At 45.2% G+C, this 144,179-nt stretch overlaps 2 protein-coding genes and 1 pseudogene across 2 annotated transcripts; 2 read left to right on the top strand and 1 right to left on the bottom strand.

The window, feature by feature from the left end:
* Nucleotides 1-77,240: 77,240 nt before the first annotated feature.
* Nucleotides 77,241-125,986, top strand: SLC25A43 (solute carrier family 25 member 43). Its single transcript, XM_008272927.4, has 5 exons — nt 77,241-77,593; nt 84,615-84,856; nt 89,399-89,571; nt 122,832-122,966; nt 123,664-125,986. Exons 1-5 carry the CDS (start codon nt 77,319-77,321, stop codon nt 123,862-123,864), a joined length of 1,026 nt encoding a protein of 341 aa, XP_008271149.2. The 5' UTR covers nt 77,241-77,318; the 3' UTR covers nt 123,865-125,986.
* Nucleotides 125,987-126,266: 280 nt separating this feature from the next.
* LOC100354316 (large ribosomal subunit protein uL29 pseudogene) lies at nt 126,267-126,615 on the bottom strand (annotated as a pseudogene).
* Nucleotides 126,616-139,476: 12,861 nt separating this feature from the next.
* Nucleotides 139,477-142,379, top strand: SLC25A5 (solute carrier family 25 member 5). The gene is made up of 4 exons (XM_002720262.5): nt 139,477-139,767; nt 140,759-141,245; nt 141,456-141,596; nt 141,970-142,379. The coding sequence occupies exons 1-4, from the start codon at nt 139,657-139,659 to the stop codon at nt 142,125-142,127; spliced, it is 897 nt and encodes a 298-aa protein (XP_002720308.1). The 5' UTR covers nt 139,477-139,656; the 3' UTR covers nt 142,128-142,379.
* The last annotated feature ends 1,800 nt before the right edge of the window (nt 142,380-144,179 follow it).

Raw genomic sequence — 144,179 nt, 5'->3', positions numbered from 1 at the left:
CGACCCACCACCATCATGCACTCCCATGAGAAAAGGTGATTGTCGCTCCCAACTGGACTTTCAGGTGGTTTTCTTTGGAATTAGCGGACATTATGCATGAGCCCTCATGGACTTTGGGCTCCCATAGTGTCGCTCCCCCTCTTCGTGGAGGAACGACACTAAGCCCTGCCTAGGCTTCATATCCGAGTCACGGCACCATTATGTCGCTCCCCCTCTTCGTGGAGGAACGACACTAAACCCTGCGCTGTTCTTTCGTCTGCTCGGCCTTCCCCGGGTTTGCTGCTGGTTCTTCCCGGGTTGGCTACTATCCCTTCCACCTCCGTGGAAGGGCAGTTCCCCCTGGCCACATTCCCCACTTCCGCAGGGGAGCGGCACACCGCCGGCCGGCTTTCTCGGGGGCTGCACGGGTTCCCTTAGATGTTCCCCATAGATGTTCCTGGTGCATGCCGTCTCTCTCCTCCTTTATAGTCCTCCTCCGCCAATCCTAACTCGGCTGCCCACACGCCGAGTACGCTGCTCTCCAATCAGGAGCAGGTCCTACAGTTTATTGGTTGAACTGGAGGCAGCTGTGCGGAAGCTGTTTACTTCTCTCCCAGCGCCATATTGTGGGAGAGCAGATGCATAGAATAAGTCTTAATTCCAGTAACTTAGTCTAGTCCGAGCTGCTCCCCACAGAGGAGAACAGATGCATAGAATAAGTCTTAATTCCAGTAACTTAGTCTAGTCCGAGCTGCTCCCCACACCATAGGACGACAAGTACACTTCCTTTTATTCCTCTCCTTGTCACTGCACCATTGTTTTCTTTTTTATTTATTTATTTTTTTAAGATTTATTTATTTATTTGAAAGAGTTACAGAGAGGCAGAGGCAGAGATGGAGGTCTTCCATCTGCTGGTTCATTCCTCAGCTGGCCACAATGGCCAGAGCTGCGCCAATCTGAACCCAGGAGCCAGGCTCTTCTTTCCAGTCTCCCACGTGGGTGCAGGGGCCCAAGCACTTGCTCCATCTTCTACTGCTTTCCCAGGCTATAGAAGAGAGCTGGATCAGAAGTGGAGCAGTCAGGACTCGAACCTGTGCCCATATGGGATGCCAGCACTTGCAGGCAGCAGCTTTACCCTCTACGCCACAGCGCCAGCTCCTGAACCATTGTTTTCATGCATTTTTTTTTGACAGGCTAGACAGTGTGAGAGAGAGAGAGAGAGAGAGAGAAAGGACTTCCTTCCATTGGTTCACCCCTCAAAAGGCCGCCACGGCCGGTGCGCTGCGCCGATCCGAAGCCAGAAGCCAGGTGCTTACTCCTGGTCTCTCATGCGGGTGCAGGACCCAAGCACTTGGGCCATCCTCCACTGCACTCCAGGGCCACAGCAGAGAGCTGGACTGGAAGAGGAGCAACCGGGACAGAACCAGCACCCCAACTGGGACTAGAACCCAGGGTACCGGCGCCGCAGGCAGAGGATTAGCCAAGTGAGCTGCAGCGCAGGCCTTCATGCATTTTCATTTCTGTGTAGACTACAGCCTCTATGATACATTTCATTCTTTTTGCTTTGAACAATCTATTGTTTTTCAGTACATGAAGAAATAAAAAAATTAAGTATTTTATATTTATCAAGATATTTACCATTTTCATTCCTTTGTATTGCTCTGAATGTCCAGCTGGTATAATTTCCCTCTAGTCTGCAGAATTGCCTTTAATATTTCTCCAAGAGCAAATCTGCTGGCAATATATTGCAGAGAGAGAGGTCTCCCATCCACTGGTTCACTCTCCAGATGGCTGCAACGGCCAGGGCTGAGCTGATCTGAAGCCAGGAGCCAGGAGCTTCTTCCGGGTCTCCCATGTGAGTGCAGGGGCACAAGGACTTGGGCCATCTTCTACTGCTTTCCCAGGCTATAGCAGAGAGCCGGATCGGAAGTGGAGCGCCGGGACTCAAACCAGCACCCATATGGGATGCCGGCACTGCAGGTGGAGGCTTTACCTGCTAAGCCACAGCACCAGCCCCAATAGTTTACTTCATATATATTGTTGATTCATTATTTAACTCATAGCCAATAACACTACAACCCATATCTTAACAAAACTCATCAAATGCATGTATTTTCTCCATAAAGCACACCACAGCTTTCTTGCACTTGAGAATGCAAGATATTACTTCAGTATACACTTGGGGGGCATTTTAAATAACAAGATTACCAATAAAAAATGTGGCACTAAAGAGAGAGTGGATATGACAGGAGGGAAGAGCATTGCTTTGTTTGACCTCAGCTGGAAACATGCACTTCATTTTCTTAAAAGATTTTATTTATTTATTTGAGAGGCAGAGTTACAGAGAGAGGGGGTCTTCCATTGGTTCACACCTCAAATGGCTGCAACAGTTAGAGCTGGGCCAATCCAAAGCCAGGAGCCAGGAGCTTCTTTCCGGTCTCCTGTATGGGTTCAGGGGCTCAAGCACTTTGGCCATCTTCCACTGCTTTCCCAGGCATATTAGCAAGAATCTGGATCAGAAGTGGAGCAACTGGGACTCAAACCGATGCCCAAATGGGATACCAGTGCTTCAGGCAGAAACTTAACCTACTATGCCATAGCACAGGCCCCAGGACATGCACTTTAGACAATTCAAATTTTTTGTCACTCTGTGCGTGTCCCTGTATGATGTTGAAATCTCCGTAAGTATGTTTTAAATTTTATTTAAGGAATATAAAATTCATGAATTTCATATATACAAATTTAGGAGTGTAGTGATTCTTCCCATCCTACCTCCCTCCCACCCATACTCCCACTCTCCATAAGTATTTTTTTTTAAAGATACATTTATTTATGTATTTGAAAAAGTTGCACAGAGAGAGGAGGGAACAGAGAGCTCTTCCATCTGCTGGTTCACTCCCCAGATGGCTGGGGCTGAGACAGGCCAAAGCTAGGAGCCAGGAGTTTCATCCAAGTCTCCCACATGGGTGCAGGGGCCCAAGTACTTGGGCCATTCTCCTCTGCTTTTCCCAGGCACATTATCAGGGTGCTGAATGGGAAGTAAAGTGGCCAAGACACCAACCAGTGCCCATATAGGATGCCTGCATCACAGGTGGCAGGCGGCTCTACCTGCTGTGCCACAATGCCGGCCCCTCAATATAAGTATTGATTTGGGGTTACAGGTAAGTTGTAGTGAGTAGGTGAATTTCCAGATACAGTCTATGAGTAATAAGAATTGACTGTATCTTATCTTTCTCTAGTTTTTTTTCATCTTCCTTTCAACAGTATTTTTTTCTGGCAGGCCATTACTTGTTCAATCCTTGAAAATAGTTGTTCCATATATTTTATTTATCTTTGTGTACAGCAAGAAGATAAGTTTAACAATCACTTCTCCATCATACCTAAATCATACCTGCATTTGGAAGTGAAATAATAAACACAATAATCAATCAGTCTGACAACAACAACAAAATGTGGATGTTGGTGAAAAGGGGTACAGTGTGCCTTGAAAATTTTGGCTATTGTATAGGGAACTATTTTCCAGAAAGGTGCTAGGGTTATAAGAAGTAAAAGACAAGAAACCAAGGTCTTCTTTCTAAGGAACTTATGCTCCATTTAGAAGACAAGGTGCCACACAGGAAATGTCCAAAACATTTCTCTTACTCAGGCTTCACCTCAGGCCCTAATCCTGTTCCCCTATGAGTCCTTCCCCCTAAATACCAAAGTACAAATAGCTTCCAGCTAACAACTGAAGAAAAACCTCCACTGTACACACACCTTCACAATCATTCTATGGGAGGACTTCAGAAAGTTTGTTAGACCGTGACATTAAAAGATTATTTTATTTTGGTGAAAAAAATTTAAATCCATTCATAGTTTTTGCATAATATGCATTGTCGCTCCCCCTCTTCGTGGAGGAGCAACACAGGACCCTGCGCTGTTCTTTCGTCTGCTCGGCCCTTCCCGGGTTTGCTGCTGGTTCTTCCCGGGTTGGCTACCGACCCTTCCACCTCCGTGGAAGGGCGGTTCCCCCTGCCACATTCCCCACTTCCGCGGGGGAGCGGCACACCGCCGGCCGGCTCTCTCGGGGGCTGCACAGGTGTTCCCCTTAGATGTTCCTGGTGCATGTTCTCTCTCTCCTCCTTTATAGTCCTCCTCTGCCAATCCCAACTCGGCTGCCCACAAGCCGAGTACGCTGCTCTCCTCCAATCAGGAGCAAGTCCTACAGTTTATTGGCTGAACTGGAGGCAGCTGTGTAGAAGCTGTTTTCTTCTCTCCCAGCGCCATATTGTGGGAGAGCAGATGCATAAAATAAGTCTTAATTCCAGTAACTTAGTCTAGTCCGAGTTGCTCCCCACAATGCATTTCTTTTTTTTGTAGTGGGTTTTTTATTTTTTTCTAAGATTTATTTATTTATGTGAAAGTGAGAGTTACAGAGAGAGAGAAGGAGAGGCAGAGAGAGAGAGAGAGGTCGTCCATCCGCTGGTTCACTCCCCAATTGGCCGCAATGGCTGGAGCTGCACCGATCCGAAGGCAAGAGCCAGGAGCTTCTTCTGGGTCTCCCACGTGGGTGCAGGGGCCCAAGGACTTGGGCCATCTTCCACTGATTTCCCAGGCCATAGCAGAGAGCTGGATCGGAAGAGGAGCAGCTGGGACTCGAACCGGCGTCCACATGGGATGCCGGCACTTCAGGCCGGGGCATTAACCCGTTGCGCCACAACACCAGCCCCAAGGCATTCGATCTTTTAGAATTTCTTGTTAAATGAAGCTATTACTGGCAGACATGACATTAAGTCATTACCAATTATTACTATCAAATGGAATTTAATAGTTCAGCCAGCAAGAAGCAAGGATATGAGTGAATGGGATCTAGGAAAGATACATTTTGATAAAAGGTGTAACAGGTTTACAGAAGGCTGCCAGGCTTGTGTGGAGTGTAACAGTTCCCCTGCCCAAGTATTGGGCAAGAAAAATAGTGGTTCTCCGAACAAGGTCACACAAGTGAATGCTTGTAAGATCTGTGAAAACAGATCACCTGGCCCAACCCAGACCTGGCACTTGAAGCTGGCTGACCTGCAACCAGCAACAAATGGAATGGTGCTTCTGGCACTCCACCTAGTGAATGGTTTAGATCCTGGATGATGGTGCCTTTCTCTGCTTCACACTCTGTTTTATGGCTTCTTGCTTTGATTCCTCTTTATGTCTTTTAGTCTGGAGACAGGAGTCATCCCAGCAGTCCCAAATGTTGCTCAATTTGCCAGGTCCAATTTGCATTCATGCTTGAGGTCATACTTGCTTTTTGGCACCATTAATACCAAACTGGTACTAATCAGTTTGCCCTACAGAAAGAAGCTGGCCTCTCATACCAGAAAGTAGTGGTTCTAGGAATACCCATTATTCCTGACAGACCAGCGACATTTAGCAGATATAAGAGGGCTTCAAAAATTTCATGGAATTATATATTTTGGAAAAATCTATTCATGGGTTTCCAAAGTATTTTGCACAAAAATTAGCTTATCTTTTAATTCTACTTCTCCATAAACTTTTCTTAAATATTTATTTTTATTTGAAAGTCAGAGTTGCACAGAAAGAGGCAGAGAGAGAGAGAGAGAGAGAGAGAGAGAGAGAGGTCTTCCATCTGCTGGTTCACTCCCAAACTGGCCACAACGGCCAGAGCTGCACCAATCTGAAGCCAGGAGCCAGGAGCTTCTTCTGAGTCTCCCACACAGGTGCAGGGGCCCAAGGACTTGGGCCATCCCCCACTGCTTTCCCAGTCCATGGCAGAGAGCGGGATTGGAAGTGGAGCAGCAGGGACTCAAACCAGTGCCCATATGGGATGCCCAAATCTCATATAGGAGTGCCTGGGTTTGAGTCCCAATTCCAGCCTCCTACTAATATGCGCCCTGGCTGGCAGCAAGTGATGGCTCAAGTGGTTGAGTCTTTGCCATCCTGAGGACCCCCATGGAGTTCCCAGCTCCCAGTTTTGGCCTGGCCCAACCCTGGTTGTTGAAGGCATTTGATGAGTGAACCAGTCCAACGGAGATCTCTGTTTATCTCTTTCTTGTTTCTCGGTCTTTAAAATAAAAAAATAAATAGATCAACACTTTTAAATTTATTACAAGATTTTTTGGTAGCTATTGTGAATGGGATTTGTTTTGCAATTTATTTCTCCATGAGTTTGTTATTGGTACATGTTACTGACTTTCAGTGTTGATTTTGTATGCCACAGCACACATTTATTGGTTTTAATAGTCTCTTTTGTGGGGTTTTTTTGTCTCTGTCTATATAGAATCATGTCATCTAAGCAGGAATGATTTTTCTTCCTTTATTACTTACTTGTATGCCTTTTCTTTCTCTTGCCCAGTGGCTCTGAATAAAACTGCCAGTACTATATTGAATAGGGATGGTTAAAGTAGACACCCTTGTCTCATTACAGATCTTAGGAGAAATGATTTCAACTTTCCTCTGTTTAACATTATGCTGGCTATGGCTTTGTCATATACACCCTGTATTATGTTGAGGTATATTACTACTATACCTATTTGGTTCAAGGTTTTTGTTTTGTTTTGTTTTGTTTTGTTTTACAGGCAGAGTGGACAGTGAGAGAGAGAGACAGAGAGAAAAGTCTTCCTTTGCCGTTGGTTCACCCTCCAATGGCTGCCACGGCCAGCACGCTGCGGCCGGCACACCGCGCTGATCCGATGGCAAGAGCCAGGTACTTATCCTGGTCTCCCATGGGGTGCAAGGGCCCAAGCACTTGGGCCATCCTCCACTGCACTCCCTGGCCACAGCAGAGAGCTGGCCTGGAAGAGGGGCAACCGGGACAGAATCCAGCGCCCCAACTGGGACTAGAACCCGGTGTGCCGGCGCCGGTAGGTGGAGGATTAGCTTATTGAGCCACAGCGCCGGCCTTAAGGTTTTTTTTTTATCATGAATGGATGTTGGGATTTTTATCTAATGCTTTTTCTGTATCTATTGAGATGGTCATATGCTTTTTATTCTTCATCCCGTTGATGTGATATCTTATGTTTATTTATGTGCATGTGGTGAATCATTCCTGCATCCCTGAAATAAATCTCACTTGGTCAGAGGAATGGTTTTTTTATGTGCTATGGGATTTGATTTGCTAGTATTTGGTTGAGAATTTTTGCAGGAATATTGATCTATAATTTTCTTTTTTGGTTGTATTCTTGTCTGGTTGTGTAATAAGAGTAAGGCTGGACTCAAAGAATGAGTTTGTAGGGGTTCCCTTTCTTTCAGTTTTTTGGTAAATGGAAAGACCTTTCATGTGCATGGATTGAAAGAATTAATAATAATATTGTTTAAAATGTCCATATTTCCCAAAGCAATTTACTGATTTAATGTAATCTCCATGAAATTACCAATGACATTCTTCACAGAATTAGGAAAAATCACAAAATTTATATGGAAACAGAAAAGACTTTGAACAGCCAAAGCAATCTTGAACAATAAGCACAAAGTTGGAGGCACCACAATACCAGATTTTAAGTCACACTGAAGAATTATTGTAAGCAAAACAGCATGGCACTGACATAAAAACAGACATGCAGACAGATGCAACATAATAGAAACCACTGAAAGACATCCACATATTTGCAGTAAGCCTGTCTTTGACAATGGAGTTTAACATATACCCTAAAGAAGAGACGGTCTCTTTGATAATGGATTCTCAGGAAACTGGGTATCCATATGCAAAAGACTGAACTTTGACACATCTCTTCCTGCCCCCCAAAACAAAAATAACCTCAAAATGGATCAAAGATCTAAATTTATGATGTGAAATTGTCAAAAGAAAACAAAACAAATACTTCAAGACACTGGCATAGGCAACAACTTTTTGATAAGACCCCAAAAGCACAGGTAACAAAAGCAAAAATAGACTAATGGGATTATTTCAAGCCAAGAAGCTTCTGTGCTGAGAAAACAAAAATCCATGGCATGAACTTATAGCATGGGAGAAAATATTTACAAATTGTTCATCTGACAAAAGATTAATGTCCAGAATATTTAAGAAACTCAGAAAACACAACAACAAAATAATAACCAATTCAGTTACAAAATTGAGCATTCAAATAGGCATTTCTCAAAACAATAAATGCGTATGGCTAACCAATCCATGAAAAGATGCTCAGTATCACTATCCATCAGGGATTTACAAATGAAAACCACAATGGGGTATCATCTTACTCCAGTTAAAATGACTATTATCAAAAATACAAAGAATAACAAATGCCAGTGAGGATGTAGAGAAAAGGGAAATCTTATACACTGTTGGTGGGAATGCAAATTAGAACAGCCACTATGGAGAACTGTATGGAGGTTCCTTAAAAATTAAAAATAGGGGGCCGGTGCTGTGGCGCAGCAGGTTAACGCGCTGGCCTGAAGCGCCAGCATCCCATATGGGCACCAGTTAGAGACCCGGCTACTCCACTTCTAAGCCAGCTCTCAGCTATGGCCTGGGAAAGAAGCAGAAGATGGCCCAAGTCCTTGGGCCCCTGCACCCACGTAGGAAACCTGGAAGAAACTCCTGGCTCCTGGCTTCGGATCAGCACAGCTCTGGCTGTTGCAGCCATCTGGGGAGTGAACCAGCAGTGGAAGACCTCTCTCTCTCTCTGGCTCTCTCTCTAGCTCTACCTCTCTCTGTAATTCTGTATTTCAAATAAATAAATAAATCTTTAAAAAAATAGATTTACCATATGACCTCTGCTATCCCCCTTCTGGGTATAAACCAGAAAGAAATGAAATAAGCATATCAAAGAGATACCTGCACGTTCATGTTTGTTGCAGCACTATTCACAATAGCCAAGATATGGAATAAACCTACATGTTCATCCACAGATGAATGGATAAAGAAAACATGGTATATATCCACAATGAAATATTATTCTGTCACTACAATGAATGAAATCCTGACACTTTTGCAGAATAGGTAGAAATGGAGATCATTATTGTGGTGGAATGAGAAGGCCATGCGAAGGTGGCCGCTGGCAAGTGAGCATCAGTTACTCAGGAATGGCTTTGAAACCCACCTGGCAATGGAGCCTGCCTGGCAACAGGCTGTGATTGGTTGGGGCATAGACCGCCTGTTAACCAGATTGGCTGGTCTTGGCTATATAAGATGTTGTACCAACTGAAATAAACGAGTCTGCGGGCTGCTCCCATGAAGCCCACTTTCACCCGACTCCCGGGGTCTGTGTGGTGACTCCGCGCCTCTTGCCCCCACCATGCTCCTCCTCTCAGAAATGAATCCACTGCAACATTGTTGAGAAATCAACCAAAACACATTATATTCAGTGAAATAAGCCAGAAACAGACAAGTATCACATGCAGAAGTTAATAATAACAATAATAATAATAAATATATTCTGTCTGAATTTAAAAGTGATTACAAGAAGATGGTAAAGTTGGGGAGGGGAGTGAAATGGGGAGAGGATGGATAATAGGTACCAAAACACAGTAGGATGAGCATAACAGGTTTTGGCGTTTTAAAGCGCAATGGGGTGACTACAGCTCACGATGAGGTGTGACATTTTGTATGAAGACCTGGAAGACATGAGCTAGTAGTCTCCAAATGCAAAAATAAGGAAATCCAAAGGCTGGTTAGCCGTTATCGTCAATCTAATTCATGTATATGTGTTGAAAAGTGCATTGTTCTCCTTAACATGTGCAAATATTGTACTAATCCAAATTTTTAAAATAAATTTTTAAAAGGTAAAGAAAAACTATTTGAACTAGAAGTTTGTACTATTGCCCTACAAGTGGCCCAGGCAGAGGGATACAGGATTGATTACGTCTCCTCCAGCGATCAAATCACACCCTTGGCCTCTGCAGCCACATGTCTATTGGCTTTCAGAATGGATCTATGGACAAAACATGAAGACAAATACCTTTACCGAATGTAATGTCAATATGGAAATGATATAAACTGCAACAATGTAAAGGTAATCAAATAGTTGGCAGGAGTTTGGAGTAATTTCCTCATTTGACAAAACAATAAGCCTCAAGAAGGATCTATATATGGATGTTTAAGTACATTATGCAAAGGATTAAAGGTAAACGATTGAAGAGCTAATCAAAAAAAAAAACAAACAAACAAAAAAGAGTAAATGAAGATCTAAATTCCTTATCTTTCATAGTGAAGAGTCAGGAATGCTTAAAAAATAATTCAAGACTTTGACACGAAAGCATTTTATTAAGAATTATAGGAGTAGGCATTTAGTCTAGTGGTTAAAACACCCATGTCTCTTGGGGCTGGCACTGTGGCGTAGTGGGCATAGCCATCACCTGCAGTGCTAGCATCCCATTTGGGCACCAGTGTGAGTTCTAGCTGCTCCACTTCCAATCCAGCTCTCTGCTATGGCCTGGGAAAGCAGTAGAGGATGGCCCAAATCCTTGGGCCCCTGCACCCACATGAGACCCAGAAGAAGCTCCTGGCTCCTGGCTCCTGGCTCCTGGCTTTGGATCAGCACAGCTCCGGCTGTTGCAGCCATCTGGGGAATGAACCAGCGGATGGAAGACCTTTCTTTCTCTCTGCCTCTGCCTTTGTAACTCTGCCTTTCAAATAAATAGATAAATAAATCTTTGTGTTTAAAAAAAAAAAAAAAAAACATGTCCCACACTGGAGTGCCTGGATTTGATTCCCAGCTCTGGCTCCTGACTTCAGCTTCTTGCTAGTGTAGACCCCAGAAGGCAGTGGGTGATGGCTCAAGTAATTGGATTCCTGCCACCCATGTGGGAGACCTGGATTGCATTCCTCACTCTTAGCTTAAGTTGGGGCAGGTTGGTGCCATTGCAGGCTTTTGGAGAGTGAACCAGTGAATATGTTTCTCTCTCTCTCTCTCTCTCTCTCTCTCTCTCTTTCTCTCTCTCTTCCCTTCCCTCCATCCCTCCCTCTTTCTTTTTTCCCCACCATACCTCTCAAATAAGCAAATCACTCTTTAAAAATCTATTTAAAAACTATGGAAATAGCCAACAGAAGAATGATAAAAATAAAAATAGTTAAGATGGAGTCCGGCTTTTTGAAAGCATCCCAACAACTCACTTCGGAGCATGTCTTCCTTGCTTTTGGAACAATCACTTGAAAGGCCCCCTTAGTAAACATAAGGCAAGTAGGCAATTGTCTCTTTGGGCTAAGGGTGTAACAAGACATTCCTCTGCTGTGGCCAAAGACTGTGTCCTTATCACCGCATCCTCAGACCCGGCCAGCTGGAGCAGAACCCACGGAAGATCACCTTTAGCATTACTAAACCGAGTACATAAGAACCAGCTTGAAGCCTCTGTTTTTCCATTTTCTTCCCACAGCACTCAAGGCTTCCTCCTAAGAACACCAGCAGGTGGTAACCAACGCATGTATTACTAAGAGGGCTCAGTGCAATGGTCTATCTCAGAGAAAGGGTAACTTTGCCCCCAAGACAAATTCCACATCCTCTACTTAGAACCATTGGAAGAAATGCTAAAACTACACCCCACCTAACAATAAAAACCCCAGCAGTCTTTTATCCACTGTACATCTAGACAGTTTCAGAAGTCCGTCCATTGGGAGAGGATCCCTAGGGGTTTGCTTGTACTAGAGGAGCATAAACATTTACATTGCCTCTCTTCTGCTGAAAGAAGGGGGAAGGGGCACATCTGGTCACTTAAAGCAATACCAGGCAGTCATTCCAAAGCCAGTTCTTTGTGTAGATATAGAGCTACACCTAGAAAGACCTGAAGGCACTGGGAGCTCAGGCTTCTGACTCAATCTGGCTTCAAATATTAGCTCTGCTAGTTAAATCTGAGCCACAGGGGGAAAAAAAAAGTATGGTGTCCTAGAAAGTACACAGGCTCTGGACATGTGACTGCCCCATGTAAATCCCCACTATCCCATTTACCAGCTAAACGACCTTCAGCAAAATAGTGTGCCTGCTAATGTGCCTGGGAAAGCAGTAGAAGATGGCCCAAGTGCTTGGCCCCCTGCACCCACATGGGAGACCTGGAAGAAGTTCCTGGCTCCTGGCTTCGGACTGGTCTAGTTCCGGCCTTTGTGGCCATTTGGAAAGTGAATCAGGGAATGGAAGGATCTCTCTCTCTCTCTCTCTCTCTCTCTGTAAGTCTGCCTTTCAAATAAATAAATCTCAAAAAAAAAAAAATAAAAAGAGAGAAGTTTTCCTTACAGTGACATTTAAGAGGAATTTGTGCCTCCTTTTAATATTTGTTTGGCTTTCTATCTTTTTTTTAAAGATTTGTTTATTTATTTTAAAGGCGGAATTACAGAGAGGCAGAGGCAGAGAGAAAGATCTTCCATCCAGTGGTTCACTCCCCAGATGGCTGCAATGGCCAGAGCAGTGCCGATCTGAAGCCAGGAGCCAGGAGCTTCTTCCGGTCTCCCACGTGGGTGCAGGGGCCCAAGGACTTGGGCCATCTTCCACTGCTTTCCCAGGCCATAGCAGAGAGCTCGACCAGAGGTGGAGCAGTCAGTACTTGAACCGGTGTCCATATGTGATGTGTCAGCCCCTAGATTTCTATTTTCAGTTTGGTTCCTTGATTTATTTGGAGCCAATTCCTATATATGTGAAGGTAGGATCTCATTTTGCATTTTTCCAGGTAGCTAGTCAGTATATTCAGCACCATATATAGATCCATCTATGCCCCAATAAAATTCATTCTTTTTTTAAAAAAAAAAATGTTTTTATTTGAAAGGCAGAATTACAGGGAGGCAGAGGCAGCGAGAGAGCGAGAGAGAGAGAGAGAGAGGTCTTCCATCCACTGGTTCACTCCCCAAATGGCCGCAACGGCCAGAGCTGGGAAGATCTGAAGCCAGGAGCCAGGGGCTTCATCTGGGTCTCCCATGCGGGTACAGGGGCCCAAGGACTTGGGCCATCCTCTACTGCTTTCCCAGCCTATAGCAGAGAACTGGATAGGAAGTGGAGCAGCCAGGACTAGAACTGGCATCCATGTGGGATGCTGGCACTACAGGCAGCAGCTTTACCTGCTGTGTCACAGCACCAACTCCAGTGGAAACATTTATTTTTAAAAAATTCTAATGATAAATAAAGATTTGAGGAATAAAAAAAATTTTATCACCCAGAGATAAAATTTTGGTGACTATACTTTCTTATCTTTCCCTATGCATGCACACACACACACATACGCACACTCTTAAAAGGACGGGGAAATGCTGGTTTTATCAGACACGTTTATTGACACTTTTTTTTTTTTTTTTTGCTCCATCCCTCAACATAATTAACAGCCTGGTACATAACCTTAAGCACATTTAGTCATGCAGTTATTCATATATAAACTTATTAGGCTGTTTTTGTGGCTTGTCTTATAAAAATGAGATTATACATACTTCTCAATAACGGATCTTTCCCACTTAATAATACTTTGAGGAATCCCTCTAACTTTGCTGACATTGACCAAACGCTCTCTTTTTAATGGCTTATATTCAATCATATGGATATAACATTAGTATTCCTGGGCATTCATTTTATTTCCCTTTTGTTGCCACTGTAACCTGAGCCACTTCTAGCATCTTGATATACATGTGCTTATATAGTGATGCCCTTGCTCCCATGGTACTTTTCACTTTATACTCCTCTGTACCACTTGAATATCTACCATGAGAACAATCCATTTTATTAAAAAAAGAAAACCTACCAGTGTATAGAACTCAGGCTTTGCAATCAGGCGCATCTGACTTCAAACCCTTCAAGACTCAGACACTGCTAAAGGGAGTGTGAGACAATGCATCCACTTTGAAAAACTTGGCATAATCTACTAACATATACCCCCTGAGGCAGAAACTTCACTTCTAAGTGTATCCAACACAAATGCATGCACACGTGCAGCTCAGAGACATGTCCAAAGATGCTTTTACCATTTCTTTTTGTCATATCTCAACACACCATGTTCCAAATGCTTAACCATAGAAAAAATAAATAAATTGTGGTAATATTCCTACAATAACATACTTTAAAATGTATGTGGACTTCTGAGGAGTTCATAGGACTCCCACAGGGGGTCCTCAAGGTTAAAGCTATTTTTGTGACAATACTAAATCATTATTTGCCTTTTTCACCGTGTTGATATTTGCACTGATGGTGCAAACGCAAGGTTGATTTTTAAAAACTGACAGCACCCAAGCACAAATTGAGACAGTGGTACCAACGATACTGACAATCATACCACTATTCACAGTAAACAAAGTCCTTGATGAGGCGGCAAAAATGAATTTTATCAAATTACAATCATTGAATACATTGAGAAAATTATTTTCCATGTGATGGACCAGGAAGCACTCAAGTCTGTTACATACCAATGTGTAGTTGCTGTCCCAAGGAAAAGCACTTGTTTGAGTTATGAGCTGAACTAGGTAATTTTTTTATCCTTAAACAGTTTTTAAAATTTTAATTGACATAAAAATCGAACATATTAGACATATTTTTCATGGAATAACTCATTTCCTTGAAAGAGTGACCAACAGACACACTATGATTATTCAGATTTAGGCATTTGGCAGGCATTTTGTTGAAAATGAACAAACTGAGTCTGTCATGAAGTTAACAATATTTGCTACCAATGACATTAATGGAGTTTCAAGTAACATTTTACATTTTTAGAAAAACTACATGAGTTTGACAGCTTCCCAAATGCTTAGACTTTTCTGAAGAGGTCTGTAGTGATACTAAAACTGTAATTATTTTGGATAATGTATAATAAAATGGGTTAACACTTGGCAGATTGGCATACCTCAGTAAAACAATATTTTCCAAATGGCCAATGTATGATGTTCCAAAGTCAAACGTGGGTAAAAGAATAATTGCCATATAATAAATTGTAGATGTTCAAACGGTTATCATCTGAAAAGGTTGATGCATGCATGTACCTGCAAAACCAGCACCAAGTAATTTGTAATCTCTCACTTGAATACTTCTTTCTCCTCCTCAAACCATTCCCAGGCAACTTCTGAGGTGCTCTTCATCATTATGGATTAGTTTAATTTTCTATAAATGGAATTGTGAGGAGTCAGGTGGGTTAATAGGCAGTCAGGGTGCTCCTGGTGGATACTAAGGGTGCAAAATGCGTGCTTCCCCCAAAAGTTAGCTTTAACGTGATCAAAGTGCTGAATCCCACTGCATGTTTCTCCCCAAAAGATGCCTTTAGCAAAACAAAAGCACCTGTCCCACTCCTTTGGAGCTTCCAATCTTATCATGAGAATAGCAAGGGAGAGGTGATTCCACCCTGGTGAGCTCCCACTTTACTGTGAAAACAGTAGTCTCCAATCCCGCCCTTTCAATGGCTCTTTGGGGTTTTTGTTTTATTCTGAGAAGGCAGACTGGGCAAGTGAGGTTACAAATCAGGTCTTTTAATGGTTATTGTCCCTGCCTTGTAACTGAGTGTTAGCTGATTGTCAGTTTCTTTCCCCAAAATTGTGGTTAAAATCCCTACTACCACCGGCCCCTCGGCTCTGCCTCTCTTGGAGCCCCCCCTCCCCTCCTGGCCAATTTGGCAGGAGGTTTCTGACTTAAATATATCTTTGCCTTGTCCACATGGAAATTCTTCTTCCACATGAGACAAAGAACCGAGGTAATCTGTGACACGATCATATAGTACATGCCCTTTTGTTTAGCTTCTTTTACTCAGCACAATTATTTATATATTTTCACTTTTATTTGAAAGACAGATACAGAAATCTTCCATCTACTGGTTCACTCCCCCAAATGCCCCTAACATCCAGTGTTAGGTCAGGCTGAAGTCAGGAGCCCAGGACTCCATCCAGGTCCCCTACATGGGTGGCAGGGACCCAACTGCTTGAGCTGTCATCTGCTACCTTCCAGAATGTACATCATATTGTATGGATACACCATAATTTATCCATTCACTTACCGATGGATATTTGGTGTTTCTAGTTACTGGCTATCATAAACAAAGCTGCCATGAACATTCATTCACAAATCTTTGCATACAGGTTTTCATGTCTCTTTGGTAAATATGGTCTAACACTTTTAGAAACAGCCAAAATGTTTTTCAAAGGGGTTGTACCATTTCATGTTCCCACCAGCAGTGTATGAAAGTTCCAGTTGCTCCAGATTGATTTGCTAAACTGTCTGAAACCAGGGGCCGGCTCTGCGGTGTAGTAGGCTAAGCCTCCACCTGCATCCCATATGGGCGCCAGTTCCAGTCTTGGCTGCTCCTCTTCCAGTCCAGCTCTCTGCTTCTGGCCTGGGAGGTTTCTGGCTTCGGATCAACCTACCTCCAGCTGTTGTGGCCATTTGGGGACTGAACCAACAGATGGAAGACCTCTCCGTCTCTCCCTCTCTCTGTAACTCTGCCTCTCAAATAAATAAAATCTTAAAAAATACGAAGAAAGAAATTATCTGGAAACAGCTTTATCCTTTCTGGTCTTGTTTTTATGGTTGGCGAGGTGAGTCCACAGCAGCACTTAATATTGGCTAGCTATTTCCCCACCACCACCAAGGGCAGAACTTCCTGAGCTCTACTCAGTGCCCCATGAATTATGACTTTGTCCAGTCTGCCTGGAGGGAACAAGTACTGTTTCTGCCCAAGGGTGAGAACAAGGCATGGTTCCCACGAATCATTTCAGATGATTCTTTCACAGCTTTAGGTAGTTCTCTCACACGTGCTGCTAATCTGCTGAATACATCCTCTCTCTCTCTGCAGTTCCTTTCCTTCCTCTGTCCTGTGAACTCTACCTCCCTTGGTCTCCCTGGACTCAACTCTGCTACCTTAACTCAGAGGGGGTCCATCAGACTCTAAGTGCCCCTCCCTGTGCTGTAGTCTGAAATTTTGAGGATGAAATAGCCCAAGATGATATAGGGCTCACCTTGCTTGTTTTCAATCATCTGTTATCACTCTCCTACATTGCCTAATGGTCAATGTCTTTAAAAAAAAAAAAAAAACATTGTTTCATGTATTTCTGTCCGTTATTTTTTGTTTCAAGCAGAAAGGTAAATCTGGGCCTTGTTACTCCAATCCTGGCTAAAGATCTAAGTCTCATTCTTTTTGAGTCCAGGGGAATAGCCCCAGGGCATCTAACTGGCTTGCTCAGGCTCCTGCTAGTTAATGAATGAGCCATAACTAAAACCAACATCTCCTGACCTCTAATCTGAAGTTGAGATGAGGTTGATTCTTATCTTCCCAGCCCTGGGGGCAACTTGACAACAAACAGCTAATCAGCCACAAAGTAAAAGTGCATGACCTACACTCTCTCTGGAAGGTCCAGACCACACTGCTCCATCCCTCTCTCATCTATCACCCATATGCAATATCCCATTATGACACGCTGCTAAGGAAAGAGAAACAGTTGCCACTGTCTCTGGGGACAGGGTTCCAATCTAATGGGAAGCAAGGTTGCATGTGAAACACTTCCCTCGTTATACTCTCATATACTGAGTCGCTCAACTCAGCAGCCAAGTGAGGCTGGAGGTATTGCAATTGATGGGCTTTGCTTGGGACAGGCTTCTCAAATGAAGGAATATTTGAATTCCAAAGATGGGCATTATGCCCTAACTGAAGACAGTAAAAGCAGGACACTGTCTCCACGTGATCATTGTTCAAATGTGTGCATACCTCAGAAGGTTGATAGTCGTAGGAAAAGTCTGACCCTTGGGGTGAGAGAAAGAAGCAATGCTGTCCTTGGGCAGGACCTAAGGAATTTGGAAGAAACCCTGTGATGAGCAAGGTGGCTACTAGGGCACTGCCATTTCCTGCAGTGCTGTGACCAGGGCTGACTCCTCCTTAACAAAAACAAACACGCCCAACTAGATGAGCTTTTATATGCAAACACCATTCCATCTTTCTTTTTTGAAAAAGATCTATTGATGTATTTGAAAGGCAGAGTGACAGAGAGAGGAGAGATGGGGGGGGTGGAGAAAGAGAGACAGAGGGAGATTGATTCCATCTGCTGCTTGACTCTCCAAATGATTACAATAGACAGGGCTGGGCCAGCGCTAAAACAAGGAGCCAGGAGCTTCCTCCGGGGTCTCCCACATGGGTGGGAGGGGCCCAAGCACTCACTTCCTTCCCAGGTGCATTAATAGGAGTTGAACTGGGAGAAGAGCAGCCAGGCTTTGAACAGGTGCTCCCATGTGGGATGCTGGTGTTGCCCGTGGCAGCTGAACCTGCTGCATCACAATGCCACCCCTCTTGTTTTCTTTTTCTCTTTCCTGTCTCTGCCCATCCAGTGTTGCTTCACAACTTTCACAGGACAATCACTATTCAGTTGAGAGGAGATGACATGTTACCAAACAAACACATCTTTCCAGGTTGTGAGGAGCTGGCCTGTCCAACTGAGCTTATGGGACACACACGACAGACTGTAGTCATTCAACCACTCACTGAACATATAGTAAATACCTACTACATGACAGAAGTTTATTACAGGCTTGGAACACACAAGCGGCTAAGACCCATGAGTTGCTCGATCTACTTCATGGCCTAGAAGGGAAGACAGACACATAGATGATGATGTTCCTGGGGCCAGCGTGGTGGCATACCCAGTTAAGCTACCACCTCCAATGCCAGCATCCCATTATGGCATCGGTTCAAGTTCTGGCTGCTCCACTTCCAATCCATCTCCCTGCTAATGTGCTTGGGAGAGCAGCAGAACATGGCCCAAGTCTTTGGGCCTCTGCACCCACGTGGGAGACCCAGATGAAACTTCTGGCTCCTGGCTTTGAGCTGGCCCAGCCCTGGCCGTTGTGGCCATCTGGGGACTAAACCAGTGGATGGAAGATCTGTCTCCTTCTCCCTTTGTAATTCTGCCTTTCAAACAAATAAAATAAATCTTTTTTTAAAAAAAGAGGTAAATGATGATGTCCCTCAGATAACGTCACTTGCTAAAACAGGGATGAACCCAAAGTGCTATGGGATTTTGGCAGAGACAATGACTATCAGGGGTGGGGAGGAGAGACGTGGGTTGGTGCCTGGGAAAGTGCACAGGAGGAGGCATTTCAGCTGGGTCCTGAAGGGGGAGTGTCGCTCCCCGTCTTCGTGGAGGAACGACACAGGACCCTGCGTTGTTCTTTCGTCTGCTCGGCCCTCCCCGGGTTTGCTGCTGGTTCTTCCCGGGTTGGCTACCGACCCTTCCACCTCCGTGGAAGGGCGGTTCCCCCTAGCCACTTTCCCCACTTCCGTGGGGGAGCGGCACACCACCGGCCGGCTCTCTCGGGGGCTGCACAGGTGTTCCTTCAGATAGATGTTCCTCTTAGATGTTCCTGGTGCATGCTGTCTCTCTCCTCCTTTATAGTCCTCTTCCACCAATCCCAACTCTGCTACCCACACGCCGAGTACGCTGCTCTCCTCCAATCAGGAGTAGGTCCTACAGTTTATTGGTTGAACTGGAGGCAGCTGTGTAGAAGCTGTTTCTCCCTTCTCAGCGCCATATTGTGGGAGAGCAGATGCATAGAATAAGTCTTAATTCCAGTAACTTAGTCTAGTCCGAGTTGCTCCCCACAGGGAGGAAGAAGAAGAGGTCACAGCAGGTCAAAGAAACAGTATGAGCAATGGTATATAGATACAGATGTGCATGCATAGGTGTGTGTGTGCATGTGTGTGTGCATTCATGTGTGTCTATCTGCAGCAGGAAATGGCTAGATAATTGGACAGAGTGGCAATGGGTTTGGAAATCAGAATGGGACCATAAGTACACACTAAGGGATTGCTCTTTGCCCTGAAAAGTAGGTCGTCGTCGTTGTCGTCTTCTTCTTCTTCTTCTTCTTCTTCTTCTTCTTCTTCTTCTTCTTTTAAAAAATTTATTTTATTTATTTGAAAGACAGAGTCACAAAGAGAGGCAGAGACAGAGGAGAGGTCCTCCATCCACTGGTTCACTCCCCAGATGGCCACAACAGCCAGAACTGAGCCGATCCGAAGCCAGGAGCCAGGAGCTTCCTCTGGGGCTCTCACACAGGTGCAGGGGCCAAGGGACTTGGGTCATCTTCCACTGCTATCCCAGGCCACAGCAAAGAGCTGGATTGGAAGAGGAGTAGCCGGGACTAGAACCAGCGCCCATATGGATGCCGGCGCCCCAAGCCAAGGCTTTAACCCGCTGTGCCACAGCACGGGCCCTTGGTCTTCTGATGCTCAAACAGATACTACTTTCTTTACTTCCTATCCAAACTGATCCACTTCATTCATTATCATTAAATTAGTATCTTTCATTGTACTGCTGTTTTGTCTCCTTAGAGTGCTTATTTGTATCTATTGCTTGTTGAAGCATGAAACCCAAAGGTGGTAGAACTGGGAGTGGTCCCCATCCTAGTACCTCCCCCTACTATTATTCCTGTGCCTTTAGGGGTTTGGCCAAAACTTCTGGAAACCAGAACATTCCAGCTGCTTACAGAATCGGAGCTCTCACATATTTGTCACCAATGAACTCCAGTTCATAATCATAAGTTGATGAACAACTTAATACTTTATCCCTTTTAGTATTTTTTGTTCTACTTAATACTATTGGTTGAACTTTGTAATTAATACACAATTATTCTTAAGTGTTGAAATTTAACTGAAAAGTGATCCCTGTTAAATATAAGAGTGGGAATAAGAGAGGGAGGAGATGTACAATTTGGGACATGCTCAATCGGACTTGTCCCAAATGGTAGAGTTAGAAACGTGTCAGGGGATTCCAATTCAATCCCATCAAGGTGGTATGTACCAATGCCATCTCACCAGTCTAAGTGATCAATTTCTGTTCACAATCGATCATAATGATAGGTCTAAGAGTCAAAGAGATTACATAAACAAGACTAGTGTCTGCTAATACTAACTGATAGAATAAAAAAGGGAGAGAACGGTCCAACATGGGAAGCAGGATACACAGCAGACTCATAGAATTGCAGATGTCCTAAACAGCACTCTGGCCTCAGAATCAGCCCTTGAGGCATTCGGATCTGGCTGAAGAGCCCATGAGAGTATTTTAGGCATGGAAAACCAAGAAACTCTGGCAAAAAAAAAAAAAAAACCCTAAATGAAAGATCTCTTCGAGTGAGATCCCAGTGGAAAGAATAGGTCATCAAAGAAGGAGGTACCTTTCTCTGAAGGGAGGAGGAGAGAACTTCCACTTTGACTATGACCTTGTCTAAATAAGATCAGAGTTGGCAAACTCAAAAGGCTTCCATAGCCTTGGCAACTCATGACAAGAGCCTAGGGTGATTACTGAGGCCATAAACAAGAGTGTCAATTTGTTAAGTCAACAACAGGAGTCACTGTGCTCTTACTCCTCATGTAGGATCTTTGTCCTTAGTGTGCTGTACATTGAGATTTAATGCTATAACTAGTACTCAAACAGTATTTTTCACTTTATGTTTCTGTGTGGGAGCAAACTGTTGAAATCTTTACTTAATGTATGCTAAACTGATCTTCTGTATATAAAGAGAATCGAAAATGAATCTTGATGTGAATGGAAGGGGAGAGGGAGTGGATAAGCGGAGGGTTGCAGGTTGGAGGGACGTTATGGGGGGGAAGCCATTGTAATCCATATTCTGTACTTTGGAAATTTATATTCATTAAATAAAAGTTAAAAAAAGCCACTGTAATCCATAAGCTGTACTTTGGAAATTTATATTTATTAAATAAAAGTTATAAAAAAGTCTATGAATCGGACTTCTTACTATTATAGTGCACCTTCCTCACTAATTTTTCCGGAAGAACGAGAATGACTACCATGATAGACCATTGGTGATCTCTAGGCGATTAAGGGGGCAAAGGCATATGAATCCAAACGCTTCTGCAGGACATTGTAGCAAAGCAATTTCTCATCTTGTCTTAGGCTTTTTGTGATCATATAAAAAAAAACACCAAAACTTCTGAAAAAGCCATTGTAATCCATAAGCTGTACTTTGGAAATTTATGTTCATTAAAGTTTTAAAAAATGCCACATTTCTTACTATATTATGTTTTAGAAAACACAATTCTTTTCATTAAAATATGCTATTTATATTAATATGAGGTGGATTATTAATTATTTAAAATTTTCTCAGTTTTAATTTTTAATACTGGGGCTGGCACTGTGGTGTAGTAGATTAAGCCTCTACCTGGGGTGCCAGCATCCTTTATGGGCACAGGTTCAAGTCCTGGCTGTTCCTCTTCCAGTCCAGCTCTCTGCTATGGCCTGGGAAAGCAGTAGAAGATGACCCAAGTCCTTGCACCCTGTACCCACGTAGGAGACCTGGAAGATCTCTCTCTCTCCATCTCTGCGTAACTCTACCTTTCAAATAAATAAATAAAGCTTTTTAAAAAAAGTTAAAGAGAGAGAAGGAGAGATAGAGACCTTCCATCCACTGGTTCACTCCCCAAATGACTGCAACAGCTGAAGCCAGGAGCCAGGAACTTCTTCCATGTCTCTCGCATGTGTTTAGGGGCCCAAGCACTTCGGTCATCTTCCACTGTCTTCCCAGGCTTATTAGCACAGAGCTAGATCGGAAGTGGAGCAGCTGGGACTTGAACTGGTGACGATATGGGATGCTAGCGCTGCAGGCAGAGGCATAACCCACTGTACCACAGTGCCGCCCCCCCCATCTTCTTTTTAAAGATATTTTTTAATTTGCTAAAGTATAGAGAGCATACAATTTACCATTTTAACCATTTTTAAAGTAGTGTTAATACACTCACATAGTGGTATAACCCTCACCACCATCCACTGCACAGAATATTTCTCATCTTGCAAATTGAAACTCTATCCTCTACTCTTCTTAACATACTAGGTTATTGCCTGAATTTCTTACAACAAACATTTCTTCTTATAATGTCAAAGAGCCATTTCCGTTTTGGGAACAGACTAATCGGAAATTTATATTCACTTTATAAAATGATAATTGAGAAAAGACTGTGTTCTTCTTCCTTGAGCAGATTAAATGTGAGGCTGTCCAGCTTTAAAAATGAGTCATTAACATCTTCCTCTGGGAGCTTGAATATTCAGTACCAGCTGTTTCCCTCATTAATACTGGAATTTAATATTTTATCTTAAGAAATGCGTTACCAAAGGAATAGTAAATATTTAGCTGCATATAGTTATATTTTAATTTATTGGCAGTTTCTAGGTCTGGAATTTGTCAAATTCGCAATACTGTTACAGTGATGCAACACCATGAACCAGAGCCGGGGAAGCAGCACATAAGGAGAGCCTACTGGATGCTGGGCGCTTCGTAGAGCTGTAAGTGGCTTCCATCTTCTCAGAGCCCTCTCACTTGGCGATGCACTCCAGGCTGACCTTCACCATAGCCATTTCCCGGCAAATGCGCTTGACAGGATCACCTGTCACTTCCCCGTCACTATAAAACCAATAACACTGGGACCAGCGCTGTGGCAGAACAGGTAAAGTTACCATCTGCAGGGCTAGCATCCCATATAGGCACCCGTTCGAGTCCCAGCTTCTCCACTAATAATCCAGCTCTCTGCTATGGCCTGGGAAAGCAGTAGAAGATGGTCCAAGTGCTTGGGCCCCTGCACCCATGTGGGAGACCCAGAAGAAGCTCCTGGCTTCAGATCGGCGCAGCTCCGGCCATTGCGGCCATTTGGGGAGTGAACCATCGGATGGAAGACCTCTCTCTTTCTCTGTCTTTACCTCTATAACTCTGCTTTCAAATAAATAAATCTTTAAAACAAACAAAAAAATAGACACTCAGACACTTCTGTTTTTTTATTCACCTGACCTCCCTGCACAGTTAGCATAAAGGACCACCTCTTTCTAATCAAAAATCAAAGAGGAACGATATTCCATTTTTTAAAATCTAGGCAACAATTTGAACCCAGTCTTCTGCATATAATTCTATAGCTTGGAAGTCCATTTTCCATGGACTAACATCCGAGCGTATACATTTCCAACCTCGTGTTGCCTCTACTGCCTCTACTTCCAGTAGACTCATACCACAATGCGACTCTGCTTCTCTACTGTTCCGTCGTGATACCAGATGAGTGAGCCTAGTGGGCTGTGAGGAGTGTTCCAGGAAGCAAATCTCACACTGGTATGGCAGACAGTAAGCAAGGAAATGATTGCAAATCACATAAATATATCTTAGCCATGCCCAACTAAATGTATCTCTCAATTTCACCTAAACAGGATCCCCAAAATGTCCGTAGCTGCTCTAATAGCACTTAACATAAGGAGAAATGTGATGGAAGGACATTCAGAGTGAAAAGAGACAGTAGCTTTAACTAACCTGCAGCAAAAAATGTCTTGTGTTTCTAAGTTCTATGAAAACATAGAGCAATGGAAAAATGTTCTTAGACACATTTTCAGGACCTTGGACTGTGAGAGAGTGTCTCAAGTGACAAATTCATTGCTTTCAAGTAAAGCATTTGATATGGGATATGACAGAAAGAGACATCAAGGATGATTCTACAGCTTTGGGCCTGAGGTACAAGAAGGATGACGTTGCATTGTTGAGATAGTGACAACTGCACAAGGCTCAGGTTGGTCAAGCGGAGAAGAGGGAGCTCAAGAGTTCTGAGCACCCCTGTTACACTGAGATGCCCATTAGCCAGCCAAGTGGAAATGCCAAGTAGCTCCTTCTTTTTTTTTAAAGATCTATTTATTTATTTGAAAGAATTACACACAGAGAAAAGGAGAGACTTAGAGACAGAGAGAGAGAGAGAGAGAGAGAGAGAGAGGTCTTTCATCCGCTGGTTCACTCCCTAGTTGGCCGCAATGGCTGGAGCTGAACTGATCTGAAGCCAGGAGCCAGGACCCTCGACCCTCTTTCAGGACTCCCATGCGGGTGCAGGGGCCCAAGGACTTGGGCCATTTTCTAGTGCTTTCCCAGGCCACAGCAGAGAGCTGGATGGGAAGTGGAGCAGCTGGGACTCGAACCAGCACCTGTATGGAATGCAGCACTGCAGGCCGATGCTTAGTCTACTTTACCACAGCGCCGGCCCCCAGAGTATCTCTTCTTACCATTGCTTTTGTGGCCTAGTCCTTCTCATCATTCACAGTTCAAAAAAGTGTCACTTCCCCACCCTGGCATCACTGGGCAAGGTTAGGTCACCTGTTATACACTCTATAGCACCCTGTACCTCTCCCTTTGTGACAGGTAAGGTTTTTAATGCACTCCACTACGCAAAGCTGGCACTTGCTTTGCATGCTTGTGCTATCTCAATGTCTAACACAGTGCCTGGCACTGGATAAGTCCTCAAGAAATGTTTGTTGAAGAAATTAAGAAAGCTCAAATAACTTTTCCAGCTCATGACCAGAAAATGGCAGAGTGAAGATATATGGTTGCACATTTTTTTCACCACTTAAAAACCAAAACAAAACACATGTAGATAAAAGTGTACAAAATCCCAATGAATTAGCACAAATTGAGCATCCTTTCTGCCCTCTGCATCCACGAATTCTGCATCTGGGAGTTTCAACCCATTGCGGATGGAAAATATTTGTAGAAAATTTTATCTGTACTGAACAAGCACAACTTTAAAAATTTTTCATTATTCCCCAAACCATAGATACAGTGTAACAACTATTACATAGCCTTTACATTGCAGTCTGCTTTAGAAATGATCTACTGATGGTGTAAAATGTGTGTGTATATGAAAATCGTATGCCATTTTAATAAGGAACTTGGGCATCTGCAGATTTTGGTCCCACAGCTTTCCTGAAACCCATCCCCCGCACATCCTCAGGGACGGCTGTATTCTGTAACTAGCACTGAGGCCAAGGACTAGAGCCTTGGCAGCATCCCAGAAACCCCTCGTGCCTCTGTTCTAAATCGCTACCCTTCTTTCTTCCCCCAAAATAACCACCATCTTGATTTCTACAGTCATAACTTAGTTTTTCCTATTTTTGAAATTCCTATGAATGGATCGTAATGGTATGTGTGCTTGTGTGCCTGACTTTCTGCTCTGTGGAGGAAATTTCTAAACGCTGAGAGTAGCGGTACTTGCTCATTTTCATTGTTATACAGAAATGCTCAGGCTTTGTGGTCTCAGGACCCCTTGACTCATACACAAATGATTGAGGAACCCAAAAAACTTTTGATTATGTGGGTTCTATTTGGTATTTACAATGTTAGAATTTTTTATTTATACATACATACATATTTTAAAACATTGCATGCCCACTAAATACTGAATTCAGTAGAAGAACTTTTTTTTTAAACAAGATTTGACTTTTTAAAAGATTTATTTATTTATTTATTTGAGAAGTAGAGTTACAGAGAGAGAGAGGGAGAGACAGAGAGAGTTCTTCCATCCACTGGTTCACTCACTAAATGGCTGCAATGGCTGGAGCTGGGCTGATCCAAAGCCAGGAGCCAGGAGCTTCTTCCGGGTCTCCCACATGGGTGCAGGGGCCCAAGCACTTGGGACATCCTCTACTACTTTCCTAGGCACATTATCAGGGAGCTGGATCAGAAGTAGAGCAACTGGGACATGAACTGGTGCCCATAGAGGATGCCAGTGCCAACTCCCCCCCACTTTTTTTTTTACAGTTTCATCCATTCATTTGAAAGGCAGAGATACAGAGAGAAAAGGAGAGAGAAATATCTTCCAACTGCTGGCTCACTCCCCCAAATGACCACAATGACTGGGGCTGGGTTAGGCTGAAGCCAGCAGCTAGGAGCTTCTTCTGGGTCTCCCATATGAGTACAGGGGACCAGGAACTTGAGCTAACTTCCACTGCTTTCCCAGGTGAATTACCAGGGAGTGGGATAGGAAGTAGAGCAGCCAGGACTCGAACCGGCGCCCATATGGGATGTTGGTGCTACAGGTGGAGGTTTAACCTTGTATGCCACAGCACCAACCACAATAAATAAATCTTAAAAAAAAAAGAAGATAAAGAAGACCACTGTCTGATTCCACTGTTTAAATTAACATAGGATATAGGGTTCATTCTCCCCTCATTCATTCAACAGATACTTGTGAATGCTTGCTATATGCCAAGCACATCTAGATGCTGAGAACATTTTAGTGAACAGAACACAGTCCTTCCCTTTGCAGAGATTACTTCTAATGGGGGAGAAAGACAATATAGACCTAAACAGGGAAGCATGTATCCTAGATGGCGAGAAGTAGAGAAAATATGATGTACAGAAAAATAAAGCAGAGAAGGAAGACAATAAATGATGAGGAGGTTGTAATATATATAGTCAACCCTCTGTATCCATGCAGATTCAATTAACAGTGGATTGAAACATTTTGGGAAAAAAAGTTACATTCATACTAAACATGTGCAGACTTTTTTCTTTTTTTCCTATTATTCCCCAAACACAACAGTATAACAACTATTTACAGAATTTATGTTGTATGAAGTATTATAAGTAGTCTACAGATGATATAAAGGAAATGGAGGATGTTCAGAGGTTATATGCAAATACTAAACTGTTTTATGTAAGGGACTTGAGAATGTGCAGATTTTGAAATCCTGGGATGGTTGGGGTGTCCTGGAACCAAGCCCCTCAAACATCAAGGGATGACTATATATGGAAAGCCTCACTGATAATGTGACATTTGAGCAGAAATCTGAAAGAAATGCAGGAGTAAGTTGTGCAGACAAGGAAGAAGAACATTACAGGTGGGGGAGGCAAGTCCCAAGGCAGAAGCGTGCTTGACACATTCAAGGAACAACCAGAAACCTGGGATGGCCAGAGTAGAGTGAATTAGAGTGGAAAAGGAGGTCAGAGGGGCTGGGAGGAACTCAGATTGTGTAAGTCTGTGAAGGCCATGAAAAGTAGGGAAAACAAAGTGGAGTTTGACCACTGCAGGGACTGATACCGCACGAGTTCAAGAAGATCACTCTGGAGCCGGTGATGTGGCATAGTGGGTAAAATCACCACCTGCAGTGCCAGCATCCCATATGGGCGGCAGTTTGACTCCCAGCTGCTCCACTTCTGTTTCAGCTCCCTGATAATGTGCTGAGGAAAGCAGTAGAGGATGGCCCAAGTCCTTGGGCCCCTGCATCCGTGTGGGAGACCCAGAAAAAGCTCCTGGCTCCTGGCTTCAGATCAGCTCAGCTTGATCCACTACAGCCATTTGGGGAATGAACCAGCAGATGGAAGACCTCTCTGTGTGTCTCTACCTCTCACTGTAACTCTTTCAATAAATAAAATAAATCTTTAAAAAAAAAGATCATTCTGGCTTCTGTTTTGAGATTAGACTGAAAGATGGTAAGATAGGGATCAGGGGGAAACTTAGGAGGCTATTGCAACAATGCAGATAGAACCTGATGGTGGCTGAGACAGGGCGAAGGTGGTGAAGGTGGTAAGGTCTCAGAATGTGGATACATATCAAAAGCAAAGCCAACAGCATTTGCTAAAGGACTGACTCTAGACAAGGGTAGTCTAGCTTTTTTTTTTTAAAGATGTATTTGTTTATTTAAAAGGCATAGTTACAAAGAGGAAGAGGCAGAGAAAGAGGTCTTCCATCCACTGGTTCACCCCCCAAATGGCCGCAACAGGGAGAGCTGGGCGGATCCGAAGCCAGGGGCCAGGAGCCTCTTCCAGGTCTCCCACACAGGTGCAGGGGTCCAAGGACTTGGGTCATCTTCTACTGCTTTCCCAGGCCACAGCAGAGAGCTGGGTTGGAAGTGGAGCAGCCAGGATTCAAACTAGCCCCCATATGGGATGCCGGCACTGCAGGCGGCAGCTCCACCCACTAGGCCACAGTGCTGGATCCAAAGGTGATTTATCTGGGTTGCATGTGGCCTGCAATTTGCACAATTTGGGAAGTTCCCCATTAAGAAGACATATACAAAATTAGTTTCAAAGGTTAATATTTAAGTTGACAAAAGAGGTCATAATATATTATAAAACTGTAAGAGTTTACAAATACTCAAACATCTAAAATCTAGAAAAATAATCTAACAGGGGACAGTGCTGTGGCATAGCAGGTAAAGCCATTGCCTGAGATGCTGGCATTCCATATGGGTGCCAGTTTGAGTCCCGGCTGCTCCACTTCTGATCCAGCTCTCTGCTATGGCCTGGGAAAGCAGTGGAAGATGGCCCAAGTCCTTGGGCCCCTGCACAGGTGTAGGAGACCAAGAAGAAGCTCCTGGTTCCTGGCTTCAGCCTGGCCTGGCTCTGGCCATTGTAGCCATTTGGGCAGTGAACCAGTGGATGGAAGACCTCTCTCTCTCTCTCTCTCTCTCTCTGCCTCTGCCTTTCAAATAACATAAATAAATCTTTTAAAAAATTTTAAAAAAGAAAAAGAACCTAACAGTAACTTCCTGACATACTCCTTTAACTTTCCTTTAGTGATGGTTTTATACTATTTGTTCACTTATCCAAGTGATGATTTTATAATATTTTCTATAAAAACATAAATATAATTTTCTCTAGTATATATACTTTTAAAGACTTACTTATTTATTTGAAAGGCAGAGTTACAGAGAAGCAGAGGAGACAGAGAGGTCTCCCATCCACTGGTTCACTCCCCCATTGGCCGCAATGGCTGGTGCTGAGCCGACCTGAAGCCAGGAGTCTGGAGCTTCTTCCAGGTCTCCCATGCAGGTGCAGGGGCCCAAGGACTTGGTCTGTCTTCTACTGCTTTCCCAGGCCATAGCAGAGAGATGGATCAGAAGTGGAGCAGTTGGAACTGGCACCCATATGGGTTGCTGGTGCTGCAGACGGCAGCTTTACCCACTATGCCACAGCGCTGGCCCCTCCTCTAGTATATTTTATCGAAATTTGTATTTTACTAATGATGATTTTTGGATATTTTTAAATTACCATTATAATAATAACAAGATGTGTTTTAACAGGCTAGTCTTCTTTCGTTTTACATATTTGGCTCCCTTCCTGTCATTTTTAAAAGTCGTTTCATCAAAAATTCTCAAGAGGCCAGCATTGAAGCACAGCGGGTTTGTAGCACTGATATCCCATATGCTCTCAAGTTCAAGTCCTGGCTGTTCCACTTCTGATCCAACTTCCTACTAATGTGCCTGGAAAAGTTGTGGAAGATGGCCCAAGAGCTTGGCCCCCGACACCCATGTGGGAGGATGGTGTACCTGGCTCCTGGCCTTGTCTTGGAACATCCCTGGCTGTTGTGACCATGTGGAGAGTGAACCAGCAGATGGAAGCTTGCTTGTGTGTTCTCTCTGTCTCAGTCTCTGTCTCTGTTTCTGTCTCTGTCTGTCTGTCTGTCTCTCTCTCTGTCTCACTGTCTCTCCCTCTCTCTGTATCTCTGCCTTACAAATAAATAAATAAATATTTTTTAAAATTCTCAAAAACAATACAAAATGTATCTGGAAATAAGGCATTTAAAAAACAAATGAAATGTATTTAAAAATTAACATTGTATTGCATTGTTTTAAGTAATTATATTACCAAATCACTCTTTTTTTAGAAGATTTATTTATTTATTTGAAAGAGCCATGGGGCGGGGGTCTTCCATCTGCTGGTTCACTCCCCAGATTGCCCCAACGGCTGGAGCTGCGCTGATCTGAAGCCAGGAGCCAGGTGCTTCTTCCGGGTCTCCCACGTGGGTGCAGGGGCCCAAGGACTTGAACCATCTTCTGCTGCTTTCCCAGGCCATAGCAGAGAGCTGGATTGGAAGAGGGGCAGCTGGGACTAAAACCGGTGCCCATATGGGATGCTGGCACTGCAGGCAGAGGATTAACCTACCGTGCCACAGCACCGGCCCCTCAAATCACTCTTAATACTTCTTCTTTTTAAAAAAAAAATATTTTGTTTTATTTGAAAGTCAGAGTTACACAGAGAGAAGAGAGGCAGAGAGAGAGGTCTTCCATCCAATGGTTCACTCCCTAATTGGCTGCAACAGCCAGAGCTGCACCGATCCAAAGTCAGGAGCCAGGAGCTTCTTCCAGGTCTCCCATGCAGGTGCAGGGGCCTAAGGACTTGGGCCATCTTCTACTGCTTTCCCAGGACATAGCAGAGAGCTGGATCGGAAGAGGAGCAGCCAGGACTACAACCGGCGCCCATATGGGATGCTGGCGTTTCAGGCCAGGGCATTAGCCCACTGTGCCACAGCGCCGGCCCCTCACTTTTAATACTTCTTATACTGAGTTAGTGCTTAGTATATTTAAGGCTTTTTATGCCTGGAACACTTGCTTCCTCAGGCCGTTTTCCTGTGTCTGTGACACTTTCAGATGCCATTTCATCTGTAGCTGCCAGACTTCATCAGAACATGATTTACACCAAAACGTAATCCAATATATTAGGGCACATAAACATACAAAATCATCTCTAGACACAACGTCTACTTACAGTACTGCGACAGTCTTGGCTCTGCAAACACAGGGCTTCTGATAAATACTATGGACAAGATTCTCATTAACGGTGTAACTATTATGGAAACAGTATAGAGTTTCATCAAAAATTAAAAGTAGAACTACCATATGATCCAGCAATCCCACTTCTGGGTGTTTATCCAAAAGAATTGAAATCAAGATCTTAAAGCAATATCTATACTTCTATGTTCATTTCAGCATCGTTCACAATACCCAAAATGTGGAAATTACATAATTGTCCATCAATGGATGAATAGATAAAGAAAATGTGGCATAGACATATGGTAGACTATTATTCAGTCTTCAAAAAAAGAAATCTTGGGGCCGGTGCTGTGGCGCAGTGGGTTAACGCCCTGGCCTAAAGCGCTGGCATCCCATATGGGTGCCGGTTCTAGTCCTGGCTGCTCCACTTCTGATCCAGCTCTCTGCTATGGCCTGGGAAAGCAGTGGAAGATGGCCCAAGTGCTTGGGCCCCTGTACCCGCGTGGGAGACCCAGAAGAAGCTCCTGGCTCCTGGCTTCGGATCGGTGCAATTCCAGCTGTTGCGGCCAATTGGGGAGTGGATCAGCGGATGGAAGACCTCTCTCTCTCTCTCTCTCTCTCTCTCTCTCTCTCTCTCTCTGCCTCTCCTTCTCTCTCTGTGTAACTCTGACTTTCAAGTAAATAAAGAAATCTTAAAAAAAAAAAAAAGGAAATCCTGCCACATGAGAAGACATGAATGAACCTTGAGATCACCATATTAAGTGAAGTAAGCCAGTCACAGGACAAATATTGCACAATTCCAATCACATGTAGTATCTAAAGTAATCAAACCCATCAAAGAAGAGAGCAGAATGGTGGTTCCAAAGGGCTGGGGGTAGAGGGGTGAAAGAAATGAGTTGCTTTTCAACGCTTATAAATTTTAGTCATGCAAGACCAGTAAGTTCTAAAGATCTGTCGTACAGGTCGGCACCGCAGCTCACTAGGCTAATCCTCCACCTGTGGCACCAGCACCCTGGGTTCTAGTCCAGGTTGGGGAGCCAGATTCTGTCCCGATTGCTCCTCTTCCAGTCCAGCTCTCTGCTGTGGCCCGGGAAGGCAGTGGAGACAAGTCCTTGGGCCCTGCACCCGCATGGGAGACCAGGAGGAAGCACTTGGCTCCTGGCTTTGGATAGGTGCAGTACGCCAGCTGTAGCAGCCATTTGGGGGGGGGGGTGAACCAACAGAAAGAAGACCTTTCTCTCTGTCTCTTTCTCTCTCTCTCACTGTCTAACTCTACCTGTCAAAAAAAAAAGATCTGTCGTACAACATTGCACCCGCAGCCAGCAATACTGTGTTGTACACCTAAAATATGTCAAGAGGGTAGATCTCATGTACAGTCTTATCACCCCAAGAATACATGCTGCTGGGGTCCGCACTGTGGTGTAGCAGGTAAAGCCGCCTCCTGCAGTGCTGGCATCCCATATGGGCGCCAGTTCAAGTCCTGGCAGCTCTACTGCCAGTCTAACTCTGTTCTGGCCTGGGATATCAGTGGAAGAAGGCCTAAGTCCTTGAGCCCTTGTATCCAGATGAGAGACCTAAAGGAAACTCCTGGCTCCTGGCTTTGGATTGGCCCAGCTCCAGCCATTGTGGCCACTTGGGAAGTGACCCAGCAGAAGGAGGACCTCTCTCTCTGCCTCTGCCTCTCTGTAACTCTGCCTTTCAAAAAAATAAATAAATCTTATGATGCATTTCTAGTAGTGTATGTTGTATTATTGAATATATTAAAGAGAAAAAAACCTCCATCATGATTTATGCAGTAGTGAATCTTCCATACACCTGTATAGTTTTACTTGGCTAGTTAAGAATTTTCCAGAGGCTAGATTCTGGGTTTATGCATTCCAAAATTTATTTCTCCTCAACTGCACAAATTTCTAATGCCAGGCACTGTAGTGTGCATTAGGATCATGATCTTTGGCTTGTACCAATATCACAGCATGAGAAAGTAGTATTCCTGGAAGCCACTCCTATGTTGAGGTGGCTAGCAATGTCATAGAAGTGACTGCCATGGCCGGCACCGCGGCTCAGCAGGCTAATCCTCTGCCTAGTGGCACCGGCACACGGGGTTCTAGTCCTGATCGGGATAACGGATTCTGTCCCGGTTGCCCCTCTTCCAGGCCAGCTCTCTGCTGTGGCCAGGGAGTGCAGTGGAGGATGGCCCAAGTGCTTGGGCCCTGCACCCCATGGGAGACCAGGAGAAGCACCTGGCTCCTGCCTTCGGATCAGCGCAGTGCACCGGCCGCAGCACGCCAGCCACGGCGGCCATTGGAGGGTGAACCAAAGGCAAAGGAAGACCTTTCTCTCTGTCTCTTTCTCTCTCACTGTCCACACTGCCTGTCAAAAAAAAAATGACTGCCAGTCATGTAAACACAAGGATACTGCCAAAAGTTCATGGAAAATGGAATCAAAAGATAAGTTTGTTTTTGTGCAAAAATGTTTTAAATCCATGAACAGTTTTTTTTATATGTGTTTTCCATGAACCTTTTCAAGACCCCTCATATATTTGACCAAATCCAAAATAACTATAAACCCAGTTTAAATTCCCCTTCGCATGACCCCAAAAATAAGCACAGCCACTCAATGCTAAACACACCTGGAGAGAAGAGTGACAGAGGGAAATTTGGAGTGGAAAGAGACAGCTGTTTTGACTTATTGCAATTAAAATAGTTGATTCTGCAAATTTTACAAAAGCATATGACCACATTACCCCACCATCAGGGCCTTTTAAGCAGCTGCTTCAAGTGAGGAGTTCTGACGTTTAAGTTTCATTAGCTTCACAGTATATTTAGCATCAGTGTGGAATGTGAGGGGCCGGCATGGTGGAGTAGCAGGTAAAGTCGCCGCCTGCAATGCTAGCATCCCATATGGGTGCTGGTTCAAGACCTGGCTGCTCCACTTCTGATCCAGCTCTTTGCTGTGGCCTGGGACAGCAGTAGAAGATGGCCCAAGTCCTTGGGACCCTGTACCCTCGTGGGAGACCAGGAAGAAGCTCCTGGCTCCTGGCTCCTGGCTTCAGATTGGCGCAGCTCCAGCCATTGCAGCCATCTGGGGAGTGAACCAGCAGATAGGAGACCTCCCTCTCCCGCTCCTGCTCCCTCTCCCTCTCCCTCTCCCTCTGCCTCTCTGTAGCTCTGCCTTTCAAATAAATAAATAAATCTTTTTTAAAAATGTGGAATGTGAGAGAACACCACAAATGAGGTCAAGATTTTTGACCTGAATAAGTGAGTGCAATTGTCATTTACTGAGATGTAAAAGATGAAAAGAAGAGTTTTCAGGGTGAAAACTCAGAAATTCATTTTGGAGCAGGAAACATTTAAGCAGTCCATGAGCCAGCTAAGAGGAGATGTCAGGTGAAAAAACTGAAGGACATATGAGTCGGGAGTTCATGGAGAGAAGGCTGACTGAAGAAGGAAATTTTGGAGACAACAGCACAGGGATTGTCTTTGAAGCCATTTGATTAGATATAGTGCTAGGGGAGAGAGAGGGAGAGCGAGCGAGAACAGATGGACAAAGGGGAGGAGAGAACCAGGACAAAGCCCTTGGGAAACTAATTTTTGGAGAAGTTGAAGCAAGGAAGAGGGATTAATAAAGGAGACCAAGAAAAGAGTCAGTGAGGTGAAAAGAAACCAGGAGAGTTTGGGGTCCTGGATGGAAGGCAAAAGCTGAAGTGTTTCAAAGTGCAGACATAGGTCAACTATTTCAGGGAATGTGAGAACCGGGAATTGAACATTAGATTTAATATCATCAAGGTTGGTAGTCATGGAGAACTTTCCACAAGTTGGTTGAAGTAAGCCAAACAGAATGGAAGGAGTAGAACTAGAGACAGTGATCAGACCTTATGGTTCAGAAGCTGCTTTTGTCAATAATAGTTCCTGGGATGTTTACCCAATTCCCTTTTGATGGACATCTAAGCTGTTGTCTTCGTGGAAATTATAAAAAATGCCACAAAGAATATCTTTGAAATATATATATATATATATATATATATATATTTGTTTGAAAGGCAGAGATGTAGGGGTTGGGGCAGAGAGAGACAGAGATCTCCTATCTGCTAGTTCACTCCCAAAATGCCTACAACCAAAGCTGGACCAGGCTGAAACCAGGAACTTGGAACTCAATTCAGGTCTCCCACATGGGCAACAGGGACCCAAATACTTGAGCCATCACCTGCTGCCTCCCAGGGTGCACATTAACAGGAAGCTGGGATTGGGAGTGGAGCTAGGATTTGAACACAGGCACTCAAATATGGAATGCTGGTATCCCAAGTGGCATCTGAACTACTAGGCTAAACCCTCACTCCAACAATATCTTTAAACATATGTTTTTGTGTACATATAAAACATAGATTTCTGAATTCTAGAACTATTCAAGAGTAGGTACATTTTCAGTTTTGACACATATTGCCAAATTGCCCTCAATTGACTTTCTCATTGATAATATATAAGGATGCCTTTTCCCTACACCCCTCTTTTTTTTTAAAGATTTATTTATTGGAGCCGGCGCAGTGGCGCAATGGGTTAAAGCCCTGGCCTGAAGCGCCAGCATCCCAAATGGGTGCCGTTTGAGACCTGGCTGCTCCACTTCTGATCCAGCTCTCTGCTATGGCCTGGGAAAGCAGCGGGAGATGGCCCAAGTCCTTGGGCCCCTGGGTCCATGTGGGAGACCCGGAGGAAGCTCCTGGCTCCTGGCTTCAGATCGGCGCAGCTGTGGCTGTTGTGGCCAATTGGGGAGTGAACCATCAGATGGAAGACCTCTCTCTCTCTCTCTCTCTCTCTGCCTACCCCTACCCCTACCCCTACCTCTACCCCTACCTCTACCCCTACCTCTACCTCTACCTCTACCTCTCCTCTCTCTGTGTAACTCTTTCTTTTTTTTTTTAAGATTTATTTATTTATTTGAAAGTCAGAGTTTCATAGAGAGGAGAGGCAGAGAGAGAGAGAGAGAGAGAGAGGTCTTCCATCTGATGGTTCACTCACCAATCAGCCGCAATGGCCAGAGCTGCACCGATCCAAAGCCAAGAGCCAGGAGCTTCTTCCAGGTCTCCCACGCGGGCGCAGGGGCCCAAGTCCTTGGGCCATCTTCTACTGCTTTCCCAGGCCACAGCAGAGAGCTGGATTGGAAGAGGAGCAGCCGGGACTAGAACTGGCACCCATATGGGATGCCAGCGCTTCAGGCCAGGGCGTTAACCCGCTGAGCCACAGACGCCAGCCCCAACTCTGACTTTCAAATAAATAAATCTTTTAAAAAATTTTATTTGAAAGTCAGAGTAAAACACAGAAAAGGAGAGAGGGAGACACACACACACACAGATCTCCCACCTGTTGATTCACTCCCCAAATAGCTGCAATGGTTGGGGCTGGGCCAGGCCGAAGCCATGAGTCAGGAGCTTCTTCTGGGTCTCCCATGCAGGAGGGGGTTCAGGGACCCAAGCACTAGGACCAACTCTCACTGCTTTCCCAGGCACACTAGCAGGAAGCTGGATTGTAAGTGGAGCAGTCGGGTCTCAAACAGGTGCCCATATGGGATGCCGGTGTCGGTATCATAGAAGGTCACAACACCAGCCTTCACCCTTTTAAGTACTAGATGCTAATATTCTTTTAATCTTTGCTGCCCTGATAGGCTTTTACATAACAATGTTATTTTAATCTGAATTTTTTATCAGCAGTGAAGAACAGCTTCTCATATTTATTTCCACTTGTTTTCTTTTTTTGTATTACAGCTGGGTCCTTTGCTAATTTTTCTGTTTGAGTGTGTGTCTTCTTTTTATTTTAATCAATTTGTTAGAATCATGTCATATATGCTGCCAATATTTTTTTCTGATTATGTTGTTTGTCTTTCGACATTATTCATGGTGATTTAATGGAGCTTTTTGTAATGTGGTCTAAGCTTTCATTCTTTCCTCTAATGGTTTCTGCCTTTGGTGTCACATATGATTGTCTTTTAACAAGCACCACAGAAATAGATTTTAAGATTATTAACCCAAAGCTTAGAAAGAACACGTCCCCTTTTCATACCTAATCAGACATCTGCAATGGGAACAGAATTGCCCCTCCCAACCCCGAATTTTAATCAAGATGTTTTTCTGTTTATATTATTGGAAAAAAAAAAAACACTGTCTAATTGAGACTTTGGCGTATTCAATGAATGTTTCTGTGTATTTGGCCTGATAATGCCCAGGGGCTAATGAGACTAATGAGACCATGTGCCTTCTCTAACAAAAGTACAAACATCAGTAAGAACAGCCTATTATGGGCTTTTTCAGTCCTTTTATAAAAGGCAAATTTTTCAGTATGTGAATTACATCAAATGGTGGCAATACAGTTTTTTGGTTTTGAATGTATTTCAGTTCATTGCATTGAAAAAGTAGAATTGAAATGAAGTAATTCTAGCCCAGAATATTTTAAAGTCATGAGTGTTTTGAAAGTTCTGCAAGTAAGATATTTTCCCTTGATGGGTTATAAATCACTGTTAGCCCATTTAATAAAGCAAGTTCCACAATATGTGAATATTGCAAATTGAACTTTCTTTGAACCTAAAAGCTGACACAAGAGAATTTTGATAGGAATGGATTGTTCAAGTATTTTTCTTAGTGATTAACAAGACAGCTCAAAAAAATGCTGTCAATTACCTACAGAAATAAAGAATTCTCAGTTCTTTTTTTCCCAAAGTAGTCCAGGTGTTTTAGATGTAAATTTTGAATTTAATACGTGTCCAAAGTAAGGAAAATCACATAGAGAATGCAAACCTCAGTTATTGCAAAAAATATTTACAGAATCTTTTTTTGAAGATTATTTATTTGAAAGGCAGAGTTATAGGCAGAGAGAACGAGAAACAGAGAGGTACAAACGGCCAGAGCTGAGCTGATCCGAAGCCAGGAGCCAGAAGCCAGGAGCCAGGAGATTCTTCCAGGTCTCCCATGTGGGTGCAGGGACCCAAGCACTTGGGCCAGTCTCTACTGCTATCCCAGGCCATAGCAGAGAGCTGGATGGGAAGTGGAGCAGCTGGAACTTTGAACCGGCACCCATATGGGATGCTGGCACTGCAAGCTTCACCCACTATGCCACAGCGTCAGCCCCATACAGAATCTTTCAAAGAACAAGAAACTGTAAGTTGTTAAGTTATAAGAATGCAGAAACAGGGACCAGCGCTGTGGCATAGCTGGTTAAAGCCCCAGCCTGCAGTGGTGGCATCCCATATGGGGGCCGGTTCAAGTCCCAGCTGCTCCACTCCTTGTCTAGCTACCTGATAATGCACCTGGGAAAGCAGCTGAGGGTGGCTTAAGTCCTTGGGGCCTTGCACCTACTGGGAGATCCAGAAGAGGCTCCTGGCTCCTGGCTTCAGCTCTGCTCAGCTCTGGCCATCGTGGCCATTAAGGAGTGAACCAGCAGATGGAAGACCTCTCTGTCTCTCTCTATGTCTCTACCTCTCTCTGTAACTCTGTCTTTCAAAATAAAATAAATCTTTTTTAAAAAAAGGAATCCAGAAACAAACACTTCAAGCATTTTTGTTAAGGAAGTAAAAGCTTGCTCTGTTTAAAATTGTTTCCTCATAATTATTATCTGAGATGCTGAGATGGCTGGTTATGAGACTATAACATATAAAATCAATAACCAGCTAAATTTATAATAGAACTAAATATATTGAGGGCCTCAATAAAGAATACTATGGGACCGCCGCCGTGGAGCACTAGGTTAATCCTCTGCCTGCAGCGCTGGCATCCCATATGGGTGCCGGTTCTAGTCCCAGTTGCTCCTTTTCCAGTCCAGCTCTCTGCTGTGGCCTGGGAAAGCAATAGAAGATGGCCCAAGTCCTTGCAAGTCCTTGGGCCCATGCACCCACATGGGAGACCAGGAAGAAACTCCTGGCTCCTGGGTTTGGATCGGCACAGCTCCAGCCGTTGTGGCCATTTGGGGAATGAACCAATGGAAGGAAGATTTCTCTCTCTCTCTCTCTCTCTCTCTCTCTCACTATCTGTAATTCTACCTGTCCAATAAATAAATAAAATATTTAAAAAAAGAATACTATGAAACTCTACTGTGGGACATTGAAGATAAAATAAGACGAATAAATACTGAAATATCTTTTCCTCAAGTAGGAAGAGTCAACATTATAACTATGTTAGTTTTCCATAAGTTGATGAAGGAACAAACCCAACCAAAATTACAAAAAGTAATTCTCTGAAGGGAGAGATGAGGAACTTGACAAGATTATCATTAAAATTCTGGAAAAGAAGAAGTGGGATGTATTCTACCTCCTTTTTCAGTGAAATAGGAAGCAAAGTTGGCTGCTAAGAATGAATATGGGGGAGGAGGTGCAGAGGCTTGTGGAGAAAGGAGAAAGGGTGTGTTGTGAGGTTAATTCTAGCAGGTTTGGAATTAGCCTGAGGTATTTTACTAAAGTTTCCGCATAACACTGGCCCCTTGTCAAGGCGTGAACATACTAATCAATGATGTGGCTTTGTAACATGGGTCTTGAGGTGATTTAAGGTAGTTGGGGCCAGCTTGTCAGTTTTATGTATGGATAATAGTGAGATTGATGATTCACACCTGCTCTCAGTGCGACACGTGCCTCTCCCCAGCGAGGGCTCTACTGTTGAGGTAGGAATATGTTGATGTGACTGGCAAAATTAAAATTAAAAACTCCAATCAACACTGCATTTTGGACTCCCCAGTTCTGGGGTGCTATATACACATGTCAGTGGTTCTTGGTCCCACTCTTATAGAGGACAATAGGATACCTCGCCTGATCTCTCTAGATCTCTTGCTGTGTCCTTTTCCTGTAATAAAGTGCACATTTGTAAGCATTTCCGTTTGGGTCTCCTTCAGCAATTGAACCCTGCTCACTGCTACTGTTAATGCAGTGTGAGAAAGTCATTGAGGAGAAGGGAAGAGACCATCAGTGGGACTAAGACACTGTTCAAAAATGGCGCTGAGACCAATGGTGGAGTAAATGTGTGCCTGCCCAGGTCACAGTGATCCCTCCTAGAAAACTTCCAACCTCTATGTCTCCAATTTTAGCCCATAAGATTTAAGGAGAGAGTCTACAACAGCCACACTTACATTAAGTGACCCATGGTTCCAGTGTAGCTGATTGGGTCAGAGGGGAACACACCCCTGCCCACCCCCCAAGCTAGACCAATCAGTCTCTTCTAGTGTTCAGCATTGGCGATTTGAAGTGAAGCCCTTGCTGTTCGGCCTTTTGGCTAAGATCAAGAGTGCAGTGAAGCCACTTCTAACCTTAATGGTTGAGCTTGGGTAACACCAGCCTCCACCAACAGGACCAAGTAGCAAAGAAAGCTATTCCAGAGATGAATGGAGCAGATGCTAGGAGGGCAGCAGAGCTGAGAGATGGAAATAAGCCATTCTTTGCATTCCTGATACTGTTTTTCTTTTCAGACTCCAGCCATGTTGGACATTAAGCACCATCCCACCCCTGAAGTTCCAGGGAGTACTCCATATTCTCATTTAAAAAAAAATCTTTTTCCCCCATTAAGCTAGCTTGAGTTCACTCCTTTAGTAGTAGGTAAAAATCCATACTTCGCTAGTCATGTGAAAACTCATAAAGCTGGATTCCTCTCACTGTCCACACAAAAATACAATCCAGATGGCGTCCAGATTTCAATTTTAAAAACAAAACAATACAGGGACTAAGATAAAATACAGGAGAACATTTTTATAATTTTAGAATCTAGAATCCAAAAAAGAAAAGAATTAAACATGTGGCTCTATGAAATTTTTAAAACTTATAAGCAGCCAAAATGTACAAAGCCTAAAGGCATGAAATTCAGGAAAATATTTGTAGCAAACATGAAGAGGAAATGACTGATACCAGTAATTACACAATGCATGGTTTAAAAATCAGGAAAACCCACCAAGGTAGGTAAATCAACAAGAGACAAAAATTGGTAAATCACACAATACAAACTATAAATGGCCAGCAAACCTTTGAAAAGATGTTCAACCTTACTCTTAATTCAGAAATGAAAACTATATATGAGAAGATATTAAAAAGATCAATAGCCCTAGTATTGACTAAATTTTAGAAAAACAAACTCTTGGGCCAGCGCTGTAGCTCATTTGGTTAATCCTCTGCCTGCAGCATCCCATATGGACGCTGGGTTCTAGTCCCAGTTGCCCCTCTTCCAGTCCAGCTCTCTGCTGTGGCCCAGGAGTGCAGTGGAGGATGGCCCAAGTGCTTGGGCCCTGCACCCACATGGGAGACCAGGAGGAAGCACCTAGCTCCTGGCTTCAGATCAGCAGAGCACCGGCTGTTGCAGCCATTTGGGGAGTGAACCAACGGAAGGAAGACCTTTCTCTCTGTCTCTCTCTCTCACTGTCTATAACTCTACCTGTCAAATAAACAAAAAAGAGAGAAAGAGAGAAAGAGAGAAAGGGAAAAAGAAAGAGAGAAAAAAAAAGAGGAAGCTGGATGGGAAGCAGATTAGCTGGGACTTGAACCAGCACATCCATATGGAATGTGGGCATCACAAGTGGCGGCTACTCTGCTGCACCACAATGCTCATACTTCACAATATCTTTAAAAAAAAAAGCTTTATTTTATTTGAAAGGCCGAGTTAGAGAGAGAGAGAGAGAGGGAGAGACAGAGAGAGAGAGAGGTCTTCCATCTGCTGGTTCACTCCCCAAATGGCCACAATGGTGAGAGCTGGGCCATTCTGAAGCCAGGAGCCAGGAGCTTCTTCCAGGTCTCCCAGGCAGGTGCAGGGGCCCAAGGACTTGGGCCATCTTCTACTGCTTTCCCAGGCCATTGCAGAGAGCTGGATTGGAAGTGGAGCAGCCGGGACTCAAATTGGTGCCCATATGGGATGCCTGCATTGCAGGTGGCAGCTTTACCAGGTACACCACAGCTCTGGCCTCACACAATACCTTTTTAAATTTTATTTTATTTTTTTACTTACTTGAAAGAGTTAGAGAAGTAGAGACACAGAGAGAGGTCTTCCAACCACTGGTTCACTCCCCAAATGGCTGCAGTGCTGCACAATAGCTTTTGACAGCAGTAATTCCACTCCTAAGAATTAACCCTAGAGAAATATTCAAGGAATATGTGTGATGATATATACTAAGGTTGATTATTATTAAATGGTTTATAGCAGTAACATTTGGAAATACCCAAATGTCTGTCACAGGGCATTGCATTTTTTAAAAAGTGCGGTATATCCCAGAGTGCAATATGCAGTTTAAAAATATTGGGACAGCAGGCCAGCGCTGCGGCTCACTAGGCTAATCCTCCGCCTTGCGGCGCCGGCACACCGGGTTCTAGTCCCGGTCGGGGCGCCGGATTCTGTCCCGGTTGCCCCTCTTCCAGGCCAGCTCTCTGCTGTGGCCAGGGAGTGCAGTGGAGGATGGCCCAGGTGCTTGGGCCCTGCACCCTATGGGAGACCAGGAAAAGCACCTGGCTCCTGGCTCCTGCCATCGGATCAGCGCGGTGCGCCGGCTGCAAGCGACAGCCATTGGAGGGTGAACCAACGGCAAAGGAAGACCTTTCTCTCTGTCTCTCTCTCTCACTGTCCACTCTGCCTGTAAAAAAAAAATAAAATAAAATAAAATAAATTTAAATAATTTAAAAAAAAATATTGGGACAGCATTATATATGGGGCCGTGTATGTTGAACCTCCATATACTTGAATGCGGTCTTTTTATTGGTGCACCAGCACATGACATCCTTCCTTCCTTCCTTTCTCCCTTCTTCCTTTTCATTCCTTCCTCCGCCCTTCATTCATCCATCTAACTAATGAGTACTGGGCACCAGCGATCTGCCAGCCACTGTTTTGGGCAATGCAAACACATCTGTGAACAGGAAACAAGATCCCTTCCCTCGTGGATCTCACATCCTCAAAGGTAGAAACAGACGCCAAAACAACAGAACATAAAAATAGTGGACAGGGAGGCTGGCACTGTGGCATAGCGGGTGAAGCCACTGCCTGCAGTGCCGGTATCCCATATGGGAACGGGGTTTAAGTCCCAGCTGCTCCACTTCCAATCCAGCTCTCTGCTATGGCCTGGGAAAGCAGTAGAGGATGGCCCAAGTCCTTGGGCCCCTGCACCTGCATGGGAGACCTGGAAGAAGCTCCTAGCTCCTGGTTTTGGATCGGAGCAACTCCGGCCATTGTGGCCAATTGGGGAGTGAACCAGCGATGGAAGACCTCTCTCTCCCTCTCTCTCTGCCTCTCCTTCTCTCTCTGTGTAACTCTGACTTTCAAATAAAAAATTACATCTTAAAAAAAAGAAACTAGCAAAATGAAAGTTCTGGAATTTAAAAAAAAATACCCACAATGAGATATCACCTTATCCCTGTCAGAATGGCTAAAATCCAAAACACAAAGAATAACAAATGCTGGCGAGGATGTGGAGAAAGGGGAACATTTATACACTGTTGGTGGAACTGTAAATTAACGCAGCCACTGTGGAAAACAGTGTGGAGTTTTCTTTAAAAACTAGAAATAGATGTGCCATATGATCCAGCAATCCCATTACTGGGTATATACCCCCAAAGACTTGAACACAGTGTATCAAAGAGATATCTGCATCACCTTATTCATAGTAGCACTGTTCACAATAGCCAAAATTTGGAATCAACCAAGGTATCCATCATCAGATGAATGAATGGATAAAGAAAATGTGGTGTATATATACACAATGGAGTATTATTCAGCTATAAAAACGTGAAATTCTACATTTGCAACAAAATGGATGCAACCAGAGGAGATGATGTTGAGTGAAATAAGCTGGACCCAGAAAGACAAATATCACATGTTCTCTTTTATGTATGGGAGCTAAAATTTTTTAAAAAAAAAGACAAAAAAGTAAGAAAAAGAAAGAAATGTCTGTGTATATCAGTATTGCTGCAAATACAGTTTTGAAAAACATTGCTTTATAACTTTGTCAAGTCAGTGGCTAAGAATGCTATACTGGGGCTGGCGCTGTGGCACCCTGGCCTGAAGCGCTGACATCCCATATGGATGCCAGTCACAGATGCTTCTCTTCTGATCCAGCTCTCTACTATGGCCTGGGAAAGCAGAAGATGGCCCAAGCCCTTGGGCCGCTGCACCCACGTGGGAGACCTGGAGGAAGCTCCTGGCTCCTGGCTTCAGATCGGCACAGCTCTAGCCATTGCGACCAACTGGGGCATGAACCATTGGATGAAGGACCTCTCTCTACCTCTCCTCTCTCTGTGTAACTCTGACTTTCAAATAAATAAATAAATCTTTTAAAAAAAAAAGAATGCTATACTACTATAGTTTTAGTGATCTGTGATTACTTTAAAATGTACTGTGTATAGGTGAGATGGTCATTTTTCCATTCAATTATTGTGTATAGCCATTGTCTATATTCCCATTAAACTAGAGTCTTTTTGCTTTTTACTTGTTAAACTTCTTATTCGGTGAAGTATTAAGCCTTTTTACTGTAATGTAATTTTAAAAATATGTTATCTCAAAAACTAAAAGAAGAGGAAAGAAAGGTATAAGGAAGGAGAATGGGAGAGAGGGAGGTAATATTATTATGCTCTTAGAATTGTATCTGCAAGTCACATTGAATCTGTTTTTTTAAAAAACTAATGAAAATTAAAATACAAAAAATTTTTAAAAATATATATTGGATGTCCATGTTGTGGAACACTAAGAAATCATTTACAATAATGAGGTTGCTATACTGGTGTGGAAAAATATTCATAATATTTTGTTAAAGTCCAAAAAGGAAAGCTGCAGAACAATAAATTTAATGTAATCCCATTCCTGTAAGAAAGGTATACACACATATGTACACACACATACATTGCTATGTATGGAAATACATGTAAACCAGGTGGGAATTGTGCTCACTGAGTTGGCAGCAATGATTCGCTCCAAGGAGAGGAGTGGGATTCAGTGTGTAGTGGTATTGGGTAACAAGGATTTTGTACTGTATACTTTTATAATGCTTCAATCTTTTATGAGACAAATGTATTCTTAATTTTTTTAAAATTTATTTTAAATGGCCAGTGCTGTGGCGTAGCAGGTAAAGCTGTCACCTGCAGTACCAGCATCTCATGTGGGCACCAGTTGGAGTCCTGGCTGCTCCTCTTCCGATCCAGTTCTCTGCTGTGGCCCGGGAAGGCAGTGGAGGATGGCCTAAGTGCTTGGGTCCCTGCACGCATGTGGGAGACCCGGAAGAAACTCCTGGCTCCTGGCTTCGGATCAGCCCAGCTCCGGCCGTTTGTGGCCATTTGGGGAGTGAGCCATCGGATGGAGGACCTCTCTATTTGTTTCTTACTCTCTCTGCCTGTAACTCTGCCTTTCAAATAAATAAATCTTTTTTTAAAAAAAATTCATTTAAAATATTTATTTTTGAGAAGTAGAGAGACAGAGATGGGAGTGGGGGTGATGGAAATAGCACTTCCATCCCCTGGTTCATTCCTCAAATGCCTGCAACAGTCACTGGCTGGGGCAGAAGCCGAGAGCTAGGAGCTCAATTTGGGTCTCCCACACGGGTGACAGGGACCCAGTCACTTGAACCTGTCACTTGCTGCCTCCCAGGGTGCGCATTAGCAGGAAACTGTCAGGTGTGCAACCAGGTATCAAACTCAGGCACTCTGATATGGGATGTGGCAGTCTTAAACTCTAGGCCCAAAACCTGCCACATGTTTTAGAAATAATTTTATTTTTTGTAAATTTTGGGTTAACATGTAATACTTGCACATTTTTATGTGGTTCAGCACAATATCCCAACACATACACACACCATAAACTGATCAAATCAAGCAAGTAGCCTTTCCATTGCCTCATCTTTTCTTTGTGTTAAAAGCCTAAAGGGGCCAGCACTCTGGTGCAGCCAGTAAAACTGCCACCTGCAGTGCCGGCATCTCATACAGGCACTGGTTCAAGTCCTGGCAGCTCCACTTCCGATCCAGCTCTCTGCTGTGGCCTGGGAAAACAGTAGAAGATGGCCCAAGTCCTTGGGCCCCTGCACCTGCATGGGAGACCCAGAAGAAGCTCCTGGCTCCTGGCTTTGGATCGGTGCAGCTCTGGCCATTGAGGCCAATTGGGGGGTGAACCAGAGTATGGAAGACCTCTCTCTCTCTCTCTCTCTGACTCTCATTCTCTGTGTAACTCTTTCAAATAAATAAATAAATCTTAAAAAATAAAGAAAGAGAGCTTAAGTACTCCCTTCTTTTGTTCTTGTAGAGTACAGGATACACCGCTGTGAACTCCACACATCCCACTGTGCTGTGGAACACTAGAACTTCTAACTACTTAAAAAAATTTTATTTGACACAGAGAGGTCTTCCATCCACTGGTTCACTCCCCAAATGGCTGCAATGGCCAGGGCCAGGCCAGGCTGAAGCCAGGAGCCAGGAGCTTCTTTGGGGTACGGGGGCCCAAGCATTTGGGCCATCCTCTGCTGCGCTGCTTTCCCAGGTACATTAGCAGGGAGCTGGATCGGAAGTGGAGCAGGCGAGACTCAAACCAGCGCCCACGTGGGATGCTGGCACTACAAGCAGAGGCTTAACCTTTTATGCCACCAGCCCCAGAACGTGTTACTTCTAAGTAACTATGCTTTTTTTTAATGTTCCATTTATTTATTTGAGATGTAGAGTTACAGACAGTGAGACAGAGAAACAGAGAGAAAGGTCTTCCTTCCGTTGGTTCACTCCCCAAATGGCTGCTACAGCCAGAACTACGCCAATCTGAAGCCAGGAGCCAAGTGCTTCCCCCTGGTCTCCCACGTGGGTGCAGGGCCCAAGGACTTGGGCCATCCTCCACTGCACTCCCGGGCCACAGCAGAGAGCTGGACTGGAAGAGGAGCAACCAGGACTAGAACCTGGTGCCCATATGGGATGGTGGCGCCTCGGGCGGAGGATTAGCCAAGTGAGCCACGGCGCCAGCCCCACTTCTAAGTAACTATGTTTTAATGCCCCTTATCCAACCTCCCTCTATCTCCCTTACTCTTCATAGCCTTCAGTAATCATTATTCTAAGTTCAGATCGATTAGTTTAACTTCCACACATGAGAGAATATGCAGAATTTGTATTCATGCATTTACCTTCACAGTTAGAAAAGACAACAGCTCATGGCTTTTCTGTAAGAGCTTTCTTATGAAATTCTCTCCTCACTTTCCCCATTCTGTCCTGTGAATTCAATTCAGGACATTGGCTTTCCTGCTGGAGCCTTGGCCCTTCTCCACCTTGGCTCTCTGCCTCAGGTTGTCTGAAGCAAAAGCCTGAGACAAAGCTAGGCCCTGAGACCCAGCTACCCAGAAGTCAAGCCTGTGGCCAGCACTCCTTCCCCATTTGCCCTGGTCTCTTCGGTAGGGGGTGCGAAGGTAAGGAGGAAGGTGCTGGGCATGAGAATGTCACCAGCAGACTCCTGGCAAGGCCCTCTTTGAGCCCCCTCCCTTGCTCCCTGGTTGCAACACTTGGCAGGCACATTTCTGAGTGTAAATTTCCAAATTGGTATTCCGGATTAGCAAGCAACTGCTTGTAAATTTACGCAGGGCTGTTCTGTCCCTAGGCCTGAGGACTCCCAGAGAAGCCAATAAGCCAAAGTTTTTGGAAGCCTGACATTGGAGAAAAAACAGCCCCTAGGCCCCAGAGAGAACCTGCTCAGACATCCAGCCCGTTTCTGCCTTTACCCACCTCATTATGGCAACAAGCAGAGTTCAAGAGATGATTCTGAAATACAGGACTCTGTGTGGGGAGGCAGACTGGAAGAGTCCCTCCTAGGAAGAACCTTGGGTAAACCCTGCAGGCTATGCAGGCCTATGTTTGGCATAGAAAGGGTCAAAAGCATTAAGATAGATGCAGAATGGCAGAGTAGTTAAGAATGAAGGCTCTGTCTATTTTTGCATCTCAGCCCAACCTCTTACAAACTGCAAGATTCGGGGAAAATCCATGAGCCTCTCTGAAGCTCAGTTTCCACATCTGTAAAATGGGATCATAAAAGTATTTACCACTATATTATGAGAATGAAATAAGATGGTGCCCTAGAAGACTTAGCACAGTGGCCAGTGCACAGGCATTCAGTAAATACCACCCCTAGAGGACAGAGTGAGCCAAGGGAAGTTCCAACAGGAAGGGAAGAGAGAACAAAGGGAGGTATGAAAGACTCAGATAAAATTTTTCCCCTAGGGTCAAATTTGAGTGTTTTAGGTGTTTAACCAGAAGCATATTTACATGCTTTTCAAATTTCCCTGTCATTACTGATTTCCAGCCTTAGCTCTGTCCGTGCCTAATTGTGTGGTCCCTGGCAAGTCTATTAATGTTGCTCTGTCTCAGTTTCTCCAGACATAAAAGGAGGTAGTTATTGTACAAATTGTTAAGATCTTTCCTATTCTAACATTTTGGTTTTATCTTACATTTCTTTTTCTTTGGATGTTATGAGTTGAATTGTGTCCCCCCCCCTTCCAAAAACAATCTGTTACAGTTTTAACTCACAGTACCTATGAATGCCACCTTATTTGGAATTAATTACAGATGTAATCAAGTTAAGATAAAGTCATTAGGATGGGCTCTAATACAATATGACTGATGTCTTTCTTTGCAAGAATAGTAAATGAAACACAGCTATGCATAGGAAGAAAACAGCCACTTGATGATATAGGCAAGAGAGACTGATACACCTACAAACCAAGGGATACCAATGATACACCTACAAACCAAGGATTACTAATGAAGCTAGGACGAGGCCAGGAAGGATTCCCTCCTGCGGGTTTCAGAAGTAGCAGACCCTGAAGACACCTCAATTTTGAATTTCCAGCCTCCAAAACTGTGAGAGTAGATTTTTGTTGTGTTAAGCCACCTACTTTCTGGTACGTTGTTAGGACAAACCCTAGAAAACTAATCCAGAAAGTCTTTCCCAAAACGTGTCTATCTAGTGCTATCAGACTGTTGTTTCTGAAGGCCCTATCTGCTTTTATATCTCCCTCTTTAATTAAAATGTAAGCACAGCATTCTAAATTCCTGATTTAGCAATTTCATTAAATGATAAAAATTAATGCATGATATACCAGGTATTTGGGCAATGTAAATTGCTGGAAGATTATTATAGCAACATTCATACTAATTAACATGTCTTCAGAAAGGCCATGCGTGTTTACCAACTAATTAGAATCATACAATCAAAAGAATAAAGAGCACTTCCTTGGGGGATAGAAAATAAATAAATAACTACAACATTTTCATTAGAGTAGGTAATGTTCCTTTGAACCTAGCTGAGTGCTAGAAATTTATGTAGAAATTAAATGGCTGATAGCTCAGATTCTTAGAAGAGATTTAGACCACCAGAGAACATTATTTGAAAATGTGTGTTTTAAAAATACTGCAATGCATGCCTATATAGTGTTATGTGAAGAAAATGAGCTGTACTCCATTTCAAGTCTTGAAGAAAAGAATGTTTTACAGACTCACTTCCATATTCTGATGAAACATAAAAATCCTCAAAAATTCAGAGGGTTTAAAAAGCCACACCAATTTCTAGACTAAGGGTGTCCAACTGTAACACACAGGCCAAAATCATCCCATTACAGTTTTTTGTATAGCACACAAGTTGGAATGGTTTCTATGTATTTAAATCGATGGGAAAAATAGAAGAATATTTTGTGACACATTAAAACTACATGAAATTCAAATTTCAGTGTCCTCAAAGTTTTATTGAAATATAGCCTCCCTCACTCTTTCTTTTTAAAGCAGAGTTCACCCACTGGTTCACTTTTTTTAAAAGATTTAATTGAAAGGCAGAGTTACTGAGAGGCAGAGGCAGAGGCAGAGGCAGAGGGACTGGTCCACTCCCCAGATGGCCATAAGGACCAGAGCTGAGCTGATCCAAAGTCAGGAGCCATTGACGATGCATGGGTGGTTCAGCGGTAGAATTCTTGCCTGCCAAAGTCAGGAGCCAGGAGCTTCTTCCAGGTCTCCCACATGGGTGCAGGGGCCCAAGGACCGGGTCATCTTTCACTGCTTTCCCAGGCTATAGCAGAAAGCTGGGTGGGAAGTGAAGCAGCCGGGATTCAACCCAGAGCCCATATATCTTGGGCTGTTTGCATCAGTTTTCTATTGCTGAGTAACAAATTATCAAGGCCTTCATCATGCTTACAACAAGACGAATTTTTTGTCTTCTGTAGATCAGAAGTCCAGGAAGGCTTTAACTAGGCTCTCTGTTCTGTATCTCACCAGGTGTTGCCTGGGGCAGTAGTCTTATCTAAGGATCATGTACCTCTTTCAAGCTCTTGTGACTTGCCAGAATTCACTTCCTTGTGGTTCTAGAACTGATGTTCGCACTCTCATGCTGCTCATCAGCCAAGCACTCCCCTTTAGCTCCCAGATGCCACCTACATTCCTTGCCACTTTGCACCTCCCTCTTCACAGTCGCCTTCACATGGACCCTCTTGAAGACTTTGAATCTCTCTTACTGGGAAGAGTCCCATCCCTTTTCAAGTCCACCAAGGACAATCTCCCTTACGTAAGGCCTATTGATTTGGGACATAGTTATACCTCCAAAATCTCTTCACAACAGCACCTAGATTAGCATTACATTGAATCACTAAGATAAAGTGTGTATATATCTGGGGCCAGGAATCTTGGGGTTCATCTTAGAATTATTCCTTTCACACTGTTTTCCCACTACAATGGCGGATTTGGGCAGCAGCAACAGAGACCAAATGGCCCATACAACTGACTATACTTACCAACTGATCCTTGAAAGAAAAAGCTTTCTCACCTCTGTCTAGAATTAAGCTGAGTTCAAACTCAAGAACTGTGGGATCCCTATTCAGAAAATAACCCTAAATCTAGCATGGTGTAAACAGAAAGAAGAGGCCATGAGGGTGGAAAAATAAGGGCATCACCAAATTGTTACAGCTCCTTAATTCTTAATTCTCTCATTCTCTCTCTCTCTCTCTCTCTCTCTCTCTCTCTCTCACACACACACACACACACACACACTCACAAATAGATGGCACTGAAGTCACAGTACTTTTTCAAAGAATCATTTGTTTCAAGGACACACTACAGGAGTAATAAAATAGCCCATGACATGCTATGGTGTTATCACTACTCATCTTTGTCAAATCCTAGAAGAGCTGCTTCTTTTGAAGTGCTAAAATACAGGGGTCTGCGCTGTGATGTAGTGAGTAAAGCCACTGCCTGCAGTGCCGGCATCCCATGTGGGCACCGGTTTGAGACTGGCTACTCCACTTCTGATCCAGCTCTCTGCTGTGACCTGGGAAAGCAGTAGAAGATGGTCTAAGCCCTGGGCCCCTGCACCTGTGTGGGAGACCCAGAAGAAGCTCCCGCCTCCTGGCTTCGGATTGGTGAAGCTCTGGCCATTGTGGCCATTTAGGGAGTGAAACAGCAGATGGAGGACCTCTCAGTTGCTGTCTCTGTCTCTGTCTCTCTCTCTGCCTCTGCCTCTCTGTAACTCTGCCTTTCAAATAAGTAGATAAATCTTTAAAAGAAAAATACATGTAGTTGCAAGTCCCTGTTATGGCCTCCTCCAATCCCATGCCGGGCTCTGCTACTCCATAGACAAACACTATCCTTTGGCCACATATTCATGTAACCATAGATAACTTAAATGAAATTATACCACATGTATCCTGCAATTTGCTTCTTTTGCTCAGTGTGTTTATCAAGTTTACACAGGTTGGTGTGTGTATTTATAATTTATTCATTTTACAGCCATATGGCATCCTGTTGTGTGACTACATTTTGGGTATATTTTGAGTATATCCAATTGTTTGCTATTATGATCAATGCTGCTATTAACAATCTTGTGTAGGCACTTGACTCAAATATGAAAAAATATCTCCAGCATACTAACCTGGGAGTAGAATTTTTGGATCTTGGATATGTGTATCTTTATTAGACATATCTTTATTAGGTATTACTAAATTCTTCTCCAAGACAGTTATGCCAATTTACACTCCAATAGTGAACAGTTCTCTTTTCCCTAGGTCTTTACCATTAATTAGCATTATCAGACTTTTAATTTTTGCCAGTCTCTTGGGTATGAAGTGTTGGTTTCATTATTGTTTAATTTTGCATTTCATTAATTGCAAATTATGTCAAATGCATTTCCATAATTTTATTGCTCATTCAGGTTTCCTCTTCTGTGAACTGCCTATTCATAGCCCTTGACAATTTTCCCATTTGGCCATTCATTGCTTTTTAATTGATCTGTAGTTCTTTACATATTCTGAATGCTAATATTTATTACATATATTCATTCATTCATCCAAGAAGTATTTCATATATACCATGTGCCAGACATTGTTTGAGGCCCACAGAGTATGGCAGCTAACAAAACCAAATCTGTGCTATCAATTTGCTTGAACTGTATTGAGAAGATGGACAACAAATAGAAGAGCAAATAACTACAGAATATCAAGTAGTAACAAGACAGAAGATAAAGTGCTAAGGGTTGAAGATAGGAACAAGCATGTCACAAGTACTTTTTCCTAGTCTGTAGCTTGTTCTTGTTTTTAATTTTGTTTTTAATTAGTTTTCTTGTACACAAGTTCTAAAATTTTAAAGTAGCACATTTACCAAGCTTTCACGTTATAGTTTATCTGTTCATGTTTTGTTATGAAATTCTTCCTTACCACAAGGTCATAAAGATGTTTGTTTATGTTAGCTTCCCAAAATTTCCAAGTGTTTATCACATTGAGATCATGAAACCACTTGGAGTTTGTTGTTGTAGATGATGTGTGGTTGAAATCTACTTTTATTTTTTCTGTATGGATAACCAATGGTTCCAGCAACATTTATTAAATAGTTCCTGTTGCCACACTGATCTTCTATCAAGTTTCTACTTCCTTGTGGGTTTGTTTTACAGCTCTCTATATTCTCTTCCTCTGCTCTATTTTCTCTGTGCTGTTTTTTTTTTTTTTGAAAGATTTATTTATTTATTTGAAAGGCAGAGGCAGAGTTACAGAGAGGCAGAGGCAGAGGCAGAGGCAGAGGCAGAGGCAGGGAGGGAGGGAGGGAGGGAGAGAGAGAGAGAGAGAGAGAGAGAATCTTCCATCCACTGGTTCATTCCCCAGACAGCTCCAATGGCTGGAACTGGGCCAATCCAAAGACAGGAGCCAGGAGCTTCTTCCAGGTCTCCCACGTGGGTGCAGGGGCCCAAGGACTTGGGCCATCTTCCACTGCTTTCCTAGGCCACAGCAGAGAGCTGGATTGGAAGTGGAGCAGCCAGGACTCGAACCAGCACCCATATGTGATGTCAGCACTGTAGGTGGCAGCCTTATCCACTATGCCACAGCGCTGGCCACTCTCCGCACTGTCTTAATCTCTATAGCTTACAAAAGGTATTGATATCTGATAGGGTATATTGTGTGGCTTTATATAGTCTTGACTATTCTTGGCCTTATTTAGAATCTCTAGATGAATTAAGGGAGATTTGCATTATTACAATATTAAGCTTTCCTATAAATGAACATACCTCATCCCTCCACTAACTTAGGTTTTAATGTCATTCAATAAATATTTATACTTTTCTGTAGAGAAGTCTTATACATTTTTGTTGGATTTATGCCTGGATGTCCTTTAGTTTTTGTTGTTACTGTTAGATTTTGTTGTTACTGTTACTATTAGATTTTGTTGTTACTGTTACTATTTCTGTTGTTATTGTTACTGTTAGATTTTGTTGTTACTGTTACTATTAGACTTTGTTGTTACTGTTAGTATTTCTGTTGTTACTGTTACTGTTAGATTTTGTTGTTACTGTTACTATTTCTGTTGTTACTGTTAGATTTTGTTGTTACTGTTACTATTTCTGTTGTTACTGTTACTGTTGGATTTTGTTGTTACTGTTACTATTTCTGTTGTTACTGTTACTGTTAGATTTTGTTGTTACTGTTACTATTTCTGTTGTTACTGTTACTGTTAGATTTTGTTGTTACTGTTACTATTAGACTTTGTTGTTACTGTTACTATTTCTGTTGTTACTGTTACTGTTAGATTTTGTTGTTACTGATACTATTTCTGTTGTTACTGTTACCGTTAGATTTTGTTGTTACTGTTACTATTTCTGTTGTTACTGTTACTGTTAGATTTTGTTGTTACTGTTACTATTTCTGTTGTTACTATTAGATTTTGTTGTTACTGTTACTGTGTTTGTTGTTACTGTTATTATTGATTTTTTAATATTGTCCTTATATTCTCAAACCTTGCTAACTATACCTATTTGCTTCAATAATGTATATATAACCTTTCAAATTTAAACAGGCAATCATGTCATTTTTGCAAATAACAAGCTTTGTTTCTTTTTTTGCAATCCCTAGTTTTTCTTTATTTTGCTTTTCTTATCACATTTATTGGGAACCACAGTAGAAGGTTTGCTTTTTGGTTCTGTTATTGTGGTAAATTAATTTTTATGATGTTAAATCACTCATTACTGCAATAAATTCAACTTTGTCATAATGTGTTCTGATTGCTAGTATTTTATCTTGCATTTTTTCATGTATGTTCATAAGTGATTTTCTTTTCTGTTAATATCCTTGCCCAGTTTTGCATCTCAAGGTTATGCTAATCTTAAAAAATAATTAGGGAGGTGGATTTAGTGTAATGGTCCTTATAGTTCTGAGATCATCTGTCCTTTGAATGTTTGACTGATGCATCCTCACAAGTTTAGTATTTAGTATTTTCATTGTCATTCAGTTCTAAATATTTTCTAGTTTCTAGTACAATTTCTTCCTTGGCCCATGTGATAGATAATTATAAATATCCAGTCATGAATGACTTTAAAATTATTCTCTTGGGACAAGCATTTGGTACAGTGGTTAAGATACTAATTGGGATTTTGCATTCCTCAACAGAATGTTCGAGTTCAATTCCTGGCTCTGCTCCCAATTCTAGCTTTATGCTAATGCACACACTGGGAAGCAGCAAGTGATGGTGTTGGTTCAAGCATTTGGGTGCATGCCATCCAAGTGGGAGACCTGGGTTGAGTTCTGTGCTCCTGACTCAGTCTGGCCCAGTCTGACCATTCTGGGCATTTGGGGAGTGAACCAGCAGATGGGAGAGCATTCTCTCCCTCTCCCACTCAGAGAGGTGTCTTCCATCCACTGGTTCACTCCCCAAGTGGCTGCTGTGGGTCTCCCACATGGGTGCAGGGGCCATCTTTTATTGCTTTCCCAGGCCATAGCAGAGAGAGCTGGATTGGAAGCGGAGCAGCTGGGACTCGAATCAGCGCCCATACAGGATGCTGGCACTGCAAGTGGTGGCTTTACCCACTATACCACAGCACTGGCCCCTCTATCTGACTTTCAAATAAGCAAAATTAATTCATTAATTAAGATTATAATTTCTATATATTATTTCTAATGTATTAATTATTTTTTAGAATTAGAATCATTGGGGCCAGCACTGTGGCACAGCAGGTTAATGCCCTGGTCTGAAGCGCCAGCATCCCATATGGGCACCGGTTCTAGTTCTGGCTGCTCCTCTTCCGATCCAGCTCTCTGCTATGGCTTGGGATAGCAGTGGAAGATGGCCCAAGTCCTTGGGCCCGTGCGCCCGTGTGGGAGACATGGAAAAAGCTCCTGGCTCCTGGCTTCGGATCGGCACAGCTCTGGCCATTGCAGCTATCTGGGGAGTGAACTTTACCTGCTGCACCACAATGCCAGCCCAAGAAATCTTTTTTTAAAATAAACGTTTCTTTTTAAAATTGAATTGCCATCATTCTTGACAACCAAGTAAAGAAAATAGGTCACTTTTTTCATAAAGGGTTTATTAAAATTTATATATATTATTGAAAAAGATAGAAATCTCCCATTTGCTGGTTCACTCCCCAAATGCCCACAACAGCTGGGTCTGGGCCAGGTCAAGGCCAGAAACCAGGAACTTAACCTTGATCTCCCACATGGGTGGCAGGGACCTAAATACATGAGTCATTAATGCTGCCTCCCAGGGTACACGTTAGCAGGAAGCTTGATTGGAAGTAGAGGAGCCAGTACTAAAATCAGGCACTCTGATATGAAATGTGGGCATCCCAAGTGTCATCTTAACCACCAACCAAATGCCTACCCCAGCAGTAATTTTTAAATCCATATAAGGGTTAGTTTAGTTAAAGCAAGATCGTGTTATATGTAAATTGATTTGGCAGAGTAAACAGCAAAATAGTGCAATACACTTGAAGAGAATGGCACCCTTGCTGTCCTCTGTGTTGTGGAACTCCCATTCTTCCAGGGAACTGTGTATCCTGTTTCCAACCATTGATTGTCAGCAAGATGAGGTGAGTATGCCCAGGATGTCAATCTTTACACTAATATTGATGTCTCATCTACAGTTTAAAAATATTAATCATGGAGCAGGCATTGTGGCGCTGAGGATAAAGCATCAGTTCAAGTCCCAGCTGCTCCAGTTCCAATCTAGCTCTCTGGTAATGGCCTGGGAAAAGCAGCAGAAGATAGCCCAAGTGGTTGGGCCCCTGCCACTCACATGGGAGACCCAGATGGAATTCCTGGCTCCTGGCTTTGGCCTGGCCCAGCCTTGGCCATTGTGACCCTCTGGAGAGTGAACCAGCTGATGAAAGATCTCTCTCACACACACTCTCTCACTCTCCCTCCTTCTCTCTGTAACTCTTTCAAATAAATAAATCTTTAAAAAATATAAATCATATTCTATTATATTTTTATTACCCTAGTCAAAAAGTTTGGTGTTATGAGTTAAAGTGTATCAATAGGATAGTAACAGAGGTAATGAAGTTCAAATGAGGTCATTGGGGTAGGCCCTAATTCAGCTTTACTGGTACCTAATGAAAAGGGAACATTTAGAGACAGAAATGGGAACACCGGGAGAGACCTACAAAAAGACAAAGGCAGAGATGGCAGCAATGCCCCTACAAGCCACACAATGCCAAAGACTGGCAGCAAACTTCCAGAAGCACAGAAAGAAGCATACGGAGAGCCTCCCTCACAATCTTCACCAGAAACAAACCCTGCTGGCCCCTTGGTTTCAGACTTCTAGTCCCGAGAACTATGAGTTTGTAGTACTATGTGATAGTATCCCTAAGGCCAAAGCAACTTGCTAATACTAGTAGAGGCCAAAGTAACAAGGGCCATGTGGCTGTGTTTAACTGGCCCAAAGCCAGGAGGCTACAATCAGAGGGGCAAGCAAGGAAACTTGACCCTCAGGGATTCAAGAGAATTAATAGAACATGCTGTCCCTAGAGGCAAAATAGATGGACAACCAACAAGAACATTCTTTCGTTATACAATTTTTAAAGCAGTAATGAATAATCAGGAGGCTCAGGGTCAAAATCCCAATAAAAGGCCATGACCCCTTGCCCACTTCTTGGACATGAGTGAGCAGAACCAGAACCCACTAGCTGAAGAGGTGACTAGGTACCCAGGAAGAAGAACCTTACATCACCATGGCAATTATGTATATAATAGTTCAAGTGCTTCCCTGAAGACACCCTTGACCATGTGCTTGGGTGATCTACACCAAAGAGAGATATTTAGAGGATTGCTGGGATTGCTATATAGAGATTAAAATGTCTCTCTAGCAAGGGGTTCCAGGTAATAGGTAGGGAAGTGGAACACAAACATTTGGCTAAGAGATAGTTTACCAATATAGGAGTATTCTCCTGGGCTATAGGATTGAACACCCTGGCAAGGACCTGGGAGATGGTGCAAACACACTACTAGGATGGAGATGAAAACGTTGATTGATACTGAGTCAGGTAGAGATGAGTGAATTGCCCTGGAAGATGGTGAAAAAGGAGTTAAAGTCTCGGGAAGGGGGCATACTGGAGAGGACATGTTATATGTGAGGCCACAAGACCCACTAGAGGACTGTATTGCACAGAAGGCCTCAGGACACTTGTGGTTCACCTGGTCCATGAGGAATGCGCTGGTGAGAGGGACACTAGCATCACTAGGATGTTCAATGTGGCTCTCCTCTACAGGCCAGGGTGGATGATGGAAGGAGCCGATCACAGAGCTGGGTTCACAACTAGCAATGGGAATGATGAGTCCTCTTCCATCCTCGAAGGGCCAGTAATTCATTGTCATGGGAGTGGATATTTATTCCAGGTATGGTTTTGCCTTTCTTGTCCACAGAACCTCATCCAGTACCACTATCCAGGGGCTTAAGAAATGCCTGATCCGCACCCTGGAACCCAACGCAGCAGAGCAACTGACCAAAGGACTTCTTTCATAGTGAAGGAAGTGTGGAAATGTGCTCGGGACCACAGGATCCGCAGCATGTCACATGCTACACTGTTCCTAAATAGCTGGCCTATCAGACTGGTGGAATGGCCTGTTGAAGGCACAACTGAAGCACCAGCTCAGAAGCGATACTCGGCAAGGATGTGGCATCATCCTCCAGGATGCAGCGTGAACATAAGTCAAAGGCTTCTACATGGAACCCTGTCCCCAATAGGAAATGTCCATGAGTTTAGCAGCCAAGGAGTAGAAGCAGAGTACCATCACTCCCAGTAACCAATAAAGAGACACTGTGCTTTCAGTCTCCATAACTGGATTCTGCAGTGTAAGAGGTTCTTACTTGCCAGGGATACAGCAGAAGTCTCACTGACCTATAAGCTATATCTGCTACCAGAGCATTTTGCAGGTCAGAGGGATAGGAGGTAATAATTAGAAATATCCTGCTGTAAGGTATCTGCATTCAACCCAAATGCCTGTCAACTGAAGACTGGATAAAGAAATTATGGGATAGGTACATTATGGAATACTACACAGTGGAAAGAGAGAGAGAGAGAGAGAGAGAGAGAGAAACCCGGTCATTTGCAACAAAATGGATGAAAATGGAAAACATCATATTTAATGAAATAAGCCAGTCCCAGGGCTGGTGCTGTGGCCTAGCGGGTAAAGCCGCCACCTGCAGTGCCAGCATCCAATATGCACGCCAGTTCGAGTCCCGGACACTCCACTTCCAATCCAGCTCTCCACTATGGCCTGGGAAAGCAGAAGATGGTCCAAGTGCTTAGGCCCCTGTACCCATGTGGAAGACCCAGAAGAAGCTCCAGGATCCTGGCCTCAGATTGGCTCAGCTCTGGCCTTTGCAGCCATCTAGGGAGTAAACCAGAGGATGGAAGACTCCCCTCCATCCCTACCTCTGCTTCTCTGTAACTATGCCTTTCAAATAAATAAATAAATACTCAAAAAAAGAAGCCAGTCCCAAAAGGACAAATACCATATGTTTTCCCTGACCTGTGATAACTAATAGAGCATCTAAAAAGCAATCTATAGAAGTGAAATTGACATTTTGAGATGCAACATCTTTGAACAGCCCTTGTCTAGACTGTTGAGGAAGTTTTTTTTTTATACTAATTGTTGAACTCTTTACTTAACATAGAGTTAATCATATGTGTATGAAGTAAATTGAAAACAAATGTTAGTAAAAAATAAGAATGGGAATAGGAGAGGGAGGAGGAAGAAGGGTGGGAAGAATCATCATGTTCTTAGTTGTAATTATGAAATGTATGAACTTTGGGGTCGGTGCTGTTGCACAGAAGGTAAAGCTGCCGCCTACAGTGCCAGCACCCCATATGGGTACTAGTTCAGGTCCCAGTTGCTCCACTTCCAGTCCAGCTCTCGACTATGGCCTAGGAAAGCAGTAGAAGATGGCATAAGTCTTTGGGCCCCTGCACACATGTTGGGGACCGGAAGAAGCTCCTGCCTTCACATCAGCTCAGCTCTGGCCGTTGTGGCCATGTGGGGATTGAATTAGTGAACGGAAGACCTCTTTCTCTTTCTCTCTTTCTCTCTTTCTCTCTCTCTCTCTCTCCCCCTTCTATGTCTGTATAACTCTTTCAAATAAATAAATAGATCTTAAAAAAAAAAAAGGAAATGTATTAAGTTTGTATTTCTTAAATAAAAGGTTTCTGGGGGAAAAATAAGGTACCTGAATTATACATGAAGTTGTACATGTCAGTTGGAGGTAAATTTAAATTACTTTAAAATGTATATTATAAGGGCCAGCACTGTGGCACAGCGGGTTAAAGCTCTGGCCTGAGGCACCAGCATCCCATATGGGCGCCAGTTCTGGTCCCGGCTGCTCCTCTTCCGATCCAGCTCTCTGCTATGGCCTGGGATAGCAGTGGAAGATGACCCAGGTCCTTGGGCCCCTGCGCCCATGTGGGAGAGCTGGAGGAGGCTCCTGGCTTTTCAGATCGGTGCAGCTCCGACCACTGCGGCCATCTGGGGAGTGAACCAGTGGATGGGAAGACCTCTCTCCTCTGTCTCTACCTCTCTCTGTAACTCTTTCAAATAAATAAAATAAATCTTTAAAAATATATATTATAAACTCTAGGGCAACCATTATCATTGATATGATTAATAGAGGAGATAAAATATGATCATACAAAAAGCCCACTTAAAACTAGGGAAGACAGAAAAAGAGGATGGGGAAGAAATGGAGAACAAGGGTAATACATAGAAAACAGTTATAAACATAGTAGATATCTAACTGTATTAGGCAGCTTTTTAATACTATACAGGCTACTTAGGAAGGAAAGAGGCTTGTTTTGGCTCATGGTTCCAGAGGTTCACAGTTCAAGATCAGGCAGGCCCCACTGGTCCAGTCTCCAGTAATAGCATTCTGGCTGGCAGTGACCTAAGGTGCCACAAAACATCAGAAGGCAAAAGTCAGGGAGCTGTCTCTACTGTTGAGGAATGGTGTTTTTTTTCTTACTATTTGTTGAAATCTTTACTTAATGTAGGGTTAGTCTTGTGAGTATAAAATAAACTGAAAGTAGATCACTGCAAAAATTAAAAGAGGGAATGAGAAGGCCAGCGCCATGGCTCACTGGTCTAATCCTCTGCCTGTGGTGCTGGTACACCCGGTTCTAGTTCTGGTTGGGGCTCTGGTTTCTGTCACGGTTGTTCCTCTTCCAGGCCAGCTCTCTGCTGTGGCCCGGGAGGGCAGTGGAGGATGGCCCAAGTGCTTGGGCCCTGCACCTACATGGGAGACCAGGAGAAGCACCTGGCTCCTGGCTTTGGATCAGCGCAGTGCACTGGCCGCAGCATGCCGGCTGTGGCGGCCATTGCGGGGTGAACCAACAGAAAAGGAAGACCTTTCCTCTGTCTCTCTCTCTCACTGTCCACTCTGCCTGTCAAAAAAAAAAAAAAAAAAAAAAAAAAAAAGAGGGAATGAGAGAGGAAGGAGGAGAAAGGGTGGGAACGTGGGCAGGAGGGAGGGTAGGGTGGAAAGTGTCACTATATTCCTTAATCTGTACATATGAAATACATGAAATTTGTTTGCCTTAAATAAAATTTTTAAAAAAGAAAATGGAAGACACAGGGCTGGATGATTGCTAAAATCCCTTCTGGTTCTCACATTTTATATTTTAAATAAAGCTATACACTTTCAAAAAAAAAAAAAAAAGTCAGGGAACAGGCTGGCTGACTGTCTATATGGTCTCTTATAAAGCACCAGAATTCAACTATGGATGTTGTGGGGAGCAACCTGGACTGGACTGAGTTACTGGAATTAAGACTTATTCTATGCATCTGCTCTCCCACAATATGGCGCTGGGAGAGGAGAAAACAGCTTCTACGCAGCTGCCTCTTGCCAACTTGAGTGATGATCTCCAGGAGCTGATCCTGCTCCTGATTGGAGGAGAGCAGCGTACTCGGCGTGTGGGCAGCCGAGTTAGGATTGGCGGAGGAGGACTATAAAGGAGGAGAGAGACGGCATGCACCAGGAACATCTAAGGGGAACATCTATCTGAAGGAACACCTGTGCAGCCCCCGAGAGAGCCGGCCGGCAGTGTGCTGCTCCCCCGCGGAAGTGGGGAAAGTGGCTAGGGGGAACCGCCCTTCCACGGAGGTGGAAGGGTCAGCCAACCCGGGAAGAACCAACAGCAAACCCGGGAAGGGCCGAGCAGACAAAAGAACAACGCAGGGTCCTGTGTCGTTCCTCCACGAAGACGGGGAGCGACAGATGTTTCACCCCCAATGACCCAATTCAATCCAATCGCTTCCCAAAGGCTCCACCTACCAACGCCGTAATTGAATGAAAGTTTCCACCCTCTTAGTACCACTAACATAAGACTTTAGGGATCAAGCCCTTAACACGTGCGCCTTCAGGGAACATGCAGCACCCAAACTGATATCCAAACCACAGCACTAACTATATCAAGAATCAGTCTAAACGTCCCAGTTAAAAGATAGACTGTCCAAATGGATTCAAAAAATAAGACCAATTAAATATTGTCTACAAGAAACCCACTTTAAATAAAAAGACACCATAGGTTAAAAAGTAAAAGGATGGCCACAAATACACCAAGGAAACACAAATCAAAAAAAAGCTAAAATAGCTTTATTTCTATCAGACACAGTAGACTTCAGAATAAGGAATGTCATGAAGAATAGAGGACAATGCATGATGATAAAAGGATCAATTGTCATAAGGACAATACACTCTTTATCATGCATGCACCTAATATCAGAGCATAAAATAAAGGAGGCAAGACCTGACAGAACTGCAAGGAAAAAATAGATGCATCCATTATCATCATTGGAGACCTAAACATCTGTCAGTAACTGGTAGATTAAGCGGGCAAAACAATCATTACAAATCTAGAATGGATCGTAGAGAAGGGAGATGAGAACCAGCCGTACCCCAAGACCATGTGCAGTAAGGTGGGCTGTAGTCCTTCCCACTGATTTCCTCTTCTAAGCTTCCCCTCAGAGAGAGAAGTTCACATGAACTCTGGACATGTCTGGAGAAGCTCATCCATGCAATAAAAAGAGTGACTTAGGGGTCGGCGCTGTGGTGGGGCGGGTAAAGCCACTGCCTGCGGTGCCTGCATCCCATACGGGCACCAGTTTGAGTCCCAGCTGCTCCACTTCCGATCCAGCTCTCTGCTATGGCCTGGGAAAGCAGTAGAAGATGGCCCAAATCCTTGGGCCCCTGCACCTGTGTGGGAGACCCCGAAGAAGCTCCTGGCTCCTGGGTTTGGATAGGCGCAGTTCTGACCGTTGCAGCCAATCGGGGAGTGAACCAGCAGATGAAAGACCTCGCTCTCTCCCTCTCCCTCTCCCTCTCTGTGTAACTCTAACTTTCAAATAAATAAATACATCATTTAAAAAAAAAAGGAGTGACTTATGGCAGGCATGTAGGTACACAGCTCAGAACTTGCTTCGAGAAAGAATTTGTCAAATATTCGTGAGCAGTGCAGTTAGCTGACAGCCTCTGGCTATGGCACCTTCCAAGATCAGCCACAACTTCTTGACAAGGCCATGCTTTCTCTAAGCAGATTCCAGCCATGGACTAAGCATGGTGGCAGTGTAGGGCCTGGCCATTTCTGCCCAATACGGTACTCTTCTAATAGGAACTCTTTCCTCCAGAACTCCCCACTGAATTGACCAAGATTTTGTCACATCTGTCTCACAGTCTAAGACAGTGCTGCCCCATTCTGCCCCCTCCTCTCATCCTTCCACATGGACCAGAGCTGCATTATGATCTGAAGACTCTCCCTGCCCATTCTTGCTCCTTGTCCTTTTCTCTCTCACAGGCATCATCCCCAATCACCATCTTGCATTCCTAACTCTACATTCCCATCTGCTTCCTACAGGATACAAATTGGTACAATTAGCTACTCACTACTGCCATCCACGTTGGGGAAATTCTTCAGAAGACACTTAATCAAGCATTTCAAGAGGCTCTTCATTATGATCAAAATGTTTACAGCAAGTTCTTCGATTGAATTCACAACTAGGTAATTCAGACAATGAAAACTGCTTAGTACCCCCGTTTCACAATCCCTTCCATGCATGTGTGCAGTCACTGCATTCAGGTTCTTTTGCATAGTAGGATACTGATAAAGCTTGTCATGCATGCATAAATTTGGATCAAAGTCAATCCCAATCATGCTTATGATTATTCAGATTGAAAGTTCTTGTCCAGAAAGAAATTTTTCCTGAAACTCAAATAGTCAAGTGATGACTTTCCCTTACAGAAGTCAGTGCTTCCTTGAGTAAAAGTAGTTATTTGTGGTCATTTAGCCTCATTTTGAAGCTGAGAAGGAAGGAGACTTAATATAATGGACAAGCATTAAAGTACTTCCCATAATCTTCATGAACAACTCAAGTGGAGAGCTTTCTTGTAGATAAAAGTGTATAGCGCTGTTAGGATGAACTAGACACTGCTGTGGTAACAAAGAAACCCTGGCACTTGAATGGCTTAACCAAACTCATACCAAATCCCCTGGGGTGATTCCAGTCTGAGCAATTCTCCAGAACGGCTTTCCTGAGTGCTGAGTTCGGGCAGCCAGGTGTCTTGCCTTGTGCTGTACCATTTCATAATCCTTTTCTTGCAGCTGCAGCAACAGCAGAGAGATTTAGCATGAAAACTCATGAGGGATATTCCATAAGGAAAGCCTGGAAGTACAAGTTATTGATTCCAAACTCATTCCATTGCCAGAAGGAAACAATGCAGTGCTACTTAGCTAAAAGGAAAGCTGAAAAATGTAGCAGAGCATGTGGATATTATAGCCAATATTTGTGCTGTATTGTATGTGATCTCTGCCATACTAGACTTTGCTTTTGGTGTAACAACTTGAACACATGAAACAAGCCCTCAGGTTGGATCTAGCCTATGTTGGACACTCTTCTTACTTTATCTTGATACACTTTTTTTCAGTCTAAATTACTTTCTTTTTTACAAACTTTCTTTTTTCTAAAATATTTATTTATTTATTTGAAAGAGTTACACACAGAGAGAAGGAGAGGCAGAGAGAGAGAGAGAGAGAGAGAGAGAGAGAGAGGTCTTCTATCTGCTGGTTCACTCCCCAATTGGCTGCAACAGCCAGAGCTGCGCTGATCCAAAACCAGGAGCCAGGAACTTCTTCCGGGTCTCCCACATGGGTTCAGGGGCCTAAGGACTTGGGCCATCTTCTACTGCTTCCCCATAGCAGAGAACTGGATCTGAAGTGAAGCATCCAGGTCTTGAACCAGCACCCATAAGGGATGCTGATGCTTCAGGCCAGGCTGTTAACCTGCTGAGCCACAGCACCGCCCCCCCCCCCAGTCTAAATTACTTTCATAAATCATCAATATCAATAAGTTTAAAATTCTTCCCTATCTCAGTTAACTGTGTCTCCATCTACCCATTTGGTCAAGTCCAAAATTAAGAAGTTATTCTTGCTTCCTCCACATGAAAACTAAATGAAAAAGAACCCCCAGATCCCTGTGTATGGCTGATCCCAGAGCAGCTTCCATGAATACTAGGGTCCAGTTGGATGGGATATCCCTAAAGCAAAGACAGCTTGATAGAATTACTTGTAGGGGTCAACGCTGAGGCACAGTGGGTAAAGCCACTGCCTGCAGTGCCAGCATGCCACATGGGTACCAGTTCAAGTCCCTTCTGCTCTACTTCCAATCCAGCTGCCTGCTAATGCACCTGGGAAAACAACAGAAGATGGTCCAAGTGCTTGGGCCCTGCACCCACGTGAGAGATCCAGAAGAAGCTCCTGGCTCCTGGCTCCTGGCTCCTGGCTCCTGGCTCCTGGCTCCAGATCAGCCCAGCTCCAGCTGCTGCTGCCGTGGAGGCGGGGATGAACCAGTGGATAGAGAACCTCTCTCTCTCTCTCTGCCTCTCTATAACTCTGCCTTTCAAATAAATAAATAAATAAAATCTTAAAAAAAAAAAAAAAGATTGGGTGGGAAAACCCAGCAAGACTTGTCTGTCCAGATTCATCACCATTCTTCATGTCAAGCATGGGCCAGGACCCCTTTTAAATGGGGTCTTATCATCTACTATCAGATGAAGTAGGTGACAGAGTTTAAGAATAGACTTTTGACTGCCTGCCTTGGGGAGAAAAAGAAGCAGGTGGAAGGACAGCAGAAGGTCAGAGACAGACTGTATTCTGAGGCTTGTTTCTGAGGCCTAGAGTGCCCCCAACATTATTCTAACCAATTAAGGGAACAAGAAGAACTGTGGAAGTAATGAGCCTGGAACCAGGGATGAAAAGCAAAAAATTATCACAAGACTCAATTCTAATACTGTAGATGACAGATGATAAATCTTTAAAGAAAAACATGACTGTCAAGCAGGACTCCAAGATTTTTGACCTGAATTATCAAAGGAATGAAGAGTGTGTTTGCTGAGATGGGTAGGGAAAGATTTGGGGGAAAGATCAGAAGTTTGGTCTGAGACACTTTAGGCTAGAGATACCCATGGCATGTCAAGTGGAGTTGCTGAGAAGGTGTCTGGGTATGAGAATCTGAAGTTTAGGGACGAGCAGGCTGGAGATAACGTATGACAGTATTCAAAATGTTCATGGAAAATAGAATTAAAAGATGGTTTATTTTGGTGCAAAGATATTGAAATCATATATATGGGCGACCTTCAAAAAGCTTGTAGAAATGTGTATTATGAAAAAAACTATGGATTTCAAAATGTTTTGCACTAAAATGAACGTATATTTTTATTCCATTTTCCCATAACCTTTCTGAAGTACTCTCACATATGACAGTCATAGGACATAGATGACATTTAAAACCAGGGACTGGGACAGACATTTGGCACAGCAGTTAAGACACTGCTTGGAATGTCCACTTCCACTTCCAATCTAGCTTCCTACTAACGTGCACCCTGGGAAGCAGCAAGTGATGAGTTAAGTATTTGGGTCCCTGCCATCCACGTTGGAGACCCAGGTTGAATTCCTGGCTTCAGCCTGGTCCAGCCCTGGCTGTTGTGGGCATTTGGGGTGAGAATTAGCAGATGGAAAATCTCTTTCCCTTTCAAATAAAAAAATTAAAAATTAAAAAAAGAGAATCATGAGACTGAAAAGCAGTTTAAATAACAAAAAAGGCTCAAGGACCGAGTCTAGAGCACTGTAATATTTTTTAGAATTTGTGGACAGAAGGAAGCACCAGCGAAGGATATAGAGTAGTGATCAACAGTTAACAAGAGTCAGCCCTGAGGCAACTCACTGCAGGGCACCTGATAAAGGTGAATTTCAGAATCTCCAAACCTAAATAGGCAGCAAGGGACACTCCACCCCAAGTATAGCTGTCTTACGAAGCCTGGCTTAGTAGTCAGTCAGCCTTTCCCTTCAGTCTCTCTCTTTTTTTTTTTTTTTGACAGGCAGAGTGGACAGTGAGAGAGAGAAACAGAGAGAAAGGTCTTCCTTTTGCCGTTGGATCACCCTCCAATGGCCGGCGCGGCCGGCACACCGCGCTCATCCGAAGGCAGGAGCCAGGAGCCAGGTGCTTTTCCTGGTCTCCCATGGGGTGCAGGGCCCAAGCACCTGGGCCATCCTCCACTGCACTCCTGGGCCACAGCAGAGAGCTGGCCTGGAAGAGGGGCAACCGGGACAGAATCCGGCACCCCGACTGGGACTAGAACCCGGTGTGCCGGCGCCGCAAGGCGGAGGATTAGCCTAGTGAGCCACGGCACCAGCCCCTTCAGTCTCTCTTAAACGCAACAAATCTCTTGCAAATTATCTGTAAAGTTGCAGCAGCACAGCAATATTGTGCTAGATGTGGCCCGTGTCTGGTTTGGGAACATTAAACTTCAGCACCATGCATGTCCAGTCTTGCGACCTTCCCACCAGGCCCTCTGGCCAGCGTTGGAGAACACCCAGCAGATGCCCAAAAAACCACTCCCAGTGCCCCAGTAACAAAAGGCTACATAGGTCATTACAATCAGCTGCTGCTACTTTTCATTGCTGCAGCCAGCACCAGCTGACACAGAAGTAAGAGAACATGGTGCATGACAACACCAGGATAGAGTACGTTCAGGGTTCAGTTAGGGTCAGCATTCCCAACCTGTGATGAGTTAAGTCCCAAGCCGCATCTCTCCTCTTGCTGCAATTGCAACCCTGGCTTTCTGTTGACCCCTTTCAGGTGTGTGCTGCTTATCCTCTCATCTCTCCATAGCTGAATGACTTGAGAAGTGTCAGGAGGTGCATTTGGAACTCTCTTTGGAGCCCATTCTGATCTTTGTTCTTCCTCCTCCCAGGGAAATTTCCGGCTCCACCTTGACTCACACCATAGAGTTGTATCACCCTCTCTCCATCCTGGGCAATTTTCTTTCACCTTTCTAGTGACTGCCCTCATTAGTTTTTTTTTTCTCATTAGTTCTTGATTGACAGTTTGTCCTCCTTGTCCCAACTTTTCCTGTCATCCTAGCAACTTCAACATTCACACGACCAACTACCTAGTGCCCTCATCCCGTTTTCCTTGATCTGTTACCAATGACCACAGCCATTTTAGGCAGTCTTTTACAACCTGAACATTAGCATGGGGCTGTGTATGTTGAACCTCCATACACTTGAATGCGGTCTTTTTACTGGTGCATCAGCACATGACATCCTTCCTTCCTTCCTTTCTCCCTTCTTCCTTTTCATTCCTTCCTCCGCCCTTCATTCATCCATCTAACTAATGAGTACTGGGCACCAGCGATCTGCCAGCCACTGTTTTGGGCAATGCAAACACATCTGTGAACAGGAAACAAGATCCCTTCCCTCGTGGATCTCACATCCTCATAGGTAGAAACAGACGCCAAAACAACAGAACATAAAAATAGTGGACAGGGAGGCTGGCACTGTGGCATAGTGGGTAAAGCCACTGCCTGCAGTGCCAGTATCCCATATGGTCACCGGTTCAAGTCCCGGCTGCTCCACTTCCCATCCAGCTCTCTGCTATGGCCTGGGAAAGCAGTAGAAGATGGCCCAAGTGCCCCTGAACCTGCATGGGAGACCCAGAAGAAACTCCTGGCTTCGGATTGGCACAGCTCCAGCCAATTGCGGCCAATTGGGGAGTGAACTAGCGGATGGAAGACCTCTCCTCTCTCTGTGTAACTCTGACTTTCTAATAAATAAATCTTCAAAAAAATAGCGGATAGGAATAAATGCGATACAGAAAATTGAAATAGAGCAAAGTGGCAGAGTGAATGGGGCACTACAGATTGGATGGTCGGACAAGGTCTGGCAGAGGAGATAACATCAAAGCTGAACTCTGATGAAAAAAGGAACCAACTCCACAAACATCTGGGGAACGAATGTGCTAAACAGTGGGGAGCAATTAGAGCAGTGGCTGTCAACAAGAATATTGGATGTTGGGGGGCCCGCAATGGCGTATTCTACTAGCACTCAGTGGACAAAAGCCAGGGACTCTGCTATCTGCAATGCACGAGACCATCCTGCAACACTCAGGGCTTTCAAAGTTCCCACCAGGCATTCGTGGAGATAGAAAATCTCTATACAATGATCTGAGTCAATAACTAACTCTGCTTTACTCCTGAAAGACAAAGCATTTCTGCAGTGTTGATGTACACGGCGCCTTCCAGGAATATAAGCACCATATCAACAGAAGGAAGATTGAACTTTTGTTCCATTTATAATTCCATCAAGAGTTGTTTTCCATCTTTGAAAAAAAAACCACCTCACTAATGGCAAGGCAGTGTCACAGAACACACTGCACTGATGGAAATACTTCAGAGAAAATCGATAGAAGACAGGGATGTTGTCATTGATAATACATGCCCGTAGTAAAAAGGCAAGAGAGAAAACAGGAATAGTACAAAAGGGCACACAATCAAAACTCAACCTCCTTTCTGCCTCTGTTCCCAAGTCTCTCAGCTTCCCTCCCACTAAGAAAACTTCATTATCGGTTTTGGGACATCTTTCCAGAGAAATGATTTCATTTTTTATTTTAAAGGAAAAAAGAGAGAGGGAGGGAAACAGAGAGTGAGTTAAAAAGGAAGGAGGAGGGTAGGGGAGAAGAGAGGGGAGTGAAGAGCGAAAAATCCCATCTAAATGAATATTGATTTGAGCATGAAAAAAAGTGAGGAAAGGTGCACACACACACACACACCAAGCTGTTAACTGTGGTTACCTCAGAACATAGGCAGAGGGACTTAACTTTCTTCAGCACACGGCTGTACTATTTGTCTTGGTATAGCAAGTGTATACTGTTTTTGCAATTTACCAAATCCCATAAGAATAAAGAATAAAAGAAAAATTAGCAGAGCAGGAATCATTCCATAAAGATAAACATAGCAAGCTAAATGATAATCTAAGAAATATTCACAAGCTACACTACGGTAATGTGCTGTTAGAAGATTTCAGTTAGAGAGAAGAGAAACAGACAATGGGAGTTAGAGCATTATAAATGTGTTAGTCAGGGCCTGTGTTGTGTTACAGCAGGTTAAGCTGCCACTTGTAACACCAGCATCTCATTCAGGTTCAAGTCCTGGCTGCTCAGCTTCTGATCCAGCATCCTGCAAACATACCTGGGAAGTCCAAGCAACAAGTACCCTATTCTACCCATGTGGGAGACTAGGATAGAGTCCCTGACTCCTGACTTCTGCTTGGCCCAGCTCTGCCTGTTGCAGCCATTTAGGGAGTGAATCTGTACATGGAAGCACTATAATTCTCTCTCTCTCTCTCTGCCTTTCAAATAAATAAATAAATATTGAAAACAAAACTTGTTAGTAAATCTCAGGCCTGCCTAGGGTGACAGGAGGCTGTTCACTGGCTGGAATCAAGCTAGCCACCTTTCTCCATCACTCACTTCTAAGATTTTCTGACTCTTCTTGTGTTGTAGATATCATACATTAATTTTGTTTTGTTTTTTTATTTTTGGAAACACTTTTACTATAGTTTACTAAACAGAACAAGCACACAACAGTTCACATTTTCCCCCTTCATGTTAATAATCCAATGGAAAAAGAAATAATAAATCAATAAATAAAATGGATGGACAATTAAGGCTTCAGAGGCAGATATTCTTCCAAAAATGGCAATGAGGGTGGCAATTACTTAGTATTCTGTGGATATCACATAGTGATTTTTTGTTGTCTTCATAAAGTCCAAGCCAGTGATACTACAGAGTGCCACTCTACCCAAGAAACAACAAAGTAATATTTGGAAGTAACATTCCATCTGCAAGAGTCACCAGATCTTGTTCATGTTTTCTTCTTTTTTTTTTAACTTTTATTTAATGAATATAGATTTCCAAAGTACAGCTTATGGATTACAATGGCTTTCCCCCCCACAATGACTTCCCTCCCACCCGCAACCCTCCCCTTTCCCACTCTCTCTCCCCTTCCATTCACATCAAGATTCATTTTCAATTCTCTTTATATACAGAAGATCAGTTTAGTGTGCATTAAGTATTAAGTAAAGATTTCAACAGTTTTTACCCAGATAGAAACACAAAGTGAAAAATACTGTTTGAGTACTCGTTATAGCATTAAATCACAATGTACCACACATTAAGGACAGAGATCCTACATGAGGAGTAAGTGCACAGTGACTCCTGTTGTTGACTTTACAAATTGACACTCCTGTTTATAGCGTCAGTAATCTCCCTATGCTCCAGTCATGAGTTTCCAAGGCTATAGAAGCCTTTTGAGTTCACCGACTCTGATCATATTTAGACAAGGTCATAGTCAAAGTGGAAGCTCTCTCCTCCCTTCAGAGAAAGGTACCTCCTTCTTTGAAGACCTGTTCCTTCCACTGGGATCTCACTCATGGAGATCTTTCATTTAGGTTTGTTTTTTTTTTTTTTTTTTTTTTGCCAGAGTGTCTTGGCTTTCCATGCCTGAAATACTCTCATGGGCTTTTCAGCCGGATCCGCATGCCTTTAGGGCTGATTATGAGGCCAGAGTGCTGTTTAGGACATCTGCCATTCTATGAGTCTGCTGTGTATCCCTCTTCCCATGTTGGATCATTCTCTCCCTTTTTTATTCTATCGGTTAGTATCTGCAGACACTAGTCTTGTTTATGTGATCCCTTTGGCTCTTAGTCCTATCATTATGATCAATTGTGAACAGAAATTGATCACTTGGACTAGTGAGATGGCATTGGTACATGCCACCTTGATGGGACTGAATTGGAATCCCCTGGTCATACATTAATTTTTAACATAGCACCCCAATTTTATGTCATGGACATTTGCCAAAGTTCAAGATCCTTAACCCACAATGTTCTTCACAGGCTTTTCAACAAGTAGGAAAAAGGGGCAATAAGGTTAGTTTGAGTCTACAAGTCATAATCCAAACATGGGATACCCTGAGGGATTTCTGTTTAAGATTGTCGCTCCCCCTCTTCACGGAGGAACAACACTGGACCCTGTGCTGTTCTTTTGTCTGCTCGTCCCTTCCCGGGTTTGCTGCTGGTCCTTCCCGGGTTGGCTGCCGGTCCTTCCACCTCCGTGGAGGGGCGGGTCCCCCTGCCACTTTCCCCACTTCCGCGGGGGAGCGGCACACCACCGGCCGGCTCTCTCGGGGGCTGCTCAGATGTTCCTCAGGTGTTCCTGGTGCATGTTGTCTCTCTCCTCCTTTATAGTCCTCTTCCACCAATCCCAACTCTGCTACCCACACACCGAGTAGGCTGCTCTCCTCCAATCAGGAGCAGGATCAGCTCCTGCAGGTCATCACTCAAGTTGGCGAGAGACAGCTGCGTAGAAGCTGTTTCCTCCTCTCCCAGCGCCATATTGTGGGAGAGCAGATGCATAGAATAAGTCTTAATTCCAGTACCTTAGTCTAGTCCGAGTTGCTCCCCACAAAGATCAATATATAGTGTACCCAATGCTTAGCAAACCCATGTGACTCTGGCTGAGCCAATATAAACAACACTTCCTTAGCACCTTCTCTTGTAAAGACACAAGCCATCAGGGATATACTGTGCTGTTATTCATTTGACCCTTCAATGTACCTGTAGCAAAAACACACATTTCACTTTCAAAGTTGAAACACACGGCGGCCAACATGCTGGCATAGCGGGTAAAGGCACCACCTACAGTGGCACCCATATAGGTGCCAGTTCAAGTCCCAGCTTCTCCACTTCTGATCAAGCTGTCTGCTATGGCCTGAGAAAGCAGTAGAAGATGGCCCAAGTCCTTGGACCCCTGCACTCATGTGGGACACCCAGAAGAGCCTCCTGGCTCCTGGCTTCTGATCAGCACAGCTCCAGCCATTGTGGCCAACTGAGGACTGAACCAGCAGATAGAAGAGCTCTCTCTCTCTCTCTCTCTCTCTCTCTCTGCCTCTTCCTCTCTAACTCTGACTTTCAAGTAAATAAATAAATTTAAATAAAAACATACCATCAGCTCATCCTTTCTCTTGGTCAACAGGTATGAAGACTGTCGCTCCCCCTCTTTGTGGAGGAACGACACTAAACCCTGCCTAGGCTTCATATCCGAGTCACGGCACCATTATGTCGCTCCCCCTCTTCATGGAGGAACGACACAGGACCCTGCGCTGTTCTTTCGTCTGCTCGGCCCTCCCCGGGTTTGCTGCTGGTTCTTCCCGGGTTGGCTACTGTCCCTTCCACCTCCGTGGAAGGGCAGTTCCCCCTGGCCACATTCCCCACTTCCGCAGGGGAGCGGCACACCGCCGGCCGGCTCTCTCGGGGGCTGCACAGGTTCCCTTAGATGTTCCCCTTAGATGTTCCCGGTGCATGCCGTCTCTCTCCTCCTTTATAGTCCTCCTCTGCCAATCCCAACTCGGCTGCCCACACGCCGAGTACGCTGCTCTCCTCCAATCAGGAGCAAGTCCTACAGTTTATTGGTTGAACTGGAGGCAGCTGTGTAAAAGCTGTTTACTTCTCTCCCAGCGCCATATTGTGGGAGAGCAGATGCATAGAATAAGTCTTAATTCCAGTAACTCAGTCTAGTCCGGTTTGCTCCCCACAAAGACTAACATGGCTCTGCCTGCCTCTGGCTCACATGAAAATCTTACTTGTGCTAAAGAAAAAAGAACAGCAGGGCTTGACAAAAAGGCATACCCAGTTCCCAAGATGCTACAGTTGAAGCTGTCATATGGGTTGCCTTAAAGCAAAACAGAACAACACAGCTCAGTTGATCCAGTCTGCATACAATGGGTTATTGTATCAACTGTTCCAGTCCCAGAGTGGAGCTCCCACAAGGAGCCTTAGGATTTAGTCCTGTTGTCTAATAGAGTTCTTTAGCACAGAGCTGGTACCTAGAGTTTTCCTTACTATAGTCCTCAAACTCCAGTTAAAATCCCTTTTAAAGTCTGGTCTTCAGAGTCAGAAATCTATTTTACCCTACTTCCCATAGCCATAAAATGAGCTTTCTGCAAAAAAGAATTCACAAAACACGAAAAATAAGCATCCTGGGGCCGGTACTGTGGCGCAGCGGGTTAAAGCCCTGGCCTGCAGTGCCAGCATCCCATAGGGACGACGGTTCAAGTCCCGGCTGCTCCACTTCCGATCCAGCTCTCTGTTATGGCCTGGGAAAGCAGTGGAAGATGACCCAAGTCTTGGGCCCCTGCACCTGTGTGGGAGACTCAGAAGAAGCTCCTGGCTTCAGATGGGCTCAGCTCTGGCCATTGCAGCCAATTGGAGAGTGAACCAGCAGATGGAAGACCTCTCTCTCTTTCTGGCTCTACATCTCTCTGTAACTCTGTCTTTCAAATAAATAAAATAACTCTAAAAGGAAAAAAGGAAAGAAAAATAAACATCCCCCAGTTGCTGAGTGCAGAACAAGGCTTCTGTAACTAGAAAAAATTCTTCTAATCAAAAGCCTGCAATGCCTTTTTAAAAAACTTATTTATTATTTGAAAGTCAGAGTTACACACAGAGAGAAGGAGAGAGAGAGAGAGAGTCTTCCATCCGCTGGTTCACTCCCCAATTGACTGCAATGGCCAGAGCTGCACCGATCCAAAGGCAGGAGCCAAGAGCTTCTTCTGGGTTTCCCACATGGGTACAGAGGGCCCAAGCACTTGGGCCATCTTCTACTGCTCTCCCAGGCCATAGCAGAGAGCTGGATCGGAAGTGGAGCAGCTGAGACTTGAACCAGCGCCCATACAGGATGCAGGCACTGCAGGCGGTGGCTTTACTCGCTACGCCACAGTGCCGGCCCCTGCAATGCCTTTTTAAAAAGGTTCCTTCATTTCCCTGTGTTGGAACCATTCAAAATCCTTTCTTCCAGCTAATCTGAAATATACAATAAATTACTGCAAATGTTTAAGGTAATGGTTATGTTAATCACACTAATTTGATCATTGGCCATTGCATATATGTGTCGAAACACCACACCATACCCCATGAGTATGTACAATTATTGTGGCAAATAAAAAACATGCTTAAGTTAAAAAAAGGCTCCTTTATCATTGTCTGTTAGTAAATGTGGAAAATAACTATAAGCAACTATGTACCTGAGATGTCTTGCTCAACCTCATGACTACTGACAATTCCTTTCTTTGTACTCACTACTATTGAAATGTTTTTTAAAGAGATAGGAAAATGCAATTTTAAAAATATAATGGGGGCCGGCGCCGTGGCTCACTAGGCTAATCCTCCGCCTGCGGCGTCAGCACACCGGGTTCTAGTCCCGGTCGGGGCACTGGATTCTGTCCCGGTTGCTCCTCTTCCAGTCCAGCTCTCTGCTATGGCCCGGGAGGGCAGTGGAGGATGGCCCAAGTGCTTGGGCCCTGTGCCCCATGGGAGACCAGGAGAAGCACCTGGCTCCTGCCTTCAGATCGGCACAGCACCAGCCGTAGCAGCCATTTGGGGGATGAAAAGGAAAAGGAAGACCTTTCTCTCTGTCTCTCTCTCTCTCGCTCACTAACTCTGCCTGTCAAAAAAAAAAAAAAAATACATAATAGGGGCCAGTGTTGTAGTGTAAGGGTTAAAGCTGCCCGCTGTGACGCTAGCATCTCATATGGGTGCCGGTCCTAGCTGCTCCATTTCCAGTCCAGCTCCCTGCTTATGTGCCTGGGGAAAGCAGACGATGGCCCAAGTCCTTGAGCCCCTGCCCCCACACGGGAGACCCTGATGAAGCTCTTGGTTCCGGGCTTTGGTTGGGCTCAGCCCTGGCCGATGTGGCCATTTGGGAAGCGAACCACTGCATGGAAGAGCTCGCTCTCTCTTTCTGTAACTCTTTCAAATAAATAAATAATAAAATTTTTTTAATCTTATTTAAAAAGCCTTCCTTCTGGGGGCCGACACTGTGGTTTAGTGGGCTAAGCCTCTGCCTGCAGTGCCAGCATCCCATATGGGCACCAGTTCTAATCCTGGCTGCTCTCCTTCCAATCCAGCTCTCTGCTATGGCCTGGGAAAGCAGTAGAAGACGGCCCAAGTCCTTGGGCCCCTGCACCCATGTGGGAGACCCAGAAGAAGCTCCTGGCTCCTGGCTTTGGACTGCCCCAGCTCCAGCTGTTGTGGCCATTTGGGGAGTGAACCAGCGGATGGACCTTTCTGTTATCTCTCCCTCTCTGTCTGTAACTCTGTCTCTGAGGTAAATAAATAAAATCTTAAAAAAAAAAAGCTTTTGATTCTGGTCAAGTCACTCTTGGCCCTTCTTTGTGCCTATGGTCCTCTTAGCTAACAGAGGCACTGCAAATGCCCCTACTGGAGTTACACTCTGCAGCCCCAGAGGGCATGTATGCCACACATGGAGTGTAGCCTGTACTGGATGCTACTCTGCTTTGTAGTAGCTGTGTGATCTGGAGCGAGCCAATTTCTATGTCTTGGTTTCCTCTTCTGTAAAATGATATCTAATCATAACACATACATACTGCTTACCTCTACCAGTCTCTGTTCACTTAATCCTTACAGCCGCGCCAACAGGGAAGAAACCATGATCTGAGGCACAGAGAGGTTGAATGACTTCCCAAAGATCACACAGCTGGTAAACTGCAGAACCAAGACTCTAAGGCAAGTTCCAGAATCCAGTTCTAGCCACTACACCTTCAGCTTCTCCAAAGGAAGACTTGCCCACAGTGTTGAGGATTAACTGAGATAATATATGCAAGGCCCTGTACTTCACAAGTGCGTGAGAGGCAGCAGCTGTAGTTGTTACGGAAGGATTTTCTGTACCGCACTGAGAAAGCCGCAAGGTTTTTTCTTTGAGCAGAGGGAATAAGAGGGCAAAAGAGAAGAGGAGCACTGAACACCTAGGACACAAGAAGTCTACCTGGCTGGGCCTTGGAGAGAACGTGGTGACTCTTTCCGAACTCAAAGTCGAAAAGTCGAGCCTTGGCAGCTGAGAAGCAGACCCACGGTACCGCGGCGCGGCCTCAGAGCCCGCGCGGTCGGCCCTCCACCCCACCTCCAGCCCCCGCGGCCCAGCTCGGGCGTGAACCGGGTTCCCAGTCCCTCCCGCGGGCCCGCCCCACGCCGGGCGGGGCCTGGCCCGCCCTCGCCGCCGATGGCCGCAGAGTCTCGGGCCCGAGGCGCGCGCGGGGTGCCGGGCCGGGCCGGGGCCGGATGGCAACGTGGAGGCGGGACGTGCGGCTGACCGGCAGCCAGCGGCTGCTGTGCGCCGGCCTGGCGGGCGCGCTCAGCCTCAGCCTCACCGCGCCCCTGGAGCTCGCTACCGTGCTGGCCCAGGTCGGCGTCGCGCGAGGCCGCGCCCGGGGGCCGTGGGCCACAGGGCGCCGGGTGTGGCGGGCCGAGGGGCCCCGGGCCCTGTGGAAGGGGAACGCGGTGGCGTGCCTGCGCCTCTTCCCCTGCAGTGCCGTGCAGCTCGCTGCCTACCGCAAGTAAGAGCCGGGAAGCCGGGAAGTTGGGAAGTCGCCCTGAGTCGGGGCCCTGTGGTGGGGACGGCCCCTTCCGGGTCACGTGGGAGCCCCTTGCAGCAGTTGGGCCAGGAGGCCCCTAAAGTGCAGTCCCCCAGTTTTTTGTTCTTTGATGTTGTCTTGGGATTCATGCCCTACAAACCGCACACAGCCTGGCCCTGAGAGGCTCGCTAGGTTGCATGGGGCGAGGAGGTGGAATGGAACGCGAGGAGGTATGGGGCAAAGGAATGAAGACTTCTCCATAGGGATGACTCCTGAGACCATGCCCACCGTCCCCCAACTTGGGAAATGTTCTTTGGCCGGCTTAGGTGGAAAGAGACCCTTTTGAAAAAGCGTGTGTGTGTGTGTGTGTGTGTGTGTAGAGCTATGCGTAACCAATGCCCCAAGAAGAAAAGTGCTTGGTAAGGGGAAATGGCCCAAGCCTTATTACCCCAGGGAGGCCACCAGATTGTGCCCACTCACTCTCCCAACCTAAACTCGAGGACCAAACCAGGGGCTGCAGACTCCCCTCTCCAAGCTACAAGCAGCCCCTCCAGCCTATGACATCACCCTGCTCCCAGCTGCCCACCCGGACTCTCTTTGAGCTTTTCGTACCTTTGGACATCCACATCCACAGCTGCTCCTTGGGGAAAGAAATGCGTTGGAGCTAGATAAGATGCATCAAAGTAGGAAGGCTAGGGATGGCATTTCCGGAACAGGAAGTAGCTGTCTGTGAGGGCTGACGGTCCCTGGGTCTCTCACTCCCGGGGCACTGTGCCAACTCTGGAGATTGGCCTTGGCTCTGAATTAGACAAACAGCTCACAGCTGCTGGGCAGATAGATGCGCTCTATCTTGACCACAGAGCTCAGCCTTGGTGGCTAACAGAGCATTTTGCCTTGACACTCACTTGGAAGACCAGAGCTGATAAGGCCTCTTGGCAGCTGGCAAGCTGAACGGCATCATCCTGATCACTGAGCGCTCTAGGCCAGCACTCATTGTGTCTCTGCCTGGGAGTGGCATCCCCTTCTCTCTCTTCTGGAGAGAGACTCATGGGTAGGGTCACGTGGTATTTGTGTCAAGGCTCTTCTCCCTTGCCCTGGCAGTCTGTGACCAGTTGTCCTCTGACTTCCTCCCTGCTTCACCCTGTTCTCCACAAAGTGGTATGCAAATCTCCCTTTGGATGGAATAGAATGTGTGTGGGTGTGGGGGAAGAGCTAAACAGGCTGGTTGAAGTGCCCTAGCCGTTCTGCTAGCCAACTAATAGATATACCTCGTTTGATTTCTACAACTCTGCTTCCTGCCCTGTGAGGTCCAAAGCAGAACTGGGCTCAGACCACTCACGCAACTCCTCTGTGGCTGAGCTGAGCTCCACCACCTGGCCTTGACTCCAAAGCTTAGATTGTTTCTATTGCATCACTCTGCCTTCCTCTCTGTATTCATTTGACATGAATTTCATTAAGCTACATGAGGTACCCAGTGTGTGCACGATGCTCAGGGCATTGCAGGGATGAAAGGGGCACAATCCCAGTGCCCCCAGGAGCTAACAGGGGAATAGAGGAATAAAAACAGTGTACCCACAAGAATAGACCCGTGCTACCTTGTTTGCCATGGATGAAATGCTATGGCAGTTTACATTTCTGATGAGGGATGAAGAGGAGGAAGTGTGCAGGCTTCACAGAGGAGAAAAAACAAATGTTGGCTTGGCCTTGGGAGAATGAATAGGAGGAGTCTGCTAGGCAAAGATGGGGAGAAAGATATTGCAGATCGTGTCAGGAAGGGCACAGAGGTGGGCAGACATGTGGCATGACTGGAAATACAGCCAGAAAAGCAGGTTGGAATGAGAGCTTGGGGGTTCAGCTTAAAGAAGTTTAGACTTGACTTGGTATGCAAGGGTAGCTGTGGGAGATTTTCTTTCTTTTTTTTTTTTTTTTTTTTTTGCAAGGAGAGGGCGGGGTAACTGTGATTAAAGCAATTCAAGGGAATTAGTGTCACATGATAGCAGGATAGGATGACTAGAGAGGAGGAAGATTGGGGGTGGTAGGACCAGTTAGGAACCTGTTACACTAGTCCATGTGGCAACAGAAGGTACCTGAAACAGGCTGATGACAGTGAGAGGGGAAAAGAGGAGATGTGTGGAAGAGGAAGAACCAAAAGTGACCTTAGCTAGGTTTGCTAATAAATTGTTTTCCTGCAGGATTATTTTCTCTCTGGAAACAAAAAGCAAGTATTTCAGTGAGTGGCAAAGCATAGTTAGGAAACAAAGTGCTTTCCTTGCAACAAAAAATGATATTCTTGGTTTATCATTATACTAATTCATTTGTACTCTTGCCTGACCCTGCATTTGCAACTTGGCTGTGGGTAATGGGACAGCTTATGATCTTGAGTTTGAGCAAAGCATCTACATCCCACGTGATCAGGGAATGGAGTGGTTAAATGCCTTGTCCGTGAATACAACTAATGGCAGAGCTGGAACTTCAATCCAGGTCTGCTGGCTCCTTAGTGCGGAACTCTCTCTACCACTGCGCTGCTGAAATGTCCGCTTACTTGGATTCATGATCAAGGTCCACTCAGTAGTCTACTGGGGAGCTAAGGCCTTTTTAAAAAAAGATTGATTTATTTGAAATAGAGACAGACAGACACAGGTTAGGGGAAGCTGGGATCTTGTAATAATTATTACCTGACACAATAGGTGGCTTTCAAATGCATCAAATAGAAAACACACCTCCCCCCAACTTTATTCCACAACTTCTTGTCTATCCGTGTGTAAACATAGCTTTGGGTCCCTGAAGCTCTGAAATTGTTCATAATCAACACCATTTCCTTATTGCATAACCTTCTTGAGTTTGTGTTTGGCTGCCTTGGCTGCTAACCTGTGCTAGGTTGAAATGTTGGCAGTTCTGATCACATATACCCAGGGTGTTTGTAATATCTGCAGTGACTGAAAGGAAGGGTAGCTTATCCCCTCTCCCTGGAAAAAGCTCAGTACATGGATGTGGGGGGGTGAGGAGGAGCAGGCTTGGAAACACTGGTGCTCCACCCAATCAGACAAGAGTTTAAGATATAGATACCATAGAGCTGGCATAGTGGTGCAGCAGGTTAGGCCACCACCTAGGACACTAGCATCCTACATGGGCACTAGTTTGAGTCCCAGCTGCTCCCTTTCTGATCTAGCTCCTGCTAATGTGCCTGGGAAATCATCAGAGGATGGCCCAAATCTTTGGACCCCTGTACCCATGTGGAAGAGCCAGATGGAGTTCCAGACTCCTGGCTTTGGCCTTGCCTATCCCCAGCCATTGAAGCCATTTGGGGAGTGAACCATCAGATGGAAGATCACCCCCAACACATACACCCTGTCTGCCACTCTGCCTTTCAAATAAATAAATCTTTAAAAAAAAAAAAGATACAGAGACCAGGATGATGTCATTAGTGGCCTACCTTGATTCTAAGGGAAAGGATTAGTTGTCCTGTCTCTTATCAGATGGCAGGAGTCTGAGAAAAAAGGATTCCCTGTGACTCTTCTCTTTTATTTCATATATTTATCATAAGACCTTACTTCATAAAACAAACTGATACAAGATAGAGTTCTTCCTACTTCAAGTCATTCAATGAGCCAAGAGCCTATTTCTCATTCAGTTGCCCCTGTCACACACTTCCTTGTCTTCTGTCAGGACTGTTAAACTCTCTTATGCCCTATGCTGAGTGCTAGTGCAGTGCCTGGCACATTCAGTAAACAAATCATGAATTAACTAATGCCCTAGAAGTGGCCAACTGGAATGGGGAATAAGGGGGGAATGAATGGCATTTCTTTCAGCACTTCAGACTCCCCCTTCTAGGTTGTTCCAGCTTGCTGCAGACCACCCCTCCAGCCAAGCATTTGCAGTTCCTTTAATTCCTGCGCACCTCCTAAGGTTCCTCTCCAATATGACTGGCCAGGGGATGGAGCGGGGAGCAACTAGGAAGTATGCAGACACTAAAACTGAGGCACTGGAGAATGGTAGCTTTACTTACCTGCATCTTAAAAGTAGCTGGTTAGAGGCTGGTGCTGCGGTGTAGCGGGTAAAGCTGCTGTCTGCAGTGCCGGCATCCCATATGGGTGCTGGTTCAAGTCTCGGCTACTCCACTTCCAATCCAGCTCTCTGCTATGGCCTGGGAAAGCAGTGGAAGATGGCCCAAGTCTTTGGACTCCTGCACCCGCGTGGGAGACCCGGAAGAAGCTCCTGGCTTCTGGCTTCGGATCTGCACAGCTCCAGCTGTTGCGGCCACTTGGGGAGTAAACCAGCGGATGGAAGACCTCTCTCTCTCTCTCTCTCTCTCTCTCTCTCTGCAACTCTGCCTTTCAAACAAAGAAATAAATCTTAAAAAAAAAAAAAGGAGCTGGTTAACTAAAATAACTGTTCCAGTTGAGACAGTTGAGGTAGGATGACAAAGTGAAGTCAAGATTCTCCTACAGCTTGAAGGAAATGGTTTTGATGCAGAGTGTCTAGGAACAAAAAAAAAAAAAAAAACAAAAACAAAAAAAAAAAACAAAGCTGTCCTAGGATGCTTCAGATGGCTTCACTTGACTACTCACTTTTTTTAAAGATTTATTTATTATTTATTTGAAAGAGTTACACAGAGAGAGGAGAGGCAGAGAGAGAGAGAGGTCTTCCATCTGATGGTTCACTCCCCAATTTGCAGCTATGGCCAGAGCTGCACTGGTCCAAAGCCAGGAGCCAGGAGCTCCCTCTGGGTTGCAGGGGCCCAAGCACTTGGGCCATCTTCTACTGCTTTCCTAGGCCACAGCAGAGAGCTAGATCAGAAGTGGAGCAGCCAGGTCTTGAACTGTCACCCATATGGGATGCCGGCGCTTCAGGCCAGGGCATTAACCCGCTGCGCCACAGCACCAGCCCCCAGACTACTCACTGTTATCCTTCAGATGATCCAGGCCTGCTGACAGCTGAAGGAACAGGAAATGCACCTCTTTACCAGAGGTTTGAAAGCCAAAGAACTGGCAGTGTTCCCATTTTTCAAAAGATGAAATACTTCTGTTTGGCCCAGCTCTGTTGACTTATGTTTTAGTCCAAACTGTCACTGTTCCTCTCCTCCTCTCCCTACCCCTACTCTCTGACAAATGCTGTTCTTATTTTCCCTCGTTTCTGAACCCTCTTGGATTTTGTTCTCATGAGCAAGAAGGAGTAAAATTCCTTTACTTCCTGGCAAGGGAACTTGAGAAGAATCCCCTTAGAATGATTTCTGCCCAGCAGGCTCTTGTGACTAGGGATGCCCTGCTTCTGAAAGGAGGAATTGTAACAGAGTGGTTTCCATTTTCCATTTGGGAAAGTACTCCCCCCCAAGCCATTTTTGGTGAAATTGTAAAAAGAGCAACACAGACTAGATGAGAAAAACTCACATACCTACATCCCAAATTTGACAGCGTGAAAGGTAGACAGTATGAAAGATACTTCAAATATCTTTTATTTTAATACAAGAAATAAAACATTATAGGTAAAGCCCAGTCTCATCTCTTCTCTACTTTCCCAGGGGTCTATTTTTATATTTCTTCATGTGTATTTTTATCTGTGTCTATCCATTGATAATACTGTTTGCAGAATGCATTTTTTTAAAAGATTTATTTTATTTATTTGAAAGAGTTACAGAGAGAAGTAGAGACAAAAGAAAGGGGTCTCCCTTCCACTGGTTCGCTCCCCAAATGGCCAAAACAGCCAGAGCTAAGCTGATCTGAAGCCAGGAGCTTCTTCCAAGTCTCTTATGTGGGTGCAGGGGCCCAAGGACTTGGGCCATCTTCTACTGCTTTCCCAGGCCATAGCAGAGAGCTGGATCGGAAGTAGATCAGCTAGGACTCAAGCCAGCACCCATATGGGATGCCGACACCGAAGGTCAGGGCTTTAATCCACTACACCACAGCATCAGCCCTCCAGAATGAGTTTCTTCTAAGTTAGAGATTTTCATACACAGTAGATCACTCTGTAGGTTGCGGTTTTCACTAGATATTATGCTTTTGTGATTTATCCATGTCAATATATAGGCCTGTGCTCATTCATTTTAACCAGATAATATCCATTGTATGATGATACTGCAATGTATTCTTTCCCCCTGCAATGGACATTTAAGTTGTTCGCATTTTTCATGCTTACTGACAATGCTGTATATGTTTCCATGTGTACACATGCAAGAATTTCTCTAGGGTGTACACCTAGAAATGGAATTGCTTGCATAAAGGTAGGTGTTTTAGTTTGTTTTGTTTTACAATTTTACTAGCTACTACAAAGTGGTCGTACCAATTTACATTTCTGCCAGCAGTGGGTGAGAATTCATTTTTACATATCCTCACTATCACTTGATAGTATCAGGCTTTTTAATCTTTGCCAGTCTACCGCGTGAGAAATAGTATCTTGTTATTGTTTGTAGTTGTCATTTTGGGGGGCTAACTAAATGAGGCTGGCCTCTTATAACCATTAAACCAATACATTTTTGAAACTCAATGATTGGAATGTTCAGAATCAGTGTCTTAAAAAATTTCATTCTTTCCATGTTTCAATGAAACAAAAAAGAATGCATTGCAACTTGGTACTGACCAAGTACTTCTGTGTATCTACATCCCACAGGCAAGCCAAGGTTGACGTTTATACAGATAAAAGAGGGAAATGCTTAAAGTAAAGTGGGAAGGACTTGGGGGAGATAGAAGAAGGTTGGACAGCATGATATAAATATAGTAGCATTTAAATGTGTTATTCATTAATACTAGTATGAGGAGACTTCAAAAGCTCATGAAAAAAAAAAGAAAGCAAAAGAGAAGTTTACTTTGGTGCAAAAACGTTTTAAATCCATGCATATTTTTATAGTATGTATTTTCCATGACCTTTGTCAAGAACCCTCATACAGTACTATAATAGTCTTCGCTTGCAAAGCACTTCCAATCCTGGAAAATATTTTTAGGAGTAGCATAGAACACTTGGACACAACCAGTAGCTGATTCCTTTGGGCTTTATCCCTATTTTCTCCCAGGTTTGTCGTGCTGTTCACGGATGATCTAGGCCATATTTCCCAGTGGAGTTCCATCATGGCTGGGAGTCTCGCAGGCATGGTTTCCACCATTGTGACATATCCTACAGACCTCATCAAAACCCGGTTGATGGTTCAGAATATCCTGGAACCATCTTACAGGGGGCTCCTCCATGCTTTTTCTACTATTTATCAACAGGAAGGGTTCCTGGCCTTTTATCGAGGGGTTTCCCTCACTGTCTTAGGTAAGATGGAATTTTTCACGTTATTCAAGAAAGGGTTGTGTTTTTTTTTTCTTTTTGATATATAGAAATGTATCATATACCTACCTTTGTGACAATTGAAATAAGTTTTGCTGAGGCCAAATTGTGTAGACTCAATCTAGATGGAGCCTGTTAGCTTTTAGCTTCATATGATTCCACAGCCATAAGCCCCACCACCACCACCAAACTTCGATCATTGACATGCCAGGGAGGGGAGTGGGACAGAGAGTGGAGAGCTCAGGGCAAACTGATAGGAAAGCAAACCTAAACGCACACCCCTCCCACTGACTGCAGGAGTCTGCAGTGTGCATGCATACATGTAGGAACACAACTAGGGTTGAAACCATCCATGGTATTTGTGACCTTTGCCAGAACTGCACACACATGAGAGAGCTTTTAACAGTTCATGGGAAACGTGCATTATCTTGTAATTTCATTGTTCCATGAACATTTTGCAGGCACGGGGGGGGGGGGGGGGCAATTGCTAGCTCTAGTAGACTGTCACCCTTTATCTGATCTTTGTTGCAGCATTTGATTATATCGATGACCTCTTTCAGCAACTTGGCTTCTGGGACCTCCCTTCCCCAGTCACCTGGGTGTCTCCAGCTCTCTGGCAGTTCTTTCTTCTCTGGTCTATCTATCTGGGCCATCTGATATTGCCAGTTCCTAAGTGTTGTTCTTCCCCGGAGCTGCTTCCTTGGCTTCCTTTTCACCCTCTGCTTTAGCTTTCTTCTCACCATACTCTCCATTAGGGAAAGCTAATGGCTTCAATCAGCAACACTGTGCTTTATGACTCCCAATCTCTACCTCATAAATCATAACGACGAACATTTTGGAGGGTGCTTACTGTGTGCCAGGAACTGTGCTGAGTGCTTTGCATCCAGTTTCTCAGTTAAGCTTCATTGTATTTTACTTCTTCAAGTCTGATTTTTAATTGACACATAATCATTATACATATTTGCAATGTGTCATGTGATGTTTCAATACATGTAAATATTCTATCATGTTAAAATGAGGGTACCTAGCGTATCACCTCAAACAACTATCATTTTTTTGTGGTGAAAATGTTCAAAATGTTCTCTTATAGCAATTTTGAAGTACATAACATGTTATGTGCAGTCACTCTACTGTACAATAAAATACCAGAACCTATTCCTCTTATATCTAACTGTAACTTTGTACCCATTGACCAACCTCTAAAGGTCTGATTTTACAGACCAGGTTAGGGAAGCAACACAACTTATTCAAGGTTGCATAAATAGAAAATAGGAGAACCTAGATTTATCACTCCAGAGCCCTGGCTTTCAGCCACTGACTTATACCAGTTTTCAATGGCAGGATGAGAAGCTGTTATTGGACACCTTGTAGGTATCCATGCTACCTAGGCACATCAATCGCAAGATGCACTCAGCTGTCCTCATTCGACTCCCACCTCCTCTTCCTTCTGTGTCCTCTAACGAATGAGACCACCTTTCTTTCACCCAGAGAAACCTCGGGATCTCTTCAACTCTTCCTCTCCCTCCATTTCTGTCAGGCACCAAATCCTGTCACTGTGACCTCTTCTAATTCTCAAGCCTGGCCCTCCTTCTCCATGCCCATCTCCTCTGCCCTGTCTCATGCCCTCATCATCTGTCCTATAGACTCTTGCAACTCACATTCATAGATTCAGGCTGCCATCCGCTCCCAGCATGGGGCCTCTCCTGCCCCAGCTGGCCCTGTGCACGGCTGCCACGCTGGAGGGACCTTTCCATGTACACTATGATTGTTTTGCTGGTTTCCTTAAAAGCTTTCAGTGACTCCTTCTGGGCTGTGGCAGAAAGCCCAAATTCCTTCTGGCCGCCCAGATCCTTCAGACATGCCCCCTCCCAGTCTATCCTACTTCATCTCCTGCCACACCTCCACCTGCTCTTTCTCCAGCCACAAAGAAAAAACTTGCATTTCCTGCCAATGCCACTCCTTTTGTGCATGCTGTTCCCTCCACTTGCACTGCCTTTCCGCTCTCACTGTCTGATGAATTCCTACTCATTCCTCAAGTCCGGTTCTAGAGTCCTCCCTTCTGTCAAGTTCTTCCTGACTGCCCCCAGGCAAAATTAATCCCACGGATCTCTGTGTACTCAAAGTATTTTGTATAGCACCCTTTTCTGGCACACATATGGGGCTATACTTAGCAGTTTCCCCTGGCTGTCTCCTTCCTGAGATGGTGAGCATCTCCAGGAATTAGCCTGCTCCTCTTTGTATCCCCAGCACCCGGCATAGGGCCCAGCACATAGCATAAGCTCCCCAAATGTTTTCTGAATGAAGGTAAATGGGAGAATTGTGAGTCATTTTTAACATATGTTCCCTAAATAAATACAGCTATGTATTGCTTAATGGCGGAGACCTGTTCTGAGAAATGCAGCACTAGACAATTTCATCACTGTGCCAACATCATCAAGTGTGCTTACACAAACTTAGATGATGTAGGTCAGTCACTCGATGTGGACTCTTTTTTTTTTTTAAAGATTATTTATTCGAAAGGCAGAGTGACACAGAGAGAGGGAGAGACGAGAGAGAAAGAGATCTTCTTTCCACTAGTTGACTGCTGAAATGGCCACAAAGACCAGATCTGGACCAAGCCAAAGCCACAAGCCAGGAACACCATCTCTGTCTCCTAAATGGGTGGCAGGGGCCCAAGTACTCAGGCTATCTGCTGCTGCTTTTCCAGGCACACTAACAGGAATGCTGGATCAGAAGCAGAGCAGCCAGGACTGGTGCTCCAACATGTGATGCCAGTGCTGCAGGCAGTGGCTTAATATATTGTGCCACAATGCCAGTCCCTTGATGTCTCTTGATGAAATCCTGAGACACAATAAACACAGGATGTATGAAGTGGCTGCTGGTATAACATGGCACACTGTTTCACAGTAAACTTTAAAAAAAAAAAAGATTATTCGAAAGGCAGAGTTACAGAGAGAGAGAGGTAGAGGCAGATCTTCCATCTACTGGCTCACTCTTCAAATGGTCTCAACAGCCAGGGCTAGGCCAGACTGAAGCCAGGAGCCAGGAGCTTCTTCTGGGTCTCCCATGTGGGAGCAGAGGCCCTAGCTCTTGGGTCATTGTCCGCTGCTTTCCCAGGCCAGAGCAGAGAGCTGGGTTGGAAGAGGAGCAGCCAAGACTCAAACTGGTGCCCATATGGGATGCCTGGCATTGCAGGCGGCGACTTTACCTGTTATGCCACAGCTCCAGCCCCTGTAAACTTTTTTTTGTAAGTAGAAGTACCCATACATATACTATCTAGATGCCATAATGAACATCTTGCTACAATTAATGTTTTATATTCAAAAATCCCAATAAAAAGTATGGTAACTATATCAACCAGTAACTGCCATTTATTATCATTATCACATACTGTGTTCTGCACACAATTGAGTATGTAGTACTTTTAGCTGACTGACAGCACAGTAGGTTTGTGTACACCAGGATCACCACAAACATCCGAATAACGTATTGCACTATGATGTCACTCGGAATTTTTCAGTTTCATTATAATCATATGGCACTGCTGTCATATATGTCGTCTATTACTGACCATAGCATAACCGCATTGTATTTTTCTAAACAACCTTATGTGTGTTATCTTCCCTTTTATATATCATTTTGAGGGAGAAATTTAGCCCCTCTATAAAATGAAGATGGTCACTGAAGTTTCTGGAAGTTTATAAAAGTGCCACCTTCTACATTACTTGCTCAACATCATAATTACTAGAAAGATATGGAAAGTACACAGTATAGGATGTTCACTGGGCCCTGATATGGCTGTGCCATTTTCAAATGCAAGGTCAGGACATTTCCCTCTTCTCTCACCACTGAAAGTCTCTCACTTTCCAGTTTTCATAGAATGTTTCATTCTTAGCTAGAAAAAAAGTCCTTCCTAGTCCCCAAAACTTGCGTAGGTGCTTCCCATTAACTTTTGTCTTGGGAGTGATTTTTTTCCCCAACATTAGGTGTTTGGTTGTTGGTTTTTTTGTTTTTGTTTTTGTTTTTTACATTTCAAACACCCAGAACAATTAAGAGAATTGTAAACACACATACATAGACCCACCATTTAGATGCTACAATTAATGTTTTGCTTTATGACATATTTATCCATCTATTCATTGCTCTAGCTGTTCATCAATCCATCTCTTTTTGGACGAAGATGTCAGTGTAAGGTGTGAACATTAGTACACTTCACTCCTAAACCCTTCAATGTTTGTGTCATTAACTGGAGTTCAGTATTTGTTTATGATTCTTTTTAAAACATAATGTATGTGAAGTACACATATCTTTAGAGAAGCATTTGATGCATTTTGACAAATAAGAAAACCCCTATCAAAATACAGTATATTATCACTCTCAAAAGTTCCCTCATCCTCCTTCAGTTGGATCAGTGTTTGCAAGGCCAGAATCCCAACTGATTATTGCCAGGCTCCCCTGCAGACATTTCTGTTCTCATGCCATTGTTTTCCCAGAGGCATCAGCAGTGTCTCTGGCCTTGCCTTGCAGGTGCTTTCCCGTTCTCTGCTGGTTCCCTTCTGGTCTACATGAACCTGGAGAAAATCTGGAACGGACCCCGCGATCGGTTCTCTGTCCTGCAGAACTTTGCCAATGTCTGCCTGGCTGCGGTGGTCACACAGACCATCTCCTTTCCCTTTGACACCGTCAAGAGAAAGATGCAGGTGAGGAGCTGGGGTGAGGGGATGCCTTGGAATGTTTGTGACCGGGTAGCAGAAGCAAAATTACCCTGAAGGATGCCAAGTTGCCAAGGAGTTGGTGACTGCTCATACAAATACAACGCAAACCCCTACTCCATGGCATTTCCGCTGCTAACCGCAGGGCTATTGGCTGGGGTTCAAGCTGCTCTTCATCCCTATACTCTGTTTTCTTTTATAAAGCCTTCAGGTGAGGCCCCTCTTCTTGCTGGTTGCAACACTAGTGATTCTCCCTCCTCCAAGAGCAGCAGGTGGGTAGATCAAGCCCAGCTGCCCACCAGCCCTCCCGCCGTCCCCCTCCCCCTCCCCCTCCCCCTCTCCCTCCTGGTGGCCTCCATTGGGAGTGAAGATGCAGTACTCTTGCTTTCCTCCCTGACTTCACCTCATTGGAACATGCGGGCTAGAACTCACATAAGCCAGGAACTATAGCTTAACAAGGGTCCCGTAGCCTCTGACTCCCCTGCTGAGATAGTAACTGCATTTAAAATGCATCTCCCTAGGAAACTCACCTTTCTCTAGGGAGCACAGAGGCAAAAGCCTATTAACCAGAGGCTTCAAAATGAGTAATTGGCTTAGCCTAGAAGAAGCCCATTTTGGTAAAAAGAAAAATCAAACTGGTTCAATAAGATCACGGGAGTCACAGCCACATCGTACAGTGGGAGCAGGCTCAGAATCCAAGGCTGAAGCCTTGTGTCTTCCCTTTACCCTGCTCACTCCCTTAAAATTCTACTTCTGTAGGTTCCCCTGGCTCTCTGGCCTCTTCTGTGCAAATCTCGATTTATACAATTGATATTTCCCTGAAGAGCTATATGGAAATTAATTTCAGATCAGTTAAATCCAATGTTAAAAAATCAGCTCTTGCTGACTTTGTTTTCCTTTGTTCTTTCCTTTTTTTAAAAGATTTATTTATTTATTTGAGGCAGAGAGACAGAGAGGTCTTCCATCCACTGGCTCATTCCCCAAATGACTGCAACAGCCGGAGCTGGGCCAATCCAAAGCCAGGAGCCTGAAGCTTCTTCCAGGTCTCCCATGTGGGTACAGGGGCCCAAGGACTTGGAACATCTTCCACTACTTTCCCAGGCCATAGCAGAGAGCTGGATTGGAAGTGGAGCAGGCGGGACTTGAACCGGCGCCCATATGGGATGCCCTCATTGCAGGCAGAGGCTTTATCCGCTACTCCACAGTGCAGGCCCCTGATAACTTTGTTTCTCATGTGGCTCTCACTTGTGCATCTGCTTTTTCAATGCTTCTTCCCTATCCCACTCCCAAGTCCCCTCCCTAGTACTCTTGGCTAGTCTGGGCCATCACTTACCCCAGCACTATAAAAACCTGCAGGTAGGTTAAGCAAATATACATCTTAGACAAATATACATCACTACAACACTCAAGTCTGCCAGCACCAATCCATGAAGTTTTCATCTGTCTGGGTTCATGTGCAAATAGATAAATAACTGTCATATTGTTATAATTATAGTATAGGTACAAATTTAGACCCTGCTAATGCATGCTTCTTTATGTAAAAGACATTTCTAATTTTAAAAGTAATACACATGGGGCTGATGTTGTGACAAAGCAGGTTAAGCTGCCACATGGGATGCCTATATCTCATATCAGAGTGCATAGGATCAAGTCCTGCCTCTGCTTCTGATCCAGCTTCCTGCTAATGCACCTGGGAAGGCAGTAGGTGACAGCTCAATACTTAGGTTCCTGCCATCCATGTGGGAGACCCTGAGGGAGTTCCTGTCTCCTTCTGAGCCCCAGCTGTTATGGATATTTGGGGATGTCCAAACATCCATATATTTTCCAGCAGATGGAAAAATCTTTCTTTCTCTCTCCCTTTGTCTCTCCTTCTTTACCTACCTTTCAAATAAACAAAGTGTCACTCTGCCTTTCAAATAAATAAAACTTAAAAAGAGTAATATATATACCATATTTTTTAAATTTTATGCAATTATACCTATTATTATTGTTTTTATTTCTAACTTTGCTTTTCTGCTTATAACTTGTATCCCATCCCACAATCCTATGGTTATTCACTTATATGTTCTTTAAATATCTTTTGTTATACTTTTAAAGATGTATTTATTTGAAAGGCAGAATGATAAGAGATGGAGGGAAAGACACAGAGGGAGATATCTTCCATCTGCTGGTTCTCTCCCCAAATGCTCACAACAGCCAGGGCTGGCCTACGCCAAAGCCAGGAGCCTGGAACTCCAACTGAGTCTCCCATGTGGGTGACCAGGTGTACGTTAGCAGGAAGCTGGATAGGAAATGAAGTAGCTGGGAATTGAACCGGCACTCCAAATAATTGGTGGGTGTTCCAAGTGGTGTTTATCCTGCTGTACCACAACACCAGTCCCTTTTGGTATAAATTTTACAATTAACATTTTAATACATTTAGAATTTAACTAGTGGCCGGCGCCGTGGCTCACTAGGCTAATCCTCCGCCTGCGGTGCCAGCACCCCGGGTTCTAGTCCCGGTCGGGGTGCCGGATTCTGTCCTGGTTGCTCCTCTTCCAGTCCAGCTCTCTGCTGTGGCCTGGGAGTGCAGTGGAGGATGGCCCAGGTCCTTGGGCCCTGCACCCGCATGGGAGACCAGGAGAAGCACCTGGCACCTGGCTCCTGGCAACGCGCCAACCGTAGTGGCCATTGGGGGTGAACCAACGGAAAAGGAAAAGGAAGACCTTTCTCTGTCTCTCTCTCTCACTGTCTAACTCTGCCTGTCCAAAAAAAAAAAAAAAAAAAGAATTTAACTAGTATGTGATGTGAAGAAATCCTCTAACTTTTAACAAATAGTTTACCAATTGGTTAAGCACCATATTTTGAATAATCTTTGTTTTTGCCACTTCTTTGTGATGTAGCTTTCATCACATAGTAAGTGTTTCCGTATCTTCTATGGTCTCTATCCCCAGGCTACATATTCTATTCTGTTCTGTTCTGTTGATATGTCAGTCTGTTCTTAGGTCAGTACTGTAACTGTTTCAATTACTATAACTTTATAATACTTTTTAACTCTCATCTCTCTTATTTGCAGCATTTCTATGATTATCCTGTCATTTGTCCTTCTGGCAAATTTTAGAATTTCCTTGTGATTAGGGTTGTCAATATATATATTGACAGGCAGAGTGGACAGTGAGAGAGAGAGAGACAGAGAGAAAGGTCTTCCTTTGCCATTGGTTCACCCTCCAATGGCTGCCGCAGTCGGCACCCTGTGGCCGGCGCACCGCGCTGATCCGATGGCAGGAGCCAGGTACTTATCCTGGTCTCCCATGGGGTACAGGGCCCAAGCACTTGGGCCATCCTCCACTGCACTCCCTGGCCACAGCAGAGAGCTGGCCTGGAAGAGGGGCAACCGGGACAGAATCCGGCTCCCCGACCGGGACTAGAACCCGGTGTGCCGGCGCCGCAAGGCGGAGGATTAGCCTAGTGAGCTGCGGTGCCAGCCGGGATTATATATATTTTTAAAGATTTATTTATTTATTTAAAAGTCAGAGTTACACAGAGAGAGAAGGAGAGGCAGAGAAAGAGGTGTCTTCCATCCACTGGTTCACTCCCCAGTTGGCTGCAATGGCCGGAGCTGAGCCTATCCAAAGCCAGGAGCCACAGCAGAGAGCCAGATCAGGAGTGGAGCAGCTGGGACATTAATCGGCGCTCATATGGGATGCCATCACTGCAGGCGGTGACTTTACCCACTACACCACAGAGCCGGCCCAAAAATATTCTGCCTTTTCTTCAGGAGCATGGTATATCTCTTCTTTACTTTGTGATTGCCAATATCCGACCTTTTTGGTATACTCAAATGGCAATTTCATATGGTTCAACCTTTAGAAAAGTTGCTTTTATTTATATGGTGTTCATTTTCTTCCTTAAAAAGATACTTTCTTTGAAAAGAAAAGCTGGGCAGAGGAGGGGTAGGAAGACGGTATTACATATGAGGCTACTTCCCAAAGTTTGTGTAAAATGGAATTAAAAGATAAGTTTATTTTGATGTAAAATAAATTTGAAATCCATGCATAGTTTTTTTCATAATTTGTATTTCCTATGAACTTTTTGAAGACCCTTCATACTACATTTTTTTATTCATTAAAAAAGATCCTAGCCTTAAGACTTTCTCACTGCCATGGGCATCTTTCCAGCACTTTCTGGAGTGTTATTTATTTATTTAGTTTTTTTTAACTTTTATTTAATGAATATAAATTTCCAAAGTACAGCTTATGGATTACAATGGCTTCCCCCCCATACCATCCCTCCCACCTGCAACCCTCCCCTTTCCCACTCCCCTTCCATTCACATCAAGATTCATTTTCGATTCTCTTAATATACAGAAGATCAGTTTAGTATACATTAAGTAAAGATTTCAACAGTTTGCTCCCACACAGACACATAAAGTGAAAAATAATAGATGATTTTTTAAATGATGATGAAATCAGATCAGACCTATTGTCATGTTTAATCCCAGTGAGAGTCAAGTTGGGAATTGATAATTTCTTTTTTTTTTTTTTTTTTACAGAAGATCAGTTTAGTATTCAGTAAGTAAAGATTTCAACAGTTTGCACCCCCATAGAAACACAAAGTGAAATATACTGTTTGAGTACTCGTTATAGCATTAAATCTCAATGTACAGCACACTAAGGACAAAGATCCTACATGAGGAGTAAGTGCACAGTGACTCCTGTTGTTGACTTAACAAATTGACACTCTTGTTTATGGCCTCAGTAATCACCCTAGGCTCTTGTCATGAGCTGCCAAGGCTATGGAAGCCCCCTGAGTTCACCGACTCTGATCATATTTAGACAAGGCCATGGTCAAAGTGGAAGTTCTCTCCTCCCTTCAGAGAAAGGTACTTCCTTCTTTGATGACCCATTCTTTCCACTGGGATCTCACTCACGGAGATCTTTCATTTAGGTTTTTTTTTTTTTCCCCAGAGTGTCTTGGCTTTCCATGCCTGAAATACTCTCATGGGCTTTTCAGCCAGATCTGCATGACTTAAGGGCTGATTATGAGGCCAGAGTGCTGTTTAGGACATTTGCCATTCTATGGGTCTGCTGTGTATCTCACTTCCCATGTTGGATCATTCTCTCCCTTTTTGATTCTATCAGCTAGTATTTGCAGACACTATTCTTGTTTATGTGATCCCTTTGGTTCTTAGTCCTATCATTAAGATCAATTGTGAACAGAAATTGATCACTGGGACTAGTGAGATGGCATTGGTACATGCCACCTTGATGGGATTGAATTCGAATCCCCTGGTATGTTTCTAACTCTACCGTTTGAGGTAAGTCAGCTTGAGCATGTCCCGAATTGCACACTGGAGTGTTATTTATACATAATTCAAGGTTTGGTGAGCTCAGCTTCTTCCCCTTTGGTCCAAAACTAGGCTTTTGAGCCTGGGGGTAAAGATAGGGTCTGGAGCTGGTCGGTGAGAAAGGGTTTCAGATGAAGTTCAATGACTTCTAAATGTGAGGTTGAGGGGTGTTAGTCGTCTTTCTCCATCAGTCTTTAACTTTTCTTTCTCTTCATGGGGGTTGAATAATTACACCCCATGCCATACTAGATCACTTGTATGTCCTTACCATGGCAGTCTACTACAAACCAGAGTGAGATACACTAGAAGTGGGTATTTGAGGGTAATTCTGATTAGCTTTCCCCCTTGTATGGAAACTTTCTAGATAATTCATAGACAAAGCTTCAAGAAAAAGCTTTCAAGTAAATTCAAAGTCATAATGGTTGTAAAAAAAAGACCTGAAGTAATTGTGCTGTATTCACAAAATAGGATCAGCATCTAATTATGAATAACATCATAAATGTCATGTAAAAATATAGGAAGTAAATTCTTGAGGTTGCAGTCAAAGTGTTATTTCACAGGGGTTAATAAACATAATATCTTGTCCACTCTATATTAAAAAGTGTTTAAGCCTAAGACAACCACAGACTGCTTCTTAAATGTAAACATGGCATTGTCTTGACTGACCATTAGATGTCGCTGCAGTAAATAGAGAGTACTTACACATGCCGAGGGTATTGGAGCCTGTAGCTCAGTGATCTGTGTCCAGTTCCTAACCTTATAATCCCTCCTTGAAATCCATCTTCAGTTTGGAGGATAAGGAGCCTTGAAACAACAGGCTTAACCCTAAAGTTGTTGTTGTTCCTAAAAAGTAAACAATGCAAATTCACCAGGTAGAGAGTGCTTTAAAAACAGCCTGTTCCCAGTGGAGCAGGCAGGGTTTGCCAGCAGAATTTGTAATGAGGAACCTCTGCAGGGCAGCCAGGCTGCTGTGGCCTGAACACACTTAATGGTGCCATTTGTATTCCTTTGGCTTTCTCATTGTACTGCCCATCATGAAGCAAATCAATGACAGGTGTTCGGCGAATAACCAACCGGACAGGGAATTTTTCTTAACCTCTACACTGACTGGCCCCTTTGTCTGACTGTCTCACTCTCCTAATATGCATTTATCCAGATACACACGCACACACACACACACGCACACACATACACACATACAATCTGCCCATTTAATGCCACATCAGGTTGGAACTCTTGTGAATATTAGTGACAGTAATCAGAAGTCTTGTTTAGCCACCTGAGCCCTTCCTTCACCATGCTTACACTCATTTTATTCCCTTTTTCTTGCCTTGGCTCCTGGCTGGCATGCTAGACAGTGGAGAGGTAAATTATGCACGTGCATGTTTTGATGGAAGGGTTTCTGGCGAGAAGGGGGTGGGTCAGTCCTGCACACAAATGGAATGAGGTGCTCCCCACCTTGTGTGCTTTCCCAGGCCCAAAGACCACCCTACCTGAAATCTTCTCTACATTTCAGTGCATTTTGGCTCAAGCTATTCCAGATACAACTTGGCCCTTTTATCTTTGTATCTCACATACCTGGACAGACTGGCAGCATTTAGTGTATTGCGACAACAAATGGGAAGAGTAAAATACTGTCAGAGATTAATTTTTATGATTAACCTATGGGCTTCTAATAAGGACCACAGATTCCTAAAGAAAGGGTTCTCTAAACAGGTGCATATGGAAGACAGAGGGGGGACAGGCTGGGAATACTGCCCGGAAAATGCAAGAAACATCTGGGATCATGGAAGCCTTAGAATCTGCTAGGCCTTCTGAGAGGATTGGGCATCAGGCCCAAGCTTGGTTCCCCCACAGCTCTGCTTGACACCCTCCCCCATTGCCCATATCAGTGTCTCCATTTCGTCAAATATAAAACCAAGTCTCGGCCTGTTACTTTATTCCCTACACGGACTTTGACCCCTACTCTGTGGCTCACAAGGTAAGCAGGATTAGGCCAGGTCAGCATTTGAACTGAAAGCATATAAGATGAAGGACAAAGGTGTATCTGAGTGGCACAGCTGACTGAGCAGAATACAGATGGTTGGTGAATAAACAGAGGCCCTAGCCTGCTCAGAGAGATGCCAAGTCCACCCGAGATGCTTACCACCTTGAGCTGCCTTGGCTGAACTGGACATAGCGGCTTGGTCGCTCATCCCTGTTATGTTTTCTCCTGCTCAAATCCACATCTTCAGCCCTGACCTCCCTCCTGAGCCTATGGCACTTCCACTGTTACCTCAGATTTAATAATGTATCAAACTGAGTTCCCTTGCCCCTAAAACTTTCTTCCCAGAGTTTTACATTTCGATACCATGGTTGCCCCAGTTACCCAGGCTCAAAATCCAGAAGTTACTAAGATTTATTTATTTGAAAGAGTTACAGAGGAGAAGAGGCAGAGGCACAGGCAGAGAGAGAGAGAGGGAGAGAGAGAGAGATTTTCCATCCTCTGATTCGCTCTCCAAATGGCTGCAATGGCCAGGGCCCAAAGCCAGGAGTCAGGAGCTTCTTCCTGGTCTCCCACATGGGTGTAGGGGCCCAAGCACTTGGACCATCTTCTGCTGCTTTTCCCAGGTGCATTAGCAGGGAGCTGGATCAGAAGTGGAGCAGCCAGGGTTTGAACCAACACCCATAAGGAATGCTGGCCCTGCAGATGGTGGCTTTACCTGCTGTGCCACAGCACTGGCCCCGAGAAGTTGTATTTGACTGTTCTCACCCCCTGTCAGCCTTGAGAACACTTGCTTCTTCATTCCTAATGCTCCCACACTGGTCTTTTTGTCACTGACCCCTGGCCTAATCTAGGACCTTATCAGGTCATTCCTAGGCTATTACAGTAATCCTTTAATTGGTCTCCAGGATTTAAAAAACTTTTCCTTTTAATTATTTGTTGGAGAGGCAGAGAAAGGCAGGGAGGGAGGGAAGGGGGAGAGACAGAGAGACAGAAATGGAGATAGAGATGGAAAAAGAGCTGGCCCATCTACTGGTTCATTGCAAAATGCCTGGATCAGCCAGGGCTGAAATCAGGGAGCCAGGAAGTCAATTCAGGTCTCCCACGTGGGTGACAGGAATGCAGTTACTTGAGGTACTGCTGCTGCTTTCCAGGAAAGCGTTACAGAAAGCTGAAGTCATGGGTTGGAGCAGGATGCAGAATCCAGATACTCCTATATGACAGGAAGGCATCGCTTTTTTTAATTTTAATTTTTAATTAGTTCTTAACAGATTCAATATGACACACAGAGAGAAAGACAAAGATAGACACAGAGGGGCCTGTGCTGTGGCACAGTGGGTTAACGCCCTGGCCTGAAACGCCGGCATCCCATATGTGCGCTGGTTCTGGTCCTGGCTGCTCCACTTCCAATCCAGCTCTCTGCTATGGCCTGGGAAAGCAGTAGAAGATGGCCCAAGTCCTTGGGCTCCTGCGCCCGTGTGGGAGACCTGGAAGGAGCTCCTGGCTCCTCGCTTCGGATGGGCACAGCTCCAGCCATTGTGGCCAATTGGGGAGTGAACCATCGGATGGAAGATCTCTCTCTCTCTCTCTCTGCCTCTCCTCTCTCTGTGTAACTCTGACTTTCAAATAAATAAATAAATAAATCTTTTATTAATAAAAAAAGAACATAATGAGGGGCTGGCACTGTGGCATATTGGGTAAAGCCGCTGCCTGCAGTGCCAGCATCCCATATGGGTGCCAGTTCAAGTCCCGGCTGCTGCACTTCTGATCCAGTTCTCTGCTCTGGCCTGGGAAAGTAGTAGAAGGACCCCTGCACCTGTGTGGGAGACCCAGAGGAAGCTCCTGGCTCCTGTGGCCAATTGAGGAGAGAACCAATGGATAGAAAACCTCTCTCTGCCTCTCCTTCTCTCTGTGTGTAACTTTGACTTTCAAATAAATAAATCTTTAAAAAAAAAAAAGAACATAATGATATTCCCTTCCTCCCTCCCTCCCAGCCTCGGCAGGAAGGTGTTTTACCCACTAAGCCTACCCTGAATTCTAAACCTGAGCATGAGCATTGATGTACCAGGCACTGTGCTAAGAGCTTTATGTCCTTTATCATTTGATTCTTACAACAGCCCTCCAAAGTGGGCACTGTTATTATTAAGCCTATAGCACGCAAGTTCATCTATCCGTAACTGAACTGGGATAGAAACCCAGGTAGCTTGACTCCAAGGTCAATGCTAATTTCAGTCCCCTGACACCCAGCCCACCTTCAGATCTTTTCTTGAGATCTGCCAGTACTGTGTCCTCCTGCATTGCTCCTAGAGAATAGAAGCTGAGCCCCTTGGCCTGGCATATTTCCTTTACCAACTTTGCCATCTGCCTTGTGCAGAGGCCCTTCATGTCAGGAGTTGCAAAATCAAATGTCCACAAAACTTGGAAGTATCATAAAAGCAGAGAACACAAGGAAACCCGGATAACATAGACTCAATCCCTAGAGAGTTAGCTTTCAAATGCAGCCTGAGCCATCGTGGCTTCTTACAGAAAGCATTCTGGAGAGCTGAGCTTCACTGTGCTCACCAATGTGCTTAGCATCTAAATATGGATAACAGAAAGGAATAAAGAGTCAGTGGAGGATGAATGCCATTTAGAAATGTAGGCCTAGTTTTCAAGGGAGCCTAAAAGTCCAGATTGCTTTGGTAAAATGTCCCAATTTTTCAGTGTTGGCAAGTAAAAATTGGTAAGTACTCCCTTTGCTAAATAAAATATAACTTTTTTATTACCTCTGCTCCATTCAAGCCTCCAATTCCATCAAAATAATCTTAGTCCCCAGGCCCGCGCCGCAGCTCACTAGGCTAATCCTCCACCTTGCGGCGCCGGCACACCAGGTTCTAGTCCCGGTCGGGGCGCCGGATTCTGTCCTGGTTGCCCCTCTTCCAGGCCAGCCCTCTGCCGTGGCCAGGGAGTGCAGTGGAGGATGGCCCAAGTGCTTGGGTCCTGCACCCCATGGGAGACCAGGATAAGTACCTGGCTCCTGCCATTGGATCAGCGCGGTGCGCCGGCCGCAGCAGCCATTGGAGGGTGAACCAACGGCAAAGGAAGACCTTTCTCTCTGTCTCTCTCTCTCACTGTCCACTCTGCCTGTCAAAAAAAATAATAATAATAATAATCTTAGTCCCCTTCCATCAACCCCTGAAGACAAAGTATCTTTCATGTTCTAGTCCCAGACCTTTGTTCCTGCAGCTACCCCTACCTACCTGCAGCATCTATCCCCACCCACTAAAGGCTCAACTGAGGTTTGCCTCAGTGATGGCTGTCTCATCTGCACATACCAGGGTCCTTCAGAAAGCTCATGGGGAAAATAGAATTAAAAGACAAGGTTATTTTGGTGCAAAAATTTGAGGGCTGAGTGTTTGATGTAGTAGTTAAAACCCTCTCTTGAGACTCTCACATCCCATATCAGAGTGCCTGGGTTTGAGTTCTGGCTATGCTCCCAATTCCAGCTTCCTGCTAATGCACACCCGAGAAGGCAGATGTAATAGCTCAAGTGGTTGAGTTATTGCCACATGTGTAGGAGACTTAGATTGAGTTCCTGGCTCCTGGCTTCGGCCCGGCCCAGTCTCCTTGGCTGTTACAGAAATTTGAGGAATGAACCAGTAGACAGGAAATCAATCTCTCTCTCTCTCTCTCTCTCTCTCTCTCTCTCCCTCCCTTCCCTCCCTTTTTTTTTTCTTTTTTTTTTTTTTTTTTTGACAGGCAGAGTGGATAGTGAGAGAGAGAGAGACAGAGAGAAAGGTCTTCCTTTGCCGTTGGTTCACCCTCCAATGGCCGCCGCGGCCGGCGCACCGCGCTGATCCGAAGGCAGGAGCCAGGTGCTTCTCCTGGTCTCCCATGGGGTGCAGGGCCCAAGCACTTGGGCCATCCTCCACTGCACTCCCTGGCCACAGCAGAGAGCTGGCCTGGAAGAGGGGCAACCAGGACAGAATCCGGCGCCCCGACTGGGACTAGAACCCAGTGTGCTGGCGCCGCTAGGTGGAGAATTAGCCTATTGAGCCGCAGCACCGGCCTCCCTCCCTTTCAAAACAAAAAGTTTAAAAAAACTCAAGTGAGTATGAATATCTAGAGATACCTAGCAGAGGCATATATAACCAATGAATACATTTATTAAAATAATTTTTTGAAATGCATTCATTGTTCACAATGTGCATTCTCCATGAACTTTTTAGAGACCCCCTCATAGCTGTTGGCTTCTGTTTGATAAATGAGTTGGCTTTTCCCACCCCCAAAACAACTATCTTGTCTTGATGGATAAAGGGGGATGTTTCGCCTTTGTAGTGCCACAATGAGAGTGTTCCAGACCACTTTGTAGGGAATTCTCGGGCAAGAGAAGGTGTTAACAGCAGCGTGCTCTATCCATAATTGCAGGTGCTGAGTTCTCACCATATCTTCCATCCCAGGGCCAGAGTTATTTTCTCCAAGAGCTTTGTGAGTGAATAACCCCTGTTTAAATGAATGCTATTAGCCTATATGTGCTCTCTGATCCAGCCAGTTTTCTTTTCCATATCATGGCTCTCCTTGCCCCTTTTCCCATCTCAAGCACCATCACTCTGCTATCTCCTCTTTATCAAATCACTTCCTGAAGCCTTTTCCCACCCCCCCCCCAAGCAGAAGAAATATCCTCTTCTGAATGTCCGTAGCTCATCCTCGCTATAGCTCTCTGATGGCCCACGTCACAGACTTGCGTGTATTATAATCTTTTGTGCCCCTTATTTCCTGTTGATTGCAAGCTCTTTGCCTATGGAAGGATATGTCTTAACACATTTGTAGATCCCCGGGGCATGTGACTTTGAGTGGTTGGTACTTGATACTTGTTAAAAAAAAAAAAAAAAAAAAAAAAAAGGATGAAGTTCAGGGTCTGCTTAGGCAATCTTACTGCCTGTGAGTACAGACCTGAATCATAGCTGGCACTGAGTAAGCCCCAAGTCCATGTGGTTACTTATCCAAGATGAGGGTAAGAACACCCAAACCTGGCACACTCTCCAGCCTGCTATTGTGAAGAATCCTCTGTTTATCCCCTGTCTAAAACTGCCTAAGCACATGGCTCTGAGAATGCACCAGTCTTCCATCTCCTACCCTAGCAGTCAGATGCAATGTATCTCAGGGCAAACAGCTGTTAACATTTTTTTTCGATTGATTGATTTGAAAGAGTTACACAGAGAAGGAGAGGCAGAGAGAGGCAGAGAAAAAGAGAGAGAGAGAGGTCTTCCATCCACTAATTCACTCCCCAATTGGCCACCATGGCTGGAGCTACACCAGTCTGAAGCCAAGAGCCAGGAGCAAGTGCAGGGGCCCAAGGATTTAGGCCATCTTCTACTGCTTTCCCAGGCCATAGCAGAGAGCTGGATAGGAAGTGGAGCAGCTGGGACTCAAACAGGCGCCAGCACTACAGTCCAGGGCTTTAACCCGCCACACCACAGCGCCAGCCCTAGCTGTTAACATTTTAAGATAGGCAAATGTGCAAAAGGGACAGAGTAAAAAAATGGCACCATTTTGATTTACACCCCTCTCTTCATTGCAACCTCTCACTGCTTCGCATAGTTCCCGGAAGTGCTTGGCAAATCCTAAAGCCCTCACATTTATAATTGGTTTTCTGGTTGCTCTCAGTAAATGTGACCGGGTCTAAATGGATCTATGTAAATTTGTGCTCTTCCTGGCTGGGAAGGCTTTTGTCAGGGATAAGGATGGGGATAAACTAGGTTCAGGGGCGGTGATGACAATGAAAGCAATGAAAGCCTTCCACGGGACTAAGAAATTGCAAGAATATAAAAACAGTGACCATTTATTGGCCACTTAGTACAATCAAGGCTGTTTCTTATTTTTATTTGCTCTTTTAAAAATTTTAATTGACATACAATGATTGTATTCTTACCCCCATTTAATCCTCTTTATCAAGCCTAGGAAATAAGTACTATTATTATTCCTATTTTCTCAAGGAGGAAACAAAACACTGGAGGGCAGGTCGCTTGCCCAGCAGCCACATCACTAGTTACTTGGTGCCGCTGGGACTTAAACCCAGGTCTCTCCCTCCTCCGGCCCTTCCTTGATTCACCAGGGATGCAGGGGACTCTGCAGATGCTAAGTAATCCCTCCATGTTATCCTCAATCTCCTTGCGCCCCCGAGGGTGGGAGTAGAGGATGCAGGAAAGGGAAGCTGAACCTGGAGAACTGGAAGCTCACAGCTGCAGTGTTGAGAAAAACAACAACTTTAGAGTTGAAAAAAAGAACAGTGTGCAGGCTGAGAAACTGACAGGCAAGAGCCCTGGCTTAACCCATTCCGCCTGCTATCACAAAATACCAGCATTGAGGTCATTTGTAAACAAGAGAAATTTCTCTCTCCTAGTTCTGGAGGCTGCGAAGCCCTGGCTCAAGGCAGATTTGGTATCTGCTGAGGGCGGGGTTTCTGGTTCCCAGATGGCGCCTTCTCCCTGTAACCTCACAGCACAGAGAGGGCAAGGCAGCTCTCCTGGGCCTCCTGTACCAGGGCACTAATCCCACTTTTGAGACCCCTGCCCTCTAGCCTCATCACCTCCCACAGGCCCCTCCTCTTAGAAGCATCACCGTGGGGAGCAGGATTTCAACAGATGAATTTTAAGGGAACGCATTTATAGAGAGCAGAGTAAGCCTGGCTTTGGCCAGGGAATGGTTAACTGAAGTGAGAGAAAAAAAAAATCTTAGGAACACTGAGTTGTCCTGGGGCTCGCTTTAGTCCTTGGCAACCTGGCAACCGAAAGCGGTATTCACAGCTCTGACTTGAAGCCACAGAGGAATAGTGAGCCGCGGGTGGGTGATCATTCAGCAGCCACTGACCCTTTGGGCAGCCACAAACTGACCATTGCTGCTCAGAGAGACTGGGGAGAAAGCCACACTGGCTGGCTGAGCGCCTGGGGGAGTAGAGGGAAAGGCGCAGGTGGTGAAGGTGAAGTGGTCTCAGCACCCCTGCCAGGAGACGCTGACAGTTTCAGGTTTTCTGCCTACTTCAAGATTTCTTGGTTGGCATAGCATCTATCCTCACTAAGAATAGAGCTCTCTTTTTCTCAAGGAGCTGGCTCACCTGTGCAGAAGTACAAACACTGCTGGGTTCTGTGCTCCCTGAGTGATAGGAGTAGAGGGGAGCCTTAGGTTTGGTTTGTTGCATTTGTCGATACCTTGCTTTCACTTTACCTTGATGTGTAGCCCCTTTGGAGACTAACTTCTACCTAGATGAGCAGCATTGCCATGGCAGTCGGGGGTGGGGGGGGTGGATGTTTTTCAAACATAAGTAGATGTCTGGATATCTTTTAGGCAAGCTAGCTTGAAATTCTCCCCTTTGTTATTTTCAAAATGTATGGATCTGTAAATTCCTTAGAGATGGCAGTTGTTGATCCTGGAAACAAAACTGCCCATAGAGGGCAGGCAAGAAGGGAATAGGGAGGAGCCTTCCTAATTCCACTGAATGTGAAACCACGCTGCCCTTTCTCCGACCAGAGCTGGCTTATTCCTTCGAAAAGATAACGGTCTGGAAATCCACATGGCCACCCTGTGCTCAGCAGGCTTCTTTGAGCTCCAGCTAAAGAGTAACAGCGAGGTGGGGGAAAGGGAAAGGAAGGGCTGGGAGAAGGCAGGCTGTCAAGCAGGGAAGAGACAGGGCTGGCTGTGAGCAGGCGCATGTGCATGAAGCCCAAGACTGCGGTTTGCTGACCCTGCCGCTGGCTTCCCGCCAGCTCGGGAAATGAACACCAATTGTCTTTTTTTGCCCCCCCCCCCCACGGAGTTGTCACTTATTTTTGATAGCTGTATACATCCTGGGACTTTAATAGGCAGACTAGCTCAGTGGGTAACAGGTGGGGGCTTTAGATCCCCCACCCCACCCGTTACTCCTGTGTGAATGAGGATTAGGCGCATGACCTCCTGGAGCCTCATCTTCCTCCCCGATAAAACATGGGCCTCAGAACAGTGCCTGCCTCGTACCTGTAGAGAAGACTGAATGGTGTTAACACAGATACGGAGCAGGGAGCAGGGCACATAATAAATATTCTCCGTGCTATTTTTATTGTCCTTGAAGTATCTCTTGAGAATCCATGCATTACACAAAAGATCTGAGTAGACTGAAAGAAGCCAGCCACGGTGTTTTTCTCTGTTTGCTGTGATCACCGTACACACGCAGAAGAGCTGGGATCACAGAACCTCAGTAGACCTTTGGTGTGCGTAGCTAATGATGAGCAAGGATGGTAGGAGAGTTCTTATTCTTGTGCTTGGTGAGTGTAACAGTCATTTCCTGGGAGGCCAGCATGGCAAGCAGTGCACATATGTATCGCTGTGTTCCCAGCGATACATATGGAAGCGATACATTTGGAAGGTGGCCAAAACTGCCACCTTCCAAAGCTTTTGCCTCACCCTTCCGGTGCTCTGCCTGCAGCTCTGGTAGGCTGGGCCTGGACCTCAGCAGCTCTGCTCACTTGCAGCTCAGTTGCTTTCTCAGGGGGCCCAGCTGCGCGGTCCTGGGTTTCTCCACCCTCCCGCCCCTATGCAGTGACACGGGAGCTGACTATCTTATCTTCTCTCTGTCCAAGCAAACTACTAACCTGCTGCTGTTTGTTTGCTCCCCCCATGCTGAAGGCAAGCTTTCTGAATGGCTGGTCATCCCCTGGTCTGCTGCAGTGTGAGGCCTGCACTGTGGTGGGGACCAAGGGTAGCTTGCATGCATGGCATGCTGGGGGCACCTGCCGGAATCACTTGTGCGGGTGCCCCCTCTGCAGAGCCCAGGTGCTTCCCAGATGTGTGAGGCTAGCTATTTGGACCTCAGCTATGCCAAGGGAAACATACGTCATGTGGTTCACAGGACAGAAAGGTCCTTTTACTCCAGTATGATGCATTTTTCTGTTTTGGTTGGGGGGGGGGAGTATTTGCCAGAAGATTCAAGCCTCCTACCACAATTGACTTCAGGCATGGAGGAATGGACTTCAAAAAGTTCATGGAAAATGGAATTAAAAGATAAGTTTTGGTATATACACATTTTGAAATCTGAGCTTACAAGGGGCCTTCAAAAAACCTGTAGAAAATGCATACTGTGGAAACGCTAGGAATGGCAGAGAACATGGCAGGTTTGAAGTCCTAGAGACAGGAAGGGAGGTGGAGTTGGCCAGCAGAAAGATTATAGGAACTGGAAAGGGTCGTCAAGGTCATGTCGTTTCAATCTCCTCACTTGAGGACGTGTGAGAAAACTAAGGTGCAAAGAAGTGCATGGCGTGGCCAAAGTTATATAGATAGTAGGAGAGCCAGGCCTGGCTCCCCTGCGAAGGGCTGTCTAGCACTCCAGTCTAGTGGGTCAGTATGGTCTTCAGCATACTTGTCTCTTCTCTAAGTTTAGGTCATCAGTGTAGTGACATTAATAACAGCAGCTACTTATGTAGTGCTTACTGTATGTCAAACAAGGTTCTGAGGACTTTACATGTGGTAAATCATTTAATCAGAATATCTGTAAGGTAGGTATTATTGTTACCCCATTTTATAGATGAGGCAACTGAGGCTCAGAAAGGTGCTGAAGGTCACAGAACTAGTGAGTGGCAAAGCAGGGACTCAATCTAAGCTGTCTGGCTTTCGGGTCCCTGTGCTTTCCCCAGGAACTGTCAGTGTCATCAGCAGGCTGACAGACTCCAGTATCAGCCCTGAGCTGCCTTGTGCTGTAGATGGCCTATACCAGTAGGTCTCAGCACTGGCTGCACATCAAAATCATGTGGACATGGGGTGGGAGATTGGGAAGCCACCTTGTAAAAATGCTGGCTGAGGGGCCAGTGCTGTGGAGTGATGGGTTGGGCAGCCACCTGCAATGTGGGTGTCCCATACGGGTGCTGGTTTGAGTTCCAGTTGCTCTGCTTCCAATCCAGCTCCCTGCTAATGCACTTGTGGGGGAAGCAGAGTGTGGCCTGAGTTCCTGGGTCCCTGCCATCCACATGGGACACCTGGATGGAGTCCCAGGCGTCTGGCTTGAGGCTGGTGCAGCCCTGGCCATTGAGGTCATTTGGGAAGTGAACTAGTGGATGGAAGATCAATCACGCTCCCCCTCTCTCTCCCTGTTTCTCTATAACTCTGGCTTTTAAATAAATACATAAATAAATCTTAAAAAAAGCTGGCTGATGTCCAGGCCTTGTCCTAGGCCAGTTAAATTGCACTCTCCAGGGTTGAATCCTTTCATTGATGGTTTCTAAAAGCCTCCCTGCTTAGTCTAACGTGCAGCAAAGGGTCGAGGAGCACTGACATGTAGCTTATCCATTCCTTCTTGTTTTGGGAGTGGCCATCTGTAGTACCTGTCCTTGTGTTCTGGACGCTCATTTAGTATGACATGTGTAGAGGCACTTATTCATTCCACACCATAAGCTCCAGTCTTTGCTTAGAGAATCCATTCAGTGTACATACTGCGGCGGCCACGCCTACCAATGGTATTCGGTAGGTCACAAGTTTGCAAAGGACCCGGATAGTATTTGCAGCCCTGAGTGTCAAGCGACAGTTTAGCTGGTGAGGTCCAGCTTGACTCTGAATCAAACAGACCTACGCTCAAGTTGCTGCTTTCCCCCTTGTTCTGTGATTTCGGACACTGGCGTTGATCCTTTCACAGACTCCACTCTGCCACCGGTGAAGTGGGGCTAGTAAGATAATGCTACCCATTTTGTGAGCCGTGAGTGAGATGGTGCGTACATTCAAAGCACTCAGCGCTATACCTGACACGTGGCAGTCAGCACTGGCCACTTCTCTGTTTCATGACCATCCATGTGGCTTATCTGAGCCTGCTCCCAGGAAAACAGCTCGATTGGGGAAAGCTACTAGTGGCAGTGATAGTAAGAGGAACTTCATTTGACAGTGAGTACCTGGTATGTGTGATGAAGAGTGTTAGCAGGGCTAAATGGACAAGGAAGGCCCTGTGCCTGCTCCCATACGTTTGCTGGCTGGGAGGAAGCATAAAGATATGCTCCCCCATAAAAATGACTCATCTAAGGTAGACAGCTATAGCAGAGGCCTCGACTAAAGCTAAGGCAGTACAGGACATGGAGGGAAACCGGATTCCAAGAAAGAAGTCAGAAAACAATTAGAAAACAAAGAATGTGAATCCTGACTTTACATATTGATAATAGAGAATTACGAGGGTTTTTGTTTTTTTTTTTTTTGACAGGCAGAGTGGACAGTGAGAGAGAGAGACAGAGAGAAAGGTCTTCCTTTTGCCATTGGTTCACCCTCCAATGGACGCTGCCGCACAGCGCTGATCCGAAGGCAGGAGCCAGGTGCTTCTCCTGGTCTCCCATGGGGTGCAGGGCCCAAGCACTTGGGCCATCCTCCACTGCCTTCCCGGGCCACAGCAGAGAGCTGGCCTGGAAGAGGGGCAACCGGGACAGAATCCGGCTCCCCGACCAGGACTAGAACCCGGTGTGCCGGCGCCGCAAGGCGGAGGATTAGCCTATTGAGCCGTGGTGCCGGCCTGAGAATTATGAGTTTTTACATATGAAAATGATGTATTTTTAAGGATCCATTATACTTTAAAGAAATGTAATTAAATATTTACAGATGAATTAAAATATCTTGTGGGAGTGGAGATGAAGAGAGGCTGGCCACATATTGCTAATTGTTGGCTCTGGGTGATGAGACTTTGTGTTCATTTTACTTGTCTCTCTACTTTTGTATATATTTGAAATGTCCCACAATGAGATGTTTTTGAGAGACAAAGAACAAGTTTTAGAAAAGAAGAAAGAGGTGCCAGCCCTATAGCGTAGTGGGTAAAGCTGCCGCCTGCAGTGCCAGCATCCCATATGGACACCAGTTCAAGTCCTGGCTACTCCACTTCCAATCAGCTCTCTGCTGTGGCCTGGGAAAGCAGTGGAAGATGGCTCAAGTCCTTGGGTCCCTGCACCCATGTGGGAAACCTGGAATAAGATCCTGGCTCCTGGCTTCGGATTGGTGCAGCTCCAGCCATTGCAGCCAACTGGGGAGTGAACCAGCGGATGGAAGACCTTTCTCTCTGTCCCTCTCTAGCTCTACCTCTCTCTTTCTAACTCTTTCAAATAAATAAATAAATCTGAAAAAAAGAAAAGAAGGAAGAGAGAAGGAGGGGAGGAGGAAAGGAAGAGAGGGAGGGATTGACAGAGGAAGGGAAGGAGGAGGAAGGAAGGGAACAAGCAGGAAACATTTAAAAAAAAAGATTTATTTATTTCTTTGAAAGTCAGAGTTACACAAAGAGAAGGAGAGGCAGAGAGAGAGAGAGAGAGAGAGAGAGAGAGGTCCTCCATCTGCTGGTTCACTCCCCAATTCGCTGCCATGGCCAAAGCTATGCCAATCTGAAGCCAGGAGCCAGGAGCCTCTTCTGGGTCTCTCATGCAGGTGCAGGGGCCCAAGGACTTGGGCCATCTTCTACTGCTTTCCCAGGACATAGAGAGCTGGATCAGAAGTGGAGCAGCTGGGTCTCGAGCCAGAGCCCATATGGGATGCCAGCACTGCAGGCAGTGGCTTTACCCGCTACGCCACAGCACCAACCCCAAGCAGGAAACATTTCAAGATGACCTGTGCCTGAGTAATTAGGATTTTGTCTGTCAGAAAAGGTATTCAGGCTGGTGCTGCGGCTCAATAGGCTAATCCTCTGCCTTGCGGCGCCGGCACACCGGGTTCTAGTCCTGGTCGGGGTGCCGGATTCTGTCCCGGTTGCTCCTCTTCCAGGCCAGCTCTCTGCTGTGGCCCGGGAAGGCAGTGGAGGATGGCCCAAGTGCTTGGGCCCTGCACCCGCATGGGAGACCAGGAGAAGCACCTGGCTCCTGGCTTCAGATCAGCGCGGTGCGCCGGCCGCAGCGCGCCAGCCGCAGTGGCCATTAGGGGGTGAACCAACGGCAAAGGAAGACCTTTCTCTCTGTCTCTCTCTCTCACTGTCCACTCTGCCTGTCCAGAAAAAAAAAAAGGTATTCATAGTATTCAGGAGGTAAGAAGTGTTACTGGATGTAAGGTCCCTGAGAGTGTCAGTGTATATTAGCCAGAATTCTCATACACCCAATATGGTGTGTGTATATACATATATATACATATATACATATATGTATATATACATGTATATATACACATACATATATAGAGAGAAAGAGATAGAGATTTATTTTTTCTTAAAGATTTACTTATTTTATTTGAAAGGCAGAATTAGAGAGAGAAGGAGGAGTGTGTGTGTCGGGGAAGATCTTCCATCTTATGGTTCATTCCCCAAATGGCCTCAATGGCCAGGCCAAGCCAGGAGCCAGGAGCTTCATCTGGGTCTCCCATGTGGATGCAGGGGTCCAGGCACTTGGACCGTCTTCTTTTTTTTTTTTTTTAAGATTGATTGATTGATTTAAAAGTTACAGAGAGGCAGAGACAGAGAGAGAAAGTCTTCCATCTGCTGGTTCACTCCCCAATTGGCTGCCATGGCCGGAGCTACACCAATTCGAACCAGGAGCCAGGAGCCTCTTCTGGGTCTCCTACATGGGTGCAGGGGCCCAAGGACTTGGGCCATCCTCCAGTGCTTTCCCAGGCTATAGCATAGGGTTGGATATGAAGTGGAGCAGCCGGGTTTCGAACCAGCGCCCGTATGGGATGCCGGTGTTGCAGGCAGTGGCTTTACCTGCTATGCCACATTGCTGGACCATCTTCTGCTGCTTTTCCCAGGTGCATTAGCAGGGAGCTAGATCAGAAGCAGAGCAGCCAGGACTTGATCCAGTGCCTATATGGGATGCCGGTGTCACAGGTGGCAGCTTTACCTGCTATGCCATAACGCTGGCCTCAAGATTTATTTTTAAGGAATTGACCCATAGAACTGTGTGGAATGGCATGTCCAAAATCCACGGGATGGCCTGACAGGCTGCAGAACCAGGGAAGAGTTGATGTTGCACTTCAAGTCCAAAGATAGTCTACTAAGAGGATTTCCTTTTCCTTGAGGAACTTTAGTCTTTTGTCTTTGATGGCCTTTAGTTCATTGGATGAGGCCCACCTGTATTACTGAAGTCAATTTTTTTAATGCACAGTTTACTGATTTAAATGTTAAACTCAGGGACAGGCGTTTGGCCTAGCATTAGGATGCTCACATTCCACACCAAAGTGCCTGTGCTCCACTCCCAGCGCTGGCTCACGATTCCGGTCTCCTGCTGATGCAGACTCCAGATTGCAGTGATCACACAAGTACTTGGGTTCCTGCCATCCATGTGGGAGACCTGGATTGTATGTCCAGCTTTGGCCCCAGCCCAGCCCTGGCCATTGTGGACTTTTGAGGAGTGAACCAGTGGATGGAAGCTCGCTCTCTCTCTCTTTCTCTCTCTGCCTCTCAGATAAATTAATGAATTAAAAATAAATATTAAACTCATCTTAAAAATACTTTCACAACTTCTAGACTGGTATTTGATCAAATATTTGGATAGTATGGCCTGACCAAGGTGACATGTAATAATATTAATCATTATGAAGTGGCAGTGGGAAATGACACTAGGAAAACAGGTGTGAAGGGTGTTGAATTTTGTGACATTTTTCTTTATAAAATGTCTTTATTTATTTATTTTTTTGACAGGCAGAGTGGATAGTGAGAGAGAGAGACAGAGAGAAAGGTCTTCCTTTTGCCGTTGGTTCACCCTCCAATGGCCGCCGCGGCCGGTGCGCTGTGGCCAGCGCGCTGCGGCTGGCGCACCATGCTGATCTGAAGGCAGGAGCCAGGTATTTATCCTGGTCTCCCATGGGGTGCAGGGCCCAAGTACTTGGGCCATCCTCCACTGCACTCCCAGGCCACAGCAGAGAGCTGGCCTGGAAGAGGGGCAACCGGGACAGAATCCGGCACCCCGACCGGGACTAGAACCCGGTGTGCCGGCGCCGCTAGGTGGAGGATTAGCCTAGTGAGCCACGGCGCCGGCCTATAAAATGTCTTTAAAAAACTTTTCTCCGAGAAGTTTTTCTTTGGAAAATTCTGAATAAGCCAAGCCAGTGGCAGCATCCAGTGAATTTGTAAAGGTGCCCATCTACGGTATGAAGGCAGAACTGGAGAGGGCAGAGCCTGGAGTCAGGGGGTGGGTAAGGAAACTGTGAGAAGTAGGTAGAGACCAGGTCATGGAAGGCCAGGTACACAAAAGTAAGAAGCAAGGCCTCTGCTGAGGACTATGGGGACCTACTGAAGAGTTGAAGTAACTCGTTACATCACGTTGGTTGCTATATGGGGAACAAGTGTCAGTAGGCCAGCTAGAAACAGTTGTAGTAGAGGTAAAAGAAGATGATGGCTTGAACAATGATGATGATAGTACAACAAAAGAACAGTAGACAGGGGCCAGCACTGTGGCTTAGCGGGTAAAGCTGCCGCCTGCAATGCCGGCATCCCATATGGGCGCCAGTTCAAGTCCTGGCTACTCCACTTCCAATCCAGCTCTCTGCTATGTCCTGGGAAAGCAGTAGAAGATGGGCCAAGTGCTTGGGCCCCTGCACCCACATGGGAGACCCTGAAGAAACTCCTGGCTCCTGGGTTCGGATTGGTGCAGCTCCAGCCATTGCAGCCAATTGGGGAATGAACCAGCGGAAAGAAGACTTTCTCTCTCTCTCTCTCTCTCTCTCTCTCTCTCTCTCTGCCTCTCCTTCCCTCTCTGTGTAACTCTGACTTTCGAACAAATAAATAAATCTTTAAAAAAAAAAATCACTGTAGAAGAAGGGTCCAAAGAGGGAGAAGGCAAAGAGACCACCAAAGATGAGCAAAGATGGCAGCTTTTCAGGGGATGCCGAGGGAAGTAAAGATAGCTGGAAGATTGGGAAGGTCCGAAGACTTTATATGGATGGCCTGGACTTACCCCAAGTTAATGATAATTGACCTGTCATATAACTCATGTAAACTTAGTGTATGTTCATTTTTTTTTATTTTTTGTTTTTGTTTTGACAGGCAGAGTTAGACAGTGAGAGAGAAAAAGAGAGACAGAGAGAAAGGTCTTCCTTTTCCGTTGGTTCACCCCCCAGATGGCCGCTATGGCCGGCATGCTGCGCCGATCTGAAGCCAGGAGCCAGGTGCTTCCTCCTTGTCTCCCGTGTGGGCGCAGGGCCCAAGCACTTGGGCCGTCCTCCACTGCACTCCCTGGCACAGCAGAGAGCTGGACTGGAAGAGGAGCAACCGGGACAGAATCCGGCACCCCGACTGGGACTAGAACCCGGGGTGCTGGCACCGCAGGCGGAGGATTAGCCAAGTGAGCTGCGGCACCGGCCAGTGTATATTTGTTTTAATTGGGGGGGGAGGCAAGAGAGAGATTGCAGAATGATCACCTTGACTCACAACTAGGGACTTTGTGCAGTTTCTCCAGAAACTGGCAGTAGATAAACTAATAATATTTCTTAACAGAATAAGATGATGACTTTCCTGCATGAGCATAATTTCTTCTTTTCAAGATTTCAGTGGTACAATAGCAGGAGAAAGTTGAAGTCTTGTGTTTAGGCAGGTTCTTTCTAAAGGGATGGGGGCTTACTATCTGTCTGGCACAGTTCTTTACTGATGTGGTAAGACGGAAAGGAGGCTGAGTCTGAACAATGTGAAGCGAAACACCATAAAGTAAGACATTTCACCAAAGACCCCTGACCATTTTGGCTACTGTCACGCGAGACTACAAGACATCTTGTCCACTTCATATTCTGTTTCTCCTAGTTTCGTCTGGGCTTAGTTGTTACTGCAGCTCAAAGGGAAAGCCTAACTCAAAAGTTTTATCCTTCACCTAGCTGGAGAACTCTGTATTTTTTAAAGATTTATTTATTTATTTATTTATTTATTTATTTGAAAGGCAGAGTTACAGAGAGAGAAATCTTTCACCCGCTGGTTTACTCCCCAAATGGCTACAATGACTAGGGCTGGGCCAGGCCACAGCTAGGAGACAGGAGCTTCTTCCAGGTCTTCCATGTGGGTGCAGGGGCCAAAGCACTTGGGCCATCTTCTGCTGCTTTCCCAGGTGCATTATCAGGGAGCTGGATCTGAAGTGGAGCAGCTGGGACTGGAACCGATGTCCATATGAGATGCTGGCCAGCACTGTAGGCCATGGCTTAACCCACTGTGCCATAGCACTGGCCCCAAACTCTGTATTTCTTTTTTTTTTTTAAGATTTATTTATTTTTACTTGAAATTCACAGTTACACAGAGAGAAGGAGAGGCAGAAAGAGAAAGAGAGAGAGAGAGAGAGAGAGAGAGAGAGAGGTCTTCCATTCACTGGTTCACTACCCAATTGGCCGCAACAGCTGAAGCTGTGCCGATCCGAAGCCAGGAGCCAGGAGCTTCTTCTGGGTCCCCCATGCGAGTGCAGGGGCCCAAGGACTTGGGCCATCTTCTACTGCTTTCCCAGGTGCGTTAGCATGGACCTGGATCAGAACTGGAGCAGCTGGGACTCAAATCAGCACTCATATGTAATACCAACCCCTATCTGCTCAGAGAAGCTAAGGATCTTGTGTTAACATCATATAGCTAGTGAGTGAAAGAGACAAAGTTTTGAATCCAGGTCTGTGTGATGCTAAATCCTACAGGCAAAACATGTATGCCTTACTTAGGCTTCCACAAACCACTCAACTAGGCATGCAAGTAGGGCCTGAAAAGTTTCTCTAACAGCCTGCCCTTAATTAATCTAATTCTTGATATATAATAATAAAATGTAATATTTCCAAAATTTCATAATTCAAACTTCACCAATTTACATCCATATACCCAGTAGTTGGAATTAGTGATATTGTACTGTATGCTATAGTTAAAAATCACAAGGAAAACTAAAGGCTAACTTGGGCATGATGATGACTGTCATTGCTAGGTCTACACAGCAACAGGTAGTAAAGCAGGTATCCTATAGAGGCCAAGGTCAGGGAGTTGGTAGAAGGGAAGACCCTGCAATGCAGATGGCAGTGAACCAGGAGGCAGATCATCTGGCCTCCAGTGCTGCCCATGCTACACTAACCGGGGGTTTTAATTAAATACTCTCCCTCAAGTTTTTAGTTTGCACAAAGAAAATGAAGCAATTGTCCTGGAAGATCCTAAAGTCCCTGTCTATTTGAGTCTATGGTTTGGAGACTCTGGGTTCTCAGGGTCTGTCAGTAATCAAGGCCTCAAAGATCTAGGAATCAGAAGGGGAGCAAGAAACAGCCACGTCAGAGTCCAGAGGCCTGGTTTGCATCACTACAACTGAGTTGTAGCACTGTTACTGATATAATGTGTTGTGTTCATATATTCTTTTTTAAAGATGATTTTATTTGTCTGAAAGGCAAAGTAACAGGGTGAGATCAAGAGAGATGGATCTGTTCCATCCGCTGCTTCACTCCCCAAATGCCCACAGCAGTCAGGCTGAAGCCAGGAGCCAGGAACTCCATCCATATATCGCACATGAGCGGCAGAGGTACAAGCACTTGGGCCACCTTTCGCAGGCATGTTACCTGGGAGCTGGATCGGAAATGGAGCAGCCAAGACTCGAATCGGTGCTCACATGGGATGGTGGCATTACAAGTGGTGACTTAAGCCACTGTGCCACAATGCCAGCCAGCCTTGTGACCCACCATCTTTATAATTTGTGCATAAAACTGTATCACAATGCCTTAAAGTTTTTGGTCTGCTCATACACTGAGCATTTTATGCATTCATTCAGCAAACCATACAGTGAACAGCAGCCACATGTCAGCTGCTGGTTAAGGCACTAGAGAGTCACAAATTAATGAGACCTGAGTCCCACAACGTGAACATCACTGTGAAAAAGGATGTGTACATTAGACATGGTGGTAATATGGTTGTTAAAAAGGCCTCCTTGAAAGAGTTGTCTATCTTCACGGTCTCCAATACTTGCCTTCTCTCTTGGATCCATTCCAGTCAGACTTTTGCCCCCACCATTCAATAGAAACTTCACTTCTCACGGTGAACAGTGACCTCCACGCCTCAAAACCCAACAGTCAGTCCTCAGTCCTCAGTCCTCACGCTGCTCTGGATGTCAGCAGCTTGTGAGTCAGTGCTCCTTGGTGTACCACCTTCCCTTGGCTTCCTGGCTACCACACACTCCCGGCTTTCCTTCTGTTCCACTGACTGTGCTTTGCCAATCTTCTCTGGCAATCCTCCTCGCTCCCCAACTCTAATGTTGGAATTTCCCTGGGATCAAGCCCTGAGCGATTTTACCCAGTCTCCGGGCTGTTATACCATCTCCATGTGGATGACTCCCAAATTCTATCTCCAGCCCTGACCTCTCCCTGTGAACTCCAGACTTCTGTTCAACTCCCCATCTCCATTTGAATGTCTAACATTTGAGAGCTTCCACTCACCCTCAAAATACAAACAAAAAACCAATCTGCTTCTCCCACAAGTTCCCCCGCCCTTGGTCAATGCTGTATCTATCCACCTGGAAACTTTGGAGTCACTCTCGACTTTGCCTCTCACATCCTTATCCAGTCCATCAGCCAATCCTGTTAATTCTACCTGCAGAATATTTCCAGAACCTGACCACTGCCCATCACCCCACTACCAGCATCCCAGTCCAACCCACCATCATCTCTTGCCTAAATGATTGTAGTCGTCTTCTAACCAGCCTGCCTTCTTCTATGCTCTCAGTGCCCCTTGAGTCTTTCTCAATAAAGCAGCCAAAGTGATCTTGTTGGGATATAAATTAGGCCATGCTGCTCTCATGTTCATTACTGCCCAGCAACTCCTCATCTCTGTAAAAACCAAAATGCTTGAATTGGTCTTACACAATCTAGTAACCATTTTTTTTTCATTCTATTCCCACTACATTGGCTTCCTTGTAGCCTTTTCATTTTTTTCTAAAGATTTATAAAATGTATTTGAAAAGCAGAGTTACAGAGAGAAGGAGAGACATAGATCGATCTTCTTTCTATCTGCTGGTTCACTCCCCAAATGGCTGCAACAGACAGGACTGAGCCAATCTGAAGCCAGAGCCAGGAGCTTCATGTGAGTCTCCCACACGGATGCAGGGGCCCAAGGACTTGGGCCATCTTCTACTGCTTTCCCAAGCCATAGCAGAGAGCTGGATCAGAAGAGGAGCAGTCGGGACACACGAACGGGCACCCATGTGGGATGCCGGTGCCACAGGTGGAGGCTTAGCCCACTACGCCACAGTGCCGGTCCCTGTTATAGCCTCTTCAATGCCCCAGAAATACTCCTGCTTCAGGGCGTTTGCCAATATCTGTATAACTCATCAGATCTTAGTCGAAAGGTCATATCCTTGGTAGCATCTTCCATGACCACCCTAATAAGAACTTCAGCATCCTCTAGAAACTCCTTATATCTTTTTGCCGCTTTTATTCTCTCCAGAGCACTCACTGCCTTTTAATATTGGGTGTAATTTATGTATTTTCTTTATTTGCCTGCTCTTCCCTTGCAACTAGAATTTTAGCTCCATGGGAACAGGGGCTTTTTTCTGTCTGGTGCACTGCTATATCTTGAGTGGCACCTGGAAGGTACTCAATAAACACTTGAGTCCAAGCAAAGTCTTCAGAGAGGATAATGGAAGCTAATGAGAGTACATAAGAAAGCCAAAGAGATGCAGTCAATATGGCTGGGGCGAATGATGCTTTTAGTGTTGGAAAAGTTGTCTTGAAGGGTCTTATATATCATTCTAAGGAGCCTGGTTCATCCTATAGGTGGTAGAGAGTGAGTGAAGGAATCAGTGGCTCCAGGTGATGCTGGCTGCGGTGTGAAGGGTGAGTTGGAAAGGACAAGAACGGGGCCAGGAGACCACCTCCAGATGGCTGCAGTAATACAGGCAAGAGGTGGTGGTGGCCAGAACTTGGAACTCGGTGGGGTGGCACTGGGGGTGAAGAAGAGGGGGAAATCTGAGAAATACTGTGTTTAGGGGCGGGCGCTGTGGAACAGAGGGATAAAGCCCTGGCCTGAAGTGCCAGCATCCCATATGGGCGCTGGTTCGAGTCCCAACTCCACTTCCGATCCAACTCTGCTATGGCCTGGGAAAGCAGCAGAAGATGGCTCAAGTCCTTGGGCTCCTGCACTCGCGTGGGAGACCTGGAAGAAGCTCCTGGCTCCTGGCTTCAGATCAGTACAGCTCCTGCCGTTGCAGCCAATTGGGGAGTGAACCAGCAAATGGAAGACCTCTCTCTCTGTCTCTACCTCTCTCTGTAACTCTTTCAAATAAATAAAATAGATCTTAAAAAAAAAAAGAAAAAATACTATGTTTAGAAGAGAAAATTGATAGGACTCTATGATTGATTCAAGATAACATATTGAAGGTGAATCAGTTAAAGGAATCTTAAGTATCTGACTGTGAGGTATCTTGTTGAATGGTGGGGTTTTTACTGAGATAAGAAATACAAAAGAGGAAATCTGACCCTCTCAGGGGAAAGGCAGCAATGGGTTCTAGGTGTGTTGTGTTTGACCAGTGCTATCCAGGAAGCCTGGTGCCTGGTTTTGGAGCTCAGTGGAGAGCTCGAGAGTCATCTGCCTGTAGATGGTGTCTGAAGCAAAGCTGTAAGTAGAATTTCCTAGAAGGGGGTACAAATTGAGGGCACAAAGAGCTGCTGGTTATCACTGCCAAATAGTGCCTCCCAAATCCAGTACGAAAATGGCCCATCAGCCTGGAGAAGTGGATTAGTGGGTAAAGCCACCGCCTGCAGTGCTGGCATCCCATATGGGTGCCAGTTTGTTTCCCGGCTGCTCCACTTCCGATCCAGCTCTCTGCTATGGGAACGCAATGGAAGATGGCCCAAGTCCTTGGGCCCCAGCACCCACGTGGGAGACCCGGAGAAGGTTCCTGGCTCCCGGCTTCAGCCTGGCCCAGCATTAGCCATTGTGGCCATTTGGGGAGTGAACTGGCGGATGGAAAATCTCTCTCTCTCTCTCTCTCTCTCTCTCTCTGTAACTCTGCCTTTCAAATAAATAAATCTTAAAAAGAAAAAGGCCCAAAAGTATCCACTGGATTTGGCAATTAGGGGGTCACCATGTTCAGTATATCTCATTTATTCAAACATTTACTGAATACTATGTGTAAAAGATACTGATTATACAGTGTTGAATCAAATACAACAAAAATCCCTGTTCCTATAAAGGTGAAATTCTAGTTGGGGTTAGAAGACCTAGAAAATAAATACAGCATCATGGTAAGAGGCCAGTGTTGGAAGGTTATGCTTCTCTTAATGTGACATTCTCAAAAGAGAAAATTATGAAGGTGGAGATCAGATCCAAGGCTTCCCTGTGGGAGAAGGAGGCCTTGACTACAAACGGGCAGCGCATGAGAATTTGGGGGGTTGATGGAACACTTCTGTATCCTGCTTGTGGTGGTGGCCATGCGAAGCTACAAAATGTCTCCAAACTCCTAAAACTCTATAGCAAAGATAAGATAGTTGTACTGTATGGTAATTTGGGAATGAGCGATTGGGCAGTAGCTGAGAGGCAAAGTTAAGATTGGAAGAAGGAGTTGCTTTTGAGATGGAAGGGATTTCCGTTTCCTCCTTTGCTAAGGAGGACAGGCAGGTCTCTTGGGAAAGGTGTTCGAGAGTAGTTCAAAGGTGAGGGATCCAGGGCGAGCCTGGGGAAGAAAGGACATTGTGAAAGAATTCAAAGTTGAGGTCCCATTGTATTCTCTTTCCCCCATGAACTAGGAGGCCAGGCCACCAGCCCAGAGTGGAGGAAATGGGTGTGGGGTGTGGAAAGGTTTGGGAGAGCTGCTTTTAAGGTTTGCTGTGCAGTTTAGGGTCAGTTGAAGGATGACACAATGAAGCTTTAGCAGCACTGAGCTGCACTTTTGAAGATTCATCTTCAGTGGCTTGGAGCAGAGAGAAGTTTGGGTGTTACGTGCAGATCAGCTGAAAGATCTGGGGCAAGAATTTTGGAAGTAGGAGCAAGTGGCTGGTGCTGTGGCATAGAAAGTTAAGCTTCTGCCTTCAGTGCCTGCATCCCATGTGGGTGCCAGTTCGAGTCCCACCTGCTTCATTTCCAATTAATCTCCTTGCTAATGCAGCGGATGATGGGAAAGCAGCGGATGATGGCCCAAGACCTTGGGCCCCTGTACCCATGTGGGAGACCCAGATGGAGCTCCTGGCTCCTGGCTTCAGCCTGACCCAGCTCCATTCAGCCTTTGCAGCCTTTCAAATAAATAAATAAATAAATATTTTAAAAAATAAAGTAGGAGCAAAACATTACAAGGATTAAAAAAGGAAGAAAAAAGGGTAGGCATGTGGCATAGTGGTTAAGTTGTTGCTTGGAATGCTGTGTCCCATATCAGAGTACCTGGTGTGAGTCCCAGCTACTGGCAGCAAATGATGGCCCAAGTGCTTGGGCCCCTGCCACCCACATGGGAGAGGTAGATGGATTTCCAGGCTCCTGGCTTTGGTGTATTCCAACCCAGACTATTACAGGCATTTGGAACCAGCGGGTGGAAGATCTCTCTGTCTCTATTTCTCTCTCTCCCTGTATCTCTGTGTTTTAAATAAAAGGAAAATAAAGAATTTTTTAAAGCTTTAAAGAAAAAAGGAAGAACATAAAGCCAGCAGGGAACTGAGATAAAGGAGTGGGAAAGTGACTACAATTAGGAGTAGGACTAGGGAGCAACGGCACTGGAAGGATGAGGGTGCTGTGATCAGAGCGGTATAATGTAACATTTCAGAAGGGGAGCTGGCATTGTGGTACAGAAGGTTAAGGCGCCACTTGGGATGCCGACATCCCATATCAGAGTGCTGATTCGAGTCTTGGCTGCTCACCTTCTGATCCAGCTCCTTGCTAATGCACCTGGGAAAGCAACAGAAGATGGTCCAAGTACTTTCACTCCTACCACCCACTCAGGAGACCCAGATGGGGTTCCTGGTTCCTGGCTCCAGCCTGGCCCAGCACCAGCTGTTGCAGACATCTGGGGAGTGAATCAGCAGATGGTATATCTCCTTCTTTCTCTCTTTCCCTCCTTCTCTGTCACTCTGGCTTTCAAATAAATAAATAAGTAATAAATCTTTAGAAAAATGTTTCAGAAAGGACATGAAAACTAATAAGTAAGGGATTCTATCGCTGTTTGGAATGGTTTCTATGTAGTAGTAATAGTGATGCTAGCTCTTTTTTATTTTATTTATTTATTTATTTATTTATTTTTGACAGGCAGAGTTAGACAGTGAGAGAGAGAGAGAAAGGTCTTCCTTCCATTGGTTCACTCCCCAAATGGCTGCTACGGCTGGCGCGCTGCGCCGATCCAAAGCCAGGAGCCAGGTGCTTCCTCCTGGTCTCCCATGGGGTGCAGGGCCCAAGTACTTGGGCCATCCTCCACTACCTTCCCGGGCCACAGCAGAGAGCTGGCCTGGAAGAGGAGCAACCGGGACAGAATCCAGTGCCCCAACCGGGACTAGAATCTGGGGTGCTGGCGCCACAGGTGGAGGATTATCCTAGTGAGCCGCAGCGCCAGCCATTGCTAGCTCTTATTTATTGAGCTTTACTATGTGTCTGACACTGCTAAGTACTTTTATGTGCATCATCTCATTTAATTCTCACAAGAGTCCCATGAAGCAGGTACTATTCCCATTTTCTAAATAAGGAAACTAAGGCTCAAGAATGTTAGGTAAGTTGCCCAAGGTCACATGGCCAGCAAGTTAGGAAGTGCGGACTACAACTCACCATGTCTGAATGCAGAGTTATGCTCATCTTACTGTTGTACTCTACTGCCTCTCCCACAGGAGACATCTTGGTTCTGTGGCCACAGAATGACAACGAAATGTTTTAGAAACAAATCAATGTTATGTGCATACCTTAAAGTAAACTCAACACCATTTCTGGGAGCCAGCTCTGAAGGGTATCTCCCTCAGAGCAAGCCAGTAGTTTCAATTTTGTATACAGATATGTTGAAAAGTCATTTAATCTGATCGTAAAATTCTTTTTCTGGGGCGGGTGTTTAGGCTAGCAGCTAAGATGCTTACTTCCCATATTTGGGTGCCTAGGAGCACCTAGGTTCAATGCCTGGCTCCAGCTCTGATTCCACCTTTCTGCTAACGCAGGCCCTGGGAGGCAACAGTGATGGCTCAGGTGGTTGGGTCTCTGTCACCCATGTGAGAGACTTTCTCTCCGTCTGATGTGTGTGTGTGTGTGTGTGTGTGTGTGTGTGTGTGCTTGCCTCTCAAATAATTATTAGAAATCCTTTTCTAAAGGACAAAAATGTAACATACAGAGATGGAGCATTTTGGTGATAAGCTTTTGGTTTGGTCAGGATAGATCTGGGGTCATTAGGAGGTGGAAGATGTGGCCAAAGCAGTATAAAAGGTGAGGATCACTGAAGTCAAGTTCTAGAAGCTGGGTATGGGATGGGTTATTTTTATAGATGCCAAAGTTACCTAAGATGATGGTGAGGCCAGGAGAGGGTGAGCCACCAGGTGCCAGTCTTCAGTCAGCGTGGAAGAGTGGCCAGGAGGTTAGTGGACGATAGCAGGACAAGGAGTGTGGTTCAGTGACATGAGACCCAGATGAGCACTTCCACTTGAGAGCGAAGGAGTCTGGGTCTGGGAACGGCTGCTAGAAGAGCCTTCCAGCTCTGTCACGCTGCTCTGTCCCATTTGTCCTGGGGGACAGTGAGCAGCCCCTCCTTGGGGTCTTCACAAGGGAAAGGTTGGTTAAGACAAGGAAGGAGGAGGGCACTTTAAAAAAAAACTTGACAGTATGTATGTTTGTCATTTCCAGAGGGCATAGGCTGGGAGTGAATCAAAGTATGAAAATGAGTCTGTCCCAAATGCCTGTTTCCTTCCAAGAAAAATAAACCACAAATATGTGGACAGGGGATCATGACTTTATTGCATGTTAATATTCCTCCTAAGCCCACAAACCATGAAGAACCCTGTGGCAGCCATTCTTTGCCATCATCTTAGCCGGGAGCATAGCATCCAGAGCCCAGACTTGTGAGCCTGGCTACTCTAAGACTTATTTCCTGGTGTTTGAATCATCCCATCCCACCTTCTATTTCCTGCCAGGCTCGAAGCCCCTGTCTTCCCCACTGTGGAGGAGTAGATGTCCATTTCTCAGGAGCAGTGGACTGCTTCCGGCAGATAGTGAAGACTCAAGGAGTGCTGGGGCTCTGGAATGGACTGACAGCCAACTTGCTGAAGGTGAGAGGAGTGGCCAGCTCTACTGCTTCTCTGCCTCCTCCAATTACACCCTCTCCCTCCGTCACCACCCTCTACAGTTTGCATGGGAACACCGCCTCTATCACTGGTGGTAGCACAAGGCTCATGAATTCAGGCTAGCTGTGAGGCCTAAAGAGAGGGGAAGCTGTACAAATGGTAAGGTGTCTTCTTCCCATTGCAGAGGATGTGACTGTTTAGTGTAGGGGCTCCTAACATGGGGATTCACGGGCCTCCAAGGAGGATCTAACCCCCCCATCCTAAAATTATATGCAAAAATGTCTATGCATATGTATGTGTACATTATATTCCCAAAGAACTCCATGACCAAAAAAAAAAAAAGCTTAAGAACTCTGGACTAACCTAGTAACCTTGCACCAGCTGGCATGTAAATGAATCCAATTAAGGCCAGCATATATCAACCTGCAGTGTTATGTGTCTGTGTTCATATTAATCCAGACCCAGCGCTTGCCCAGGACACAGCCTGCAATCACCGTCATTCCTCTCCCCCCACCTACTGTGCCAGTTTCCCTTTCACCATCTTCCCTGATTTCACAAAGAATGACTATGTTTTGTTGTCCACAGCGGTTACCTCAGTTTACCCTGATCCACCTTGACTGCAAATGCATTGGCATTTTCTTTTCTAAGGGTCTAACATGATTTTCATTTTCTGTTTTGACAGATAGTTCCATATTTTGGAGTTATGTTTAGCACCTTTGAGTTCTGCAAGAGAATCTGTCTTTACCAAAATGGTTACACTGTGTCTCCTCTGAGCTATAAATTGACCCCAGGGGTGGACCAGAGTTTGAAGCCCCAAGAATTACGAGAATTAAAGAAGTTCTTCAAAACTGGAAACCTGAAGTCAAAGAAACCAACTCTGTAAAAACGGGGTGGACCTAAAGTGCACTGACTGAAGCATGTTGCAGTCCCAGATAAATAGGCCTCTAGCTACACATGAGTGCTCGAGAGGGTGCTCCTGTCTGCTGCTCTTGGAGAGGAGACAGTCTCGCTCTAGGCCACCTCAGAGCTCCAAATTGACATCCCTGCAAACACCTGCACCATGAGGCAGCTTCCTACCACTACGGTGTCATGATGGCATCCCACCATATTTTATAACCAAAGTCTAACACACACAAAATGTGTGCTTTATACTCTGAACAAAAACATGGCACCAAAGAAAGGGCATTGCTGGAACACCTCCACATGTAGTTGAAGTGACTGAGGAGATGCCACATTGTGAGCTCAGCCACTGGGCCACTCACAGTTGAGGCAAAGCTTAGACCATCCAGCACTGGCCCAGTTGCACTGTTGACCTGAGGGGTCCCAGTACAATCGTTCGTGCATCAACTTTTACTGACCTGCAAGTGTACATGCCACCGTATAGATAAGGCCTCATCAGAAACTAAATGAAAACGTTTAACATTTTTTAAAAGATGTATTTATTTATTTGAAAGTCAGAGTTACACAGAGAAAGAGGAGAGGCAGAAAGAGAGAGAAAGAGGTCTTCCATCCGATAGTTCACTCCCCAGTTGGCTGCAACGGCCGGATCTGCACTGATCCGAAGTCAGGAGCCAGGAGCTTCTTTGGGTCTCCCACATGAGTGTAGGGTCCCAAGGACTTGGGCCATCTTCCACTGCTTTCCCAGGCCATAATAGAGAGCTGGGTCAGAAGTGGAGCAGCCAGATCTCAAACCGGCACTGTATGGGATGCTGGTGCTTCATGCCAGGGCATTAACCTGCTGTGCCACAGCGCTGGCCCCTAACATTTTTTAAGTTATCACTATCATAATAGAACCATCCTTTATTGAGGTTTAAAGCAGTATCCCGGGCTTAGAATCTGGCATTCCAGGGAGGCACTTTTTAGCATGACTGCTTAATTATACCCTCAGAGATCTCCCATACACAGTTCAGGCTGCCTGATTCCTAACTTTTTAAACTTGCTTTGCAAGCCTACCCTGACAATAAATTATTTAGTGAACTTAAGTTATCTTCACAAGATGTCCCAGTTGCCTAAAATGGATCAAGTGGAACATTTGGCACACCTACCACATAAAATGTAACTGAATAAAAACAGTTGCATCTAATTACCTATACTAGATTTTTTAAAAACCACACTCAGGATTGTTCTACCTTGGAGATTCTATGGAAAGTTTATGAATAGTGTCTGTCTAAGCATTAAAAAACACATTGAGGGTTCGGCACTGTGGCATAGCAGGTAAAGCTGCTGCCTGCAGTGTTGGCATCCCATATGGGCACTGGTTCAATTCCCAGCTGCTCCACTTCTGATCCAGCTCTCTGCTATGGCCTGGGAAAGCAGTAGAAGATGACCCAAGTCCTTGGGCCCCTGCACCCGCGTGGGAGACCCAGAAGAAGTTCCTGGCTCCTGGCTTCTGATTGGCACAGCTTTGGCCATTGCGTCCATCTGGGGAGTGAACCAGCAGCTGGAAGACCTCTCTCTTTGTCTCTGTCTCTGTCTCTCTCTTTCTCTCTGCCTCTCCTCTCTCTGTGTAACTCTGACTTTCAAATAAATAAATAAATCTTTTAAAAAAACACACATTGATTTCTGGGGGCTGGCATTGCAGCACAGTGGGTTAAGCTGCCACCTGTGACACCAGCATCCCATGAGCACCAGTTCAAGTCCTGGCCGCTCCATTTCTGATCCAGCTCCCTGCTAATGTGCCTAGGAAAGCAGCAGATGATGGCCCAAGTGTGTGGGTCCCTGACACCTGTGTGGGAGAGCCAGATGGGAGTTCTGGGCTCCTGGTTTCAGCCTAGCCCAGCCTTGGCTGTTGTGGCCATTTGGGAAGTGAACTAGTGGATGGAAGATCTTTTTCTCTCCCCCATTCTCTCTAACTCTGTCTTTCAAATAAATAAATAAATCTTTTTTTAAAAAAACACATTAATTTGTAACATTAAGTTGTTAATTCATACATACACACACTTACACACGGAGGTTTTCAGTATGTTGAAAGTATTTTTCTGATTAAATTTATACTCCAAAGAAAACTGCTGTGTTAGTCATTTATTACTAATATGAGTTCTAAAACTATGGTTAAATACACACTGCTCAGAATCTTCAACTCTCGAAACTTGCCCTTTTAAAACACCCAAATAACTCATTTTTCCCCAACTGCTATGGCAGACTGTGTTTATGGGGAATAGCAGTTAATACACACATGAAAATCTCATCTGTAGCCCAATCTGTTAGAGTTTGGATGGCAGCAAAATTTTGGGGGGTTGTGGGGGGACTGGGGAGCAGTTTTGTGTTTTATTGATGCTGCAACACTCAGGCCCTCTGCAGAGGGTACAACCACTGCTTCTTGGTCTCCAAGTTCTCTTCCTGCCTGTTGAGCCTATGGCACATGACACATATTTTCTTGGACCGCAGATCCAGGGGCATGTAATTACTGCCCGTGTAGCATTTCCTGAGGTTTTCTTTCTGAATCTGGTCAGTGACAGTGAGAACACAGACGATGGATTTGCAGATGACTCAGATCTTAGAGAGCTTTGATGCGGTGCCGCCTTGTCACTTTGGCGCCATGCAGCTGGGGCAGCTTCACCTTCAGGTCAGCCAGCTGTTTCAGCAGCCCCTCTTTCTTCTTGCCTCGAAGGTCCTGACTCTTAATCCTGGCCATGGCTGCTCAAACTGCTATGGACTGTGGCAAATTCTTTATCCAGAGTGAATAGTACACACTGGTTATGCTCTATTTAACCTGAAGCAATCAATTCTTTGAAAAGTTCTGAAAGCTGAATGAGTGTTTCACTTTATTTTTTTATTGAATCTAGAATTCTAACCTGAGATGATTTACATCATAGTAGTATGTTTTATGCATCCTACAGGTATTATGAAAGATCACTAAGCTCTTGCTAACTGTCACATGGGAATATTTTCTGAGCTACAGTTTCGATTTTTCCCCCCAATAAATTAGGTGGAAAAGAATACAAGACATCTTCAAAAAGTTCATGGAACATGTGTATTATGAAAAAGCTATGCATGGACTTTCACTATTTTTGCACCGAAATAAGCTTATCTTAATTTCGCTTTACTCAACTTTTTGTATGCCTCATTTTTCTCATTTTAGAACAACTCTTTAACACTCTAGTTCTGTTCCTAAAATGAACTTCCAGCTATTTTCACTTTCATTTTCATTTTCTTGGAGGTGTGAAGGGAATGTTCTGCCTTGCAGCTTGACGGCTGGCAGTGTGCACCCCACTGGACTAAGTACTTCCAGGAGGCTTATAAAGAAGTATGATGCAGGACTGACCCAGGAGTAACTTGTGGTCTAAGGAACAGCACATAGCTACACACATAAAATGATGACGCTTACAAAGGAAATGCAAGCCAAGGCATGATCGTGTATCAACTGCTTATAACACAGCCAAGCAGCTCAATGCATAATGAATAAATGATTAAGGGGAACATCACAGGGGAGAGGGGCCGGTAATGAGCAGGGACTTTTGGAGATAATGAGTCCTGAACACAGTGTTGAAGGAAGTGAGGGGATAGGAATTGTTCAAGCACAGGTAGGAAGGCATGGCGGGGAGGACACATGCAGTGTCACAGAGATGGGAGCAAGCAAAAGGCATTTGGGACAGAGCAAGAAGACTGGCCTCTTGCATTTATTCCGAACTGCAAGGCGCTGTGGACCCAGTGGCAAAAAGGGCAGTAAAGGTCCTTGTCGTCATAGGTTAGTAAATGCGGCAGTCAATACATGAGTAAACGAATCAATAAGTTATTTAATTACAGACCATACTATTAGGAGGAAAATCCATGGCGTGCTCTACTAGAGAATTCTTTGAGGGGGAGGGAAATGTTTTGATCAAGGAGCCAGAGAAGGCCACTCTCAGAGAGGATACCTGAGATGAGACCTGAGGAGTGACAATGAGCCAACTCTGCAAAGAAGCAGGGAGGTGAGCCCTCCTGGCAGACAGAGAACAAGTGTGAGAGTCTGGTCGTGGGGCAAGACTTGGTGGCCGTAAGGGGGATGAGTCAGCACGGGTGCAGTGAGCAAGTGAGAGAGCGGCAACAGAAGAAGTTGGATAGAGTCAGATCCCATGGGGTCACATGGGCCATAGCAAAAAGTTCAACCTGCTTTGAAATACAGCGTGGAAGTCCTGGAAGGGTTTCCAGAAGATAGGCAATACAACCTGAGTTTCTTTTTTAAAAGATCACCCTGGTTGCTGTGTGGAGAATGGGTGGGAGGGAATTCCATCTGTGAGTGGAAAGGGCAGTTAAGAGCCTATTACAGAAACCTGAGCAATAGGCAGTGGCTGGGGCTAGAACGATGACATCGAAGATGGAAAGGAAGGAAGAAATCGAACACGTATTCTGGAGTAGGACTTGGTAGGATTTGCTGAGCGATTGAATGATGTTGGAAGTACAAGGGATCAAGGATGGCACCTAGGGTTTGGACTTTTGAAGTGACAAGGTAAATGTTGTTGCCATTTGCTGATATAAGGAAGACTGAAGAGAGCTACAGTTTTGGTGGGGAAGGAATTAAAAGTTCTGTTTTGGACATGTTAAATTCAAAATACTGAGTAGACATCCACGCAGAGAAATCAAATAGACAGTTGGATAGAGCATAGGCTGCCCAAGTAACTGTCTAAGTCAGTTGTGGTGGCAGACTGTCCCCCCAAAGTTGTCCACACCCTAATTCCCAGAACCTGGGAATCTGCTACCTCCCATGACAAGAAAGCAACTTTGCAGATGGGATTATGGGTCATATTGACACGGAGATAGCAGCCTGGATTATCCAGTGGGTACAGTCTAATCACAGGAGTCCTTACTAGTGGAAGAGGAAGCAGAAAAGTGGATCAGAGAGATGTGTGCACAGAAGAGGCAGGAAAATTGACCACTACTGCTCGCTTTGAAGACAGAAGTGCCCAGGAGCCAAGGAATGCAGGCAGCCTCTAGAAACTGAGAATGACCCTCAGCTGGCAAGTGACAGGAAAATGGGGACCTCAACCCTACAAGCACAGGAACTGAATTTGGCCAAAACCTGAATAAGCAAGAAAGCAGGTTCTCCACTAGAGCCTCCAGAAAGGAACACAGATTGGCCAACACCTTGATCTTGGCCCAGGGAGCACCACATCAGACTTGTGACCTAGAGAACTATAATACAATTGGGGCCAGTGCCGTGGCACAGTAGGTTAATCCTCTGCCTGCGGTGCCGGCATCCCATAGGGGCACTGGTTCTAGTCACAGCTGCCCCTGTTCCACTCCAGCTCTCTGCTGTGGCCTGGGAAAGCAGTAGAAGATGGCCCAGGTCCTTGGGCACCTGCACCCACGTGGTAGACCCAGAAGAAGCTGCTGGCTTCAGATCGGTGCAGCTCCAGCTGTTGCAGCCATTTGGGGAGTGAACTGACGGAAGGAAGACCTCTCTCTCTCTCTCTCTCTCTCTCTCTCTCTCTCTCTTACTGTAACTCTACCTCTCAAACAAATAAATAAAATATTTTTTAAAAAAACTATAATACAATAAACATGTGATGTTTAAGCCACATGGTAACTGGGTATAGCAGCAACATGAAGCTAATGATCCAGAACATTACTGATACTTATTTCAGAATAATAGAAAAACTCTGGATCTCAGGTCAAAGCAATGGCTGGAGATCCAAACTTGGGTGTCCTAAGTAGATAGATGACATTTAAAGCAAAGAGACCACCAAAGGAGTGGATAGGAAAAATTCCTCAGGGAAGGGGAAGCAACAAGAAATGACACTGAGGAGATGGTGGCTAAAGAAGGCCTTAAGGGGCAGGAATTGTGGCATAGTAGGCTAAGCCTTTGCTTGTGACACCCACACCCTATATTGGAACACTGCTCTGCTTCTGATCCAGCTTTCTGCCAACGCACCTGTGAGGAAACAGATGACAGCTCAAGTATTGAGTTCCTGCTACCCAGGTCCTGGCTCTTGGCTTTGGCCTGGCTCACACCCATGGATGCAAGATTCATATTCTGTGTGTGTGTGTGTGTGTGTGTGTGTGTGTGTGAGACTCTTATCACTCTTCCTTCCAAATAAATAAATAAATCTTTTCCTTTAAAGGCCTCAAGGTGTGGCGGAAATGAAATTCCCATATCCTGTTATTAGGAATGTAAAAGATGAAATCACTGGGGCCACTGTGGCATAGCTGGTAAAGCTGGTGCCTGTGGCACCGGCATTCCGTATGGGCGCTGGTTCAAGTTCCGGCTGCTCCATTTCCCATCCAGCTCCCTACTAATGTGCCTGGGAAAGCAGTAGAAGATGGCCCAAGTGCTTGGGCCCCTGTACCCAGGTGGTAGATCCAGAAGAAGCTCCTAGCTCCTAGCTCCGGATTGCCCAGCTCTAGCTATTGCAGCCTTTTGGGGGTGATCCAGCAAATGGAACCTCTCTCTCTCTCCCTCTCTCTCTCTCTTTCAAATAAATCAATAAATCTTAAAAAATAAAATCACTTTGGTAAAAACATTGGCAGCTCCTCAAATGGTTCAACATAAAGTTATCATATGACCCAGCAGTTCCACTCCTAGATATATACCCGTAGAAATGAAAACATGTCTACACAAAAACTTGTATAGAAATGTTTACACATGGCTGGTGCCGCGGCTCACTAGGCTAATCCTCCGCCTGCGGCGCCGGCACCCCGGGTTCTAGTCCCAGTCGGGGCGCCGGATTCTGTCCCGGTTGCCCCTCTTCAAGTCCAGCTCTCTGCTATGGCCCGGGAGTGCAGTGGAGGATGGCCCAAGTCCTTGGGCCCTGTACCCCATGGGAGACCAGGATAAGCACCTGGCTCCTGGCTTCAGATCAGTGCGGTGTGCTGGCCGCAGCGCACCAGCCGCAGCAGCCATTGTGGGGTGAACCAACAGTAAAGGAAGACCTTTCTCTCTGTCTCTCTCTCTCACTGTCCACTCTGCCTGTCAAAAAAAAAAAAAATGTTTACACAGTATCACTCAGAAAAGGCCAGAAGTGGAAATAACCCAACAATGCATCAGCTGATGAACAGATAAATGAAATGTAGCATATACATGAAAAATGGAATGCCACGTAGTAATAGAAATTCACTGTTGATACACACCATGGATGAATCTGAAAATATAATATGCCAAGTGAGAGAAGCCAGACCAAAAAAGAGAGTCCATACTGTATGATTCCATTTCTACAAAATTCTAAGAGATACAAACTAATCTGTCGTGACAGAAAGCAGATCAACATCTCACAGGCTCCAAACCCAGAGGAAAGACAAAGAGGAGCAGGCACTTGGTGCAGCCGTGAAGACGCTGCTTGGGACACCCTCATGTCCTATCGGGGTGCCTGGGTCAAAGCTCTGGCTCTGCTTGTCATTTCAGCTCCCTGCTAACGTGTTACTGAGAGGCTGCAGATATTGGCCCAAGTACTTGGGTTCCTTTCACCTATTTAGGAGATCCAGATTGAATTCCAGACTCCTGGCTTCGGCCTGGCCTAGCCCTGGCTACTGCAGGCATTTGGGGAGTGAACCAGAATAGAAGACTCTCTCTCTTTTCTCTCTCCCTTTCAAATACATAAATAAATGTACACTTTAATAAAAGAAAATAAAAGTCTACCTGCCTGACTTGATTGATCTGTGCTATGTATATGTTTTGAAAAATTGCACTGTATGGCCAGCACCGTGGCTCAATAGGCTAATCCTCTGCCTTGCGGTGCTGGCACACCGGGTTCTAGTCCCGGTCGGGGCGCCGGATTCTGTCCCGGTTGCCCCTCTTCCAGGCCAACTCTCTGCTGTGGCCCAAGAGTGCAGTGGAGGATGGCCCAAGTCCTTGGGCCCTGCACCCGCATGGGAGACCAGGAGAAGCACCTGGCTCCTGGCTTCGGATCAGCACGATGTGCCGGCCGCAGCGCGCCAGCCGTGGCGGCCATTGGAGGGTGAACCAACAGCAAAAGGAAGACCTTTCTGTCTCTCTCTCACTGTCCACTCTGCCTGTCAAAAAAAGAAAAAGAAAAATTGCACTGTATCCCATAAAAGGCACAAGTATTACACGTTTACATGTAAATCAAAAAATTGAAATAAAAAAGCATAAGATATTTGTAAAAATTAGGGGTTATAAAGAGAAAATGAGAAAATCTTGGTGGTAATTGCAGCAATCATTTCACAGGTATACACAGATGAGAATCCTTTAAGAAGCTCACGGGGCTGGCGCTGTGGCAGAGCAGGTTAAGCATCGGCCTGCAGTGCCGGCATCCCATATGTGCACCGGTTCGAGTCCTGGCTGCTCCCCTTCCCATCCAGCCCCCTGCTATGGCCTAGGAAAGCAGTAGAAGATGGCCCAACTCCTTGGGCCCCTGCACCCACACGGGAGACCCTGAGGAAGCTCCCGGCTTCAGATCAGCTCAGCTCCAGCTGTTGCAGCCATCTGGGGAGTGAACCAGTGGATAGAAGACCTCTTTCTCTCTCTCTCTCCCTCTGTCTGTAACTCTGCCTCTCAAATAAATAAATCTTTAAAAAAAAACTTACTGAATTGTATGCTTTAAAATATGCAACTTTATTATATGACAATTACACCTCAATAGCACAGTTTTGAAGCAGCTACCCCGGTGCTAGAATCTATCACCTGCTTTCTAAGCCTGTCAGAAATAAAACTCTTCCAAGTATTGGGCGAGGGGGGTGGATGAGGGCTTCAAGTGCTAAGCTAAGGACTTCAGGTTTGAGTCAATAAGCAAAGAGGAGTCTTGAGCAACACAGATGATGTGATGCAAACTTGACATGAGCAAGACTATTCCAGAAGCTGAGCAGTGAGACTAGGCACAAGAAGACTGACCCACAAATAATGAGTATTTTTTCCTAGTAATTATACTGCAAACACAACTATGCCGTTACAGTCTGCCATACTGGAAATGTAAACCAGGCCAAAACTTACAGTGCTTTTTCTGGATGAGACTCAAATTCTGCTCATGAAGTCTCTAATATGGTTACCAAATTACAGGCAGGGGCCTTACATGGGATGGAGAACAGGCCTAGCCTCAGATTTAAACAGCATTGGAGTGAACTGTTCATTAAAATTCAGAGTTTGGGGCCAGCGCTGTAGCGTAGCGGGTTAAGCAGCCGCCTGCAGCACTGGTGTCCCATATGGGTGCCAGCTCCAGTCCAGGCTGCTCCACTTCTGGTCTGGCTCCCTGCTAATGTGCCTGGGAGGGCAGAAGAGAATGGTCCAAGTGTTTAGGCCCCTGCACCTGCGTGGGAGACCTGAAGGAAGCTCCTGGCTCCTGGCTTCAGATCGGCCTAGCTCCAGCAGTTGTGGCCATTTGGGGAATGAACCAGCAAATGTGTCTCTCCCTCTCTAACTCTGCCTTTCAAATAAATAAATAAAATTCAGAGTTAGTCAACCTAAGTTAGTTTTGTAAATATTCATAAAACATAGCATTACTGAAGGCACACTACATACCAGACTCTGTTCCTGTATACATCATCTCATCCACTTGTCCCTGCGGTGCTTTGATGTATAGGCACTACTATCATGTGCAGTTTACACCTGAAGCAAATGAAGGTTGCAGAGGTTATGCAACTTACTCAAAGCCTGACAGCTGGCAAGCGACAGAGCCAGGATTTGAACTCAAGCAGTCTGGCTCCAGAACTCACCTTCTTAACCACTGGACTAAATTACCTCTTCTTCCTACTTTGCCCCTAGATGCTCAAATCCATTCAACTCTATAGATAACAAAAGTATAGAGCTGTGAATTCTTAGAATTGGAAGGGGTGTAGAACTCTCTTCCCAATCAATGCAGAACTCTCCTCTAAGTGTCCCCGACAAATGGCTATTTTGCCTAAACCTTTAGGACTTATAGTAACAAGCCATTAACTACATCCTACAGCATCCCATTCCACCTTTCTGTAACTCATATTTTAGAAAGTAATTTCTTGCTGAGCTGGTCTATGGTGTTAATTCCATATATAATGTCTAATTCTCTTCTACCTGACATGCCTTCAGTTATAAAGACAATTGTCCTGTCTCTCTTTCATCCAAAGCTCTTTCCAAATTACATCTTTCTCATTTATTCAGCCATTTCTCATATGACATAATGTACTCTCTGATCACTTTCCTGATTGCCTCCTTTGACAGTTTGTTACTGTCCTCTTAAACATGGTATTCAGAATTGCGTATAAAATCTATGGGCTAATCCCTAGAAATCCAAACGGGAAGGAAGGTCTCCCTCATCTTTTTACTATCATTCTCTTAACGCAATTCAAGATTTCTTAGCATTTTTTTGGCATTGCCAACTCAATCAGCTAAGACTGCCAGTTCTTTTCACACACGCTACCATTAAGCTCTATCTCCCCATCCTTAAAAATCTTGCACTGAATACAGCATTAGAACTCTTTATTGTGGTCATTCCCATTGTAAAAGCCTGGGTTTATTCTGGACTTTGGCCCTTATGACTCAGTTCCTTCAGGTTCAGATACTCTTTAGTCTTTGAACTGGGAAGCCTGGCCATCCTTCTGTCATCTCTACATGCAGGAGTACTTTCAAAATCTGAGCTCACCCAAGAAGAATCTATAAGGACATTATAGCTTAATAGATCTCTAGGCATTTAACTTCTCATTGGAATTTTCCCAAATTGTACAGTTCTGGATTTTCTTTGTGAATCCTATTCCTTCTGGAGCCATCTTTCTATTTTGGTATTTGGTCAGATCACACTTATATTTTCTCTGATCCTTTTTAAAAAAAATATTTATTTAATTTATCTGAAAGACAGAGTTACAGAGAGAGGTAGAGACACACAGAGAGGTCTTCCACCCGCTGGTTCACTCCCTAAATGGCTGCAATGGCAGGAGCTAAGCCAATCTGAAGCCAGGAGCCAGGAGCTTCTTCCAAGTCTCCCACATGGTGCAGGGGCCCAAGGACTTAAGCCATCCTCCACTGCTTTCCCAGGCGCATTACCAGGGAGCTGGATTGGAAGTGGAGCAGCCGGGACTCGAACTGGAGCCCATGTGGGATGCCTCACTGCAGTGCAGGCCCCTCCCTAAGGTTCTTGTTCCTTTCATTTCACTACCTAGATTCCTCATTTGTTGTCAGGATTAAGCCCAGCTTAGCAATTTACCTCATCGCTTCTTCACTCTTAGGAGAACTTCAGTTATCAGCAGGAGAGCAAGAATTTATCCGAGGCATTGCTACCAGAATAGTGAAACTTCCGGCAGACATTCAGATGACCTAGGTTCTGATCACCATTTTTTGACTATGTGACAGTTTTAAGAAGTACTTATTACTCATACCTTTTATCTTTCTCAGAAGTCTCTCATTTACTTCCACAACTACAATCACTTTCATTTCTCCCTTATATTCTAGCTGAATACTTTTCACCTTCTAATGAATTACTAGTTATACTTTCTTGCAGTGAGTATACTACTGCGCTCGCTCCTCTTCCCCTATGCCTATGTGGTATCTGTGTGAACAAAGTTTACTCTTTGTTTTCCAGAGGCCAGCCACAAGTCCCATCCTACCAAGTGTGAATGATATCCATACAATTGCATTTACCCGCTTGTAGGAAAATTTTACATTCACTTTGTTATCTCTATTTGGGGTGTTGCTACATAGATACCTGAAGTTTTAATTATAATTTCTGACTCTCTTCCTTGTTTTTTCTCGAGAATTAATAGGTACTGCCTTAGCTTTAGTTCTTCTTTCTTTATTATACTTTTATTCTACAAAGCTCCCAGAAACACAATAGTTACTAACCCAGATATTCTACTATGTCTCACTGCAGGGATTAGCTTTTAACCAGTGGATTAGCCACATATCACTATCAACATAATCATTATTAGTATTAATATTATTCTCGGGCCAGTGCTGTGGCATAGTAGGTTAAGCCTCTGCCTGCAGGGCCGACATCCCATATGGGCACAGGTTCGTATCCCTGCTGCTCCTCTTCTGATCCAGCTGTCTGCTTATGGTCTGGGAAAGGAGTAGAAGATGGCCCAAGTGGTCCCTGCACCCACTCCTGGCTCCTAACTTCAGATCAGCCCAGCTCCAACTGTTGCGGCCATTTGGGGGAGTGAACCAGCGGATGAAAGACTTCTCTCTCAGTCTCTCTCTCTCTGTCTGTCTGTGACTCTTCCTCGCAAGTAAATAAGTCTTTTTTTTTCAAGATTTTTATTTATTTATTTGACAGGTAGAATTACAGATAGTGAGAGAGAGACCGAGAGAAAGGTCTTCCTTCTGTTGGTTCACTCCTCAGATGGCCACAATGGCCAGAGCTATGCTGATCCAAAGCCAGGAGCCAGGTGCTTCCTCCTAGTCTCTCATGTGGGTGCAGGGTCCAAGCACTTATGCCATCCTCCACCACCTTCCCGGGCCACAGCAGAGAGCTGGACTGGAAGAGGAGCAACCGGGACAGAATCCAGCACCCCAACTGGGACTAGAACCCGGGGTGCTGGCGCCACAGGCGGAGGATTAGCCAAGTGAGCCACAGTGCCGGCCGGCTAATGTCCTTTTTCTGATCCAGGATCCAACCCAGGATCATACATTGCATTAAGTGATCAAGTCTCCCTAGTCTCCATTAGTCTGTGACAGTTCCTCGGTCTTTGTCTTTCATGACCTTGACACTTTGGAGAACATCTGATTCCTTGAAATATACTGGCACTAGACAACCATGGGTGGTATGTGTTGTGGCTTTCGATGCTGATGCTGGCATTCCATATAGGAGTGCTGGTTCAAGTCCCACTTCCACACACCTGGTCCGGCTTGCTGCTAATGCACCTGGGAGACAGCAGTTGATGACTCAAGTCCTTGGGCCCCTATCACCCTGTCAGGAGGCCCAGATGGAGTTCCTGGCTCCTGGCTTCAGCCTGACCTAGCCCAGGCTGTTGCAGACATTTGGGGAGTGAGCCAGGGGATGAAGATCTTTCTCCCCTGCCACACACACACTTTGCCTTTCAAATAAATAAATAACTTTTTAAAATAGGCAACTAGGGGAGCCCCAGTTAATGGTGGATTTAGTAAAATACCACGTCATACCAGGAAGTTGCTTTTAAATGACCCATCTTGTATTTCATCTTCAATAAAACTATTCTTAATCACCCAAAGACTGAGAAGGGACAAATTCTGTGAAATTATTTGATCATTCATTTTGTGTAAATAAACCTAACAAAATAGTAAACCTGGAATTGGTTGAAATGGCAAAAGAGTTCTGGAATAGAATACAGTTAGCATCATGCTCACAGGAAGTAACAGATGTGGCCAATGAAAGGTCACATGTGAAAAAAGGTTACCTGAGAGGCTGGTGCTGTGGCATAGCAGGTAAAGCCACCGCCGGCAGTGCCAGCATCCCATATGGGTGCCGGTCCTGGCTGTTCCACTTCCAATCCAGCTCTCTGTTGTGGCCTGGGAAAGCAGTAGAAGATGGCCCAAGTCCTTGGGCCCCTGCACCTGCGTGGGAGACCAAGAAGAAGCTCCTGGCTTCTGGCTTCTGGCTTCAGATGGGTGCAGCTCCAGCCATTGCAGCTATTCGGGAAATGAAGGAGCGAATGGAAGATACCTCTCTCTCTCTCTCTCTCTCTCTCTCTGCCTCTGCCTCTCTGTAAATCTGCCTTATAAATAAATAAATCTTTAAAAAAAAAAAAAGAAAAATGTTACCTGAGTATCTGAGGAGTAATTAACATTTGAATAAAGTCCATTATTGAAATGTCAAGAATTCAAACTAGAAGGGCTCATGAATTTTATTTTGAAGTGTATCATAAAAACTACCTCCTTACAGTGGCCAGCATTGTGGCACAGAGGGTTAAGCCCTTGTATCAAATGTCAGTTCAAGTCCCAGCTGTTCCACTATTTAAAAAAAAAAAAAGATTTATTTATTTCAAAGTCAGAGTTATAGAAAGATGGAGAGAGAGATCTTCCATCCACTTGGCTGCAATGGCCAAGACTGGGCCAGGCCAAAGCCAGGAGCCAGGAGCTTCTTCTAGGTCTCCCATGTGGGCAGCAGGGTCCCAAGCACTTGGGCCATCTTCTGCTGCTTTTCCCAGGCCATTAGCAAGGGCTGCTCCAGTTCTGATCCAGCTCTCTGCTAATGTGCCTGGGAAAGCAATAGAAGATGACCCAAATGCTTGGGCCCCTGCCACCCATGTGGGAGACCCAAATGAAACTCCTGGCTTCAGCCTGGCTCAGCTCTGGCTATTGTGGCCATCTGGGGCGTGAACCAGCAGATAAAAGATGTCTTTCTGTTAGTTAGCCTTTCAAATAAATAAAATAAAACTTAAAAAAAAAGTCTCTATAGAATTTTTCTTTGGCTATTGTTTCTCTCACCATATCACTTTCAGAGGATACACTGCATCATTTCTCTGAAACAATATAGCAAGGTCATTTCTGCAACTAGCTACAAAGCTATTATAATCACCTCAAGAGAAACATTGCAGCTTTTTTTTTTAACCCTAGAATTGGACCCTTTAACAGGCAGATCTGGAGAAGGAGAGAGAGGGCAGGCGAGTGAGGAAATGTGCCCCCTCTGCCTTCAGTGTGCAACGGCCTCAATTATTCTGGGCACCTAAGTTTCAGCGGCAGTTCCAGTTTTCAACGGTTATAAACAGGTTCCGAACCGGAGGGAGTGTGCTCAAGCTAACAGTAGGATTTTACCGACTTGTGTGGCAAACGCTTAGGGGTGGAGGGTGGAGGGTGGGGGTAGGGGGACCAACAAGCTCCGGAAGCACTCCTCCATTGATACAAGGGCTGTGGATCTAATTCTATTGATTCCTCTAAACATTCTGGAATTCAGAAATCTCCGGTCAGGAAGCCAGCCATCAACCTTGCTTTTAACCTTGTTAAGTTTCTTAACCCTCAGGGTACAACTTTTTTGTATCTGGCTTCAGGGTAAAATCACTTCCTCGCTCCAAGCTCAGTCATTTGGATTCTCCTAGGCCAATTCCTGGGAAGATCTTTGTTAAGCTTCATTTGCAAATGAGGGCCTCAGGCACCCAGACGGCGTCCCAGCTCTGCTGCTCCCCCAAGTTGCTCTTGCTTTCACAGGTGAAGCTCAAGGGCAGTGCTGGGTCTAGGGTGAGAAGAGGGAGGCACTTGCCTTGCTTTAGGAACAACTCAGTAATTAAAATAACCGTAATGTAGCATTTTTAAAAATCAAAAGTAACACAGAAATTTATGATGAACAAATGATGGAAATTTAAAATTTCCACTTGCCCCCCATGCTTCATCCTAATCCTAATTAAACTTTATTTACAAAAACAGGCCATAGTTTGCTCGTTGGAATTTTTTAAATATTGCAATTAAATATTCTCTTAATTACTAAGTTTTGGCGTCCCCTTAACTACTGCCTCACCCCTAGGCCTGGTCCTGCTCCAGCAGGTTTTGTCCAGGCCCACCCATGACCTCGTCCTTCCTCCCCATCCCAAGGCCTCCCTCAGGACCAGCGTGCATCTCCTGGGTATACTGTAGGGGTCCCCTTCCTCCAGCCAGGTCAGACGCCTCGGGAGAGCCGGGGCTGTACGCAGGGTGGCCTCTGGCCCGACCTAGCAGCTCCTCCCCTAGCGCACGGAGCCAATCAGCGGCTCTGCTTCTTTGCGCGCTGCACTCTGTGCCCGCCCCGGTCCGCCCCCGACGCCTGCAGCTCCGGCTCTGCCTCCCCCTATATAAATCGGCCATTTGCTTTGCTCCGCCCCAGAGTCCCGGAGTCAAAGCCGGTTCCCAGCCCAGTCCTGTCCCGCAGTCGCCTGGCTCCTCTTTCCTTCCAACATGACAGATGCCGCTGTGTCCTTCGCCAAGGACTTTCTGGCAGGTGGAGTGGCTGCGGCCATCTCCAAGACCGCGGTAGCGCCCATCGAGAGGGTCAAGCTGCTGCTGCAGGTACGTCCTGGGGCCGAGGTCCCCAACCAGGAAGTGGGGGGAGGGGGTCGCACAGAAAAGGGTAGAGGGGAGCTAACTCTGTAGACATGCTCAGGGAAGTGGCAAGGTGAGGCAGGGATGGCTGCAAAGTCAGAACAAAAGGCAAACTTGGGGAGATGCCTTTCGTGACCCGAAGTTATGAGTCTAGGAAGGGATCGGGGGCAGAGGGAAGTGGGGAAGACGAGGGCCTCGGCGTGCGTGAGGCAGCGAAGGCGATTGGGGCAGTCTGGGACAGACTGTAACCCCGGGCCTTGGGGTCAAGGGCGAAGCCTGAAAGCCAGCGCTAGGAAGAGACATCTGTCCTTGCCGAAGACCTCAAGGTCGCGGCAAGGAGAGAACAGCTTTGGGTAGGCCACGCGGACCGGTCCATCGGCGGCCTAGTCGCCGGCCGCGCTCAAACCTCACCCGGCCGGAAGCCGGCGCCGGGAAGCGCGTGTGCCTTCTACGTCCGCCCCCGCGCAGCCGCTGCCGCTTCCCCTCGGCCAGCCTTCCTGCGCGGCGCGCTCTTCCGCCTGGCTCTAGAGGGCGCGCGCGGGCGAGCAGAGGGATGATGGCGGCCGGGTCACCTCTAGGAGAAGGGGAGGGGCGGAGCGCGAGGGAAGCGGCTCAGGAGACCTGAGGCGTTGGCCGCGGTCACCAAGGTGACTGCGCCCTACATGGGACCCGCCTTAGCGCCTCTGAACCTGCGACTGAGGTAATGACCTTCCCTCCAGGTCTAAAGGTCAGCCGGTCCGCCTGAAGGTGACCCATCCCCACCAAAGCTGTGGAGGCTTAATGCTTTAGATGGTGCAGATCCCATGTGACAGTGTTAGAGAGAGGCGAGTCCAGCCTGTGTGATGTTGGAGACAGAGGAGGGACCCTTATAAAACACACTAATTGAGATGATAAACGTATGCTCTTTTTATCCTCCATGTTTTAACTATCCCCGGTTCACCCTCTTCTTGTCCATCAGGTGCAGCATGCCAGCAAGCAAATCACTGCCGATAAGCAATACAAGGGCATTATAGACTGCGTGGTTCGTATCCCCAAGGAGCAGGGAGTCCTGTCCTTCTGGCGTGGTAACCTGGCCAATGTCATCAGATACTTCCCCACCCAGGCTCTCAACTTTGCCTTCAAAGATAAATACAAGCAGATCTTTCTGGGTGGCGTGGACAAGAGGACCCAGTTTTGGCGCTACTTTGCAGGAAATCTGGCATCAGGTGGTGCTGCTGGAGCCACATCCTTGTGTTTCGTGTACCCTCTTGATTTTGCCCGTACCCGTCTAGCAGCTGACGTGGGCAAAGCTGGAGCTGAAAGGGAATTCAGAGGCCTCGGCGACTGCCTGGTTAAGATCTACAAATCTGATGGGATTAGGGGCCTGTACCAAGGCTTTAATGTGTCTGTACAGGGCATTATCATCTACCGGGCTGCCTACTTCGGTATCTATGACACCGCAAAAGGTGAGTTTACTGTGTGCTTTAAAGATGTTTCTGGTGAGACAATTTTTAAAAGATCATTGAGTCAATTGAGTATTTCAGGAGCCAGAGATTTGTGTTTTAATTGCTGAAAGAAGTCAAGGTCATCTGATAACAGCCCTCGTGTTCAGGGACTGGAAAACAACAGGTCCATAAAGCTGCTGTCCAATAAAAGTGTCTCTTTTTCTTTCCCAGGAATGCTTCCAGATCCCAAGAACACACACATCTTCATCAGCTGGATGATTGCGCAGTCTGTCACTGCTGTTGCTGGGTTGACTTCCTATCCATTTGACACTGTTCGTCGGCGCATGATGATGCAGTCGGGGCGTAAAGGAAGTAAGTCCCACTTGGGCAGGAGAGAAAGTCACAGGAGTGGGTGGGGCAAGCTGTGGCCACAAACTAGCGCTGCCTGCTTCTAAAAATGGCAGTCTGCTCAGGTAGCCATGTGGCTGATAGCATCTGTGTCTCCTACACAGTTGCCTCTGAGCAGGCCCTTCCCATGCCTATGAATGAGGGTGCTTAAATGGTATTAGAGGTTAAGACCAATATGGGAACTCTGCATTGATGTTTTCAGCATTGCCCATGCAGATATGTGTCAATGTTGAATTTGAAACCAACATCTGTTCTTGGAGGCGGGGCTCTTGTATTATTTAGTCTAGGGACTCTGGGCTGCCTTCAGTCACCAACTCCATGTCTTTATTCTTTGCAGCTGATATCATGTACACAGGCACACTTGACTGCTGGAGGAAGATTGCTCGTGATGAAGGAGGCAAAGCGTTTTTCAAGGGTGCATGGTCCAACGTCCTCAGAGGCATGGGTGGTGCTTTTGTGCTTGTCTTGTATGATGAAATCAAGAAGTTCACATAAGTTATTCCCTAGGTTTGTTCCCCTGTAAACAGGCATGTTGTATTATAATCTTGAGCATTCTCGACAGGCTCTTGTCTGTCTTATCAAAAGCAACTATGTGCTGGTTGAAAATGGGAAGCAATAATATTCTTCTGACCAGTTTTCTCTTAAAGCCATTTCCATGATGATGATGATGATGGGACTCAATTACATTTTTTTATTTCAGTCACTCCTGATAAATAATTTGAAGAAATAAAAATATACACAATACAATTGTGTTTGCTTGTTTATTTTCATATAAAAATATTTTACATTTGAGTAAATGCTATGGGAATTCCTGAAATGATAATGAATAGCTTGCTTGTATGACCCATAAACACTCAATAAAAAACAGGAAAATGAAACTTGGGCCCAATATACCCCAAAATCATGAACTATTAAAGGTTTATTTGAAAGGTAGAGTTAGATCTTACATCACTTGTTTAGACCCAAATGGCCACAACACTTCATGTGTGCCAGACTGAAGCCAGCATGCCTGGGCTGCTTCCAGGTATCCCAAGTGGGTGAAGGGGCCCAAGCACTTGGGCCATCTTCTGCTCTCGCAGGTGCATTAGGGAACTGGGTCAGGAGAGGAGCAGCTGGGACAAACCAGTACTCAAATAGGGTGCCAGTGACTGCTTTACCCAGTATGCCACAGTGCTTGCCCCCAAAATCGAACTGTTTCCTATAGATTGTCATAGCCCATTGAGTTTTCTCTAAAAAGTACCATGTATCCACCTTTCCAGTTTCAGGAGCTATTGATCAAGAATGGTCAGTTTCAGGAGCTATTGATCAAGAATGGTAACCTGAGTTGATCTGTTTAAAGTGATTAGGTCTGTTTGGTGAATATTGCTTCTTTTTGGAAAGATTTTTTTTCATTTGAGAGGCAGTGTTAAAAGGGAAAGACTGGTTCACTCCGAACTAAATGGCCACGAGGGCCAGAGCTGGGCCAGCTAGGACCTTCTAGGTCTCACACAGGTGTGGGGGCCTAAGCACTTGGGCCATCCTCTGCTGCTTTCCCAAGCCATAGCAGAGAGCTGGATCAGAAGTGGTGCAGCTGGGACACGAACCAGCCCCCATATGGAATGGTGGTGCTGCAGGTGTAGGCTTATCCTGCTACACCACAGCGCTGGCCCCATATCGCCTCTTTGTAAACACTTTTTTAAAACACAAGATAATATTAGTTACCAATTTTCACCTGGTTGCCTTCCTTTCGTCCATCTTTACCTGGCCCAAGCCATTTTTATTTAATCCCATTCAAAGCAGAGGATTACAGCTGGCACAGTTCCGTAGTGCTGAGATTGCAGTGTGGTTAAAGATTATGGAGTGAGCTCAACAACAGCCAGGACCTCAAAACTCATTTCACAAAGAGGGAAAAGTAGCATCTGCATTTTACCGAACAGGCTAACAAGCCCAGACAATGGAGGACACTTAATGTTTCTTTTGGATAAGCCCTTATTTGGGATCCACATGAGAATGTCTGCGATTTCTATAGCTCTTGACTAGGGCTCAGAAACCCAGTGGGTTTTGCTTGTTAACACAAGATTTCTGTGAAGAGTAAAGCACCTTCTCTCTCAAGCCACATTAAAAATCAAAAATGCTAGGACAGGTGGTCCATGTGTGCAGGTGCAACACTGCTGAGACCATACCTCACAACCTGGCGTGTCTAAGAGCTGTTCCCAGATGACGTCCACGTGGCATGCAGGAATGCCCAGGAGATCCTGCAGTTTGTGTTGTGTGTTCCCCCGGCCAAGCACCTCAACCTGAACAACGTGGTTAAGAACTCTATTCTGGTACTAGGCCTGGGCTCAAAATCTGAACCCTGCCACTTAATTGTGCTGTTGGGCAAGTTACTTAGTTTCTCTCAGCATCAGTTTTCTTTATCTCTAAAATGGGGATAATAACAATAATGTCTGCCTCAGAGGATTGTTGAAAGATTAGATCATTCATGCCAAGCGCCTCCCATAGAACATACATAATTAGCACTCCCCAACACTCCATAAATGCTAACTGGTAACAGGAAGCAGTTCAGGG

This window comes from Oryctolagus cuniculus, chromosome X, assembly GCF_964237555.1.
Source record: "Oryctolagus cuniculus chromosome X, mOryCun1.1, whole genome shotgun sequence".
Taxonomy (NCBI): Eukaryota; Metazoa; Chordata; class Mammalia; order Lagomorpha; family Leporidae; genus Oryctolagus; species Oryctolagus cuniculus.
This window is presented reverse-complemented; position numbering and strand designations above follow the sequence as displayed.

What these genes read in the sequence shown, in the direction of transcription:
- SLC25A43 (XM_008272927.4), top strand. Translation starts at nt 77,319, where the DNA reads ATGGCAACGTGGAGGCGGGACGTGCGGCTGACCGGCAGCCAGCGGCTG. An exon ending in CAGCTCGCTGCCTACCGCAA is followed by an intron (nt 77,594 to 84,614) that starts GTAAGAGCCGGG and finishes ATTTTCTCCCAG; the next exon opens with GTTTGTCGTGCTGTTCACGG. An exon ending in TGACAGCCAACTTGCTGAAG is followed by an intron (nt 122,967 to 123,663) that starts GTGAGAGGAGTG and finishes CTGTTTTGACAG; the next exon opens with ATAGTTCCATATTTTGGAGT.
- SLC25A5 (XM_002720262.5), top strand. Translation starts at nt 139,657, where the DNA reads ATGACAGATGCCGCTGTGTCCTTCGCCAAGGACTTTCTGGCAGGTGGA. An exon ending in GGGTCAAGCTGCTGCTGCAG is followed by an intron (nt 139,768 to 140,758) that starts GTACGTCCTGGG and finishes CTTGTCCATCAG; the next exon opens with GTGCAGCATGCCAGCAAGCA. An exon ending in GCAGTCGGGGCGTAAAGGAA is followed by an intron (nt 141,597 to 141,969) that starts GTAAGTCCCACT and finishes TATTCTTTGCAG; the next exon opens with CTGATATCATGTACACAGGC.